Source organism: Muscardinus avellanarius (assembly GCF_963383645.1).
Source record: "Muscardinus avellanarius genome assembly, chromosome: 2".
Classification (NCBI taxonomy): domain Eukaryota; kingdom Metazoa; phylum Chordata; class Mammalia; order Rodentia; family Gliridae; genus Muscardinus; species Muscardinus avellanarius.
The window spans coordinates 50,190,053-50,317,957 of NC_137787.1; the positions used below are offsets into that span (position 1 = coordinate 50,190,053).

The window sequence follows — 127,905 nt, forward strand, 5'->3', positions numbered from 1 at the left end:
AAACCAGCTTTTGGTTTTGTTGATTTTCTGTATTTTTTTATTCTCTATTTCGTTCATTTCTGCTCTAATTTTAATAATTTCCCATCTTCTGCTGGCTTTGGGGTTCAATTGTTCCTGCTTTTCAAGGGCTTTGAGGTGTGTCGTTAGGCTATTTATTTGAAGATTTTCTGTTTTTCTTATGTGAGCACTCAGTTCTATAAATTTTCCTCTTAATACTGCCTTCAAGGTGTCCCAGAGGTTTTGATATGTTGTATCTTTATTTTCATTTGTTTCTAGAAATTTCTTGATTTCACCTCTTACATCTTCTATGACCCATTCTTCATTCAGAAGTGTGGTGTTCAGTCTCCACATGTTTATGCTGTTTCTCTAGGTCTTCTTATAGTTGATTTCTAGTTTCATTCCCTTATGGTCTGAAATGACACAGGGAAGTATGTAACATTTTTTAAATTTGCTAGTGCTCATTTTGTGTCCCAGGATGTGATCTATTTTGGAGAAGGTTCCGTGAGCAGCTGAGAAAAATGTAAACTCCACTGTAGTTGGGTGAAATATTCTATATGTGTCCAACAGGTCCATTTGGTTAATGGTGTTCTTTAGTTCTTAGACATCTTTACTGACCCTTTGTCTGGAAGATCAGTCTAGTATTATGAGAGGTGTGTTAAAGTCTCCCAGTATTATTGTGTTGGGATTTATATGTGACTTCATGTCACAAAGAGTTTGATTTATGAAAGTAGCTGCCCCTATGTTTGGGGCATAGATGTTGATTATTGTTATTTTCTCTTGCTGGACTATTCCTTTTACCAGTAAAATGTGACCTTCTTTGTCTCTTCTAATAAGTTTGGGTTTGAAGTCTAACTTGTCTGATATCATAGTTGCTACTCCTGCTTGTCTTCGAGTACCATTAGCATGGATTACCTTGCTCCAGCCCTTTACCTTGAGTTTGTTCCTATCTTTACTTGTAAGGTATGTTTCTTGTAAGCAGCAGATGGATGGATTCTGGCTTTTAATCCATTTTGCCACTTTATGTCTTTTTATTGTGGAGTTGAGGCCATTTACATTCAGTGTGATTATAGAGAGATAATTTTTAATTCCCAACATGTTAAGATCTTATTTCTGTTTGAGATACTGTTTATTCTTCTTTGCTTAGTTGTCTGCTAAATGGGAATTCTTGTTTCTTTGGTTCTGGTATGTATTACCCATTTCCTCTTTGCAGTTAATCTCCTTGAGTATTTTCTCTAGCACTGGTTCTGAAGACATAAATTCCTTCAGTTTCTGTTTGTCATGGAAGCTTCTTATTTCCTCATCTAATTTGATGGATAGTTTTGCAGGGTAGGAAATTTTTGGCTGGAAGTTGTTTTCTTTCAGAGTTTGGAATATGTTACTCCATGCCCTTCTGGCTTTCATGACTTGGTTTGGGAAGTCTCGAGTGATTCTAATTGGTTTGCCTCTGAATGTCACGTGGCCTTTTGTTTTTGTTGCCTTTAAGAGTCTCTCCTTGGCTTCCACATTAGTCATTTTGACAATTATGTGGCGTGGGTATCCTCTTCTCTGATCCTGTCTAAAGGGAGTTTGATACATTTCCTGGACCTGTGTATCGACCTCTTGCACTATGTTTGGAAAATTTTCTGCTATTACTTCCTTGAAGACATTGTTGAACCCTTTGGTTTCACCTTCTTTTCCCTACTCTATTCCAATTATTCTTAGGTTATCTCTCTTAAAATGGGCCCATATTTCTTCAATGTCAGACTCCTGCTGTTGGATTTTTTTTTTCTAAATTAGAAACTATGCGTTCATTTTTGGAGTGATCATCTTCAAGAAGCAAGATTCTATTCTCCATGTGGTCTAATCTGTTGTTTATACTTTGAATTGAGGCCTTTATTTCAATGATTGCATCCTTTATCTCTTTTTGACTCTCTGATTTATTTTCCAAAGTCCTCTATTATTTCTAAAGTTATTTTCCTGATTTGATCTTCTAGAGATCTCTGGATTTCTGTGTTATCAGATTCTGATGTTGTGGAGTTGTGGGCATTCACTGCTCCATTGTTATTTCTCTTTCCCATGATTTTGGAAGTCTGTGCCTTCTCTGGGTTCTTCCCTGGATCACTACGAGTTCACTTAGTGTGCTCTGGATCTTGAGTCTGTGGTATCTCAGTCACCACTACTCCTTTACTGAGTTGTATTGCAAAGTCTCAGACCCAGGGAGTCAATCGAGGCTGCTTAGACCACGGGGGGTGCCAAGTTGGACGTTCTCCAGCAGGGAGTTGTGACTATGGTGTGAAATCTCTGCCACCGCCACTCCCCCACTGGGTTGCACTGCTAAAATCTCCGACCCAGGGAGACTATCTGCGCAAGTCCCTGGGAGTGCAGTACTGGGATTTCTCCCCTAGGGGCTGCAATTTGACTCATGGTTTTCTAAGGAATGTTCACACTAATTTCCATAGTGGCTGAACTAGTTTGCACTCCCACCAACAGTGTAAAAGAGTTCTTCTTTCCCCACATCCTTGCTAGCATTTGTTGTTATTTGATTTCCTTATGCTTGTGACTCTGATTGGGGTGAGATGGAATCTCAGTATAGTTTTGATTTGCATCTCCCTGATGGCTAATGATGTTGAACATCTTTTTATGTTATCTCTTGGCCATTTGTATCTCTTCTTTTGTGATGTGTCTATTCAGTTCAGTTGCCCATTTCTTGATTGGGTTGTCTGTTTCACTAGTGTAGAGTCTTTTGAGCTCTTTGTATATTCTGGATATTAGCCCCCTATCAGATTGGTGACTGGTAAATCTTCTCCCAGTCTGTAGGCTTTCTCTTTAGGTTCTTGATGGTTTGATTTGATAAGCAAAAACTTTTTAGTTTGATGCCATCCCACGTATTAATTCTTGCTTTAATTTCCTGTGCTTTGGAGGTCTTCTTGAGAAAGTTACTACCTGTGCTTATGTGTCGGAGTGTTGAACCTATGACCTCCTCTAATAGCTTCAGAGTCTCTGGTCGAATTTCCAAGTCTTTGCTCTATCTCGAGTTGATTCCTGCATAAGGTGAGAGGTAAGGATTTAGTTACATCTTTCTATAAATGAATAGCCAGTTCTCCCAGCAGCATTAGTTGAAAAGGCTGTCTTTTCTCCATTGTATGAGGTTGGCCCCTTTGTCAAAGATCAATTGGTTATAAGTATGTGGGTTGGTTTCTGTATCTTCCAATCTGTTCTATTGGTCTGTATGCCTGTTGTTGTGTCAATACCATGCTGTTTTTATTACTATTGCTCTGTAGTGTAATTTGAAGTCAGGGATTCTGATACCTCCTGTATGGTTCTTATTGCTGAGGATTGCTTTGGCTATTCTAGGTCTTTTTTTTCTCCTTATAAAATTCATAAGTGATTTTTCTAGATCTATGAAGAATGTCATTGGTATTTTGATAGGAATTGCATTGAATCTGTAGATCACTTATGGCAAAATGGCCATTTTGGTATTTATTCTGCCTATCCATGAGCAAGGGAGATCTTTCCATCTTCCAAGGTTTTCTTAATTTTTTTTTTTTATTGGTGGTACTGGGGGTGGAACCCAGGGGCTTTTCTACCTCTGGGCTATATTCCCAGACTTATTTCATACTTTATTTGGAAACAGGGTCTCACTAAGTTGCTGAGAGCCTCACTGATAGCTGAGGCTGCCTTTCAACATGTGTCATTCTCCTGTCTTAGCCTCCCAAGCCCTGGGATTACAAGCATATGCCACCACACCCAGAAATTTTTTTCTTTAATGTTTTATAGTTTTCATTGTAGAGGTTAAGTCTTTTGTTAGGTTTATTCCTAGGTATTTTATTGGTTTTGAGATTACTGTGAATCAAGTTGTTTCCTTTATTTCTTTCATTGTGGAGTCATTGTTGGCATATAGAAAAACAACTGATTTCTTTAGGTTGATTTTGTATCCCGCAACTTTGCTGAATTAATCAATAAAGATAAAGGATCTAGATAAAGGATCAAGCCATCTGCAAACAAAGATAATTTTAATTCCTCTTCTATTTGAATTCTTTTGATATCCTCCTATTGTCTTATTGCTGTGGCAAGAGTCTCAAGGACTATACTGAAAAGGAGTGGTGATAATGATCTTTGTCTTGTTCCTGATTTTAGAGAAAATTCTTGCAGGTTTTTGCCATTAAATATGATGTTGGTTTGGGGTTTAATGTATATTGCCTTAATGATGTTGGAATATGTTCCTTCTATTCCAGTTTTCTACAGTGTTTTTAACATGAATGGGTGTTGGATTTTGTTAAATGCTTTTCATCATCTGTTAATATGATCATGTGGCTTTTTTCTCCATTCTATTTATGTGGTGAATATTATGGTATTGATTTGTGTATGTTGAACCAGCCTTGCTTTTCTGGGATGAAACCAACTTGGTCGTGGTGTACAATTCTCTTGATATGATTTTGAATGCGAATAGCTAGTATTTTATTTTGAATTTTTGCATTCTTGTTCATAAAGAGTATTGGTCTATAATTTTCTTGAGGTATCTTTATTTCATTTGGGGATTAATATGATTCTGGCCTTGTAGAAGGAGCTTGGGAGAATTCCATCTCTTTCAATTTCCTGGAACAAGTTGTGAAGTATTGGTATTAGTTCTTCACTGAAGGTTTTGTAGAAATCCTATAACAAATTCCTTTGTAAAGGAATTTGAAACCAGCTAGAGCAATTCTACTGTCCAACCCAATGCTGACAGGTAATGGGGAATAACCTATTCTAAGTTCACATCTTTAATTATCTTCCTTTTCATTGGTCAGCACTTTCTCATTTATATCTTTTCTAGTAGTTTCTTTAAAGTATCTATTTGCTAATAGCCCCATATTCATTTTCTATTGCTGCACAAGAAATTACCACAAACTTAGTGACAGCTGCGTACCAGTTCACAGGGTTGTAGGACACAAGTCCAGACAAGTTTGACACAAGTCCAGGCAGGTTCATCTGTGTTCTCTGCTCATATTTCACAAGGTTGAAATCATTTTGTCAGTCAAGCTGAGCTCTTATTTTGAATCTCAGGGGAGGAATGTGCTTTCAAGCCCATTTAATTAGATGAGGAAAATTCAGTTCCTTGTAGATATCGATCTAAATTCTATGATCACTACTAGCCAAGGCCACTCCTTCACTCCAGAGGCCCCAGAATGCTTTGTCATGGGTCCCTTTCTGTCTTCAAGTCAGCAAAAGAATCTTGTTTTCATTCTGATATCTCCTTCTGCTACTGCCCAGAAAAAAATACTCTGCCTTTAAAAGGTTCATAAGTTTGGATTAGCCCAACCCAAGTTGTCTTCCCTTTAATTAACTCAAGGTCAACTGAAAAATAACCTTAATTACATTTTCAATCTCTCTTTTACTATGTGGCATTACAAATAACAAGGGAAGAAATTATAGAAGGTCAAAGGTCATTGGCGGTATTTTTAAAATTCTGTCTACATCAGCCCTTTCTAGTTCTCTTCATTGTCAGAATTTGAAATTTCTTATTATTTTCAGTAGTAGTAGTAGTAGTATTAGTAGTAGTAGTAGTAGTATCACTTTGGGCTCTTCAGAGGGAGGATAAACTGACATTACCTATCCACTCTGATATTTCTAACTAAAAGTTCCAAACACATTAGTACTGGGTTGCAAATTTATTTATATTACACTTGGATATGCGAAAGTTGAAATATTTTTAATAAATGATTCAATCTCCTTTGATAGCCTCAATTCTCCTTGATGACAAGAGAAAAAAATCTTAGTAAAATACAATGTATTCTGATGTAATAATTAATCTTCTTAGATAAATGATATCTCTTATCAAGAAAAATTGCACCAGAGAGAGTTGAATAGAGAAAAAGAAGGCTTTAACAAATACTACTGCAATAAGGAAGAGAGATCAAACTCAACTACACTGAAATAAAAGGCAGGAATTTTAAGCATTTAGATGAACTGGTGGGAAACTGGCCTATTAGGGAGGAGGTTTATCAATGTGATCAGGTCATCTGCATTGACTGACATTCATCCCAGTTAAGTCTCCTACTTTATCACCACGCCTTAGATCCAGGAGCCCTATCTTTCTTGGTTCTATGTCAAAGGTATGGCTCCCAGGTTCTTGAGGAAAACATTACCAGGTTATAATATTGACAAGAGATTGAGAGAATAGTTACATATCAGGAACAAAGAAAGAGTTTTCAATTGGAAGTTTTCTAAAATAACAAGACCACAGCAGGTCAGGAATCTACAGTTATTACCTGTCTGAAGTTTACACAAGCTAAGTGGAATGTTAAGGACATCTTAATCACTATTAGGGGTAAAATGCTTAGAAATTTAGGTTTTCACCATTCCCCTATTCTTCCCCCCAAAGGCATATAGTGTATGTGTATGTATGTATATGTGTGTGTATATATATATATATATATATATATATATATATATATTTTTTTTTTTTTTTTTTGGTGGTACTGGGATTCCTGGAAGCCCTTCTACCTCTGGGCTACACTCCCAGACCTATTTTTACATTTTTATTTGGAAACAGGGTCTCCTAAACCAGCGCGCGCGGCTGGCTTCGAACCTGCGCGATCCTCCTCTCTCTGCCTCCCAAGCGCGGGGATTACAAGCGTGCGCCACCACGCCCGGCAAAGGCATATAGTATATTAAAAAAAATAAAAGCTTACATAAACTTGTGTCTGATAAAAAGAAAAGAGGACCCATAATTAACAGAGTTCATAGATTCTTGTTGGTCATTTACATAGCATGGTCACTTACATAGTTGGTCACTTACATAGCATGGCCACTTACATAGCATGGCAATCACTAAGGTATGACCGGCCCTATTTTACATTTTAAAAAATTAGTGCCTCCCCGTGTAGTGGTTGGTGGTGACTATTTGCTTCCAGTCTTGACATCAAGGCATCCTGTGTTGTTTTTGCCAGGTATCAGTATTCTGCTTCTCTTTTGTTCCTATTCACTTCCAGCAAAGACAAGCTCCTATATTTATTCATGCTTTTAATCCTTCAGAATCAAAGCATTAATTATGTCCAATTCATGTATCATTCTTTCACTGGTACCTTTGCATATTGTTTACTGTGCAATAGGCATGGCCAAAAGCTGAAGTTTCCCTGTAGATTACATCTCCCTAACTCGACTCCACACACACCAAACCTAGGTATTCTACATCATCCTAAACCCATCTCTATCCATCGTTCCACACTGCCTGATCCTGACATATGCACATCCATGTTGAGATTGGCAACTGACTTCTTCCACTAACTTCTGTTACTTCCATTCTCACCATTCTAATATTATAAGTCTAGTGGGGGTTTTTTGCATCTTGATTTGAATAGAGTAATGTATTGATTTCTGTCTTTCATGATGAATTATATTGAGGAAAAGTCTACAAATTTAATACATAAAACTCAAGTTCATCAATTAAAAAAAACAAAGACATTTTTGTTTCTAGCAGTGACTACCTCTTTCTTCTCTGGGGTAATATTCCTCAAAAAGTATGTTACGAGAAATAATGCGAACTTAAGGGAGAAAATTAATTCTCCAATTTAATATTTGCGAACTACGACCTTTGTTACACACTTTTAAGAGATGTAGCAAACATATGGGATAGTCACCTGGCTATAAAAATGTTTCCAAAGTTTTAACTGACAGATATGAAAACAAATGTCTTACAGCTAGACTGAAGTTCTGTCTAGCAGTCTGTGCTTTCTCCTTTAAATTTCTACAGCAGCCTGAATAATGTTATTTTACCATCCCCCCCACATGAATTGTGAATCTACATATATTCAGTTTATATGACTAGTGTGTTTTAAGCACATAATCTTTTAGAAAATGTTATTGATCACCTACATATAGAACAAATATCACAAATTCTAAGTAAAACACCTACAACTTTAACAAAGCTTGCTGTTTTTAAAATTTGTAAATAACTATAACCATATATTATACACATGGGGTGGGGGTGAACAATGATTGAATAAACTGCCTTCACTCTGAAACACAAGTCAACTTGTTATATAGAAAATACGTATCATTACTTTGAGTTCTTGAAAATGTATTAGTGTGTATAATAAATCTAAGTTATAATTTCTTTTGTTCTCATTATTAGTTCTTACTTAATGTTTAATGTTTTATTTTAACAGCGAGTACCATGAAATTGATGTTACTGTTGGAAGTATAATATATAAATTAGATGCTATTAAGAATGGAACACAAAGCTGGACTTGGTGGTGCATGCTTGTAATTCCCGCTCTTGGGAGACTGAGACAAGGATCGAGCACATTCAAAGCCTGCCTCAGCTACTTAGTGAGGCTCTCAGAAACTTGGCGAGACCTTGTTTCCAAATACAATATAAAATAGGTCTGGGAGTGTAACCTGGAGGTAGAAGGCCCCTGGGTTCCATCCCTAGTACCACCAAAAAAAAAAAAAAAAAGAATGGAACACAAATGAAATTCGGTCAGTGAAGCCAAGCATGGTGGCACACACTTGTAATCCCACTATTTGGGAAGCTGAGACAGGAGTGTCACGAGTACACAGCCAGCTTCAGCTACTTAATGAGGTCCTCCACAACTTAGTGAGACTATGTTTCAAAAAAGAAAAAAGAAGAATATAACTAAGCCAATCATGAGAAAGAGGGAAGGGGATGGGATAGGTGGGAACTGGGTAAGAGCTAATTGGGTGATGTCTGCATGTATATCTCCACCATCTTGCATCCCATTAAGATGTATGAATACAATGCACCAATAAAAAAATTTAATAAAAAAGAAGAAAATAGGGCTAAAGGTATAGCATAAAGGTAGAATGTCCCAGAGTTCAATCCCCAGTACTACATAAAAAAAAGGAAAAAAAGATAAGAAAAGAAAAGAAAATAAAAAGAAATTCAGTCAGTAAAAACTTTGAACGTAGGGTTGAATGATATTCATCCAGGTATTTCACACAGGAGAACTGCCATTACCATCATCATTTTTTCATACCATAACTGTTGCCATTTTCTCCTTTCTGCTCTTAACATAATCTAGGTGTGGCTTCCTCCCACGTAAAATAAGGCAAGTACCTTCTGTCTCTGTTTATATTACTGGGTCATCAAGTAGTGCTATCCCCTGCTTTCAATTTCTTAGAGAGATTCCAGCAATATGGCTTCTTTTTCAGTAATTATGGCTCCCAATGTTGACCCATGCTTTATTACAGTTCTCCCCCTAGGACATAACAAAGCTCAGAAATATTTAGACACTGCATACACTAAACAAAATTTTACTCCTGAGAATACAGATTTGTAACTTTAGAGGCCAGGCGCCCAGAGTATATAGATTTTCTGCTACCACCCCAAGTCCCAGCAAACAATTTTTATCCAAACATGCACTTCAGAGATCAATGTTCACAGGGAGAGAGAGAGAGAGAGAGAGAGAGAGAGAGAGAGAGAGAGAGAGAGGAAGAGGAAGAAGAAGAAGAAAGGAGAGGAAGAGGAAGAGGAAGAGGGAGGGAGGGAGGGAGGGAGGGAGGGAGGGAGAGAGAGAGAGAGAGAGAGAGAGAGAGAGAGAGAGAGAGAGAGAGAGAGAGAGAGAGAAAGAGAAAGCCATAACTTCCTAGGGGTTAGTCCTATCGTCTTCATCTTCAGTTGTTTAGTCTATGAACATTGTGAGCCATCGGTAAATGTGTGTGGAATAATATCAAATGTCAACAATCACCCCGGGCTTTCTGATAAAGATGAATCACTAGAGGATACTTTTAGCATCCAGAGCCCAAACTGTCACTGAGTTTGCCACAGTCCTAACAAAGATTTCATCAGCCCTGCCTAAGAGGAATCAGCAGAAGGAACTCAAGGGATTTGACAGCTCTGCCTTTGGCTGACCAGCTTTCACGGCAGCCAGTTGATTCAGAGAAACACTCTTCAGTCAAGAACATGTCTGCAAAAGGAAGCGGAGGCTGCTCTGCAGAATCCAGCTCTGGCTGGGCGCAAAGCACGCTGGGCCCCCGGTAAGCGCAGTCACCAAGGCAACCGCACGCTGTTGCCATAGTGACCTGTAGCGTCTCTGAAGGCCTACACCGAGGCCGCCTCGCCAGCACCCCAGCAGGATGCTTCGCAGAGGCTGTAAGGCCTCTGAAAGGCGGAGACATTCCAGCAACAACCTCCACTGGCAACAAGAGCAGGCGTTAAGCAGCAGCATCTACCTCCTGCGAGAGATGGGCCCCACCGGCTTCCTGCTGAGGGAGGAAGAACCTGAAAATAGAAATTTTAGAGTAACTACCACCCCCAATTCATCTCTGCCCAAATGCCAGACCCTGGCGGACTCCTCAGGTTCAGTCTGCCCCGTGAGCTTAGCCACGCTCAAGATTTCTGTCCCAAAGCTGTGTCCCTGCTAGTGCTCCAGTCTAAAACCCTGCAGATTACAGAAGGAAGGGGCTTCTGTTACCAAAGTTTCCTTGATGGAATTGAGGACTTCAAATAGAATTCAGTTCATGGAGACGATGGTCTTAGATCTTTAGGCTGGAAATGTCAGATATTTTTATGAATATTTGGTTTAATTACATGAGTTATCCAGTTTTTAGAGGTCACTGGCTCTGTAAATCAAAAATTGTACTACATACTGTATTTGTTAAATAATATAATATTTTATATTTATGTATCCCATCCTCACTAGTCCAAAATCAACCACCATATCACTAGGAGTTACCTTGGAAGTTTTTAACTTACTGCCAGGTATTTAAAAGTACTGAGTATAGTTTACTAGCCTATCCTTCTTTAAAATATATATATATTGTAATATGTATATATTTAACACACACACATATATATACATATACATATATATATACATATACATATACATACACATATACATACACATACACATACACATATATATATATATAATTTTTTACGGTACTGGCGATTGAAACTATGGGCATTCTACCTCCGAGCTATGCCTTCAGTCCTATTTTTTTTTTTTATTCTTTATTGTGAAAAAGGGTCTTACTAAGTTGTAGAGGGCCTCACTACATAGCTGAGGCAGGCCACAAACCTTTGATCCTCCTATCTCAGCCTCCCAAGTATTAGGATTACAAGGGTGCCCCCATCACACCCAGATTAGACAACTTTTTTTTTTTTTTTTACTTTGCTTGCAAAACTCATTTAACTTAATAGACGGTTTTAACCAATATAGTTTTGGTGAATAAAATTAGACTTCTTCAATAAAATTAAATTTTAAATGCAAAAATCAAGCAAAAAAGCCAAAGTAAGCTACGCTTACAGATGGTATTTAGCTTCAGTCCAGGACAGAATTTTCTTACAGTTTTAGAGCCAGGCATGGTGGCACATGCTTGTAATCCCAGCATTAGGGAGGCTGAGACCTGAGGACCATGGTTGGTGGACAACCTCAGTTACTTAGTGAGACCCTCTGTAACTTTGTGACACCCTGTTTCAAAATAAAGAATAAAAAAATAGGACAGGGAGTGTAGCTTGGAAGTCAAATGCCCCTGGGTCCCATCCCCAGACCCTCAAAAAGAAAAGAAAAGAAAAGAAATTTAGAGCTTGGGGTTTTCTGTTTGGTTTGGGTTTTTGTTGCTATTGTTGGGGTGAGGGCTAGCTTTTAAATTTAGATTTATTTTCATCCAACAGAGATCACTTAAGTACTGTCTTAATTCACACTATAAGTTATTAGCCAAGACAAAGAATGAGGAAATGAAAGATCAGCCCAGAATGTGATGCTGAGACTTAAGAGTTCCTTAGTGGACTCTATTCAATAGCAGATTCAGTTTGAGGGCACCTAAATCAAATTGCCTCTTCAAATCAAATTATATATCAACTAAATTTTGCTCTAACTCTCAAAATAAACTGGAACTTTTTTTAAGTATTTACTTTTCTTTTGAAGGTTTTTCTGGGAAATCCTCATATTTGTAACTGTTCCACATTTCAGAAAGAAGGAGAACTTTGTAAACATATATGCTGGTAAGTGATTTTTTTTAAATAAAGTTTTCTACAAAAAATATATACTGATGTGTTACATATTTTACCTCCTTCATGATTTGAATACAGCAAAATTAAAGGAATTTGGTGTTGGGAGAATATCAAGTTAAAGTGGCCATAACTTAGGAATATATTTTCTGCATTTCACTCTGAAAACTGAGTAACATTTAAATTTAGAAACACTTCATAATGTTAATATGTATATATACAAATATATTTTTGCGGTACTGGGGATTGAGCTCAGGGTTATTATACCTCTGAGGTACACCCCCAGCCCTATTTTTTTTTTTTTTTTGCAGTATTGGGGATGGAACCCAGGGGCATTGTACCTCCAAGCTACATCCTCAGCCCTATTTTTTAGTCTTTTTATTGTTGAAACAGGATCATACTGAGTTGGGAAGGGTCTCACTAAGTAGCTGAGGTTGTCCATGATCCTCAGTCCTCTAGTCTCAGCCTCCCAAATGCTAAAATTACAAGCATGCGTCACCACACCCGGTTCTCAGCCCTATTTTTTATTCTTTATTTTGAAACAGGGTCCCACTAAGTTGCAGAGTGCCTCACTAAGTAGCGGAGGCTCTCCTTGAAACTTGATCCTTTTGACTCACCCTAGCTTCCCAAGTACAAGGATTATAAGCATTCGTCACCACACCTGGCTATATATGTTTAATTTTAAAAGTAAGTTTGACTATTATAAAAGAAAATCAATGTTTTAAATTTATTCATAACACTTTGGGCAATGCAAATGCTATAATCTGTTTCTATTGTAAACTTTTAAAAATATCTTTTTTGGTTTTGTAAAAAAATGAATATTTTAACTCTTTCTACTTGTGAATATTAGGATCTTGTTGAAAAAATTCAAGCTTCCACGAAATCATGAATGTAAGTTTGGGGGTTTGTATTTTTTTATTTTTTTATTTTATGAGTAACAAATATGTTATTTTATTTAAAAATATATGGTATAGGTGGTTATTTTTCTAGAGAACTTGATAATTATCTGTAGCACAGCTTTACACTAAAAAAGTTGGAACATTTTTTCTTCTTTAATAGAAAATGTAACTTTATATGCCATTTCAAAGTAAAACACAATTAAAATAAATGAAATGATGACCAATTATTTGGTAGAAAATTATTTTTCTCATATCCTAAGCAAAGATTTAGTGTGTTTGCATCTAAAGTTGTTTTAATTGTGGAGGGAAATGAGAATGTAATTTTTAGATCCATAACTAACATGGTACAAAATTTTATTTGAAAATAACAAAGAATTTGGAGAGTAGGTCAACATTTAACTTGTATGGATGAAATGGAAAAGAGAACATGCATGAAGTCAGACAATGTAGTCATCATGAAAGAGAGGGTTAAGGAGACAGTGACATTTTAGAAAGAATCTTAAGTCTGTCTAGACTGTGGAGGAGGAAGTACAAGGTGCAGGCTCTGGAAACAAGAAACCCACACAAAATAGTAGTAGAGCTGAAGAAAGTTAAGCCATGGTGAGAGTGAGTGAGAACATTGAGAAACAGAGCACAAAATAACCAGGATTTGTAGAATGACTAGACACATGGGAGAAGAGGAGGAAGGAGGGAAAATAAAGAATTGCAAGGTATCTAGTTTTTAACAGCAAATAAAAAGAAAGGCAATATGTAACATAGGTAATGTCCAAGGGGAGCACAAGTGAGGGAAATCTGGTATTTACAATGCCTGTGAGACCTCCCAATTGAGCTGTCCAGAAGGTGACTGGAAACACTGTTGACAAGCTGTGGCAATCAGTGGCACAGAACTAATGGCTGGCTAGATAAAAAATGGGAGACATTTTGAAAGGATATGTACAGTAAGAGAACAATAGGAAAAATCCCTGTGAAACACTAGTACTAGCCGGGCGTGGTGGCGCACGCTTGTAATCCCCGTGCTTGGGAGGCTGAGACAGGAGGATCGCACGGGTTCACAATCAGCCTCAGCTACTTAGTGAGGCTTTCAGCAACTTAGTGAGACCCTGTTTCCAAATAAAACATTAAACTTTTTAAGTACAAAAAGAAATAACATAATGCAAACAAAACATTTTATTTACTATTTTGTATTTAGTAGATTTTACTCAGTGTCTGTTCAGTAACTGTTCAGTAATTGTTACTAAAATAATTGGGTGTCAATATGGAGGAAACCAATTCAAACCAAATACTCACCTCCAGGTTATACCAATACAACCATCAATATGGATGCCATAACAAATAAAAACAATAGAAAATCCAGCAGAAAAACTCTGAAAGACTAGCACTACTATAGAGGAAAGATGATTTTTAAGAATTAAAACATGAAAGAAAAAAATGGGAAAAAAGAATCTAGGAGACTCTGGTCAAAACAGTAGGCCTTAGAATTTAATTTCTTTTAAAGACAGCAGGATAGAGAAAATTCAGAATTCAACGAATACACATCCCAAGGGTCCAAGCAATATAGTGCCTACATTATCCTAAGGATGACTAATCAAATCTGTGAAGAACAAGGCTCCTAAGACAGTTTTGGAGGGGAAACACAAGAATAAAACAGGAAAATAGGCACAACTAATCGCCTTGCTCCTCTATCATTTATTTACTCATTTATTCATCAAAAAATATCAGTTAGCCGGGCGTGGTGGCGCACGCTTGTAATCCCGGCATTCAGAAGGCTGAGACCGGAGGATCGCGGTTTATGGACAGCATCAGCTACTTAGTGAGGCCCTCTGCAACTCAGTGAGATCTGGTTTCAAAATAAAGAATAAAAAATAGGGCAGGGGTGTAGCTCAGAGGTTGAATACCCCTGGGTTCCATCTTCAGACCAGAAAAAAAAAAAAAAATATATATATATATATATAAAATCAGTTATACTAACTACCCATATACCTGTTTCCCCTTTGCGTATACATGCCATCATTTCTTTTAATACTTTTGTGTGTCAATACAAGATTTACTTATGGACCAATGAACAGATCAAAATATAAGACATGATCGTGACACTAATCTATGGATAAACAGAATCTCATCCAAAATCCTTATAATGAAGCCAGGCATGGTGGCGCACGCCTGTAATCCCCGCGCTTGGGAGGCTGAGACAGGAGGATCGCACAGGTTCGAAGCCAGCCTCAGCTACTTAGTGAGGCTCTCAGCAACTTAGTGAGACCCTATTTCTAAATAAAGTATAAAAAATAGGTCTGGGAGTATAGCCTGAAGGTAGAAAGCCTCTGGGTTCCACCCCAGTACCACCAAAAGAAAACAAAAACAAACAAACAAAAAAAATCCTTATAATGTAGTTTAGGCTGATCCTTTTCAGTAACAATAAATACTTTGATTCTTTTTATAATTTTTTCTTCTTTTAGCTCTGAAAGTATAAAAAAAAAGTGATCAGTGTCTGTGTCCATAATAATTCCACTAAAACTGTCTGTCCAAAACTTGGAAAATTGTAGCTTTCAGCATAAGTCATTACATCTTTTCTGTTTTTAGGTTTGCTGACAAATTGTAATTCTTTGGAAATCTTTTTTACTAGCTGCTTTAAAGTTAGGTCTGGTGGAAAGAGAAATAAATGATTTGCTACGGGGTATACATCAAGCTCAAACTCCCCAACCAGGAAAGAACGGTGAAAATGCTCATGTGGAAGAGGACGGGGACGTTCAACAGAAGGAAATGGGTCCAGAGGATGTCTGCCCTATTTGTCAAGAGGTGCTTTTAGAGATCAAGCTCCCCGTCACCTTTTGCAGGTGACGTGTTTGTGTTTTGTCTTTGGATTCTAAAACCTTAGAAAAAAATTCTAATTTAACATGTTTATAATTGATTACATTATGAGACATGTTGATGGAAAGCTGTACTGATGACCGATTTATATTTCCTCACTGTTTCTTTTGTTTCCCATCACATCTCTTGAGAGGTTCTATTTTTCCTTTAAATATTTCTGGGTTATATTTTATGGTTGAAAACTTAAAATGTCACTCTACCATTATTTTCCCTTACTTTTAGATAATTAAAGGAGGATAGTTTCCATGATTTTATTTTATACACATGAATAAATGATATGGCTTAGGATAATTACAAAGAGTTTTATGAAAGTACAGATTGTTTTACTTTGAAATTTAAAAAGTTATTTTTAGTTTTTAAAAATTCTGTCTTTAAAACTAAATAGTTTGAGCCAGGCATGGTGACACATGCTTGTAATCCCAGGATTCGGGAGGCTGAGACAGGAGGATTGTGTTCGAGGACAGCCTCAGCTACTTAGTGAGTCCCTTTGCAATTCAGTGAGACCCTGTTTCAAAATAAAGAATAAAAAATATGGCTGGGGGTGTAGCTCAGAGGTAGAATACCCCTGGGTTCCATCCTTAGTACCACAAAAAATAAACCCTAAATTGTTTAAAATGTTTTTTGAGAGGCACACATTTATAATATTTGCTATGGTACTTAAAGGCAGCCATTTGCTAGTGAAACTTCTTTTTTCTCTTGGTTGCCAAAATTTTCATCCACATTGGAGTTTTTCATATGGCTGCTTCTACTGTATATCATAAGATTATGAACTACTTCTCAAAATATTTCTCACAAAGGCTATTTCTTAGGTATTTATTTTAGCAGATATAGTATGATTTCTACAAAAAAAACAGTGACACTCCTACTCTTGGTGAAGTATTTTATTTAAAGAATAATAATTATAATTTTCCTTTGTGTTAAGACTATATTCATTCTCACTTTACAAATAAAAATTATTTTATGCAAATTCCATTTCATTGAAATGGGGGAAAATTTGTTTGGGTTTCTGATATACTAAATTAAAGATGACAAATGAGATTTGTGTATATACATATGTGTGTGATCATGCTGCATCTCAAAAATCAGCTCAGTAGCTGGGCGTGGTGGCACATACTTGTAATCCCAGCGCTTGGGAGGCTGAGACAGGAGGATTGCGCAGGTTCAAAACCGGCCTCAGCTACTTATTGAGACCCTGTTTCGAAATAAAATATAAAATAGGTCTGGGAGTGTAGCCCGGAAGTAGAAAGCCTCTGGGTTCCACCCCCAGTACTACCAAAAAATAAAAATAAAATTATAAAAAATCAGTTCAGAGTCGATATGAGAAATAAACATGTGAACACAGAAATTGTTTATATACTTGTAATATATGAATATGTGTTAGGTATATATAAAACTGTTTGCAAAAGATTAACTTGAATTTTATTTCTGACAGATTTGGCTGTGGCAATAATGTTCACATAAAATGCATGAAGATCTTAGCTAATTATCAGAATGTGACATCAAACACTTCCATGTTGAAATGTCCTCTGTGCCGAAAAGAATTTGCGCCATTAAAACTTATTTTGGAGGAATTCAAAAATGCTAGCAAGCTTGTGACTACAGCTGAGAAAGAACGACTGGACAAACACCTTGGAATTCTCTGTCATAAATGTAAACAATTTCCAGTTGAGGGAAATTGTTATAAGTAAGTGTCGCCAGTAAAATTGTAAGTGTGCATTTTTTTTTTAACTTTACAAAGCTTCGACCATTTGAGTGCCTGTCCTTCCTCTGGCCATCTTTCTTCCTGTCTTATGTAATGGCAGCTTATTTGGGGTTTCTAGCCCGGTGATCCCATTTTATTTGGCAAGAGTATTGGCTTTGCATTCTGGTCTGGGTTGAATCTGAAGTTGCACCCCCATTTCTGAAATAATTGGCTTATCAAATGAGAAACAAGTCTAATGGGCTGTAGATACTATAGGAATTCAGAGAAAGCTCAGAAAGCTAAATTTGTCTGGAGGGGAGGTAAGGAAGGGGCAGGCTGTAGAGAAAATAATGGTCTTCTAGGTGTATCCACATCCTTATGCTCCAGAACTTGTATACCAGGTTACGAGTCTTAGGAATTAAGGTTGCAGGTGAAATTAAGGTTTACAGTCAGTTGACCTTGAAATACAGACATTATCTTGACCTGCATAAACCCAGTATAATCACGAGGCTTCTTAAAAGTGGAAGAGGGTGGCAAGAAAGAGAGAATGCAGCTGTGGAAAAGAAGAGTGATGCTGCGTTGCTTACTTTCAAGACAGAGCCAAAGGTCATGAGCTATGGAAGCTAGTGTCCAGAGGCTGGAAAGGCCAAAGAAACAGATTTCCCCCTAGAGCCTTAAAAAGTAGCACAAGCCTACCAACTCCTTGTGTTTAGCCCACCGAGACTCATGCCAGACTTATTAAATCCTGCAGAGCTGCAAGATAATACATTTGTGCCATTTAAGCTGATAAATCAGTGGTAATTTTTCACAGCAGCAATAAGGAACTAATATACTGTACAGCTTGGAATGGGTCATGTTTGGATATTTGGATGATTTCCAGGAAGTTTTGGTCATAATTTTCAACTAAAAACATCACAATGATTGATTATTTTTCTTGCACATCTTGGTATTCTGCATCTTTAGGTGTACTGAATGCACAGAATATTACTTGTGCCAGGAATGCTTTAACAGCCTCTGCCATCTTCCTCACACATTTGCATTTCGTAAGGTATTGTGGCCATCTTAAATCTAATATGGGGCTTGTATTTGTCTTTTTATAAAGATAAGTGCATCTAGGGCTAAGAAAAATAGAGAACAATCTGGAATGAAGTTGAGTGATATTTATAAGAACCTAAAACCATATTTTTAGGATAACTCTGTCTTGCATTGGTGTATAAGGTAGCCAGTTCCTAAACTGATAATTGATAAAAATCCAACACAAAAGCAAGCATGGGCTTGTAGCCATTACACTTAAAATTTAGTTTAAAGCTGGGCGTGGTGGCGCACGCTTGTAATCCCCGCGCTTGGAAGGCAGAGACAGGAGGATCACGCAGGTTCGAAGCCAGTCGCACTGGCATAAGAGATCCTGTTTCCAAATAAAAATATAAAATAGGTCTGGGAGTGTAGCCCAGAGGTAGAAGGGCTTCCAGGAACCCCAGTACCACCAAAAAAAAAAATTTAGTTTAAAAAGATTTCAACTGTATAAATTGGCTTATACCATAATTGACAAGCACTTATGATTCTCCCTTTGAGTTTCTTACACTGATAATGAAACAGCTTTGCTGAGGTCATTTGAATTGTACAATTAAATAGTATCTTCTTATGATGGATAATGATGCTACCTTTTTCTTATCATGAAATATAAAACATCCGAACTACCATTAATACTTTTATTCTTAAAAGTAATGTCATATGGGCTGTGCAATAGCACGTGAGACCTGATGATTATTTAATTATTATTATTTATTTTTTGGTGGTACTGGGGATGAACCCTTCTACCTCCAGGCTACACTCCCAGACCTATTTTATATTTCATTTGGAAACAGGATCTCTTAAGCCAGCGAGGCTAGCTTCGAACCTGTGTGATCCGCCCGTCTCCGCCTCCCAAGCACGGGGATTACAAGCGTGCGCCACCACGCTCAGCAATAATTTATAATTTTTGATGTGTAAAAATTGGTGTACTTTTAAGTAATGAGTATTATTCACATTATTCTGTAATTGATGCATATGACTTGCAGTGTAACATCTACTTTTTGCCTACTACAGAAGAGAAACCAAAGATGGATATCACTAGAAAAGAGATCAGAAAAAGGTGAAAAATATTTAGATATTAAAAATGAGATAGAAGACAAGATGCCACATTTTCAAGAAAAGCAAGGGTGAGGTTCTCAGTAAAATGCACATTTTTGGTATGACTTTGAATCTTTAAAAATTTTTGTAGTTTGATCAATTTTATCCATTCCTTTACTTATTGGGCATTTGCTATATAACAGGTGCCATCATGCAAGTGAAGCTCAAGGTTCTGGGATGAGACTCCTTAAATCCAATCCTAGTTTATCTACATATTGTCTCTGATTTTTGGCCTAGGTACTTCACTTTTCTCTGCCACACTTTCCTCATCTTTAAAATATGAATAATTATAAAATAACCTCCTAAGAATTTTTCAAGTATGAAATGAATTAATACACAGAGGTTGTATTCAAATAATAAATAATGTTGTCAATTATTAATTCTACAAGAGATTGTACTAGGTATTGAGGATACAGTAGTTTCTTCAGAAATCAATCATCTAAATAAATATAAATTAAAATGACCTAAATTATTTATTTGATGCCCTAACTAAACTTAGATCTTTAGGTCCATCATGTTCAGAATCAATGCAATAGACTTTTACATTTTTATTTCTTGATTAATTGATTGGTTTGTTCTGGATATTGAACCCTACCTGAAAGCTACACCTACAGCCCTTTTTATTTTTACTTCAAAAGAGGTGGTGCCAAGTTGCTACGGCTAACATTTAATCTGTGATTCTCCTGTCTCAGTCTCCCAAGTATTATAATTACAGGCATCAGCCACCTCAGCTTTGATACAAAAGATGTTTTCTATGCTAGGGATTAAACCCGAGGCATACTGTCTTTGAGCTATATCCCCATTCCTATCTTATTTTTTATTTTTATTATTTTTGAAACAGGGTCTACCTAAATTGCAGAGGCTGGCCTCAAAACTGTGAAACTCCTGTCTCAACCTCCCAAGTACTGGGTCCACAGGTGTGTGTGTGACCACACCCAGCTAATACAATAAACTCCTTAACTCTAAATATATGAAATGTATTGTCTTTGTTTCAAGAAAACCTTGGGTTTAGTTACACTGTTTTTCTATAAAAGACCTATGTTAGCTGAGTGTGGTGGCATGCATTTATAATCCCAACATTTGGGAGGCTGAGACAGGAAGATCATGGTTCTTAAACAGCCTTGGCTACTTAGTGAGGCCCTCTGCATCTCAGCGAGACCCTGTTTCCAAATAAAGAATAAAAAATAAGGCTGGGGATGTGCTCAGAAGTAGAATGTCCCTGGGTTCCATCCCCAGTACCATAGGAAAAAAAAATAGATAAATAATAAAAGACCTGTGTTCTTCCAGAGATATCATTGAATATGAGGCCTTAGGTATTCATACAAGTGCTTATTCTCATTCAGCCAGGTTTACACACCAAAACACGTCGTTAAGTCACTGCCTCTTCGATTGGTTACAAAGAATAGTAAGCTGCTTGCTCCGGGGTACCAGTGTCGACTTTGCTTGAAGTCATTTCATCTCGGCCAACATACAAGACAGCTGCCATGTGCTCACAAGGTAAAAGTCACCCTGTTATAATTTGACTTTACCTTTGAGGCCAATTTTCACAAGTGAAGTGGCAAGCTAAGTTTCTACTTTCCCTGTTTAGTTGTACCTTGTACAGAGATGTCAAGATTGCACAGTAGATGAAGACAAGCTGCTCTGGAGACCAGTAAGAAGGCAGCTCTAGCCCTTATTATTTTTTTCAGTACTGGGGATTGAAACCAGGGACATTCTACCTCTGAGCTAAAAACCTAGCCCTATTTTTTATTCTTTATTTTGAAACTAGGTCTCACTAAGTAGCTGAAGCTGGCCAAGAACCTGTGATCTTCCTGTCTCAGCCTCCCAAGTACTGAGATTACAAGTATGTGCCACCATGCCCAGTTTTCTGCCCCCCAGGACTCATTTCTCTATATATTGTCTGGGGAAAAAACAATGTCACTTTAGCTTAGATACTTTTATCCACTTTAATGATCTGCAAAAGAAAGAGTTTAAACATTTTGCTATGTATTTTAATTGTTTCATATAAATTTACTATAATCAAAGTCATACATTGATTGATTACTATCTGGTTGATAGTCAAGTTTTTGCTAAAGTAAACCAAGTTTTATTATTTTAATAAATATTTGTAGATTTAATGTCATCCTTATTTAAAGTATCTCTCATTTATTTACTATTTATTCAGTCCTAGGGTTTGAGCCCAGGGGTATTCTACATCTGAGCTACACCCACAGCCCCTTTTTATTTTTTGTTTTGAAACCGAGTCTTGCTAGGTTGCAAAAAGTTTTACTATGTGGTTAATGTTGTCCTCGAATTTGTAATCATCCTGTCTCAGCCTCCCAAGAACTGGGATTATAGGCATGCGCTACCATGCCCAGTTTAGTAGCTTCCTTTTATTACCAAATAAAAGGAATATACTTTTAAATATTGGTATATACTTTATGTATTGGAATATATTTCTGTTATTACCAAATATGTGATTTGTTCTTTTTATTTTACTATTATCAAATACATTTTCAACTCTAGATTATTATGAGTTCATAATTTTTAATAATTTCCAGAAAAGGTGGTGGCACATGCTTGTAATCCTAATACTTGGGAGGTTAAGACAAGTAGATATCAGGTTTAAGGCAAGCATCAGAAACTTAGATCCTCCACAACTTAGTGAGATGCTATTTGAAAAGATAAAACACGGCTGGATGTATAGCTCAAAGGTTGAATGCTCCTGGGCTCAATCCCCAGTACCACAAAAAATAGTAATAATTTTCATTAACTAGAAATAGACTGTATACATGAGCAAATAAGGTGACCTAACTGAGGGGGATTGGAGGGGAGGAAGAGGGTAATTCTATAATGTACATGATATATATTCACAAACATATCAAAGTCAATCAGTAAGCCAAATATGAGAAGGAGGTGGGAGGAGGGAACAGGATAGGAATTAGGGAAGGGCTGGCCTCTACTATCTTGTATCCAATTAAGATGTATGACTAAAATGCACCAATAAAAAATTTTAAAAAGAAATAAAAAATAGTATGAAATTAATAGCTTCAATAAGTAGTAAGTTTTTAATAAAATTGCAAAGATGATATTCATACATAGTTTTTCATTTTAATGTTAAAAGTGGAGATCAGTTCGTAGTCATTGTACTTATAAGAAATTTAAAATAGTTTATAAAACATGATAAATCGAATATGTTTCAGTTTTGCATAATAGTTTTAACACACAATTTTTTTTTTTTTTAGGTACTGGGGATTGAACTCAGGGGCATTCTACCTGAGCTACAGCCCCAGCCCTATATTTCATTCTTTTATTTTGAATCAGGGTCTCATTAAGTTGCAGAGAACCTCACTAAGTAGCTGAGGTGAACTTGTGATCCTCTGTCTCAGCCTCCCAAGCACTGGGATTACAAGTGTGTGCCACCACACCCAGCTTAACACACAGTTATGAAGCTGGGAAGTTCTTATATAAATAGCGTAGACTCTCTAAAGCACATGATGTACTTAAACATATCAAAGTCAATCTCTAAGCCAAGCATGGGAAGGAGAGATGGGGAGGAATGGGGTGGGGATTGGGTAAGGGCTAATTGGGTGAGGTGTGCATGTATGTCTCCACCATCTTTTATCCCATTAAGATGTATGACTACCGTATACCAATAAATTTTTTTAAACCAGTAAAAATAGTGTAGATTAAAAAGTGATATAGTGCTAATTATAACTTTTTGTTTTAAGTTTCATAGGACGTGTATTGACAATTGGTTATTCCACAAGTGCAATTCATGCCCTATTGATGGACAAGTTATATACAACCCTTTAAACTGGAAAGGTACAACAATGAATGGACAAGCTCATCAGTCTTCTTCAAACACAGGCATCACTCATCTGTCAAAGCAGGAAGAAATAAAACTTTTTATTCCTGGGACTAGATTAGTCTTAAAGCCAAATAGACTTGGAATTTTGCCTAGTATACCTCAGTGTAATTTTGAAAAAGTCAATATACCTCAAAGTCCAACAGATACCTGTCAGCATATAACAATAGATGATCTATGTTCTGTCAAGTTAGATCATTCAAACTCAAAGAAATTAATCTATGAACATAAAATTAGCCAACATTTCCCCAGGTATCTTCAAGATTTACACATTGAATCACTTGCAAAAATATCATCTCAAACATTCCTTCCTTCCATTGTTCATAATAGTATAAGTTCTGCTGGAATGGAAAACCCATTTGTCAGTGGAAAATACCACACTGGCCAAAGTCAAAAGATGACCAAATGCGGTAAACTTATTACCCATAATCCAAAGAAGACTCTTGGTACTAAAACAAAACAAGACAACAGGAAATCAACTACTTTGCTTCCAGGGGATTTAAATCCTATTGTCAATTGGGATACAACTAAGCCTAGTTCATCTAAAAGTTATAGTCATTGTATGAGGAGAATTAAACGAAAATATAGTCATGTATCAAGACAACCTGTATTTCCCTTTTTACGTACAAAAAGCACTGAAATATCTCTAATAATGGAAGGAGTTCAATTGTGAAAAAAGTACTTTTATACTCATCAGAAAACATTGAAATGTTGAATATGAAAATGTTTTGTTTGTAGAACATAAAAACACATATATACTCACATATATACTCTTGAAAAATGTAGATAAAATTCTGTTATCATTTGCCTATTTGTCTATGAATAACTTACAATGCTTGATGGAAATTACCCCCATTACTTATAAGACAAAGCATCATCTTAGTGAGTATGCTCAAAACATTATAAATTATGAATTATTAGAGCTTTCATATCTTATTTTACACTGATTAAATTTCTTAAACATTTCTAGTTTCTCTGCTTTGAGTCACTGCTTTCAATTACTATGTTTGATAACATATAACGTGGAGGGATTATTTCCAGGTGTTTTTTGCATTTTCCTTGCACTATAATAATCATCATACACTTATAGAAAAATCCAGAAGGTGGCTTTTTTTATTTTTTGCTTTCCTTGAAATTTACTTTTTTTTTGAGGAGGGAAGGGGAAGGTAAGAGGGATTGAACCTAGGAACATTCTACCACAGAGCTACACCCCACACCTTTTTTATTTTGAAATGGGGTTTCATTATGTTGCTGAGGCTGGCCTGGAACCTGCAATCCTCCTGTCTCAGCCTCCCAAGTACTAAGATTACAAGTGTAGGCTACCATGCTCAGCTTTAAAGAAATTTTCTTATACATGAATTCCAAATAAATTACAATGCTGTAAACTATGCCCCATTTATAATGTGTGTGTTGCTATTGGAAATCAAGCAACAGTTGCTAGCAAGGATGTAAGGAAAGAGGAACTCTTTTACACTGTTGGTGGGAATGCAAAGTAGTTCAGGCACTATGGAGATCTGTGTGGAGATGCCTAAGAAAGCTGGGAAGAGATCTACCATATGATCCAGCTCTACCACTCCTGGGTATCTTTCCAAAGGGGTTGAAGTTAGAGAACTACATTAACATATGCATACCCATGTTCATAGCAGCACAGTTTGTAATAGCGAAAATAGGGAACCAACCTAGATATCCATCAACAGAGGAATGGATTGCAAAATTATGGGAAATACACACAATGGAATTCTATTCAGCTATAAAGATGAATGAAATAATAGCATTTGCAAGAAGATGGAAGGAACTGGAGAACATTATGTTAAGTGAGATTAGTCAAGCACAGAAAGAGAAGGGACATATGTTTTCTCTAATATGCCCAAGGTAGCGAGTAGTGGTAATACCAGAGAGACTCCAGATGATGGAAGGGAAATCTCAGCAAAGCTAGAATGGAAGGAGAGGAGAGGAAGAAAGCTGAGGTTGTTCAATGGGGAGCTACATCCGAAAATGTGTAATAGTATAAATATAACATAGTTAAGCTGGACACTTTATTGGGAGGGGGAAGGGAAATGGGGGGGGAGGGCACGAAGCACAATCTAAATGTACACCATTTTCAATATGTTCCGCTTATAAATAAAATAAAATATGGGAAAAATATAATGTGTGTGTCATTTTATTTTTAAGAAAATTATATAAGTATAACCACATTTTTGATAGAATCATTATTAAAAGACCTTAAAGGGGCATTACTGGGGATAGAACTCATGTCATTCTACCTCTAAGCTACATCTCCAGCCCTATTTTATTTTTTATCTTTAAATAGGGCTTTATTAAGTTTTTGAGGGCCTCCTTACGTTGTTGAGGCTGGCTTCAAACCTGCAATCCTCCTGTCTCAGTCTCCCAAATTCTGGGGGACTGTTGTACCACCATGCCAAGCCTCTATTATTGCTTCAAATTTTTCATTTAAAAAATAACCCTTGGATTATTATTTTGCTTAATTTTAAATCCAATGGCTCAGTTGCTTTTCAAGTATAATTTTTTAAATATTCATAATATTGATTTTTTAGTAAAAAGAATAAACCTCACTTGATATTCTTTTGCCATGATGGTAATAGAATATGTAGTCCTATGAAATCATTTTTGAAGATATCATGCATAATTCTTTGAAAATAGATTTTTAATTCAAAGAAATGATTAATTTAACTGGGGTTAATCACAAGCAGAAAGTAATTACAAAAATGTAGTCCAGAGACAGGAACTGAGAGTTAATTAGGGCATAAGCTGCATCTTAAAAGTGAATGGAAGTTTGACTTCTTTCTGATATACAGAGAGATAACCAAATATACTTGTCAAAAAGTCAGGGTTTATCAGCTTAATTGTTTTGAAAAGTAAGGTTAAGGAAGCTACAAAATAATTTCTTAATTAACCAAGTATAATTTGTGTTTTAACAGATGTATAGTCTTGTTCTTAAAGTTATCTTTCAAAAAAGGGTAAAAACTACTTCAAAAACAAAACTTTGGAAAAGCTATAAAGGAACACTAAGAAATTAGGATTCTATTTGAGAAAATGTTGACATATTTTTTATAAGAAAGTATAATAAGGACACTATTCTTTACTAATCAAACTTGTTAAGGATCATTCTGTAATTGTTTTAGTTTTATTATTTTAATAATATACCATGTATAGAATGCCCACGATTAGAAAAGGAGAGTAGAAAGTAACTACTAGAGTAGCAATTTCTTATGACTACATGAGCAAGCATTGCCTAGAATTAAGGATGTGAATTAGGTGAACTCAAAGAGGGGAATTTAATCAATTTGGGGTTTGTTGCTGTTAAAAAAACAAATAAACTTGCCGGGCATGGTGGCCCATACTTGTAATCCTTGCACTTGGGAGGCAGAGACAGGAGGATCGCACAGGTTCGAAGCCAGCCGCTTGCGCTGGCTTTAAGAGACCCTGTTTCCAAAAATAAAAATAGGTCTGGGAGTGTAGCCCGGAGGTAGAAGGGCTTCCAGGAACCCCAGCACCACAAAATAAAAATAAATAAATAAAATACATACATACATACATACATAAATACACTTCACAAAGGGTGTCTTCCTATTTACAAGGGGAAAAAAACTATAATTAGCATACGATAGACTCGTGGAAAGTGGCATGTAACCTAACAGTCCAGTCAGGACCTAGGAGAAGGTGGAAAGATTGTGGACACTGTTCTGGATGCAGATGACATATGGGCAAGATTGCTGCCCAAAGCTCCACCCACTGCTCTCCATCTGCTCCTGATTCAACTGAGGGATCCTAATGATGCTTCAAGTGTCCGCATGCAGCTGTGTCCAACAGCCCTCAAAACCTTTTGCCTTTTCCCAATGCACAGCACTAGAATGACCAACTCATCTCAGTTTACAAAGGACTTTTCCAAATTTAGAACACAAATTTCATGCTCTAAGAAGCCCCTCAGCTCTGAGAAAACCAGATAGATTATTACAAACATTACCCAAGTAAATGTCTTTCAGAAAGAGATGAAATTGTTAACTTCATTTGCTCTGGTATTACCATTTTCTTTCTATCAGCAACTTGGCCTCCTCATAAATCTTTGTATTCTAGGTCTGAAAACTACCTCTGGTTTAACTTGACACTGGATTAACTTTTAACTGGGACAATTGTCCTTGGCCTCCTGTTCTTCCAGCCTTAATTTCTTATGCTGGTGCAAACTAAATCGAGTCCATATGTTGAATTCCCATGCATTTTGCCCCTAGGAATGTTCTCTTGGGTTAACCATCTCCACCTGTGTGGACCAGTCTTTCTGGCTGCTACCCTGACTTTTCACTTATTACAGTATTTTCTTCCACCTGGATTTGTCCAGTTAAATGCTATCAGCAGGCTTTACTGGGGCTCCATCTCATCATCCTCATTGCTATCAGTAGCCTAGTACTTAGAGGCTCTTCAACTCTCAGCCCTGGGTCACAGAGGAGAGCTGCCTCTGCAGGCTTAGTAATACTGGCGTCCCAACCCCACACATTGTTTTTAGCCTTGGTAAATGTATTTTATAGACATTCCCATAGAACATAATCATTGGATAGGACTCCTGGACTTATGAAGTATATTTACTCTAGCATGCCCATTTCCATGGGTTTTAAAATCCATCTTCTATTTTTTATGGCCTTTTAGCATTTCATCTTTACTTGGCAATGGAAATTAATTTTTCTTGCTTCTAGGAATCATTCTGAAGTTATTATGCACTATCACGGAGTCCTTACCAAGTTATGAATTTCTGTATTACAAGAATACTCTCAAGTCAGTAAACTCTCCTCTGCCCAATATTATTTTCTGACATGCTTGACTAAGCACTCTGAGTTCAGACCCAGAGCTTCTCTTATTTTTTCACATTATATATATATATATATATATATATATATATATATATATATATATTATTGGTACACTATAGTCTCACATCATAATGTAGATCATGTTGGCAATGGCATATATTTGTACAGTACTTGGTGCCCTGCTCCATCCTCCCACCTTCCCATTTTCTTCTCTCCCAATACAGGTTAACAATGTTATATTCACACATATACACATAGTCGCAGGTTGCATTTCCATGAATAAACCTCAGTCTTCTTCCTTCCTTACCATTCCTCCCTGACTCCACTGTGAAAGTAGCCAAGCACAGAAAGAGAAGGGACACATATTTTTTCTAATATGTTCGAGCTAGGGAGTATTTGGGATACCAGAGCTTCTCTTCTAATACCTGCCAATACGCAATGGCTACGGTTTGCAGCTTCTTTCAAGTAGTAGGCCCTGTTAGAACAGCACGTCTCTGGCTGGTTTATATTAGGAGCCTGAGTACACCTAGTGGCCATAACAAGAAGTAAAGGTGAATCTTAAAGAACACATGGTGTTTTGTGGGTAAACATATTCTACATTACCTTTAAAAAAGAGGACAGCCTGCTTCAGCATTTTCAAATTCAGAAGATTCTAGGGTTCATAGTTTTCAGGGATACCCAATCAGCTGTTCTCTTTCCTAGCCAGGCTCTCATATTTATATAACCTGCCTGTGCTGGTTGATCATTTAACCTTTTATGTAACTCTACCACATCACTAAATTCTAGAACTTGGTTTCCTTTTTTCCCCTGATGTACAGGAGTATTTCTGTAAGCTATCAAGAAAGTCTACCATCTTTCATGCTTGGTGTTCAATTGCCCACAGTCTTTCATTATCCTTTTCTCGGAGAGCTAAGGGCTCCCCTAGAAAAAGAGACATCCATTTCCATTGTCTTTATAGTTAGTATTTACCAGTATTTTTCAAAGGTCATATACTTCACACCAACTAGTTTATATTAATACATCCTCCCTCAATGTAAAGTATCAATAATTAGACATTCACCATATTCCCAGAGATATCTATTTTTCACTTACCAGAAACAAAGTCAATACAACTATGCTGAAAATGATCTAGCTCCCCAACCTCAAGGTACCAACTGTTTCCTTCCGCCTCTGCTCTTACCATCTGGCATAGGTTGCTTCTTCCAGTGGTAATGGCCAAGCAGAATCTGGTGGGAAGGCGCTGTGTTAAGCATTAACATATGAGAGAAGAAGGGAGCTGTTCCTACTTAAATTTTCTTGATATTTTGTTTATCTCTTCTCATTCTATTCCTTTTGTTGGGGAAATCAAACAAGATTTGGCAGAGGGAGAAGTACAATTCTTAAGCCTTGGCCATAGTCCTGCCACAGTCAATTATAGGACACAGGCCATCTCTGGAAGGACAGGCACTTGGGTTGGGAAGTGTTCTGCTGCTGAGTCAGAGCCTGAAGAAGTCAACAGCAGCAGAATACTGGCTGACAGCATCCTCAGCAGCTGAGACAACCAAGCTTCCTCCCTGAAAGACTGATTTAGGGAATGCATCTCCCATCTATTATAAACAAGAGGGAGAAAATTAGACACATTAAAGAAACACTTAGAAAGTTGTTGGTAAAATTATGGAGTAAAATATCTAAAACAATTCTTTTTGTAGTAGATATTACTCATACTCACCAATCTGATTTTCCCCCCAGGTATTTGGGAAACTATACTTCTGGTCAGCATTCCCACAGCCATAATCTAAAGACCTGACCATGTAACTTAGAGGAAAGATTTATTTTTTTATGGCTTTGGGTTTAGTCCACGAGGAACTCAGGGTGTGGTGGCAGGAGGTAGAGAGAGAAAGAGCACATGGGCTGTGCTGCTCACATCATGAAGGCCAGAAGCAAGAGAGCCGTGGGAAGAGAAGAAACCACATATAATCCCCAGTGTGCCAGTATTGAAAAATTGCTCCAGCCGGGCGTGGTGCCGCATGCTTGTAATCCCAGCATTTGGGAGGCTGAGACCGGAGGATCACAGTTCGCAGACAGCCTCAGCAACTTAGTGAGGCCCTTTGCAACTCAGTGAGACCCAGTTTCAAAATAAAGAATAAAAAAAAAAAAAAATAGGGCAGGGGGTGTAGCTCGGAGGTCAAATGCCCCTGGGTTCCTTCCCCAGACCCGCAAAAAAAAAAAAAAAAAGAAAGAAAAGGAAAAATTGCTCTGTTATTAACTTCCAAAAAAATATAAAAGCAGAGTCTGGGTACCACCAGGCACTCAGGCAAGGAGAAACATAGGTTGGCCTGTTACATTCCAGAACTCCCCCTCTCCTGTGCCCATTGTCCTAATGTTAAACCATAGTAAGAATGTAGAGAGCCGGGCTTAGTGCCGCACACTTGTAATCCCCGCGCTTGGGAGGCTGAGACAGGAGGATCGCGCAGGTTTGAAGCCCGCCACGCTGGCTTAAGAGACCCTGTTTCCAAATAAAAATATAAAAAATAGGTCAGGGAGTGTAGCCCGAAGGTAGAAGGGCTTCCAGGAACCCCAGTACCACCAAAAAAAAAGAAAAAAGAAAAAAAAAAGAATGTAGAGAAAATAAAAGCCTTTAGCCTTAAAAACATAGAGGTAATTAAAGTCTTTAGCCCTACAAATATATATTAACAATTAAAAACCATAAGTTCACAGTGACTGTGTCCGGCCATAAAGATAGCAAGAGCCTTATGCCTTGTTCATTGAGAATACACAGCTACACTAGCTGTAATTAGTGCCTCTGTTTTCCTCCTATTCTTTGGGACCCAGCCTTGGTATGGGAAATGTAAACTCTGTATGTTACTTTAAAGCAACCACAGTTGATAGGCAACCTATTTAGCCCAATACAAAAAAAAAAAAAAAAGGTAAAAAGAAGGTAGATCATTGACCCTTGCTTGCACTTAGTAAGTGCACTGCCTGGAGACAAAAGGCACCACCTGGCTAAGAAATAATTTACCAGCCCATTGTCTTGGTAATGCTGATAAGAACATGCCAATAAGAAAACTGTATTTAAGGGCTGGGGTTGGAGAGGGAGGCAGAGTTCCATTTTCAAGCTCTCCAATGTGTCTTCCAAGCATGCTGCTTTTCTTCTCTTCCCTATTTTCTACTAACTTTGTAATAAAAGTTTGTTGAAGTTGCAATCAATCTGTTTATTAGTTTTAATTTCCCAATTCAACATATCTATTTGAATAAAAGAAAAGAGCCCTTGGTGCTGTCATTACCATAACACCCAAGGCACACTCTCAGGGACCGCCTTCTCCAGCCACACCTACCAACCTACCTGGTATCACCCAGGTAATTCTATTACAATGAATTTACCCACTGCTGAAATGAGAACTCTCATGACTCCACTATATCAACCCTGAATAATTATAAATGAGCTCATTAGAGGATATTTTATATCTAATTATAACCATTCCTAACCCCATTAGAGTTAGGTAGATCATATAACTAGTTCTGACCAATGATAGGTTAGAGAAGGTTAAAATCATTACTTCTAGCTAGAAACAGTGACATGCTCCTGCACTTTCACTTTCTCTTCCCCAGCCACCATGACTGGGGAGCCACATATTCTAGATGGTACAACAACACAGAAGTGTAGCCGCCATCAGCCTGCATTCCTGAGGTAAACAATTAAGTAGACATCCATAGCTCAGAATGGAGGTTTGGGGTGTACATATAACTTTAGGGGTCATAGGCATGTAATGAAAGCTATGTGAATAACTGATATCAACCAAGAAGCAAACACTGATTAAAAATGGCTTTGGACAGAACTCTCAAGAACCCCAACATTCAAAATTCACCAGTAGTTTCTACCAAAGGAAGATGAGCAATGAAGAGAGTGAGAAATGTTCTAATTTGGGACTGAAGAAGCAGTTTCACTTTAACAAAAGAAGGCATTAATTAATGCTTTTATTTAGGAGAGTTTAAGCAGACTGATGAGAGCGAAGACCAGATTGAATTGGGTTGAAAAGAGAATGGCAGGTGAGAACTTGGAAATGGGGTGCATACATAATTCAGGATGGGAGATTATGATTGAGAAGAGCAAAAATAATAGTAGCTGGGGGGGATTTGTTTATATTTTTAAAGCTTCAACTTGACCATGCTTAGACATAACTGAAGGTACAGCTGATAGACGGTATGGTAACATTCCTGGAGGGACTGGATCTAAAGCAAGGTGGCTGGTACTTTCCTGTTGTTCCTTTAATTTTACATAGCTCCTCCCGTCATATTCATAGAGTTTAAGAGCTGAAAGGAAATTTAAAGGCCATTTTATCTTTATGAGGAAAATGACCTGTAAAGTGTTTTGAAGACTCACACAAGGCCACAGCAATTTGATGGGCACAAATAGAGAAAAATATTCACATTTTCTTACCTGGCTTTTTTTTTTTTTTTTTTTTTTGCAGGTCTGGGGATGAACCCAGGGGCATTCTACCTCCGAGCTACACCCCCCTGCCCTATTTTTTATTCTTTATTTTTAAAACTTGCTGATTTACAATTAAATAAATGTATTAGTAAATTTATTAGTAAATTAAATGTATTGGTAAAACAAAGGCTAATTTTAATAGTATTAAATTTCACCTTGACTTTTTCCCAAGTTAATTTTATTGTTTTAATTTTTTATTGGTGCATTGTAGTCATACATCTTCAAGAAGAAATAGGCTCCAACATCAAGAACAAGCACAGTTCTGTTGTAACTTGTTATAGCTTGTCCTTATGTTTTATCATGAAAAAATAAATGATGGACCAGGAGTGAGGACTAACTTTTTTAGAAACCAGGGTTTCCAAAGATAATTATACACTAAAGATCATTAGCATATAATACACTTCTGAATTTTTTTTGGCCATTTTAGCTATATGTGAATAAAAGAAGTGATACCTGACCAGAGAAGTAATTATTCCCTTTATCTCCATTCCTTTCGTGTGATTCATGTAAATACTCCCTGGAGAAAAGAAACTTCTGAATTAAACTTCTCCACTTGTCATCAACATCCCCTTTAATGGTCAGTATTCAAATTAATATAGTGTTTTGACCAAATAATTCATGAAATAATGAAAATTAGCTCATTTTATGTGTGGGGGGGTACTGTGGTACTGGGGATTGAAAATAGGGATGATCTACCCCTGAGCTACATCCCCAGCCCTATTGAATTTTTTATTTTGAAACAGAGCATCTTGCTAAATTACTGAATACTGCTGGCCTCAAACCTGCAGTCCTCCTGTTTTAGTCTCCCAAGTATGGAATTACAGCTATGCCTCATCATCCCTGGCTGAGAAGCAACTCATATTTTAAAATTCTAAATAAAATAAAAAGTAAGTAGCAAGCAGAAAACTATCTGTAAAACTACATGTTAACAATTAAACTTTTCTGTAGTTAATGGATACAAGCCTTTAAAATTATCTAAATTATAAATCAAGGTAACAAAATAGTACATGTTATAAAATCATGGATAATAGATAATTTTGTTTTGTTTTGTTTTTTTTGGTGGTACTGGGATCCCTGGAAGCCCTTCTAACTCCAGGCTACACTCCCAGACCTATTTTTACATTTTTTTAAATTTGGAAACAGGGTCTCCTAAGCCAGCGCAAGTGGCTGGCTTCGAACCTGCGTGATCTTCCTGTCTCTGCCTCCCAAGCGTGGGGATTACAAGCGTGCGCCACCATGCCCGGCGATAATAGATAATTTAAACTGAACACATTTTTAAAGGTACTTTCCAAATGAAACAAAACTATATATTCTGAACTGAAATAGTGAAATATATAAAATAAAATTTATTCTGGGATATTTATTCCATATAGCTCAATAGCCACGATTGTGCTTTTCAGTATAGTATTTAGCAAAGGAGTTTAATGACGTTGTTCAAGAATAATAAGCCTAGAAACTCCTGGGAATGTAATTATCTGGTTTGTTTTGAATGAGACTGTCTGTAGCTTGTCTAGCATTTTAATAAGGTCTACTAGGATTAAAACCAGTCAACATATAAATTATGAAACCCCTAATTAACCTGAAAAGAAAGGGAAACAAAGACCAATTCATGTGGGAAATTGGAGTGACCTATGAAACTGAGGAAAATTATTCACAAGAACAGCTAGCAAGGGTTTGACATCAGAATTACAAGGTTCACCTATGCAAAGTTTTCTTGGTTTATGCTTTTCCACACATGAACCTGCTCAACAAACCAGGAACGTATTCATAAATGATAGTTAAGAAAATTGCCGGGCGTGGTGGCGCACGCTTGTAATCCCTGCGCTTGGGAAGCTTAGACAGGAGGATCGCACAGGTTTGAAGCCAGCCTCAGCTACTTAGTGAGGCTTTCAGCAACTTAGTGAGACCCTGTTTCTAAATAAAGTATAAAAATTAGGTCTAGGAGTATAGCCCGGAGATAGAAAGCCTCTGGGTTCCACCCTAGTACCACCACCAAAAAAGAAAAAACAAGTGTTACTGCAATAGCGTAACAAACACCACAGGTTATAAAAACTGCTATATATAAGCTTAGCTATTTCAGAAAGAAAACAGTTATCTCATTCTCGTCCTAAGAAATTTTCCAGATATTTTTGATGAAGACATTTTTTATATAATATATAACTGACTTCATCAGCTTTGGGGTATTTAACATTATATACTGTAGCTGATTTCTTGACCATTTTTCTGGAGTCAACCCCTAAAGATGTTTGTATTTTTAAAATATTAATTCAGTAGGGAGAAGTCTATCATCCCAAAATAAATGAAGGCTCAAGTACAAGAAAATACAAGAAAGAAAAAAAGTCAAGGAAATATTCCTTACTTCGATTAGAAGGCAAATCCAAATTTAAGACAATTAGGCATTTTCCTCTAAAGAAATCAGCCACCCAGTTGATTTGGAGAGAAATTACTGAAGGAAGTAAGCTATCTCATTGTGCATCCTAATGAACAAATCTACCTACAAAAAGGTGGTCAGAGTGTGATTTTTATGGAGTCTACATAAAGCAGCACCATGACATAGTCTGTCATTTTTCCAACATTTATTCCAAGGAAAGAGTCCCTGATTGGTGAATCCCTTTTCATAAACTGATTAAAATATCTTTCTTTTCCCTTTCACTTCTTTCCCTATGGTTTTCATTCCCCATAATTCTTCCCATGTTAGTCTCCCTTTCGGGATCAGAACGTGATGGCCAGCTCTTTTACATCATTTGGTTGGCAGCGATGCTTCTGATTGTGGTTTATTAAATGTTTCCTGTTACAAACTAGTCTCATGTGCATCTGAGTCTTTTCTGGGACTTTAAGACTCTCCTAGGTGGAGATCAGGCAGATTAGGTGGAGGTAGAGGCAGCCATCGCCCATAGACGAATGCCAGTGGTGGGGGGCAAAATGTCCACAGCACTGTATTTGGGAGTGGATTGAGACCCCAGTTCTCATTAGAACTGGCCAAAAATATTTTTAGTAATATACTAGCATATAAAAGTTATAGAAAATATCTAAAAACTTGGCAGCCAGGAGGATTCTTAACTATTCTAAAACCTTCAAATATAAACTGCCTAAACTTGAATATTTTTAATTAGCTAAGAAGAGGCCCTTGCAGATCTAATGATCTAAGTAAATCTAAGCAAATAGCTTATTTATACTTAGATCTAATGATCTAAGTAAATCTAAGCAAATAGCTTATATATAGGATCTAAGCAAATAGCTCCTATAATTTAGTCTTAAGTATAAATTCAAAAACATTTTTAAAAAGTATAAAAGGGGATTACATTAATTCTTAGGTGTTTGGGAATTATAAATTATTTTGCATCTTATCTGATATTCTGATAAATCTCATTGAATAAAAATTTGTCCATTCAACTTTAATAATAAAAATGTGAACTCTGAAAACATGAAATATAAAGATATATGTGGGAGGCTGACAGGATGGAAGATTGACATAGAAGCATGGCAGGTTCGAGGCCAGCCTCAGCTACTTAGCAAGGCTCTCTGCAATTTGAGACTCTGTTTCAAAAATAAAAAGTAAAATAGGACCAGGGATGTAGCTCAGAGGTAGAATACCCCAGATTAGATCATCAGTAGTACACACACACACACACCACCACCACCACAATATCAGTCTCATTATATAAACAAAAGGCTTTTTATAGTGTGAGGAATGTAAGAAATAAAAAGTCATAATTGAGTATTTACTAGAATAAATAACAATTTAGTGAGAAACATTTTTCATTTTACCAAAAAGTAAACAATGCATCAAATAAGCTTTTATATTTACTTTATTATCTTTAATGGACTATGTTTAACATCTTACAAATCTTCAGACTGTTAACAGTTTTTAGCAGTAAATATAGTAATAACAGCGATAAATACACTAAAATAATGAAATTTCTCTGATAAAATAATACAAAGGAAAAAAGAACTATTGGGAGACAAGAGGGTAAAATGTCAACTCTAGATTAGAAATGAAAAACAAAACAGTCAAATTCCTTTACAAGTGGGGAAATGAGTAACTTGGACCTGAATGCGTATGTAACTTTGAGCTTTGCCTTCCTGGGAAGTTTTGAGGACATTATTTAATCACATATCTCTAAAACCCTACAGTATGTACCGATACCAGAGCAGTCAGCAAGTGATCTGAAAGTGATTGCCAAAGCAAAGAAGTGCTTTAATTCCTCGATATTTGTGATCTTCCTGGTATACTGTGTATTATAAAAGGGCATAATCCCTATATTACTGCATAAAGTCATAAAAATTGATTTTATAAAGTCTCAAGATCATAATATGTATTCAAAAATACATATATCTGTGCTCTAGTAAATGAATCCATCAGTTGAGTGATAATTTTGCTTCTAAGATATATCCAAAGTATATACAAAGGATTCACAAATGTTAACAATTTATAACCAAAATTACCTAGGTTTATATTTGCAAAAAACTGTATTGGTTTTTAATTTTAAAAATTTAAGAAAGTAGTGGATATTCTTGGTTTTTACCACTTGGGTTAAGAAAGAGTAGATGGCTTCAGCTTTTTAACAGGAAATTTGTGAACTACCCACAAGTCATATTGTTCTGATCCTTAGAAAAGACCAATTGCCTATAATTCCCAATTGAAAACAGCATGTGCAGTGTAAAAAAAAAGATAATATTTTGTCCTAAAACCAAATAAGTATTTCTAGAAAAGCCCTTGGGATATATTATCTCATTTCCATTACAGAAGAATGAATAAAATAAATGGGAAATACTCACATACCAGTATTCATATTTTATTACCAGGCTGAGAGAAGAAACATTTTTAAAGTGGGAAAAATATACATGTAAAATATTGAGGTGCAACATTTTGCTGTATAGTTTCTAACCTCATTCCAATATAGACAATTTAGCAGTATATACTGGATTCCAAAAAAAAGGATTAAACACACAACTATTACATGCGAAAGTCATTGTTCCAACATGAAACACTAGGTCTATATTTTTTAATAAAAACTGCACATCTGCTTAATTTGGCTAACAGAGAAAATGTACACTTAAGAAAGATGTTATTATATCCTTCTAAAAATGCAAGTCTGTATCAAAGGCACTTCCACAGAGCGCTAACTCCTTAACCTTTTCCAAATCAATTTTATTCATGCTGCTTTGAATTTATCTTTCTGAATATGACCAATAAAAATCCTCTAACTGTGAGCCTTCTAAGTACTAAAAAAAAAAGCAAGACTACATATTACCCTAAAATGTTTTATGTCTTTGATGGATCTGGGTAATATGTACCAAACATGTACCTAGGTCTTTAAATTCTTTGGATTAATACAGAAAGATAGGAGAGTCATCTGGCAGATGTTTTAGAAGTAGAGAAGTGGATACAGGAAAATATTGGCTAAAGTCTACTATCTCATGGGGAAAAGAAGGTGCTTTATTGGACATCTATCTACAATTTTAATAAACCTAATGTGGCTATTTTGGTTCTTTCAACTTGTTTAGGTGACTTGAGTCTCTTTGTTACTCCTATATTAAATAGTAAAAGTTGAGAAATCAGTTTAGTTTGAATTTTTTTCCCCACCAAAGGAAAGGGAAAGTGCTTCAGATATGTGTCTTCATGGAAAATTTAAGAAAAATTGGATGGGTTGATTTTAATTGACAAGGGGAGATTATTTTTAGGACATATAAATAATCCTTCAGAGTTGATGACCAATTGCTGAAAACAGTTATTGAATGTTCTCACACTGAATTATTTGCTTCGATGAAAATAATATGGATATAATACTTTGGAAATTGAAAACAAATTGCAAAGACTATGAGTGAGCTAAAGAAAATTTATATTTCCCTGAAATTGAAACTGTTTTCTTCAAATGTCTTTTAAAAATATCAACATCTGGATACAGAATGAGTATGCCAAAGATTTTTAAGCCTCAGAAAAATGGGATTTCTTTTTCTGCTCATTCACATGAAATGTTTAATTCCTTTATTTCAATGTATTGCTAATATTTTGGTGTTGATAAGAAATGTTTATCATTTTTAAAATCAAGTTTGATGCCTTTAAGTGACAGAATTTGAGTTTTTAGGAAAAAAAAGAAATATATTAAACCCAATTTTAGCCTACATGTTATCAATCAGCCTTAAGATAAAGTCATGGATTTTTTTTTCATATGGGTAAAAATTTTCTTTGACAGGTAAGGTCACCTCATTTTTGAGGGGAGAAAATTGAAAATAAAATTCCAGTATCAGAGCATTCATTTCTCAAATTCCTATATAATAGGTCAATGTTTCATTTATTCTGTGAAATTATATCCAAAAAACCAATGAACTGGTGTCTCTATCACTAATGACTAAGAAGTATTTTACCCATCTTATATGAACTTTACTTTGGGGATGATACTATACACATGCTATTTATCTTTAAAAAGAAGATGTCATTTGGCTTTAAAACTCTAGAACAGCATCAGTCCAAACATATATCAAGTTGTATTTAAGTATAGGCCAGGAGGACAGAATAGTGATACCTCACAGGGATGATGTCTGAAGAAGACAGTTTCATCTCTAAATGTTCCATGGGGTAGTCATCAAAGCAGAGGCAATGTTTTGGGGAGCAACTTTAGGAATATACATTTTACTATCTTATTTCTAAATGAGTAAGTACCAAATTAGCAAACTGAGCAAAAATTTCAGATAACTGACATCTTGATGCTATTTTACATTTTGAAAACTTAGATATTTCAAATCCATCACTCATCCAACATAAACGCAAAGACTAAGTCAGAAAAAACATTGCTCAATATCTTTCTCTCTGATTCCTGAATTTCACTATTTGCTCTGCTTGGGACATGTCCAGGGAAGCACTCCTCAATGTCTCTATCTCTGATTCCTGAATTACCATTTTCCTGTTTACTCTGCTTGAGACAAGTCCAAGGACCATGAGATTGCTCAGTCTAAAGATCTTATGAAGTTCACACTTCAATTTACACCAAGAAGCAAGAATACACAGCACGAGACAGCAGAGACACAACTGCCCTTGGGGTTAATTTATGGGAATCAGTGGGCGCTCCTCTCGTTTCTTCCAGATGTTAGTCTTGCTATCCCTTTTGGCTAGTGGTGGTCTGCCCCTTTTTCTTGTGGGGGACATATTGGCTTCGAAATCTTCGACAGTGCTCTTTCTTCCTGGGGACTCTTCCCCAGGGTGCTCCATAATGGCTCCACTCCCTACGTCTAAGATGTGCCTTAGAGCCGGGTCCTCTGGGGAGCAGACAGTGGTTCCGCTCTCACTACTGCTCAGGTCCAAGTCTTCTAGGTACAGGATCTTGGGCTGGTGCATGCTTTTGATGAACGTCTTCTCCCTTTCCAGCTTTCGAATTGAGTGATGCTCATTCATATCCACTCCTGAATCTAGACTTGCATCATTGCTCTGGGTTCTCTTGCCCTTTTTTAGGTCTATGAAGGAATGTCTCACTTGCGCCACTGGCTTTCCATCCAGAGACACAAACCAGGCTCTGGGATGGGGGGAGGGCTTTCCTTTGGACAATTCCAGGAGGGTCTGTTCTGAAATTCCCTGAAGTTCTGATGAAAACGGAGTCATAACGACGGCTTCATTCAGTGTTCCAGGAACAGAGACGGATTCCAACAAGCTGTTGGAATATCGGCTCCAATCAGAGGTCTGGGATGGCAAGCTCTGTTGACCTTCAAGTACAATGTCCTCCTCCCTGGCTTCTGGGGGCTGTGCATGAGAATGCATTGGCATTTTGGGCAGTGTTTGGGTAAAGTTCTCTCTGTTTACTGGTTCCATCAATTGGCCATAGACCAACTGTCCCTTTCTTGGCAAAGTAGCTGACTTAGCAGTGTGTAACTGCTCTGGAGTGGAGAAAAGGTCGGATGTTTGAAGAATGGCAATAGGCTGGCTGTAGATATGCATTAGCTGCTCAGGAATGTGGGAATGCCCATACACCTCCTCATTACCTGGGAGATACCTCTTTTCCTCTTGAGCATCACCTAGGGATGCAGATAGATTGTTATTCATATGTCTGGGTTGTTTGGTCCCTACATTGGACTCCAAAGATTGTGTTGTGTTTCTTGAGTAATTATTTTGATTGACTGACAGAAAGGAAACATCTTCATTGTAGATTTTAAAATTGTCCCGAGTTTTTACCATGGAAACTCTTTCTTCTGTTTCTGCCTTTGATGGTTCCTTTTTCTGAGGGCTATATGAGGAGTTTTTGGCATTGAATAACTGTGACTTGTCCTCGGTTTTTAGAGCGACTTTAACTGAACTGATGTGATTTATGTGTGTTGTTGAAGTTGTCTGGTCTCTCTTGAGGACCTCAAGTTTAGTGATATTTCTTTCTCTTTTTTGTGGAGTAACACACTTATCCCTAGAGTTGAAGAGAAGGCAGAAGAAGTTATGATCTTGATAGTTCCCTTATACACATGTCATATATGCAATGCTGTTAGAATATTTGCTTTGATTTCTATTCTACATATTTTAAAAGACTAAAAAATTTATTTATACAAATCAATTTCATAATGTACAGAATATGCTGAAATAGTATTTTGATTTGATAGTTTCCTGTGATGGTACACACTGATTAATGCTGTTCTTACCTGCAATAACAAAGTAGTACAGCAAAAAATCCGATGACAATTACTATTGTTCCTCCTAATATGGCTGTAAGAAACACTGTGTGGTAGGCAGTTATATCCTTGGGATCTTCATTTATACCAGATCCTACATGGGCCAATACAAGTAAAGAAAACAAAAAGAAAACATTAATTTAGGTCAAATTTACAATGATGCCATGCCCTAGATGAAGCAGACTGAATATGTACATATTTTTGTTTGCCTCCCTCCCATGGTAAAATTCCCTAGTAACGTACACCTTCCCCATCCTTTAAGATTAATTAACTGACTTCCTTTGACCAATGAAATGTGAATACCTTAAATGCATGGTATGGCTCTGCCCTCTTGCTTAGATACTCTGTTATATGCTATAATATACTCTGGGATATAATATATCCCAGAGAGTTACTATTCCTTCAACCTGAGTTCTGGAATGAGAAATATGTTGAACTGAACCAAGCCAAGCTCAACAGTATTGCAGCCAACCCCAAAACACTCATATAATATAAGGAGCAAATAAATGTTTGTTATCTTTAGCCACTGAGATAGCAAGGTTGATACTGTGGGAATGGCTGACGATTACAGAAATTTGCATCTGGCTAATGAGATGCAACTGTCACAAAAACCTATTATATGTGACACTTGTTTCTAGACCAGGCCAGGAAAAACAGAGTAAGAACTTGTTTCTGGGGGCAGTGAAAATAGTGACCCATGCTATATAGTAACAAAATGTCTGGTAAAGTAAACTGGGAGAAATGTTTCCAACCACACTGAGCCTTCTGGAAAGAGGTTGGTGGTAGTAAGTGTTGATTATTAGTTGCATTGGGTATATTAAGAAAAATTTAAAGATAAATTCAAAAATGAATTTGCCAAAGCAAGAAGGGATGTGAAGAATAGGAAGAATCTAAAAATCCTGGGACTCGAAGGATTCAAAGTTGCAACTCCTTCTGCCCGGGCTCCACAAGAGGAAGACATCATGATCGAGGTAAGCCAAGCTTATCATAGGCACTGTGGACCCACTATTATCCTTTTAAAAGAGCACATGTACACAAATGCTATGTGCTAAGCTTTGGTGCAGTGACTATAAGGGAAGTAATATAGGTTAAGTGAGGTCATAGGAGAGGGTCCTAACCAAAAGGACTGGTGTCATTATAAGAGGAGGAAGACACCACAGATGTCACTCCATGTGTGCACAGAGGAGAGGCTATGGGAAGATACTACATGAAGACTCCCATCTACAGGCCAAGAAGAGAGGCCTCACAACCCTAATAGCACCCTGCCTTTAGGCTTCCAGCTTATAGACAGTAAAAACAATAAATTTGTATTGTTTGAGCCACTCTGTCTATGTGTATGCTGTCATGGCAACTAGTGCTGACTAATACAATATCCAACTCCTCCAGTGTAAGGATAAGAAAACTAATACTTAGATAGGTAAGTATCAGTTTGAAGCTTACCTAGTTAATTATGAGCCAAACAGGAATTATTATCAAGTTCTTCATACTTCTATTAGTATAGTATTGCTTTGACTAGGATATGCTTACAGAACAGATGTTTCAAAAGCATCACTAGAAGGTGTGTAAACTAAATAAAAATCTCATAATTTATTTTAGTACTCTGTGTCACACAAAAAAATTTCCAGTAGTTAAGCTAAAAGTCAACTTCTGGGATGGAAGTTGAGCTTTGTGGTAGAGCGCTTGCTCAGTATGGGAACTGTGAAGAGGAGGAGAGGGGGAGGGGAAGGGGAAGAAGAAAGGAGAAGAAAAGATGAGGAAAAGGATGATATTTGCCTGTTTTAGAAAATTATTTTGGTTTCTGTAATTCATAAGCCATCTTATATAAATTGTTTCAGGATGGAACATTTCTTTAAAAAACCAAATGTTCCCTAGGCTATTTTTATTTAAAGTAAAATAACTAGATCTAGTTGACATGAAGCATTAAATTAAATATTAATTGTTCTTTTTCATCAATATTTTATTATAGTTGCAAATCCAGAATAGGATAAGGCCAGACAGCTGGCAAGACCTAATGATATTTTGTATTATGAAGAACAAAGGTAACCACCCTCTGGTTTTTGAATAAATAATCCCATAAGCATTAAATTCAAATAGAAATAGAATATCCTTCTTAATCACACATAGATAAGGGCTTATATTTCATTTACTAGAATACTAAATGTTGATTTCATGGAAAAAAGACTTGTTACCTTACATGATTTAAAATTCAAATGTTGCCACTGTAAAATGAAAATTAAACTGGATTTAAAATTTTGGAGGAGGAATTTAAGATTTCAAATAATAAGTTAGCGTGCAGAATACGACAGAGAAACATAAGCAAGATATCATCCACATCACGGAACATGGTATATACTGAAAAAAAATTTTGAGAGTCTGGGGAGGGAAACCAGGGGCATTCGACCTCCGAGCTATACCTCCTGTCCTATTTTTTATTCTTTATTTTGAAACAGGGTCTCACTAAGTTGCGGAGGGCCTCACTAAGTAGCTGAGGCTGTCTGGAGACACTGATCCTCCAGTCTCAGCCTCCCCAATTCCAGGATTACAAGCGTGCGCCACTATGCCCATCTTATTAGAATTTTTTTTTACCAATATGAAATGGCCAGGTAGCAGGTAGCTACTCCTTAGCTGGGAGCCAACGCATCTGAAAAACCAGAATGATTAGCCCTGACATATGGAAGAATGATGAACACATTATTCAACTTCCACTCCCAAGCTTTCACTAAAATGATGCTAAGTTTTTCTTTGTTTCAATTCGGTAAACCTACAAGGATCAAAGAAGACTAGCTAACAACAATAGCAGCAAAATGGTGAAAGCTAGAAAGTTGACTCTGGGAAGCCAAGAAGCAACTAGAAAGACAAGAGCAACTTGCTTTATGCCAGCAACCCCCAAAACCAAAGAGGCCAAAGAGTGATAGTAACTAACTGGACAGTGTAACCAATCTAAACGGTAGCAGGCTACAGGATTCTTCTTCATTCATGAAACTTAATGGATAAATTATGCATTGTTTGAAATTTTTGAGAAATTTACTGAGTGGGTTTAATGTAAAGTTGGTTCCCTTAGGTTCAAAATAATAAGGTTTCATGTTAAATTCAAGAAAATGAAATATTCATATGCAGAGATCATTCCCAGTGGGCAATTCTTGGCTTGGGGCCACCAGCCTCCATCTATCTGCTGTTAAAATTTTTATGTCAATTTTCATTTGTTATATCACCTATATTCTCTTCAAGAGTATGGAGACACTAGTATCCAAGATACTTTTCTTCTCCCAACCCTCACCAAGAGATGTCCTCACAACTCAAGAGTGGGCTGGCCAGATTCTTCATCCCTAGAATGATCAAGAACCATGGAAGAAAAAAAGTGGAAATGGTTGAAGTTCATTTCTCATAGTGGCAACCTGGGAAAGCCAGTCAAGTTGGCTCCCTAACCAGACCCTCGGGGCTGCAGAGATCCCTGACTTTCAGCATCTGGTTCCCCAACCTTCCCTAGGATCCAATAAACTCCTCAAATATTTTATGAATTGCTTTAAATCATCTGAAATGTTTCTGTTGCTTACAACCAGAAGTGCTCACTGATCTGGATGAAATTTATTCAGGAAAAAGTAAACTAAGTAACAAATTTTCTTCTTCAAGATTCATCAAATATCATAGTATAATGGGCCTTTAGAGTTCATGGAGCTTAATCTTTTCTTCTATATGTGAAAAGAAGAAAGAGAAGATCAAGAGATTAAGTTCTTTCTCCAAGGTCATACAGCTAGTAAGTGGCAATGCTGCAAATAAAACACAGGTCAGCTGATATGAATTCTAATATAATATCTGGGTTATTTTTTAAAATTCAATTGTCTGCGTTATACAGTACCTCTATTTCCTGGAAGTGGAGCTGCTATCCAGTAGCCCAAATGTGGTGCATCATAAGTCCAAATTAAATGATTGTTATATTCTTTGACCATTCCCCGGCCATGATTTACCCAAGCACCTGAAAAGAAAGGTAAGTCAAGAACACCAGCAGTTATATATCTTTAGAGTGAGAGGATTTAGCCAATAGTCGTGTGAATAATACTTTATAGGATTTTTCAAATATTATGAAAACTATGATAACAATTTATCAACAAATAATATGTATTAAATGTTACACTGTATTTAGGCTATATTATATCTTATAATAGAGAAAAGAATAATTTGAATGATTTGTTTTGACCAAAGGAAATAGAGTCCTTACAAACAAAGATGCAGATATACTTAGAAAAATCATGACTAGCCAACTGGTGTTCAACTTGCGTATACTAAGACCTCTCTTCATCAACAGGTCGTCACCTGTCCTAAGATTTGCATGTTTAATTGCCTATTAGATTATTAAGCACTATTTTGTTCTAGTACTATTGGTATAGTTCTTTCGAAACCAAAAATTTTTAAACAAAAACAACTCTCTGTTCCAATTATATCTTGCTGTTTACACAAAAAAGATCTCAGCAAAACCCATGCCTTTATGAATTTTATATACAAATAGCATAACAAAACTATCATAATCTTGGTGTATATTTGTATCTTGGCTTACTGATTTGTTGTAGTAAATTACCCACAACATGTAAAACAGTTTTTTTTAAATAGACACATTTGTACATATTTTGAGGCCCCAGTATATTAATTTGATATATGTATACAACATATAATGAGCAAATAAAAGTAACTGGCACCTCCATCTCCTCAAATATTTGTCAGTTTTAAGTGCTGATAACCTTTGTCTTCTTCAGTTATTTTGGAATGTATCATAAATTGTTGCGGACAATAGTTACTCAGCTGTGCTAGAGAACACTAGAACTCTGCATTTCCATGTTTACTGCAGCACTATTCACAAGAGCTGAGATATGTAACAAACTAAGATATCCATCAATGGATCAAAGGGTAAAGAAAATTTGGTATATATACCTGACAGAATATATAGCCATAAAAGAATGACATCTGGTCATTTGCAACAACATGGAATAAACGGTGTTTTTAAGATAGAAAAACTTGAAATGATGAGAATGACTCAACCTATCACTTTTAAATAGTTAAATTTCATATCATTAAACATTTTTATGTGATTAATCATTTCAAAAATTTTGTCACTAAGAGGCACATTGAAGACAAAGGCATTTTCTAAAAAAAAAAAAAATCAGAAACTAGAACTCAGCCGGGCGTGGTGGCGCCCGCTTGTAATCCCAGCATTCAGGAGGCTGAGACAGGAGGGTCGTGGTTCACTGACAGCCTCAGCTACTTAGTGAGGCTCTTTGCAACTCAGTGAGACCCTGTTTGAAAATAAAGAATAAAAAATAGGGCAGAGGGTGTAGCTTGTAGGTCAAATGCCCCTGGGTTCTATCCCTAGACCCATTTTAAAAAAAAAGAAACTAGAACTTTAACAGCAAATACTCTTTTTTAAAGTACTTTATGACAACTTTCTCCTTTCAGCAAATTAGGAAATTGGGGCCTAAGTAAGTTAAATGGCTTGTTCCAAACAATACTGCTGATAAATGGACTAGATAGAAACTTAGTGATCTTAATCTAATGAACAATAGCATATTATCATTTATATATTTCTACTTTTAAAAACACAGAAATATTGCTGCTTATCTACTAGAGTAAAAATCTGTATAGATTTTTCTTCGGCCTTAATTTCTACAGTTGCAGTTACAGTGGAATGCCATTCCAAATCTCCCTTGAGGATATAGCACTCCATGTTCTCAGTTCACAGAATTAGTTTGAGGTCCCCACCCAATATCCACCATGTGACCTAAGCCTAAATAAGGGTGTGTATTCTACTCACGGGCCAGAAAGACTGGTTCTAAAGTGGGTATGGTATGGAAAATCCATTCTATCAGTGCTGTGAATTCAAGGACATATGCTATGGCTACTAGGGGAAAAAAAAGTCTCTTGTCAATTGATCTTCGAGTCAGGTAAGTATAGAGATAGAAAGCTACAGCACTGGCAGCCTTCTTGGAACCCTGAAAGGAAACCTTATCTTAGAAAAGCACAAAAAATCAAGGAAACAGAAGAGAAGGAGGACAAAAACAAAGCCCTAAGAAAGAAACAGGCCAGGATCTATAGCATGCTTTGCCCAAGGTAGTCCTACCTCCAGACCATTGGTTTGTGAACTGGTCATCCTACCCCCTTTCTTAAATGCTTTTTTAGCAACTTAGCCCCACCTTATTTACATGGGGACACAAGACCAAAGCCAAGGAAAGCTTAAGAAAAAGTACTTCAAGTTGCCACTTAGGAGCCCAAACCCAGGGAACAAAAGTGGTATCTAAAATTGGGGAGGGGGTAGAGGAGAGTAATTCTTCCTATCTCTTAGTAATATAATCTTATTTCTTTTCATGAAATTAGCACACATTTCTCAATTGCCTTAAGCTTTTGCTCACATAAGTCAAAAATACTGCTAAGAAGATTTTTTTTTAATGATTTCTGCTTCAGATTTTTGGAGGAAGGCAAGAGAGTGTGAGTGAAAGATGCTGGGTGAGATGACATAACATACTGGCATTGATTATTTCCCCCACAGTCATCTTAGCCAAAGTGAGGCCCGTTGTGATCAGTAAACATAATGCATATTACTGTAATGTTACTGAAAACCTAGAGCGGTACCAAATTCTAAGACAAGGCTTTCAACAGAAAAATACTCAAAATATCTTGACTTAGATAACATACCTGTGTTCATATCAAATGTCCAAGCAGGTATGTGATCTCCAACATTTATATCATTTGCATGTAGAAGAGGAAGAGAAACTTGGATGGAGCCATCCACCTTTAATTCTTTTCCTCCAGAATATATTTTCACACATATTGCAGCAAGAGGAGTCAGTTCTATATTTTCAAAACCTAAAGAAGAAGACAATTTATAAAAATTAGTTGTGAACAATTGATTTCAGTTACATAATAAATTATCATGGGTCTAAATATCTAGTTTTGCTATTTCATCCAGTGTTATCATTTTAATGTCAAATAGATTCTGGTCCCATATTAAGGATTTTTAAAATGTAATTTCAAAATATTTCATATATTTTGAAATATAGGCTACACGATGTAAAACTAACAAATCATTATGAGGTTTGGTTATTTAATTCTCTCAGAGTCATCTGATTTGAGGACACTGAGATTGAACTAAATATTTTCAAAAACCTAAAAACCCAACTATCAAACAAAAATTAGAGCCAGGTGTGGTGGCATATGCTTGTGATCCCAGTGGGAAGCTGAGACAGAAGGATCTGGGTTTGAGGACAGCCTCAGCCATTTATGTATGTATGTATGTATGTATGTATGTATGTATGTATGTATTTATTTATTTATTTTTATTGTTTTGTGGTACTGGGGTTCCTGGAAGCCCTTCTATCTCCGGGCTACACTCCCAGACCTATTTTTTAAAATATATTTTTATTTATAAACAGGGTCTCGTAAGCCAGTGCAGCTGGCTTCGAACCTGCATGATCCTCCTGTCTCTGCCTCCCAAGCGTGGGGATTACAAGCATGTGCCACATTCTGCAACTTAGGGAAACCCTGTTTCAAAAAAAGAATAAAAAGGGTGTATTCATTTCGAGTCACCCCTGCATGCCAGTCTGGTATGGAGCTGTATTTCTATTTTCTGTATTTCTATCTTTCTAATAAACTTCTTTAAAAAATAAAAATAAAAAATCACACTGGGAGTGTAGCTCAGAGGTAGAATAACCCTGAGTTCAATTCCTAGCAACACACACACACACACACACACACACACACACACACACACAACCATATGCCCAAATAAAGGCACTACCATAACCACACCATAAATGCAGACATAGATTTAAAACATCTGTCCTTTAGCCGGGAGTAGTGGCACATGCTTGTAATCCCCACTCTTGGGAGCCTGAGACAGGAGGATTGCACAGGTTCAAAGCCAGCCTCGGCTGGCTTAAGAAACCCTGTTTCCAAATAAAATATAAAATAGGTCTGGGAGTGTAGCCCAGAGGTAGAAGGCTCCTAGGCGCCATCCCCAATACCATAAAAAAAAATCTGTCCCTAGCCGGGTGTGTCCACACAAGTTTATAATCTCAATACTTGGAAGGCTGAGACAGGAGAATGATGGCCAGGCTCAGCTAACCTAGTGAGGCCCTCCGCAACTTAATAAGACCCTGTTTCTAAATAAAGAATAAAAAATTCAAAAGTAGAATGCCCCTGAGTATAATCCCCAGTACTGCAAAAATATATAAATAAATAAAACATCTGGCACTCCTCCTGGGACCATGGTTTAAAGAAGAACTAGAACCCATAGTCACAACTGCACTCATGTAAAAAGTATTCTTACTCAAAATGCAATTTTTTTTTTTTTTGGCAGTACTGGGGATGGAACCCAGAGCATTCTATCTTTGAGGTCCCCCCCCCAGCCCTATTTTTTATTCATTATTTTGAAACAAGGACTCACTGAGTTGCAAAGGGCCTCACTAAATAGCTGAGGCTGTTCATGAACCGTGATTCTCCTGTCTCAGCCTCCCAAATGCTAGGATTACAAGAGTGGGCCACCACGCCGGCTCCTCAAAATACAATTTTAATAGATAACAAAATAACATTATTTGATAAGGAATATATTCCTTGATTCTTATTAATGCTATAATTGAAAGTATATATATTTATATTTTTAAAAATTAATATTACATTAGACCTCAAAGTCTAAAAAATAGAAGAAAAATAGGTTAATAGAATTGGTTTTATTGTTTTTACTTAGGTTTTCAAGATTTGTTTGGATAACTTATAATGTGACTTCTAAAATAAATCTTCATGAGTTATCTGTATATTTCTGTTACCATGAGGAAAAAAAGTAGAACATGCCTTTTGTTTTTAGTTATATTTTCAAATATATGAGTAAAAGTATGTTTATATGTAATGTTAAATTACAATATCAACTTTTATAAATAATTTGATAATTTTGGATTTTCTAAATACTTTACTAACACATTAGAAATAGAAAAATATATACTTGTTACTTATTATTTGCCTTTGGTCTATTTTGGTACCAAGGCGTGAACCCAGGGTCATTCTACTTCCAAGCTATACCCTCCTCAGCCCTCTTTTATTTTGAACCAGGGTATGCTAAATTGCTGGGAGCTCTGCTAAATTGCTAAGCCTGGCCTTGGACCTGCAATCCTCTTGTCTCAGCCTCCCTGTAATCTTTGTCTTCAAAGCTAGAGTTGTATCCATTCACTTAAAAATAATTATACAACCCTTAAGAACACCACATAACTCACATGGGCCCCAGAGATACAATGACTACACGATCTGTATACTCTCTCCTATATATTTTTAATTATTCATTACTATCAAAAAATCCTCCTTTTCAGATCACAGTTTGCAGACAGCCTCAGCTACTTAGCGAGGCCCTTTGAAACTTAGAGAGACCCTGTTTCAAAATAAAGAATAAAAAAATAGGGCTGGGGGTATAGTTTTGGAAGTAGAATGCCCCCTGGGTTCCATCCCCAGTAGCAAAAAAAAAATTATCCTTTTCATTTCTTTTTTTTTACTCATAGTTTTTTCTCCCATCTGAACCTAAGTACATGATAATCCAGAAGGGCATTGTAATTAGGTGGTCAAGGAAACATCCTCTCTGAGCTGTGGTCAAAGGTAAGGAGCCACTCAAGCAAAGACCTCAGAGAAGAGCTTTTGAAATATAATAAGCAAGTATAAAGCACCCAGATCAGATGTGATCTTTGCAGGTATTAGAAAGAATGTAGCCAAGGTTCTGGAAGGCAGGAAATTAGGGCAGGGCCTTGAAGGCCAGGAGCAGTAGTTCTTTTTCCACTACTACCACCATCAGGCCTTCAGTTATTACACAGGGTAACTACTGGCTTATTGAAAATTTTCAGTGAAATATAAGAATACTAATCTAGGCGTGGTGGCACACATCTGTACTTCCAGTACTTTGGAAACTGAGACAAGAGGATCAAAGGTTTGAGGCATGCCTGAGCAACTTGGCAAAGCCCTCAGCAACTTAGTAAGACCCTGTTTCAAAATAAAATGGGATTAAAGGGTGTAGTTCAGAGGTAAAATGCCCCTGGGTTCAATCCCCAGTACCTATATTTACATTTTTATATGTACACATATATATACATACACACACACACACACACACACACACACACACATATATATATATATATATATATATCACACACACACACACACACACACACATATATATATATATATATGAACACTAACTAGCTGCCTAGTTGCCTTAAGTTGTCTGGTACTGTTATCGGATGAGCAAAATAATAAAATACATATTTTTCAGACTAGTATACCAGTAAGTAATTCAATGTAAGCACAAATCAAGATTTTTTTTTCTGGTACTGGGTGTTGAACCCAGGGCATTCTATCTCTGAGCTATACCTCAAGGCCTATTTTATTTTTTATTTTGAAACAGGATCTAAATTACCACACCTGGCCTTGAATCTGTGATCCTCCTGCCTCACATTATTGACTGCTTAACATACATATGATAAAACTGTTGATTCAAGAAAGATGTGTCAAACCGGGCATGGTGGCGCACATTTGTAATCCCTGAGCTTGGGAGGCGGAGACAAGAGGGTCACGCAGGTTCAAAGCCAGCCGCGCTGGTTTAAGATACCCTGTTTCTAAATAAAAAGTATAAAATAGGTCTGGTAGTGTAGCCCGGAGGTAGAAGGGTTTCCAGGAACACCAGTACTACAAAAGAAAGAAAGGAAGAGAAGAAAGAAAGAAAGAAAGAAAGAAAGAAAGAAAGAAAGAAAGAAAGAAAGAAAGAAAGAAAGAAAGAGAAAATATCTATAATAATTTAATAAATAATCTATAATTTAAAAAATTAATGAATAATCTATAATTTAAAAAAGAAAGATGTGTTTTCAATATTTACTTATATTTTATCATAGAGAATGGTCAGTATACTAATGTTAAAGGTAACAATTACAATAGTTTATTCCAATCTATAAACTCAATAAATGCCTTTATATCTCAACAACTACTGATACTTCTTATCAGTTTGATGAGATTGAGCAGAAGATCAGGTTATGAAAAGATATGGAGAAATATGTTTAAATCAAATTCCCATTTTTAAATTGTTTTTAATTCCAAAGTCTTAAAATAATCATAACTATTTTCTATACTTGTTTACATCCTTTGAATCAAATGAAATTTAATTGAAATGAGATGAAATTTTCATTAATTTGAAATAATGCATGCAAAAGACCTAAATATGATTATTATTTTATTAGATAAAAGGCAATTACTTATAAACATTTTAGTAAATAAATTTATGCTTCAAAAGTGACATCTGTTCTCTAAGACTGAATATCATTTTTCTATTAGCTATCTAAATGCCTAAATAGTATTTGAAAGATTTATGTGCTGATGTTTCTTATAGATAGGATTTCATTATGTAAAAATTAGAAAATACCTGGTTTATTGAGAGTAATTCCAGTTGTATACAGAAAACTGTCCACCTTCAAAAACTGTTGTAAAACCGTAAGATAGCCTGTAACGTTGCTAATCTGATGGTTGTCAGGAAGTTTAATTAAGGCTTTTGAAAACTGAACACTTGGTTGAGATTTGGCATCTGGAAAAAGAAAATCTCATTAACGAACAGATAAAACAAATGCATGTTTAGCACAGCATCCTTGGTTAGGATGTTTTACTTTAAAAAGAGCAGCTATAATTACTTCTAAATGTCACTAACATCTCCTTTTATCATTTTATTATTTTAAATCAAAACTAAGTAAGAAACCCCTCCCTTTTATTCTAAGACTACACAAAGCACATTTGTACTAAAGACTCCTTGATTCGGCTGCCCAGAATTTCTTCGCCTTTCTTTTTCACTTTAGGGAACCGCACACTGACCTAAATTTTTAGCCCATGTGGTTCATTTGGGGTTTCATTTTTGTAATAAGAGTGGAGTTGATGGTATGTGCCAGAATGAACTGAAAACAATCAAAACATCTTGTTACTCTCTTGGCTTGACTGATTTGTTCAATAATGGGCTTTGTCCCAAACACAGTTAGATGTAATATGAATTTTCTTGGACAAAGATGGGGGGGGGGCTTGTTTTACTCCTACTCGATTTTATGTGAGCAGGTGTATATCTGGGAGTTGGCAACCACCACCTAGTGACCAAAAATGGGAGCTTTTTGAAAACTGAGGCAATATTCAGAGAATGGAGAGAGAAAACTTGTTTGTCAATGCTTTCAGCTAAAGTACTGATCCAGCTCTAAAGCTGGTCCTACTGCTTGTGGGGTGAAAACTCCCCTCAGGCTAAAGCCAGCTTAGTACTGGGCTTCCAAAAACTCGCAGCAGAAGCTGCCTTGCATGACATTCAGCCTCATCCTACAGTGGGTAGGTTTTTCATTTAGAAACCTAATCATTCATTCAAAATTTTCCAAATGCCAGTTCCTCAGTTTATAGATTATATCTCAATTTAATAACTTTGAGTTATTTTTATTTTAAATTTTATCAAGTGAGACCTCAGTAAATACTACTAATGTTTCTGTAACCAACACATTTTATTTAATAAATCAAGGATCACTTAACTCTTGAATCACTAAAATTAAAAAGTATCAGAAACATTAACTTTTGCTTTGGACTATAATAAGATCACTTATGATAAAGGCAGATAAAATCAATTAAACTATTAACAGAATTTTAAAAGGAGCAAGTTTAAAGACTTGCATAATGATAAGTGATTTAATAGATTAAGATAATTCTCAAAATAAATACATTCTTGTTTGCTTAAGTAGCTTGAGAGAAGAGTCGAATCCCTTGAAATCACTGACAAGTACTATCTATGACTTACTCTTTTTAAAAATGCACTGTTTATGGTAAGATGCAAATTCCTTATAAATGAAAATATGCATTCAATGCAAAATATCCAGCTATGGTTCTCTAGTGTTTTGTACATTTCTAAGGTTTCCATTTATCTCCACTCCTTTTATCACAAATACATTCACACACATGCCGAACACATTAGCACGGTACAAACTAAACTCCTTCCTGATTAAATGTCTTGTGGGAGTTAAGAAATGGAAAAGTCCACTTTCTATGGAAAGAAATAAAATCAGAAACATAGACTCTCTCCTGCTTGCCCTTCCCAACAGGTCACTTCTTCGGGAAATGAGGCCATAAAATAAAGTGACCTGAAAACTCATGAGGGCTCGCAGTATCTCCGGGGTCCTGCTGAGGGATACCCAGTACTGCCCAGACGTGAGCGCCCCTGGTGTCTTGGTACAGTGACAACAGAGCGGCACGGACATGTTCACACTGATCCATTTCATGAATTCCTGCAGAAACTATAATTTTTTAATGTGGTCTGAAGAGGCCAGTAAGGGATAAGGATGTGTAAAAAGACCAAAATGAATAAATAAAACATTGAAGGGGAACTCTAATTCCATTCAGGCCTCCAGCAGCATAAAATGTGGCCTCTCTCTGAACACATATGCTTCTGATTTACTTCCATCCTTCCACACACAAGCCCACATCCACTCTTCTGCCATACTCCACAGAGTCAGTGACTTGAAATTCTGCCAAATTCATTTGCATCTCAAAAGTAACTGAGTTTACAGTCTCTCTCAGTCTAGTCCTCCAAGGTTAATCCACCCAAAGCTCAAATTTTCCCAAATATTAGTATTAAATGTTTCTTCTTTAGTATTGCAGAAATATAGCTTCTAAAAAGTAAAGAACATTCATACCCAGTTCCTTTTTCTATGACTCTCTAACTGGACTCTACCTTGAGGACCTTCTCCCTTTACCCTACATTTCCATAATACTTCAGACCTCAACATTAACTCACCAGTCCAATACAAAACAAAAACCTGAACAGACTGTTATCATTTATATCTTACAGCATCATATAATATGCTGTAAGAGTCATAGAATGGCAGATATTTCTTCTAAGCATTAACTAAGGTGTGTGGGAAGGCAAAGTCAGGATCAAACCATCACCCCCATGGTTGGTAAAGCAGAATTAGAGGACACAGCTTAAATCAATACCCAAAATACAGCTTTTTGAATTTTTCACCTGGGATATGCAAGTATGGCAAATCATATATGCCTGCCAGATCCACTACCTAGGCTCAGGCCTCTCTCAAAGAGACAGCAAGATTAACCCAAGGGGCTGGGATAAAAATTACCTGCAATTAGATAGTCCCAAAGGTCCCAGTGACATGCAGTCTGTCCTTTCTCCTATTTTACCAATGACTAATTCCCTAATGAGACATATAATTTAGAAAGAAGTATAGAAAGATGCTCTTACTAATATTTCCTAAAGCCAAATATTCCCATTTGGGGTGACAAAATAGTAAAAAAATAAAAAACAATTCTCATACACACACACACATACATCATATGTTATAGAAAGATAAGAATCAACTTATTGATCTATCACTGGTCAGTTTAGGTATTTCCTAAGTTATCATTAACACTGATTCATTTGCATAATAATCACTTTTTATATTAAGAAAAAATTATTGTACTTACCAGCTAATTTTCCAGTAATCAAAACAGTATCTTCAAATAGCCATATATTTGCTTGGCTTTGTGGTAACAGTGAAAGTGTAATTGATGAATATACTGTGAAACATAGCACAATTAAAATATTTAATATAGAAGGGAACCTGAGATGCTAATAGTCCTGCTACCTCAGTATCTAAAAATTGGGGAAAAACAAACCACTTGATGTGATGCACAATTTAAGCCAAAGGAAAAATAAATATGAAATATGATAGAGAAAAAAGAATACAATAAAGTAAGAAGAAAATATTGGGCACCACTATTTTGTTTTTCTGATCTTTTCTATTTCAAGTAGTAGTTTGTAGCAAGGTAAGTAATAATGTTCTATAACTGATGCCAAATAAAAAATGATTAAGTGCTTGAATAGCTCTCTACTTTTTCTATATACTTGTCATTTAGTTCTTTAGATTTTTTTTAAATGTTTCTTAGCTCCATGATTTCAGGTTCTTCAGATAGAGACTGTACCTAGTCTTAATTTTTTTTAACTTCTCACAGATGAACACAGTTCTCTTCTGTACCCAATGTGTTTTACCAAATGAACTGAGCTGGCACAGGAAGAAACAATTTAGCACACACTCACACATACAGAATGATCCATAGATAGCTGGGCATGGTGGCGCACGCTTGTAATCCTGGCACTTGGGAGGCTGAGACAGGAGGCTGAGACGTAGGTTCGAAGCCAGCCTCAGCTACTTAGGCTCTCAGCAACTTAGTGAGACCCTGTTTCCAAACAAAGTATAAAATGGGTCTGGGAGTATAGCCTGGAGGTAGAAAGCCTCTGGGTTCCACCTCCAGTACCACCAAAAAAAAAAAAGAAAAGAAAAGAAAGATCCATAGGCAACCTTAAAGAGTACCACAGGGGGCACTGAACCCACCTACAAGAACAGGCACCTGAAATGACTGGTGGAGTGGGTAAGAGCAGACCACTTGAAATATGACTGGATTATTTCAAGTTAAGGGTCAAGAAGCTGGGACAAAAGAGCATTTTATAGACAAGAACAAATCACACCAATCCTGCAAAAGGAGAGTAAGTTCAGAGGAGTTGCTAAAAGCACAAGTTCTCACTTTGTATCTCTCCTTTATGCTAAATAAGTATTTAAATAGAAAACACAATATCCTCAAACCCCTTAAAAGATAAAACATTTGCATGGTTTTTAACATGTTGAGGTGTAGGGGTTGTGGTGTGTTACTGGGTATTGAACCCAGGGGCATTCTCCCTCCAAGCTACACCCCAGCCTTATTTAATTTTTTATTTTGAAACAGGGTTTTGCTAGGTTGATGAGTTTCACTACTCACTGAGGCTGTCCTTGAACCTGCAATCCTCCTATCTCAACCTCCCAAATACTGGGATTACAGGCATGCACTACAATGCCTTGCTTTTTGACAGCCTTTCAAAGCTATAAAACCTGTGAAGAATTCTGCTGAACCTCACTAAAACTTACATTCTGATTTCCCTTAAAAATATTTTTCTTGTTATAAAAGGGATAATCTCCATGGTAAAAAAAAAAAAGTTGAAAAATACTGAAAAGAATAAAAAGAAACCACTATGGATGTAATCACTAATAATGTTTTAATATAACCACTGATTTTTCTTGTGATTTTTAAAAATAAGGAATAATTTTATACAGAATATATTTATTCTGCTTTTGTTATTTTATAATGCCAGCATTTCTGTTTCTCAACACAAATATTATATAACTTGTTTAAAGTCACAAATTTCAATTGTTAAAGTATAAGATATATATTTAGATTGTTTTCATTTCAATTATTATTACAAAAGTATTGGCACCAATATCCTGGGGCATGAATGTGTACACTTCGATTATTTATATGTTTTTAGAAGAGAATTCTAGTAATAAAATATCAAAATAAAGTTTATAAAGCTTCTTTTGTTTTTGTTTGTTGTTGTGTCTGGTGTGTGTGTGTGTGTGTGTGTGTGTGTGTGTGTGTGTGTGCTACTAAAGATTGAATCCAGGGATATTCCACTTCTGAAGCTACACGGCCCTATTTTTTTTATTTCTTGTTCCTTCCTTCCTTCCTTCCTTCCTTCCTTCCTTTCTTTTTCTTTTCTTTTTTTTCTTTTCTTTTTTTAATTTTTGGTAACAGGATTTCACCAAGTTGCCAAGAGCCTTGCTTAGTTGCTGAAGCTGACCTCAAACCTTTGATCCTCCTGTCTCAGCCTCCCAAGTACTGGGATTATAGACATTTATTACCATAGCCAGCTAGAAGTTGAGAATTTCAATGGTGAGCAGCGGGAGAGATCTTGGGTATAGCATCTCTTATGCTCTTTCCACCTTTTTAACTCCCTCTATCCCTTCAGGCTTGTTACTCTACCCCAGGAGTTTCGCAGCCAGGCTCTCTGAGTCTGCATTGAAAAGTCCACTTTCTAAGCATCGTACCCTCATTGTGCTCAAGGATCTCCTTTACTATTTAGTATGTACAGTAACTGCCTCCACATTTAGCATATAAATCCAAATTTCTCACTTTTGAAGGTCTTTCACCATCTTTCTCCACTTGATGACTCCCCTGCCTTTCACTGGTCCCATGAGCATGCTCATCTCCCCATTGCCGCCTGCAAACAAGCTTTGTACAGAGCAGAGCTCACACTCACAATGCCTTCAAGCCTCTTAGAAGGAAAAGTGTCTTCATGTTTGCCGTAGCCTAAATATCTGTGTCCTTCTTAAAATTCACATGTTGAAATCCTAACCCCCAAAGTAATAGTATTAAGAGGCAATGCGTTCTGTGTGACAATAAAGTCAAGAGGGCAGATCTGTCATGAGTGGGATTAGTGCCCTAAAAAAAACAGGCTGAAAAATAACTCTTCCCCTCACCCTTCCACCACCTGAGGACACAGTGTAAAGGTGCCACCTATAAGCTAGAAACCCAACCCTTACCAGATACCAATTCTTTTTTTTTTTTTTTTTTGAGGTACTGGGGAAGGAACCCTTCTACCTCCAGGCTATACTCCCAGACCTATATTTTATATATATATTTTATTTGGAAACGGGGTCTCTTAAGCCAGCAAGGCTGGCTTCGCACCTGTGCGATCCTCCTGTCTCCGCCTCCCAAGTGTGGGGACCAGATACCAATTCTGCAGGCACATTCCCAGCCTGCAAAACACTGTTATGTGCTTACTTGGCATTCTCCCGGTCTTCCAAGGCAGAGGGGTCAACACGTAGCCATCTTTGTAAGCAATGATGGTTAAGCTGAGTCCCAATTTATAGGGCACTTTTATCAACACTGCTCCATTTTTTTTAGTTACTGTGGAATTTGTCTTCGTGTAGTTTACAAATACTTCTACAACTGCTTGACTCAGGTACTGACGACTGATGATGTCATTCACCTGAACTTTCAGCATAAATACAGACACTGGAAGAGAAAAAAAAAAAGGCCAGAAATTACAGCCTGTTCAGTTCTAGATTTCATGTTACTAGGCTTTGAAATGTCATTCAGTTCATCTGGCTGACAGCATAGAACTGTGGTTAAAATTAAGATGTATGGATTGATGGGATGGAGAAGAAGGCAGAAGCATTCCCACAAGTTCATCATCTTTCCAAAAACTAAATAAACTTGAATACTAGTAATAAGATATGGTATCATCACTCCATTTTCTCTATTAGAGAAGAAATGAGAGCAGTGAATAAGACTTCCCATCTCTCAGAAAACACATTTTTACTTTGTTTCACCAGTTCTAATGCTATCATTTTATATAGATTTAATACTAATTCCAAACATGGTCCAAGTTCTTAGAATTAAAATATCACCTAAACAAACCCATTAGTATGTGGCTAGCTCCTTTATTTTATTCTGTGGTCCAGAAAACGGGGGATGATTTTCAATTCCAAACACACAAAATATAAAACAGAAATCCTTACCTAAAATATCAAAAATAAGTATGTGTTAGCTATATAAGAAAACACACTAATAAACTAACAAAAATGAGAATTAAAGCATACTTGTGGAGATGCTGGCTAGTAAACAAACCTACTGTTCTGCAAATAGGATAAAAGTGTATATGTACAATTAAGTACAGTATATAATGCCTGCTGATGATGAGCCATTACTGGTTCATGTATTTACTGTACTTTATCATTGCTTTAAAGTATACTCCTTCTGCTATAAAGTCTACCGTGAGACAATATGTCAACAACAGCCCATCTCATGTTTAACCCATCTGTTGATTCTATCAAGAGTCCGCCTCCAGTGACTGAGCTTAAACCATGTAAATTTGTGTAAATACACTCTATAATGTTCACGGTCATAAAACCACCTAATAAGTATTTCTCAAACATATCCTCACCATCAAGAGATGCATGACAGTTCTAAGTATGTGGGAGAGATTCTAAGGCAAAATAGAGAAAACTCCAATATATCCACGCTTCTCTGATAATAGCCTCATAGAAGGTTAAATTATATGAGTTGTTATTACTATCATGGTTTTTAAATGATTAGCTAGGAATGTGGCTCAACAGTAGAGTGCTTGCCTTGCATGTGTGAGTTCCTGAGATCAATTTCCAACACAATAATAATAATTTAACAACAATGACCATAAATATAGGGGACTTCCAGGAAGATAGTAACTGAAGGAAGCAGCACATATTAGTCTTGCTGACACCAGATCTCCATTGCCTTAAAAAAATGTGTTCTTACAAAATCAAGAAAATATTATAACTTTAAAAAGAACATGATAAGTAAAAGGCAGCAAGAAAATAAAAAGCTAGAAGATTGATTAGAGAGAAGAAAAAAAAACTCACCTATTTGGGGGCAACTGGGGCCACAGCAGCTCCATCTTGCCTCACTGCACCCAACTCCAGAAACACATAGGAAAACAACCAAGAACTTGAAACAAAGTAAGTGGCTGCAGATCATTCAAATTTTAAGCCATCAGTTCCTCCTGCACAAACACTGGCTACAACTTAAACAGCAGTGGCAGCTGAGCTCACCACGTCCTCCAGAGATCCAGAACAGTGCTCAACAAAACCATAACTGAACCCTCCTCCCCATGTGACAATGCCCAGCATGGCGCTCCTAGGGACTCACGCAACCCAAAAAAACTTGCTGGGTTTGAGATTTTGTGGTTCAATGTAACAAAGGTGGGGATTGAGTCTGCTGTTGGGCATAGCAGAGGCTCAGACTCAGGCTCTGTATCAGTGGAAAGCATGGAAGAAGACCTATGCTTAACAACACTAGATCCAAATAGTAGAATCTTCAAGAACACCACAGACCAACCAATTGTGGCAAATAGAAAAAGTCAGGCCAGCCCAGCTCTTGCTGTGGAGAACAGAAACTCTATGGTCCCAGAGGCATCCACCACCTATGCAGGCAGAAAGAGACTCAATCTTCACATCCATGGAAAGCATGAAGGGTGATGTACACTTAACACTAGATACAGCCCCATTGATACCAGCCATCTGCATAGACTGAGAAAGACTCAGAAACAGACTTGCAGCAGGAAAGGTGCCAGTGGCACTCGGTGGCTGCACAGAGAAAGACTGCAGAAGCCCAGTCTGCTGAATATTAATACACTTGTAGGGTTGGATTATTTTGTTTTTGTTTGGTTTGGTTTTGTGCATGTGTGTGTATGCTTGTTTGTTCTCTTCCCAACCCTGCTCCAAAGCTTCCCTTGTATATACCTGCCTCTTCTCTCCATCCCTTTTCTTTTATTCTCTTTCTCTTTTCACTTCTTTTTCTTAAATCCATTTCATATCACTATACTAAATACTCTACACTGGTTACTAGAATACTACTGCATATTCACTATCTCTAATCTCTAATATATACTACCTTACCAAATGCATAATCTCATTCTATTCAATGCTTTCTGTGGCTTTACCCTATTCTTGCATTTACAACTTTACTTCCCTCCTCACTCAACCTTCACTGCTGAATAAAACACAATTTGCCCCTGAATATACCAGCTGACACGTAGAGACTGCGAGATATCTATCAAAAGCAACAGATACAAACTTCTGAAATCATGAGAAGAAGGAACAACAAGGAAGCAATGAGCTCCCACAATACCACAATAACAGAACATGACAACACAGAATTGCAGAGATCTCCAAAAGGTCAAATCAGAAATGTAACTGTCGAAGTAATATAAGACTTCCAAAAAGAATTTAGAGAGAGTCTGAAAGAAATAAAGTATGCAATCACTGAAGTGAAAGCATCAAAGTATAAACAATCAATTAGACCACATGGAGAATAGAATCTCACTCATAGAAGGTGATCACTCCAAAAACAAATGCATAGTATATAACTTAGAAAAACCAATTCAATAGCATGAAGAAACTCAACATTGAAAAAATATGGGTCTATTTTAAAAGAGCTAATTTTAGAATAATTGGCATAAAATAGGGGAAGAAGGTGAAACCAAAGAGATCAACAATCTTTTCAAATAAGTAATATCAGAAAATTTTCTAAACATAGAACAAGAGATCTATATACAGATACAGAACCCTCTTTAGACAAGATTAGAGAAAAGGTTCACTATGCCACATAATAGTCAAACTGAGCAAAGAGAGAATCTTAAAGGCAACAAAAACAAAAGACCAATTGAGATTTACAGGCAAACCAATTAGAATCACGTCAGACTTCCCAAACCAAGTCATGAAAGCCAGAAGGGCCTGGATTAACATATTCCAAACTCTGAAAGAAAACTAATTTGCAGCCTAAAATTTCCTACCCAGCAAAACTATCTCTAAAATTAGATGAGGAAATAAAAATCTTTCAAAACAAAGAGAAGCTGAAAGAATGTATGTCTTCCAAACCAGCACTAGAAAAAAATATTCAAAGAAATAAACTTAAAAGAAATAAGTAATACACGCCAGAACCAGAGAAACAAGAATTTCCATTAAGCAAACTACTAAGTAAAGAACAAACACTCCCTCAAACAGAAGTTAAAACTTAAAATGTTAGATATTAAAAATAATTTCTCAATAATCGCACTAAACATAAATGGACTCAACTCCCCAATTAAAAGATATTAGGTACTTCTGGGAAGATGGCGACCGAGAAAAGCGGGGCTTAAGAGCCCCGCTAAAAACCAATCTCCATTACCACAAAATCAGCGCCTTTCATAGCCAGAAAACACCATCACCAGAGAAACAAAAAAACCACCAGGCTCCAGAGAGAAAGCGGACTGAGAACAGAGCTCAGAGCCACAGAGGAGATACAAGCGCCCGAGGACGCGGCAGCAGCGCCATACTGCCAGCGGCAGCAGCGAACTCACCGGACGGCTACAGCAAGCCAAGGTGAGCCGCTGCGGAACAGCCAGGTGGGATCTTTCGGCGCAGAGAGCATTTAAAGCTCCCAGTGGCTGAGCTCAGCACATGCTGCAGGGACTCAAAGTCGAACTCAAAACCAGAGAAGGAAAAATACGCCAGCCTCACGGCTGAAGGCGTGGCATTGGCGCCATATTGCCACCAGCAGCAGCAGCAGAGAATTCACCGAGTCCAATACAGCTACATCTGCGTACTCAAGAACAGTGAGTCAAATTGTGGGCGACAGAGGAGAAATCCCAGTACTGTACTCCCTGGGACTTGACCCAGTGAGGGAGTGGCGGTGGCAGAGATATCACACCATAGGAGAATGTGCAACCTGGCACCCCCCATAGTTTAAAGCAGCCTCTATCGACTCCCTGGGTCGGAGACTCTGTGATACAACCCAGTAAAGGAGTAGTGCGGTCTGAGATACTACTGACTCGAGATCCAGAGCACCTTAAGTGAAGTCATAGTGACCCAAGGGAAAAACCCAGAGAAGGCACAAACTTCCGAAATCATGGGAAAGAGAGATAACACTGGAGCAATGAATGCCCACAACCCCACAACATCAGAACCTGATAAAACAGAAAATCAGAGATTTCTAGAAGATCAAATCAGGAAAATAACTGTAGAAATAATAGAGGTGCTTTGAAAAGAACTCAGAGAGAGCCAAAAAGAGATAAAGGATGCAATTAATGAAGTGGGTGATGTGTGCATGTATGTCTACAAAAGTTTGTATCCCACTATGATGTACGAATACAGTGCACCAATAAAATAAAAATAAAAAAATTTTTAAAATTAAAAAAAAAAGATATTAGGTGGCAAAATGAATTAAAAACCAGAATCCATCTATCTGCTGCGTGCAAGAAACACACCTTACAAGTAAAGATAGTAACAAACTTAAGGTAAAGGGCTGGAGCAAGGTAATCCACGCCAACAGAACTCAAAGACAAGCAGGAGTAGCAACTAAGATATCAGACAAGTTATTCAACTTCAAGCCCACGCTAACTAGAAGAGACAAAGAAGGTCATTTTTCACTGATAAAAGGAACAATCCAGCAAGAGGAAATAATGATCGTCAACATTTATACCACAAACATTGGTGCAGCTACTTTCATAAAGCAAACTCTTTGTGACATTAAGCCACAGAGATGACCCAATCTAATAATACTGGGAGACTTCAAATATAGGAACATCAGGTACTAAAAGATGTTAATATCTAGGCTTAAATGGTTCCTCAACTATTTACCATTTTTCTATCTTTTTCTTTGTCTGTAGTATCTCAGACCCCACTACTCCTTTACTGAGTTGTATCACAGAGTCTCCGACCCAGAGAGTCGATAGAGGCTGCTTTAGACTGTGGGGGGTGCCAGGTTGCGCGTTCTCCTGTGGTGTGATATCTCTGCCACCACCACTCCCTCACTGGGTCAAGTCCCAGGGAGTACAGTACTGGAATTTCTCCTCTGTCGCCCACAATTTGACTCACTGTTCTTGAGTACGCAGATGTAGCTGTACTGGATTCGGTGAATTCTCTGCTGCTGCCGCCAGTGGCAATATGGCACCGCTGCTACACCCTCGGCCGTGATACTGGCGTATTTCTTCTTGGTTTTGATTTCCACTATGAATCCCTGCGGCGTGTGCTGAGCTCAGCCACTGGGAGCTTTAGATTTTACCTGCGGCGAGAAATCCTGCCTGGCTGTTCCGCAGCGGCTCACCTCAGCTTGCTGTAGCCGTCCGGAAATTTGCCGCTGCCCCCGGCAGTATGGTGCTGCTGCCGCGTCCTCGGGCGTGAGGCCGGTGTATCTCCTCTGTGGCTCTGAGCTCTGTTCTCAGTCCGCTTTCTCTCTGGAGCCTGGTGATTTTTTTGTTTCTCTGGTGGTGGTGTTTTCTGGCTATGAAAGGTGCTGATTTTGTGGTATTGGAGATTGGTTGTTAGCGGGGCTCTTAAGCCCCACTTTTCTCGGTCGCCACCTTCCCAGAAGTTCCTCTATCTTATTATTAATTAAATTCATTGCTATGGTTTCACTCTAAAATACAAAATCATATTTGTAACAATTTTAAAAATGTTAAAGAAGAGTTGTGAATCAATATATGTTCCTGATGTCAAGCCTTCTCTGTATATAATCACACAGTCTCAAAATATCTTTGTAAAAATATATCAAGTCCACTTTACCAATGAAAAAAATTGGGATTTGGACAAGTTCTGCAAATTGTCTAAAGCCACATCGTCATATTTGCATCTTGTAACAGTGAGTCTTGGGGTTGCACTAAAAAATTAACTCCAAGAATCACTGAGAACTTAAGTTCTTATTTGATATTAATTAAAAAGAAAATAATGGGTGTTCCTTGGCCCACACACACGTGCACACTTGCCAAAATGCTTCAAACTTAAATAGAAAATACAACTCAGGTAAAAAATAAAGGGTTGTACAAAACATGACATGATGAGATTCTAAACCACATTGTAGTATAAGGTTCATCTAGTACAAAAAACTTAGCACAAAGGATAATAATCTCCCCCACCCCCAACCACCCAGCCTCTAACCCTCTAGTCAAAATCTACTGAGCCACAGGTATAAATCACACCACTAATGAAGGTCAAACAGATTCTATAAAGACCTAGTGATGTGACTAGAGATACACAGAGGCTAATGGTTGTTAGAGTTTAATTATCCACAAAAGTTAGTGAGCTCCTCTCTGTGCTTTTAGTGCTGAGTTGGTCCCTCTCCTTCCAGAAGTTGGATATGTAGCTATCTAGCTGATCTGCACCCTTCATCAGAATCCTTCCTGTGAAGTCCTTTTATTTATTGTAGCCAGAGTCAGTTTCTGTTGCTTACCTATAAAGCAAGCACCTTGAGTGATATAGGGACAACTGTAAATATTAAATATTTTATTAGTAGGCCACTCTACCTTTCTGAGAGAAAGTAAAAGAGAAAAATTATATTAAATACCAAAAATACATTATATCATATGAGGGAGAAGCTTTAAATAACTAAAAGGTGAATTAGTATTTCCTATTATATTTGATAATGAATTTATTCAAATCAACCATATGTAAAATGGCTTCTTTGACTGAACAGCAAGAAATGAGACTCAATGGGAATTTAGTAATTCATTTGCTTCAAATATCAAGTTCAAAATTCTCAGAGCCATTGGGTTTACAGACAAATTCCCAATGTATGGTAGGCCTTCAAATTAAATTCACAAAATAACTGCATATTCCATCTGTTTCCTCCTTGTTTAAGTTTCAAAATAAGACATTACTAACCTCCTGACAAGATGAAGCTGGGTTTGATTCATAAAATGCTTTTTAAATTTTTTCCTAATCCAGAATGTATGGCTTTATTTCTTTTTATACCTAATGTTACAATTTGATGAGAAAATTTATTCAGAAAAAAAAAGATTTGCCAACTATCAAAATCATAGTCTTCCTCTCTGGTAAGATCTTCTATGGTATTGGTACCTTCAGTCACTTGGTGGACGCACCGTGTAGGAAAGGTCTGATCAACAGGGGACCTTTTGAATTCAACTTGGAAAACATAATCAGTTTCTGTCTTGCAATTGTTTATCCCTCAAGGTTTTTTTTTTTTTTTTTTTTTTCTTTTTTTCTTTTCCGGTACTGAGAGGCATTTTACCTCTGAGCTATACCCTCAACCCTATTTTTCTTTTCTTTTTTTTTTAATTTTTTATTGGTGCACTGTATTCATACATCATAGTGAGATACAAAAAACTTTTGTAGACATACATGCACACATCGCCCAGTCAGCCCCAACCCGATCCCCATCCCATTCCCTCCCCATCCCTCCTTCCCATGCTTGGCTTAGTGGTTGACATCTAGTATTATAGCAATTTATCCAAAATTAAAAATGATAATCTCACATAACAGTTTCATTTGTCTGATACCAAGCTTTTGATAACTTAAAGATAACATTTTAATATTTCTTTTTGCTTTCTTTCTTACCAGAGAATATTTTTTTCTATTTTTTTAGGTGAAACTATCATATATTTATATATTTATTTTTCAGAAAAAATCTATCCTAATATGTAATATGGACTCTAGATACCCAAAACGATCTTGAAAAAGAACAAAGCTAGAAGATATATATTTTCTGATTTCAAACCATATAAAGCTACAATAATTGAAACAGTATAGTACTGTTCTAAAGGCAGATATATAAACCATTGGAGTTAAAAAAAAAAAGCCTAGAAATACATTCTTCCATATATTGTCAAGTTATTTTTGACAAGGTTTCCACAAACATTTGGTGGTGGAAATAATAATCTTTTAACTAAATATAGTTGAAAAATAATAATTACATGAAAAAGAATAAAATTGGACCCTTACCTAGTCCCATATACAAATATTAACTCAAAATAGATAAAGGACCTAAATATAAATCTTAAGACTATAAACTTTTAGAAGAAAATCTGGGTCATAAAACCTCACAACATTGAAATTGGCAGTGATTTCTTGGATACGATTTCAATGGCACAGGCAACAAAAGGGTATACAAACTCCCTAAAAAATAAAATATAGTATATGCAAAGACAATGTAAACAGAGTTAAAAGTTACTGATAGAATGGGATAAAATATTTCCAAATGCCCTATCTGAAGGTATATTAATATTCCAACTAGAAATCCTAAAAATTAACAACAATAAAGGCAAACAATATCCTTTAGAGATAGGTAAAAGACTAACATAGATAATGAATCTCCACAGATAACCAATCTTAGTTGACTGTTGGATGGAAAATCTTGTTTCTCTGGTTCTGGTGTGTTACCTCTTTCTTCTTTGTAGTTAATCTCTTTGAGTATTTTCTCTAGTGCTGGTTTTGAAGACATAAATTCCTTCAGTTTCTGTTTGTCATGGAAGCTTCTTATTTCTCCATCTAATTTGATAGAAAGTTTTGCTGGGTAGGAAATTTTGGGCTGGAAATTGTTTTCTTTCAGAGTTTGGAATATGTTACTCCAAGCCCTTCTGGCTCTCATGACTTGGTTTGGGAAGTCTGGAGTGATTCTAATTGGTTTGCCTCTGAATGTCACTTGGCCCTTTGCTTTTGTTGCCTTTAAGATTCTCTGCTTGGCTTCCACATTGGTCATTTTGACAATTATGTGGCGTGGGGATCCTCTTCTCCGATCCTGTCTAAAGGGAGTTCTATAAGTTTCCTGGATCTGTGTATCGACCTCTTGCTCTATGTTTGGAAAATTTTCTGCTATTACTTCCTTGAAGAGATTGTTGATCCCTTTGGTTTCACTTTCTTTTCCTTACTCTATTCCAATTATTCTTAGGTTAGCTCTCTTAAAATGGGCCCATATTTCTTCAATGTCAGATTCCTGCTGTCGGATATTTTTTTCTAGATTAGAAACTATGCATTCATTTTTGGAATGATCATCTTCTAAGAGCGAGATTCTATTCTCCATGTGGTCTAATCGGTTCTTTGTGCTTTGAATTGAGGCCTTTACTTCATTAATTGCATCCTTTATCTCTTTTTGGCTCTCTCTGAATTATTTTCGAAACACCTCTATTATTTCTACAGTTATTTTCCTGATTTGATCTTCTAGAAATCTCTGAATTTTTGTTTTATCGGGTTCTGATGTTATGGGGTTGTGGGCATTCATTGCTCCATTGTTATTCCTCTTTCCCATGATTTTGGGAGTTTGTGCCTTCTCTGGGTTCTTCCCTTGGGTCACTACGACTTCACTTAAGGTGCTCTGGATCTCGAGTCTGTGGTATCTCAGTCACCACTACTCCTTTACTGGGTTGTATCGCAAAGTCTCAGACCCAGGGAGTCAATAGAGGCTGCTTTCGACTATGGGGGGTGCCAGGTTGCACCGTTCTCCTATGGTGTGATATCTCTGCCACTGCCACTCCCCCACTGGGTCAAGTCCCTGAGAGTCAGTACTGGTGTTTCTCCTCTGGGGCCCGCAATTTGACTCACTGTTGTTGAATATGCAGATGGAGCTGTAGTGGACTCGGTGAATTCGCTGCTGCTGCCGCTGCCGCTGGTGGCCATATGGTGCAGCTGCTAAGCCCTTGGCCGTGATGCTGGCGTATTTCTTCTCTGTTTTTGAACTCCGCTCTGGGTCCCTGCAGCGTGTGCTGAGCCCAGGCACTGGGAGCTTTAGATGCTCCCTGCGCCAAAAAATCTGCCGAATCCCGCAGGGCTCTTCCGCAGCGGCTCACCTCGGCTCGCTGTCCGGCCTCCCTATTTTTCATTCTTTATTTTGAAACAGGGTCTCACTAAGTTGCAAAGTTGCAGAGGGCCTCACTAGGTAGCTAAGGCTCGCTGTGAACCTGCAATCCTGTCTCAGCCTCCCAAGTACTGGGATTACCAGCATGTACCACCATACCTGGCTAAAAGCTTTTTTAAAATGCTTTTTTTTTTTTTTAATGCAACACACTTACACATTAGTCCCAGTGCTGGAAACTACTACAAACCTGCAAGACATCTTCCAGTGTTAAGGAAGTTGATAAATTCCCCAGCTAGCAAGCACCTCTGACTCCACACCCATCTATGTTCCACACTATCACTTTTTGAAATACTTTAGGAGCATGGCCCTTTACATATTTACTAGTGCATTTACATTCTCCCAAATAATTCTTTTTTTTTTTTTTTTTTTGGTGGTACTGGGGGTGGAACTCAGAAACTCAGAGGATTTCCACCTCTGGGCTATACTCCTATACCTTTTTTTATATTTTATTTTGAAACTCAGAGGCTTTCCACCTCTGGGCTATACTCCTATACCTTTTTTTATATTTTATTTTGAAACAGGTTCTCACTAAGTTGCTTAAAGCCTCACTAAGTAGCTGAGGCTGGCTTTTAACCCATGCGATCCTCCTGTGTCAGCCTCCCAAGCGCGGGGATTACAAGCATGTGCCACCACACCCGGCTCTCCCAATTAATTCTAGGAAGAAAATGCTGACATATTGTCTCTAAGCCTCTTCATCCTCAAACCTGTCATAAGGCACAGAGCAAAAGCAACATTAAAAAATAATAATAAACCTTGGCTAAAAGTCTAGTTAAAAGCAATTAAAGGGGAAGAAATATCTCTTTCTCTTTCAAATAAAAACAAAAGTTATATAAAGAATCCCTGCTCATGACTTATATGGAATCCTTCTGACTTTTGTGGTGTCAACTTTTTGATCAAGCAAACAGCAATAGGAGCCAGAAACAATATATATCTGCAACAATTCCCCTGACTTGCTCTCTCCTTCAACAAAAATACTTTGGCATTTAGACTGGGCAGATTTCATGACTAAATATGTAATTTTCAACCAAAGGTACAATTGTCTCCATAATCTACCTACTTTCTTCATTGTATTTTCCAACTTCCTATGAACATATTATTTTCTGTGGCTTAATTATAATCATTATGCCTTGCCCACATAATCTTCTTTTCAATATGTCACGATTGGTTTAAAAATGGTTCTATAGCGAATGATTCCAACTGTATCCTTAGAGAGCATATAATTTAAATGTTGAGAAAAACAAGGAAAAGTAAAATATATATCAATGAAGCTAGGTCCTGAGGTTGCTGATTATCACATCATTAGAAGAAATATTAAGTGGAGAGAAATAATAAAATTAAAACAATAAATAGATATGAAGAAATGTTCTTTTAAAAGTATATTAAAGCCAACACTATACTACGGTTTTGCTAAAAAAATATAAGTAACTCAAAGTCTGTAAGAGTTTTTTTTAAATACTGCTAACTATATATTTGGATGATATCTACATCTTGATGTAGGATGGTTTGATAAAAGTATAATCCCATTTCTTTTCAAGAAACTCTGACATCTTATTATTTTGTTACTGGTATGTAGGTTACAACTGGAAATGTGGAGAAACCACCTCATTTTCAGATTTTTCTGGTACAAAAACTGTCCTACTTCTTTTCTTTTATGTTGCAAACATCTACAGTAACTTTATTTAGTATACTACAATTTTTCTCTCTTCAGGAATAAAATGCTAACATGGAAGCTTTCAAATTAAACAGAGCCAGGCATGGTGGCGCATGCTTGTAATCCCCACGCTTGGGAGGCAGAGACAGGAGGATCACGCAGGTTCGAAGCCAGCCACACACACTGGCTTAGGAGACCCTGTTTCCAAAATAAAAATGTAAAAATAGGTCTTGGAGTGTAGCCTGGAGGTAGAAAGGCTTCCAGGAACCCTAGTACCACACACACACACACACACACACACACACACACACACACACAACACAAAACAAAATAAATAAATAAATAAACAACAAACAGATCACTGGGCATAGTGGCGCATGCTTGTAATCCCTGAGCTTGGAAGGCAGAGACAGGAAGAACACTCAGGTTTGAAGCCAGCCTCGCTGGCTTAAGAGACCCTGTTTCCAAATAAAAATATAAAATAGGACTGGGAGTGTAGCCCAGAGGTAGAAGGGTTTCAAGGAACCTCAGTACCACCAAAAAAAATAAAAAATAAAAAATAAACAGATCACAGGTCAAATTTGTATACTTTTATTGGTACATTACAATTATACATTATAGTGAGGTTCAAAATTATATACATGAACACAGCACTTGGTATTTCCCTGTGAATCCCACCTCATTAAACCCTCTCACAGAATTTTTCCAAGATGGCGATGGAGAGACGCAGCGTCCCTTACTAGCCGAAGCAAACTAAGTTCAACTACTGAGACAGAAGTGTCTTAATAAAGAAAAAATTAAATGTACGATCCAAAACAGACTTGGGGAGTACGGCAGAAAAAATCCAGCAACTGAACTGAAAGATTCACCACAACACACAAAGAAAGCAGATAGTGAGCTGAAGAATCGGCGGCTGGCATAGTGCAGGCGCAGGCGCAGTAGCCTCAGGGCCACTGGCCCAAACGGGAATTTGGGTCATTAACATTCCCAGAGAAGCTCTAAAGTCTGAAAGTGGCCAGGGAGTTCCAATACCTGAAGTTGCTAGCTAACTGGAGCTCCTGAGCGGCACCCAACAAAGGCGGCCCTGCAGACACGCCCAGAGATTGGCAGGGACCAGGAAGTGGACCTGCTCATGGCGAGAGCGAAAAGTCAGCAGGATACGGGAGAGCTGCCAGAGCTTCAGAGCCATAGATTGGACTGCCAGCGTGAATTCAGAGGAGCCACAGACCCGGTACGATATATGTGAGTGCCAGTGTGCGCAAAGTGGGCCAATTCAACTCCGGGACCAAAGAGCGCTTAAAGCGTGATACCTGCACGGGGCCACAAGGGGACACTCCAAGCAAATACAAGATTCACCATATATCAACAACATAGTAGGACTGTTATCTCTTTTATTATTATTATTTTTTACTATTTTTCTATTCTTTTATATTTTATTTTTTACTATTGCAGTTTGGTATTGTTCGTTTTACTTTTTGGGTCTTTGGGTTTGTTTTGGTTTTTGGTTTTCTGGGGGGATAAGTTTTTTTTCTGGGGGGGATAAGTCTTTTCTAAAGTCCTAATACAAAGAATGGGCTAAAAGTAATACCCACTAACAATGGGAAGACAGCAGAAAACCAGACCTGAGAACTCTGAAAATATGAGAATTAGGAATAATGGAGAAATGACAGAATTCACAAATACTGACCTACAAGAAATGCAGGAAGGGGAGTTCCAAATCTTGATCTACAAAATGATGAAAGGATTTAAAACAAGTTTAGAGGAGATGAAAGATGAGTTAGAAACACTAAAAAAGAATCAGAAAGAGGCTTGGAATGAAATGAAAGAGTCAATAAATTAAATGAAGTCAGCAATAGAAAGAAATTCTGGAAGATTAGAGGAAATGGAAAGTAGAATATCACTGTTAGTAGATAGTTCATCCAACACCGAAAACACAGTCAATAGTATGCAGAAGTCATTACAGCAACAAAACCTAAACATACAGCAAATTTGGGACAACATGAAACACCCTAACTTACAGATAAAAGGCATTGAAGAAGGGATAGAGGTACAGACCAGGGGCATCCATAATCTTTTCACAGAAATAATTTCGGAGAACTTCCCAAACATGGAACGAGAGATAGATCTTCATGTTCAAGAGACATACAGAACACCATTAAGACAAGATCAAAAAAAGAACCTCCCCACGCAACATAATAGTCAAAATGACTAACATAGAGACCAAGAAAAAAATCTTAAAAGCAGTGAGAACAAAAAGTCAGGTGACATACAGAGGCAAAATAATAAGAATCACCCCAGACTATACAACCCAGGTCATGAATGCCAGGACAGACTGGTATGACATGATCCAGACCTTGGAGAAAAATAACTTCCAACCGAAGCTGCTTTATCCAGCAAAACTACTATTCAAAGTCGATGGTGAAATAAAAGTATTTCAGGATAAACAAAATCTCAAAAAATGTATGAATCCAAAGCCACTAGAGAAAATACTTAAAGAAATAAACCATAAAGAAGAAAAAAGAAGCAGACTTCAGAACCAGAGAAGAGAGGAAAGTGATGAGAGGGGCTTCTAAGTAAGGAAGAAAGAAAAAGCTACCAAACAGATGACAGAACACAAAATGACAGAAAACAAAAATCATATTTCAATAATAACTCTTAACGTCAGAGGACTTAACTCACCAATCAAAAGACATCGATTGGCAATGTGGATCAAAAAACATAACCCAAATATATGCTGTTTGCAAGAAACTCACCTAACAGCCAAAGACACTCACAGACTGAAAGTGAAAGGATAGAAAAAGATATGCCATACTACTGGAGAACAAAAAAGGGCAGGGGTAGCAATCCTGATATCTAACAAAACAAGACACATAAAAAGAGACAAATCAGGGCACTTCCTTTTATTAAAAGGAAGAATACACCAAGATGATATAATGATAGTAAACGTTTATGCTTCAAATGTGAATGCAACTTCCGGGAAGATGGCGACCGAGAAAAGCGGGGCTTAAGAGCCCCGCTAACAACAAATCTCCATTACCACAAAATCAGCGCCTTTCATAGCCAGAAAACACCATCACCAGTGAAACAAAAAATCACCAGGCTCCAGAGAGAAAGCAGACTGAGAACAGAGCCACAGAGAAGATACACCGGCCTCGCGCCCGAGGACGCGGCAGACGCGGCAGCAGCGCCATACTGCCCGCGGCACCGGCGAATTCACGGGACGGCAACAGCAAGCCAAGGTGAGCCACTGCGGAACAGCCAGGCGGGATTTCTCCACGCAGAGAGCGTCTAAAGCTCCCAGTGGCTGAGCTCAGCACACGCTGCAGGGATTCAGAGTTGAAATCAAAACCAAGAAGAAAACGCCAGCCCCATAGCCGAGGGTGTAGCAGCGGCGCCATATTGACACCGGCGGCAGCAGCAGCGAATTCAGCGAGGCCAGTACAGCTACATCTGTGCACTCAAGAACAGTGAGTCAAATTGCGGGCCACAGAGGAGAAATCCCAGTACTGTACTCCCTGGGACTTGACCCAGTGGGGGAGGGGCGGTGGCAGAGATATCACACCATAGGAGAATGTGCAACCTGGCACCTCCCACAGTCTAAAGCAGCCTCTATCGACTCTCTGGGTCGGAGACTCTGTGATAAAACCCAGTAAAGGAGTAGTGGGGTCTGAGATACTACTGACTCGAGATCCAGAACACCTTAAGTGAAGTATAGTGACCCAAGGGAAGAACCCAGAGAAGGCACAAACATCCGAAATCATGGGAAAGAGAAATAATACTGGAGCAATGAATGCACACAACCCCACAACATCAGAACCCGATAAAACTGAAAATCAGAGATTTCTAGAAGATCAAATCAGGAAAATAACTGTAGAAATAATAGAGGTGCTTCGAAAAGAACTCAGAGAGAGCCAAAAAGAGATAAAGGATGCAATTAATGAAGTAAAGGCCTCAATTCAAAGCACAAACAACCGATTAGAACACATGGAGAACAGAATCTCACTCTTAGAAGATGATCATTCCAAAAATGAACGCATAGTTTCTAATCTAAAAAAAAATATCCGACAGCAGGAATCTGATATTGAAGAAATATGGGCCCATTTTAAGAGAGCTAACCTAAGAATAATTGGAATAGAGGAGGGAAAAGAAAGTGAAACCAAAGGGATCAACAATCTCTTCAAGGAAGTAATAGCAGAAAATTTTCCAAACATAGAGCAAGAGGTTGATACACAGGTCCAGGAAACTTATAGAACTCCCTTTAGACAGGATCGGAGAAGAGGATCCCCACGCCACATAATTGTCAAAATGACCAATGTGGAAGCCAAGCAGAGAATCTTAAAGGCAACAAAAGCAAAGGGCCAAGTGACATTCAGAGGCAAACCAATTAGAATCACTCCAGACTTCCCAATCCAAGTCATGAGAGCCAGAAGGGCTTGGAGTAACATATTCCCAATTCTGAAAGAAAACAACTTCCAGCCCAAAATTTCCTACCCAGCAAAACTTTCTATCAAATTAGATGGAGAAATAAGAAGCTTCCATGACAAACAGAAACTGAAAGAATTTATGTCTTCAAAACCAGCGCTAGAGAAAATACTCAAAGAGATTAACTACAAAGAAGAAATAGGTAACACACACCAGAACTAGAGAAACAAGATTTTCCATCCAACAGACAACTAAGATTGGTTATCTGTGGAGATTCATTATCTATGTTAGTCTTTTACCTATCTCTAAAGGGTATTGTTTGCCTTTATTGTTGTTAATTTTTAGGATTTCTAGTTGGAATATTAATATACCTTCAGATATAGCAATTGGAAATATTTTATCCCATTCTATTAGTAACTGTTAACTCTGTTTACATTGTCTTTGGATATACAACATTTTTTTTTTTTAGGGAGTTTGTATATGCTTCTGTTGCCTGTGCCATTGAAATCATAACCAAGAAATCACTGCCAATTTCTATGTTGTGAGGTTTAATGACCCAGATTTTCTCCTAAAAGTTTATAGTCTTAAGATTTATATTTAGGTCTTTTATCTATTTTGAGTTAATATTTTTATATGGGATTAGGTAAGGGTCCAATTTTATTCTTTTCCATGTAATTATTATTTTTTAACAATATTTAGTTAAAAGATAATATTTCCACCACCAAATGTTCGTGGAAACCTTGTCAAAAATAACTTGACAATATAGGGAAGAATTTAGCTCTAGGCTTTTATTTAACTCCAATGGTTTATATATCTGCCTTTAGAATAGTACTACACTGTTTCAATTATTGTAGCTTTATATGGTTTGAAATCAGAAAATATATATCTTCTAGCTTTGTTCTTTTTCAAGATCGTTTTGGGTACCTAGAGTCCATATTCCATATTAGGATATATTTTTTTCTGAAAAATAAATATATAAATATATGATAGTTTCACCTAAAAAATAGAAAAAAAATATTCTCTGGTAAGAAAGAAAGCAAAAAGAAATATTTAAATGTCATCTTTAAGTCATCAAAAGCTTGGTATCAGACAAATGAAACTGTTATGTGAGATTACCATTTTTAATTTTAGATAAGTTGCCATAATACTAGATGTCAACTACTAAGCCAAGCATGGGAGGGAGGGATAGGGAGAGAATGGGGTGGGGATTGGGTGGGGGCTGACTGGGAAAAGTGTGCAAGTATGTCTACAAAAGTATGTATCCTACTATGATATATGAATACAGTGCACCAATAAAAAAAAGAGTACAACAACAAATAAATAAATAATAAATAAATAACAGTGTTCCTTTAAAAAAAAACAAATGTGAATGCAACCAAGTTTGTAAAACAAACCCTTCAGGACATCAGATCTCAAATAGACCCAAATACAATAATTCTGGGAGACTTCAATACACCTCTCACACCACTGGATCGATCTTCAAGGCAAAAGTTGACTAAAGATGTTTTGAACTAAAGAAAACTATAAACCAAATGGACCTAATAGATATATACAGAATATTTCATCCAGAAACTACAGAATACACATTCTTCTCAGCCCATGGAACCTTCTCCAAAATAGATCACATCCTGGTACACAAAGAAAGCACCAGCAAATTCAAAAGATGTAATATAATTCCTTGCATCTTTTCAGACCATAATGGAATTAAAGTAGAAATCAACAACAGGAAACTCAAAAGAAATTATGCAAATATGTGGAGACTGAATGATTACACTATTGAATGATGAATGGGTAAGAGCAGAAATTAGGGAAGAAGTAAAGAAATATTTGGAAATAAATGAAAACAGAGACACAACTTACCAAAATCTCTGGGACACTATGAAGGCAGTATTAAGAGGAAAGTTTATTGCATTGAGTGCTCACATAAGAAGGACTCAGAATCACCAGGTTCAGACCCTATTGGCACAACTCAAGGATCTAGAAAGACTGCAACAGCCCAACCCCAAAGCCAGCAGAAGACAGGAAATTATTAAAATCCAAGCAGAAATAAATGAAATAGAGAACAAAGAAAATTCAAAGAATCAACAAAACAAAAAGCTGGTTCTTTGAAATGGTTAATAGAATTTATAAACCCCTTGCCAACCTACCCAAAAGAAAAAGAGAATCAATGCAAATTACTAAAATCAGAAACAAAAAAGGAGACATCACCACAGATAGTGAAGAAATTCAAAGGATTATCAGAAACTACTTTAAAAATTTATACTCCAATAGACAAGAAAACATGGAAGAAATCGATAGATTCCTAAACACAGTTAACCTACCTAAACTGAACCAAGAGGACATAGCAAGCCTAAACCAACCAATAGCAAACAATGAAATAGAAATGGCAATAAAAATTCTTCCATCAAAGAAAAGCCCAGGCCCAGATGGGTTTCCAGCTGAATTCTACAAAGCCTTCAGTTTAGAACTAATACCAATACTTCATAACTTATTCCAGGAAATCGAAAGAGATGGAACTCTCCCAAATTCCTTCTACAAGGCCAGTATCACATTAATCCCCAAACAAAATAAAGAAACCTCAAGAAAGGAAAACTACAGACCAATATCTTTAATGAACATAGATGCAAAGATTCTAAACAATATACTAGCCATACGCTTTCAAAACCATATCAAGAGAATAATACACCATGACGAAGTTGGTTTTATCCCGGAAAAACAAGGGTGGTTCAACATACGCAAATCAATACATGTCATTCACCACATAAATAGAATCAAGAATAAAAACCACATCATCATAGCAATAGATGCTGAAAAAGCCTTCAACAAATCCAACACCCATTCATGTTAAAAACACTATAGAAAATTGGAATAAAAGGAACATACCTCAACATCATTAAGGCAATATACAACAAACCCAAAACCAACATTATACTGAATGGGGAAAAACTGCAAGAATTCCCCCTAAAATCGGGAACAAGACAAGGATGTCCACTATCACCACTCCTCTTCAATATAGTCCTTGAGACTCTTGCCACAGCAATAAGACAAGAGAAGGAAATCAAAGGAATTCAAATAGGAAGAGAGGAATTAAAATTATCCTTATTTGCAGATGACATGATCCTTTACCTAGAAGACCCTAAGAACTCAACCAAAAGGCTTCTGGAGTTAATTAACAAATTCATCAAAGTTGCAGGATAAAAAGTCAACCTAAAGAAATCAGAGGCTTACGCCAGGCGTGGTGGCGCACGCTTGTAATCCCCGCGCTTGGGAGGCAGAGACAGTAGGATCGTGCAGGTTCGAAGCCAGCCGCGCACTCTGGCTTAGGAGACCCTGTTTCCAAATAAAAATGTAAAAATAGGTCTGGGAGTGTAGCCCAGAGGGAGAAGGGCTTCCAGGAACCCCAGTACCACCAGAAAAAAAAAAAAAAAGAAAAAGAAAGAAAGAAAGAAAGAAAGCAGAGGCTTTTTTTTATACCAACAATGAATCCACAATGAAAGAAATAAAACAATCAATTCCATTCGCTATAACCTCAAAACCAATAAAATACCTAGGAATAAACCTAACCAAAGATGTAAAAGACCTCTACGACATTAAAGAAAGAAATTGAAGAAGACCTTGGAAGATGGAAAGACCTCCCGTGCTCGTGGATAGGCAGAATAAATATCATCAAAATGGCCATTCTGCCAAAAATGATTTATAGATTCAATGCAGTTCCCATCAAAATACCAACTACATTCTTCACAGACCTAGAAAAAGCAATCATGAACTTTATATGGAGAAAGAAAAGACCCAGAATAGCCACAGCAATTCTCAGCACCAAGAATCATGCAGGAGGCATCACAATCCCAACTTCAAATTATACTATAGATCAATAGTAGTAAAAACAGCATGGTACTGGCACAATAACAGGTACACTGACCAGAACAGAATAGAAGATACAGAAACAAATCCACACACTTACAATCAATTAATCTTTGACAAAGGGGCCAAACTCATACGCTGGAGAAAAGACAGCCTTTTCAACTAATGGTGCTGGGAGAACTGGCTATCCATTTGTAGAAAGATGGAACTAAACCCCTATATCTCACCATGCACAGAAATCAACTCGAGATGGATCAAAGACTTAGAAATCAGACCAGAGACTGTGAAGTTAGTATAGGAGAACATAGGCTCATCACTACAACATATAGGCACAAGCAGTAACTTTCTCAACAAACCTCCAAAGCTCAGGAAATTAAAGCAAGAATCAACAAGTGGGATAGCATCAAACTAAAAAGTTTCTTCTCATCAAAGGAAACCATCAAGAACCTAAAGAGGAAGCCAACAGAATGGGAGAAGATCTTTACCAGTCACCACTCCGATAGGGGGCTAATATCCAGAATATACAAAGAGCTCAAAAGACTCTGCACTAGCAAAACAAACAACCCAATCAAGAAATGGGCAACTGAAATGAATAGACACTTTACAAAAGAGGAGATACAAATGGCCAATAGATTCATGAAAAGATGTTCTTCATCATTAGCCATGAGGGAGATGCAAATCAAAACTACACTGAGATTCCATCTAACCCCAGTCAGATTGGCAAGCATAAAAAAATCAAACAATAATACATGCTGGCAAGGATGTGGGGAAAGAGGAAGACTAGTGCAAACTAGTTCAGCCACTATGGAGATCTGTGTGGAGATTCCTTAGAAAACTGGGAATAGATCCACCATACGATCCATCTTTACCACTCCTGGGTATTTTTCCAAAGGGGTTGAAAACAGAGAACTACAGCAACATATGCATACCTATGTTAATAGCAGCACAATTTGTAATAGCCAAAATTTGGAAAAAACCTAGGCCCCCATCAACAGATGAATGGTTTGCAAAGTTATGGGAAATACACACAATGGAATTCTCTTCAGCTATAAAGAAGAACAAAATCACGTCATTTGTAAGAAGATGGAAAGGGCTGGAAAGCATTATGTTAAGTGAGATCAGCCAAATACAGAAAGAGAAGGGACATATGTTTCCTCTAATATGCCCAAACGAGTGAGCATTGGGGATACCAGAGGGACTCCAGATAATGGAAGGGAAATCTCAGCAAAGTTTGAATGGAAAACTAAGAGAGGAAGGAGGCGGAACTTGACTGATGAGCGGCTATTTCCAAATAGGTGTAAAAGTACGAATATAGCAAGGTTAGCCTGGGTATTAAGTATAGGGAGGTGGGAAGGGAAACGAGTGGGGGAGAGGGCACCAAATACAGATTAAATGTATAACATTTACTTTCAATAAAATAAATTTTAAAAAATTAAAAAATAAAAATAAAATAAAATAAAATATATGGTAAATGACAAAAAAAATAAACCCTCTCACACATGCACATACATGTGTTAGTGACACTGGTATTGAAAATTAAATATTTTAACAAAATCACTTTAAAAGGCTTTATCAAGGTGATATATTCTGATAAGAACTAGTAAAAAAAATATGAAGAGCATAAGAATATAATGGAATAAAATTTTGGTCAGAGCAATTAGAAATGTTAACTTACATGTATTCACTTGACTAAATTTTTGTGTACTACTGTTTTATTGTTTTATTTTGAAACAGGGTCTTACTAAATTGCAGAAGGCCTCGCTAAGTTGCTGAGGCTGGCTACAAACCTGAAATCCTCCTTGTCTTCCAAGTATTGGAATTACAAGAGTGTTCCATCCGCCCAGCCCATTCCACTAATGTTTAATGACTGCCTAATTTGGATCAGAACTGCATTAGATAAGTATTGGGGATACAAATATTAATAAGACACAGTATTGGCTTGAGGAAATTACTCTGAGGAAAAACAATATCTGAAAAGAAATATTGTAGAATTTCAAATAATAAAGTTTTCATAAAAAATGCAATATTGAAACAGACAAAAGAATTCTCTATAGTATCAAAATTATAAATTATTTTAATGTATTCTAATCTAAGTTAATCTAGAAATTAACTTAGATTATGTGTAACAATTCCTATAGAAAAAATATAGATCTAATTTCCGCTTTGCAATCAGTTCACACTGAATTTTGAATAGGGAGAATGTTTCCATTTGGGGTCCAGACCTCCAGTGCAAGGCCTGCCCATACATTCTCTCCTATCTCCTATCATCTGACATTTTGGTCCATTCCTATGGATTCTTCATGGTAAGAACCCAATAGATGCCAGATTTCTGCTTATGACACAAATCAGGCCTCAGTGAGGGCATTAAGAGCCCTTGTTTACTCTCCATGCAATATTCTCACACAAAATGTTTAGTCACAGAGAATTTTAGTTTAAAACTAAGTATATAAATATCCTAAGAAGTATACATAAAACATCTGATTATACATTTAAATGTCTAAGTATTTATAACTTAGGAGACATACAATCATAGTTTCGTTAAAGAGAGTATCAATTAATTCCCCACTATTTAGTGTGGCATTCAAAATCTTCTGAAAGTGTGCCAGTACCTCCCTTTCCAACTCTTTTTTTTTTTCCTTCCCACTAATTATACTCTTACATCAGGGATTGCCAAACTACAGTCTGAAGACCAGATCTAATCCACTGCCTGATTTTTGTAAATAAAGTTTATTGGAACAGAGCCATGCTCATTCATTTCTGTACTGGCTACTTTTGCTACAGAGGTAAAGTTGATGGTTGTGCCAGAGCTCATTTGGCCTGTAAAGACTAAAATATTTGCTACCTGGTACTTTGCAGAAAAGGTTGGCTGGTCCTTGTTCCATACCATACTATATAAGGGGCCACTTTTCTGCTTCACTACAATTACTCATTACTTTCTTTCATCTGAAATTCCCCCTTTTTAATGTCCACCTGTCAAAATCCTAATGCACTCTTCAATTTAGGTCAAATGCCTCCTTTTCAAATAAATCTGCTCTCATCCCAACCAGAAGGGATCACTGACGGGTCTAATGGCCCATGACGTGTTCTGATGTGCATTTTATTCTTCTGTGTATTTTTCTTTTGTCTCTATGAGAAGAGACTTCTGGAAAAGCAGTATTACTTCAAATTCAGCCTCATGTTTTACCAGAGCTTAGAAAGAGATGGCATGTATATACTCACCGAATAGAAAGGAAGTGTGAAAGAAGATAGAGAAGAAGAGTAGCCAGGAGAGAGAATGAATGAAAGGAGAAAGGTGGGGAAAGGAGAATGAAGATTAGAAGTGGTCAAGCCTCTGGAAAAGATTAATAACTATGATTTCAACAAGGGGCCCCTTGAAATCCAGCCAGCTATCCAGCTCCAGGATTAGATGTAGAACCTTGAGCTTGACCTCCAAGTTGACAGTGAAACATATTTTATATTACTACAATAATCACAAAAAATTAAGATTTCTTTTGCTCCTAGAATTAATATAACTTCATTTAATAAGAATATCTAACCTGAAATTTTTGATTAGAGAATACATGCTAACAAAATCTCCTAAATAAATATAAGGAAATGTATCATAATAAAGATTAAATTAAATTTTCATTTTCATTATTGCAAAATAATACTTATTATTGCAAAAACTATTTTGACAAGTCTCTTTCTCGGGATTCTTAGTATAATTTCTCTATTTAATTGGAATGAGGACTGAACATTTAGAAAGGAACTACAGACAGCCAAGGAGCTTATCAAGAGAAAGGACCGTATAATTATGCATTCTAAAAAGCAGAGAGGGAAAGGGCTTAAATGTTTAATCTTTACAGCATTTCAAAAATGGACACACAGCCTCCTTCTTTTAATGGAATAAATGGGTGCTGAATTTAAAAAAGAAAATACCTTAGTGAAATAGAAAAGCCTCCTTTTCATTGTTTAAGCCCTAGAATTGGATCCAAAATTTTTATTGGATTTGGAATTTTAAGGAGAAAAAAAATCTATGCATATTTGAAGCAAAATCATTTAATTTTGCAGAAAGCTAATTCGTTACAAGGAACATGTCAGACCAGCAGGAAAATTAAAGAAATAGAATAAGGACATAATCTCTGGAGGAGAAAAATGTTATGGAGCAAATAAAGTTCACATTTTCCCCATTAAGACAGAGGGCTTGAATAAATGTGATTCACTAAAGCTAATGAAATGGATACTATAAGAGAGTCTTTATCATTTAAGAACTAGCCCAATAACAGAGGACTCAATAGAGAACAAAGAAACTCTGAGTTGTTAACCTGTGGACTTCGATCTTTCTGTTCTACCCAATGGTCTTTTTCCTCCGTGGAAATAAATCAGTCTGACTCAAGCTCCTAAAATATAATGTCCAAGTTCATTCCATAGACACTTACTGTCTTTGTTCCTTTTCTTCCTAATTTTTCATCTTGCCTTAGAACCACTTACAAAATCACCTACTCACAAAGGTATTAGCCCAGGTTTATTAAGTACACTGCATGTGAAGGAAGCATCAGATAGAGAGCAACCTACAGCCTAAATGGGGAAATGTTCAAGATTACTTTGTTAATTTAACTGTCCAAACACATTGGTCATGGCTTCCATGGAATAACTGGGCCCCTAACTCAGAGAAAGGTTAGGGCTCCTTTATGTGGGCCAAACTGGAATTGAGTTTCCAAGGAGTGTGGGAAAGGAGTGAATTTTGTAGCTTCTGACACTCAATCACTGACATTCAATCACTAATATTTATCCGTAAGACTTGGTTCAGATACCACCTCTGCACTAGGACATTTTCCAGGGTGGGAAGGTGTATGGTGTGTGTGTGTGTGTGTGTGTGTGTGTGTGTGTGTGTGTGTGTGTTTGGGGTGCAGGGGAGCTGGTTCTCTTCTTCATTAAAACTGAGAAAGAGCCTGGAGTGGTGGCACACACTTGTAATCCCTGCACTTGGGAGGCGGAGACAGGAGGATCACGCAAGTTCAAAGCCAGCTGCGCTGGCTTAAGAGACCCTGTTTCCAAATAAAAAAGTATAAAAAATAGGTCTGGGAGCGTAACCTGGAGGTAGAAGGGTTTCCAGGAACCCCAGTACCACCAAAAAAAAAAAAAAAAAAAAAACCTGAGAGAGGTCCATTCAAACTGAGTGATCACCTAGGAACAGGGTGGTATTTGGCATCACAAAGGAAAAGACCAAAGTGAGCCATTTTTCTGAAGCAAAGATTTCAAAAGACTGAAGAAAACGTAGTGAAGTTAAGAGTATGTGAAAATTCTGCAAAGAGTAGAAATGAGTGAACTGAGAAAACACAAGAAGCAGATGTTGTTCGTGAGAGGACAGATGGAATTTAGCAGTGCACCCAGCGAGCCTGTGCTAACTGACACCATCCTCTGCCTTCAAGAATTCATGTCCCTGGATGGTGAGGTATCCACTGCATCTCTGAGCTCATGTCTCTGTCTTTATCCTCACTCATTCTGACCCACCATAGCCTCTCTACATTTCCTTGAATGTGCCAGGCATGTCTCCGCCCCGGAGTCATTACACAGGCTGTTTCTTCGTTCTTGATTTCTCTTCATCTAGATACTCAAATGTCTCATCTCTTTATCTCCTCACAGTCTTTGTTAAAATAACATTCCTCATGATTCCTATCCTCCCAAACCCCTTACTCTGTTTCACATGTCCTAGACCACCTTCAAAAGCTCCATAATTCACCAAAGAAACTCTCATAATTCAATGACAGGTCAAACTCACAATTTGGGATTATTACAGCAAAGGACAAAGAATAAAACACCAGGGGGAAAAAAGTGCATGGCAAACTCCATAAAGGTCAGCACAGGATTCTAAGTCTTTCCTCTTCTGGCACTGCAGACCATGTTATCTCTAGCCAGGATCTACAGGGACACAAGCAAAGAGTCTCTGTGAAGGGAAGGCCAATGAAGCCTTAGAGGGGTGCTGGTGTTTCGAGGCAGCAAAAACACAGCATATATACTAGCTATGTATCATGAGCTGCTAAACAATCCTGAGAAGTCTTGACAAGCTGGTGCAACAGACCCATGTCCCAGACCCATAAAATATTGTCAGTTAGTAATGTAAGAATATTTCAAGGACCACATTCCCAGAAGCTGGTCAAGGGCGATCATAGTTCCAGGTCTGCCTGAGAGGCAAAATCTAAGCAATTAGACCTGCTGTGTTAAAACTATTCTCATACCCTGACTTATTTTTTCCATAATCTTTTCCATTTATACCTTCTTAGCACATGTATAATTTACTCTTTATATTAATTTTGTCTCTTCCACTAGAATGCGTTCGACTTATGAGGTCATGGGCTTTCCTTTCACTTTCTGCTATATCCTCAAATATCAGTGATTATTTTTAAATGAATAAAAAACTGTATTAATGAATGTATTCTTTACTTTGGTATCATAATGTAGGACCACTGGCTCAGACCAAGCAAAACAAGCTAGGTGTGATGGCAGATGCATGTAATCCCAGTACTTGGGAAGCTGAGACAGGGGATTGCAGGTTCAAGTCCAGCCTCAGGAACTTAGTTAGACCCTATTGCAAAATAAATAGGGCAGAACGTATAGCTCAGAGGTAGAATTCCCCTGGGTTCAATCCCCAGTACCAAAAAGAAAAACCGCAAAGAAGGATGAAAACATGTGAAATAAGACAGATAAGCCTTAAGTATAGGATAGAACAAGGGGAAATGTGTAAACAACCATTTCTGTGTACAAATTGTAAGAAGAGTACTTTAAGCAAAGTGCAAAATCTTTGATTCTTTACCTCTTCTTCTTTCAGCAACTTCAACAAAGATATTAATTCCTGTGTTGTTGAGAAAGGACTTCAAAGCACAAGATTTGGGCAACACTGGTTGCTTTTCCTTAGAAAAATAAATATATGAAAAAGTTTCAAAAATTGTCTATTATACAACTTTAAATTATTAATTGGAAAAATATTAGAGCCAAATTTAAAGCTGGCAGTTAAAACAAAGCTGCTAGACTTGTGCTTCTTAATAAATGCTACTTGAAAGGAGGCATACACCAGGAGTCGTTGACTAGTACACATGTGTCCCCTAGGTGTTTCAAATATATTGACGATAATATATGTGAGAAAGACAAAAAGACCTTTGGGGAATCGACAATTACTGAATGCTCCCTCTCATGAATGGAACAATGCAAATCTGGTTACATCATTAACTAGGGTACAAAGCCCTCTTGGGGATGAATTAAGTGAGAATTACTTGAATGGGACTGAGCACTCCAGCCTGCTTTGCAACATAATGACATGATGTCCTTAAGTGTTCCCAATTTAGTATAATTGATGGATAAAGACTAGAGAAGACCATATCATCTCTAGACCAAAAGAAGAATCAAGTGATTGCTATTTATATAATTAATATCCTGAAAAGGATTTAGCATCTAAAATAGAAAATGTCCCTCAACTATTATCTCCTGCCAAAAAAATATTTTTCCCTCAAAGTTCCTAAAAGAGAATGCAATATCCCTGAACAGCAAACAACTGTAAAGTGTGATTACTGTTTTAAGCTGTGTAACTCTAAAGCAGGGTACCTAAAATAGGAAATAACTCATTACCAGAATCCCCATTAACTCATTTCTGCAGAATGAGCTTTGCAGTGGAGCTGTCTGCCCTAACTGGGATGACCAGTACCTCTTCCCTCCTGCCAAGAGTACTGTCCAGCATTGTCCAAAGGCAGGCATCTTCAACCCAGTTCTCTCCATCCTGCAGTAGAGATGTTTTCTTTACGAATGGCATCAACTGTATGTAAATTTCAAACACATTTAATGTTTTATAAACATTAACATTAAAAAAATGTTGGACCCGAGCATGGTGACACACACTTATAATCCCAGTACTTGGGAGGCTTAGACAGGAAGATCACAAGTTCGCAGCCAGTCTAAACTACTAAGTGATAAGACCTTCTGCAAATTAATGAGACCCTGTTTCAAAATAAAAAGTAAAAAATAGGGCTGGGAGTATAGCTCAGAGGTAAAATGTCCCTGTGTTCATTCCCCAATACCACATGCACACAAAAAATGTCATGAATCAAAGAATATGGTACTTGCAAAATACCTGTTGACACAGTGTCTTTTGAATATAGCTAATTCTTTTTTAAGTACCTATTTTAGTGGTCCCACATCTTAATGTTTAAAAAAAAATGGTGTGACCCATCTCTCTTAGGATGTATACAGAATCTTGGTGACTATCTAAAGTGAATTACATAGACAAAATTTAGTAAATAAACCCTGTATTGTCCCTAAAACAAACAAAAAAAAACATCAAAAGCCTGAGATTTGAGGCCACAGTTCCCAAACCATGCTCTAAATCATCAATATGGCACAGAAAACTTAAAGGGTGCCGATAATTTGAAACACAGTGGAAATGAGCATCTGTTGGACTCCACATTCCATCATACCACACTCGATTCAGTCACATTACATCTTTGTAAAGTTGGGTTTTCAGTGACTACTCTAATAGAAAGGAAACACAACACATTAAAACTGAACACAAAACGAAGGTGGCAGTGTTCAGTCTTATTACAAGGTCAGCAAAGTTATGCAGTATATAACAGACGCATGCATCCCATTAAATAATAGCAGACACATGCATCCCATTAAATGTTTTTTTAAAAGTCTGTATTTTTTTCAACTGAATAATAAATTATTAAAAATTAAGTTGTTTGGCTACCAAAAGAAAAGACACTTGGGAATTCTGAACCAAGAAAGCTTAGGAGTGTTTCTGTTTGTGCAATCTTTATATTCCACACTTTTATTAAGCAACTACTAAATGCAAAATCTGTATTAGTCATTGAGAGAGATACCTAAAAATTAGGTGCCTTCAAATGCACACACAAAAAGGAGGGCATGGTGGCATACACTGTAACTAGGACTTGGGGTTCTGAGACAAGAGGATCTCAGATTTGAGGCCAGCCTAAGCAGTTTAGAAAGATTTTACTTCAAAGCAAACTAAAAAAAAAAAAAAAAAAAAAAAAAAAAAAAAGCTGCGGTGTAGCCCAGAGGTAGAGTGCCCCAGGAAGAAAGGAAGAAAGGAAGGAAGTAATAAAGGAGGGAAGGAAGGAAGGAAGAGAGGGAGAGAAGAAGGGAAGAAAAATGGAAGGAAGGAAGGAAGGAAGAAAGGCAGGGCAGGTAAGCATGAATCAATTGGGGAAAATCATAATCCCAAGAAAAGTACAAACACTCCACAACTTAGTGAGACCCTGCTTCAAAATTAAGAATTAAAAAATAAATAGGGCTAGGATTAGCTCAGAGGTAAATTGCCACTCGTTTCAATCCCAGTACTGAAAAAAAATTTTTTTGAGAGTTCAAAGGACAGTAAAATTAATTTATTCTAGTTAGCAATTTTAATAGTAAGTCAGTCATATATGAACTCGAAATATACATTTTCCAAAAGGTACCTACTCACATATTATAACATTCCGAAAACATACTTTTTCTTTGAAAAGCATTTAGTATTGTAAATGCGCATGTCTACTTAATTGTTTTCTGAATGCATGACCAATCGTTGGAATGAATAAACACAGAATGAGAATTTACAAAACCTCGAGATTATCATTTGCATAGTGTGTTATCATTGTTAACCTTTTCCAGAACACTTAACTTACTGAGCTTAGGACAGCAGTTCTCAACCCTGGTTACACATTAGACTCACCTGGGGATCTTCTGCCATATTCCCTCACCCCACCCCAGTCCAATTAAGTCAGAATCACTGCAGATGGGGTCCAGGGAATCATAATTTTAAAAGGTCCCTGATGCTTTTAGTGTACAACCAAGGATAAGAGCCACTGACCTAGGATGATAGATAATGCGGTATATCGACGAGATAGGGACCTGACCTACCTCCATCCTTTTCAGTTCATATTTGTTTAATAGAACAATAAAAATTTAAATGCTGCCAGACGTGGTAGCACGCACTTGTAATCCCAGGATTCAGGAGGCAGAGACCAGAGGATCACAGTTTATGGACAGCTCAGCTACTTAGTGAGGCCCTTCACAAGTCAATTAGACCCTGTTTCAAAAAATAAAAAGACTAAAAAATAGGGTTAGGGGTGTAACTCAGAGGTACGATACCCCTGGGTTCCATCCCCAGTACCGCAAAAAAAAAAAAAAAAATTAAAATGCTGATCTTTGATATTGTCACTCTTCTGGGAGTTACACACGATCCCTCTGATCTGTACCCCTAGAGACATGAGCACCCCAAAAATTCAGAGACGTCAAATGCTGACAAATATAAAAACCAGCCTTGGTGGCTACTACATTCACTGATAGTTACCATTGTTTCTTTTCTAAAATCATTGATATCTAACAATTTCTAGTCTTGATTTCTGGGTCCTGATTTGGGGATGTAGCTCATTGGCTGAGTTCACACCTGACATGCTAAGTTTTGGGATTGGCACTCCTCCAAAGTATGTTAATTTTGTATCCATCCTATTTTTAAAAATAACATGTTTTCAATACTTTGGGGGTTTTTTAAGTATGGCTTATATAAAAGTTTTGAAAAATATAAATAGAGAAAAAATTTCTTAATCATTTTTCTCAAAGGTAATTTGGCTTGTATCTAGTACTTTTTTTCTCCTTTTTACCCAGGGGCATTCTACTTCTGAACTATACCCAGAGCCCTTTTTAAGTTTTTATTATTTTTTTTTAAATAGGGCCTCATTGAGTTGTTGGCTGACTTCAAACCTGCAATCCTCTTGATTCAGCTTCATGGGCTCTGGGATTAAAGGTGTGCGCCACTACACCTATCTCAGTATTTTTAAAAACATACGAAAGAAATAGAAATTAAGATTTTATTGCACATATATGTGCCCATTTTTGTTAGTATGGAATAAAGCATAGAAAAAATTCACCAATTGTTAGCACTGAATATCAATAGAGTTGTGTGAAGAAGCAGATCACATAAGACTTTCTACACCGTCTGACCTGATTTATCACAGTAAGTGTATATTTTAGGTAAGAAGAAAATGAGAAAATAAACCAAGACCGAATAGTATGATGTGTTTTAAAATTAAGATTGTATTGTAAACACAAATCCATGGTATTACATATTTTTCCAAACTAACCTATTCCATTACTGAAGAAAATTCTATAGGTTGTTATTTAGTTAAATTGGGGGCAGTTTAATGGTGATTGAACTCAAGGGCATTTTGCCTTTGAGATACACCTCTAGCCCTATTTTATTTTTTATATTGAAACAGGGTCTCACTAAGTTGCAGAGTGCTTCAATAACTTACTGAGGCTCACTACTTACTGAGGCTTTTCTGGAACCTGTAATCCTCCAGTCTTAACCTCTCAAGTACTAAAATTACAGGTGTGCATCATATGCCCATCTATAAATTTAATTTATACTCAAATTTACATTTAATTATTGTATGATTAGTCATTTCTAATTTTTTATATTTTCTATTATTATTATTATTATTATTATTATTATTATTATTATTATTATTTTGGTAGTACTGGGGTTCTTGAAAACCCTTTCCTCCCGGCTACAATCCCAGACCTATTTTTATACTTTTTTAAAATTTGGAAACAGGGTCTCTTAAGCCAGTGCGGCTGGCTTCGAACCTGCGCAATCCTCCTGTTTCCACCTCCCAAGCGCGGGGATTACAAGCATGTGCCACCACGGCCCAGCTATTTTTCACATTTTCAATCAATGCTTTCATTAAAATGCTTTCATTAAAAAGCAGTGTGTGTGTGTGTGTGTGTGTGTGTGTGTGTGTGTCTTTGTCTGAACCTTCAATTATTTCTTGGGGAGGGAAGATAGCAGGTCAAAGGTAAGAGCTGTTCTTAGTACACATTGCTAAAATGCTTTTAATTTGTACTGTAAACAGGAGACCATTCCTATTTTATTTGACTGCTCCTGTCTCCCAGTTAGCCCTAGCGAGCTAAAAGAAGAAAGAATCTTCAGTAAAGCTTCAAAATCCTTCTGTTTTTCTTTTATTCTCAACATGGTTAGTTGTTTTATTTTATTGTTTTTACAACACCCCTTTGGTAGGTGGAGAGAGCCCTGAGGAATACAATTAAATGCACACACAATAGCCTGACAAAGGGTAACAAGAACCCAAGAGACACTCTTTTGTTGCTTTGGATTCCACTGGTGAATTCACTTAACTTATTCACAGTAAAATAAAGCAGAAAGGACTTAATAAAACATCCACTTTCCCTTTAGCAAAGAGGCTTTCTCTCCTTGTTCCATCTACTTGCAAAGTATGTTTAAATGAATGAAAAGAAAAGAAAACTTACTTAGAAACTGCAATACACACACTTCAGCACATCTTGTGCAAAGGGTTTGGAAGCTACTGTCAGCATTTCACTAATGCAGTAAAGACCCTGTGCTGGCACAGTGGTTAGACAAAAACAGAATGAGTCACGCCATTTCCTCTAATGTTTCTTGAACACCTTAGTAAAACACAGCACTTTCCCTTCTTAGTTCAACATCTGAAAGGAATACTGACAAGTAAATGGAAATTCAGGAACCAGGAAAAGATGGAGTGCCTAAAACCCAGCCCAGCAGCAATACCCAACAGGAACAAGATGTCATCTATGGTAGATGCTGCCAGGCCTGGAACTTTAAACAAAATAAACATTCACTATTTTTTCAATGAAAAATATTAAATTGAAAGATCTTAAAAGACCAAGCAGGTACAACACAGTGAACATAGAGTGTACATTTCATATGAAAGGAGAGTCCATGGGTAGCATCTCAGTATTTTCAAAAAGTAAAGTATCAGTTAAACTCAATTCAGTAAATATTTCTTGAGCGGCATCAAGTACCAAGTCCATGGGCTGGCGTGGTGGTGCATGCTTGTAATCCCCGCGCTTGGGAGGCGGAGACAGGAGGATGGTGCAGATTCAAAACCAGCCGCTCTGGCGTAAGAGACCCTGTTTCAAAAATATAAAATAGGTCTGGGAGTGTAGCCCAGAAGTAGAAGGGCTTCCAGGAACCCCAGTACCACCAAAAAAAAAGAAAAACAAAAAAGTACCAAGTCCAGTGGAAGCACCTACCACATGGGCTTCTGTTTATTCAATATCTTCTTTATCTGTAATAATGTTACATATTTATGTATGTTGTTGTGTTTATATTTAGTATTTCCCAATTTCAAGCCTGAAGTAGTTCAAAATCTAATGGGAAAGGCATAATATGGAAAAGGTTTTATAGATATCAAAAAAGAGAGACATAACTTTAAAATGAGGAAATGTGAGATATTTTCAAGTAGAAATTAATTGAGATTGAAGTTGATAAATTTTAAAATCTAGATTTAAGGCAAGAACAAAAGGAAGGAGGAAAAGCATGAGGAAGGTCACCAAGGTGCTTTTTTTTTTAAGAAATAAATGCAGTGTTAAGGGAATGACAGCTAGCTATAACAATAAAGAAAAACTCATCTGGGAACAAGGGGAGTTAACTGAATTTCATTCTGCTGCCCATTTTATGAAGGGTGAGTAGTGCATGACGAGATCTTTTTGATATAAAAAGACCTCTCTGGGAACAATTTGCAGAATGGGCAAATTGTGAGAAACTAAAGGCAGCTATTGCAATAGTACAGGGCCAAGTGAAGAAAGTCAAAATTAGAGCAACAGTAGAGACAGAGAAGGATCAGAAGCAAAAACAAGCCATAGCAACTAAGGGAATACTGATATTGAAAACATGCTGAGATTTTTGTGCTTTAACAACTAGAAGAACCAAAATCATATTACTAGTCAATAAATCATTGTTAGATAAACATCAATCAAAATGATAGGCTGTCAGTGATGGCCAAACAATAAAATAACAGTAGTCCTTGCTCTATGAACTAGAAAGTCTAATGAGTGGTCAGAGCCCAAACAATAGGCCATTTTGACTCAGTGAGAAGTGTTTTGGTGAGTCAAGGGCTATGAAAATACTAGGTAGCTAGTCATTAGCAGATGGGGTCGCTGGGACTGAGGGGCAGTCTACCTGTAGAGACTCACTTTGACCACCTCCCCTGTGGGAAGGGGTGGAGAAACAAGACAGGGTCTCAAAGGTGCGACCTGCAAAGGGTCCTCATTCAGCTCAAATGCAATACATATAAGAAGGGTCCAGAGGAAGACTGGACCATGCCCCGGGAGTGGACTGACCCAGACCCCATCTCTGGAGCAGAACCCTTTGCCCAGGCCACCTTTCCTTCCCTGGAATGGCCCTTTGCAGACCTTTTCCCCTCTCTCTCCAGGACCTTTCTCATATGGTGCCTTCACTTCTCTACATACGCCTCCTGTGTTCCCCATTTGCATGCTTCTTGCATGAATACTTTTCAAGCACATAAGCAAGATTAAGGTTGTGCAGAATAATTTTAAAATCTCCCGCCCCACCTGGTAACAGAAACTCAGAGCAGAGAGCCAAAGCGAGAACATCAGGGCGAGGACGACTCCTGACAGAAGTGAAAGCTGACGCCACAAAGTCTCTCCTTGCCTTAACTTCAGAAACTATCCACAGAAGACAGAATTGTAGGTGGGGGAGCCAGCCACTGAGGCCAGGAGCAACAGAGGCCAGGCCTGTAGGCACGAAGCCTGCCCCAGGCAAGGAGGAGAAGGAGCCCGAGAGGTCAGAGCAGCACGGGAGCACAAGCCCGGGATACAGAAGGCTTAGTCACTGTCCTTCTGCAAAGGAATGGAAGTGATCTTTCCAACTGTGCCAGCCTGGTGACCAGACGATATAACTCCACTTAAAAGGCCTCTCCTCCATACACAAGAACAGTACTTCAAAAAATTTTTGAGAATCTGATTAATCTATGGATCTCTCCTTATGTTCAGACCCAGACCAAAAAAATAAATAAATAAAAATTAAAAAGTATATACTCACAAGTACACAAAAAATTCTGCAGGAATTTCATCCAGACTGAGAGATTCCCATGAACTAAGGCTTAAATATTGCTAACTACATCATAACATTTCATGCTTCATATTTTTTAAAATGAGAACAACTGCTTTCGCTACCACGGCTAGTTTCAAATACGTGTTGTGATTTCTCAGGTAAGGCTGGGTCACCTTCCTGTGCAGAGGTATATAGTCCACTGTGAGAGCCACACAGCAGGGTTCTACAGCAGGACTGTCGCTGACTGTGCAGGTCGGTGAGGCAAGTTGTACATTCTGCCTACATTTCACCCAGGAAATGAGGGCAAGGACAGGCAAGCCCTGACTAACAGGCAGACCTCAGAGGCTTACTAGAGGATTACATGAAATATTATAACCAGTGTGCTTAGAACAGTACCTAATCCCAAAGCAAGTGTTACTTGAATTTGGTATTACTGTTCCATATTTATAAACATTTCTTTAATTTCTGAACATAAATCTAATATATAAGTATATATATACACATACTTGTCAGCATATATATGTATACATACTTGTAAACACTTTAATTTTTCGACATAAATCTAATATATACATACATATACATTCTAGGGATTAAACTCAGGGGTATTCTACCTCCAGGCTATAACCCCAGCCCATTTTATTTTTTAAATTTTGAAAGAGACTCACTACATTGCTGAGGTCCTCACTAAGCTGCTGAGGTTAGCCTCAAACCTATGATACTTTTGTCTCAGCTTCCCAAATACCGGGATTACAGGAGTGCACCACTGTGCCTGGTTTAAATCTAATATTTATGAACTTTATCAAGAACTTTGTTAGAAAAATTAACACATATTTTAGTGTGTATAACTTGGGTCTTCTGGAATTTTTTTTCTTTCTGAGCAAATTTATAAGAAAGCTGTTGTGGGGGGGGCGGGGTACTGGGGATGGAACCTAGGGGAATTCAACCTCTAAGCTACACCTCAGCCCTATTTTTTCATTCTTTATTTCAAAACTTTTATTCTTTTATTTCTTACTAAGTTGGAGAGGACCTAAGTAGCTGAGGCTGTCCTCAAACTGTGAACCTCCCGTTTTGGCCTCATAAATGCTGGGATTACAAGCATGTGCCACCACTCCCGGCAGAAAGCTATTTCTAGGAAGCTAAACAACCTCAAAATACTTTGCATAAAAGACAATTTACATATAATAGAAATAGAATATTGATATTTTCTAAAAAGCCTCAGCAAATTTTGATGTTCCACATTTATGAGTTAACAAAACATGTTATTTGTCTTTATTACTTTTACTAGTCAGAATTATTAATCATGCATTTAAACATTGGTTTAATTGATCTGAGATGAACAAGGCAAAAAATAAAGTCTGGATCAAGTATGGAATTTTCTGAGTATTTAAAAACATTTACTAAACAAGAAATGTTAACACTGGAATGTATGATAGCACTCTTGCCTGCTGAATCAGAGTGTGCTAAGTACCTTGTACATTAGGTTATTTCAAGTCTCATAAATAATTTAGGAATTACTCTTCCCAATTTAAAATGACAACAAAATTCAAGAGTAACTTGCTCAACATCTCATTGCTAAAAAGGCATGAGGACAGTGTATTGTTCAATTAAAAATCTTACTCTTGTTGAAGCAGAAAAACTGACTCAAATGATGTTATATTAACCATTAAAAAGATTCTAGAGGGGTCGCACAGGGCATGCCAGCCGGGGCCTGGGTCACGGGACTCTGGACCCCGGGCCGGACCACGCGTAGCACGCCAGACCCCTGGAGAAACCGGGCCCAATAAGACCCTGGGTCCCAAGCAGGGGTTGGGCGGGGCATGCCGGACCCCAGAACAGCCGGTGCCCGGGTCTCAGGACTCTGGGCCCCAGGCGGAGTAGTGCAGAGCACACTGGACCCAAGGGGAAACCAGGCCGGGTCACAGTGCTACTGAGTGCCTGATCCCACTACCTCCTCAAACCACACATACTGTCTTCTCTTTTTGAAAAAAAAACAAAAAGGAAAAGAAAAAGAAAAAAGAAAAATATCGGAGAGGGGTTAAGAAGGCCGTGGCAGATGCCAGGATACTGGAGATGCAGACAAAACTTATGCAAGTGCACTGGAACTTATGGAAAAATTCCCCGTGAAGGAGGACTGCTGTTTCTCTATATTGTTAAGAATCTTGGACATCACCTGTAAGGAGAGAGTTTAGCGGAGACCAAGGAGAAAGGCGGTGTTGAAAGCAGTCTCCACAATGGCGGTGGAGACTTGTATTCAGGAGAAGCAGAAATCGGATCCTACCAACCTTATTTTTTTTGGAGAAATTACACCAAATGTCAAATGCTACCGTCACGCATGCTTAGGAACACTGGACAACATTCAGAGTGGAAAAGGAGCTTGGGAAAGATTTGAAATGGTGGAGGCAGTGTCAATGGCAGTGGCCAGTACTCAGAGGAGGCAGAGATCTGAAGCATTACACCTGGAACCTTTGAAATAATAACCCCAGAGGCAGAATGCTACCACCACGCACCCTTGAGAACGTGGAACAATTGGTTAGGTGAAGAGGGTGCTCGGATTGGAGCCTGCAGAGGGGTGAGGCCAGTGACTGACACAGCAAAGTTGGGATTGGAGCCTGCCGTGAGGCAAGGCCAGTGCTGGAGCCTCTGAGGCCAGGATTGGAGCCTGTCGAGGGGTTAGGCCAGTGCTGGGGCCAGTGAGGCCAGGATCGGAGCCTGCCATGAGGCAAGGCCGCTACTGGGGCCTCCGAGGCTGGGATCGGAGCCTGCCAAGGGGTTAGGCCGATGCCGGGGCCAGTGGCCAGCATTGGGGCCTTCCATGAGGCAAGGCCAGTGCTGGGGCCTGCACGGCTGGGATCAGAGCCTGCCGAAGAGTTAGGCCGGTGCTGGGGCCAGCGGCCAGCACCAGAGCCTGCCATGAGGCAAGGCCAGTTCTGGGGCCTCCGAGGCCGGGACTGGAGCCTGCCGAAGGGTTAGGCCAGTGCTGGAGCCAGCGAGGCCAGGATCGGAGCCTACCATGAGGCAAGGACGCTACTGGAGCCTCCCAGGCCAGGATCAGAGCCTGCCAAGGGGTTAGGCCGATGCTGCGGCCAACGGCTGGCATTGGAGCCTTACAGGAGGCAAGGCCGCTACTGGGACTTCCGAGGCCAGGATTGGAGTCTGTCGAGCGGTTAGGCCGGTGCTGGGGCCAGCGAGGCTGGGATCAGAGCCTGCTGAGGGCTTAGGCCGGTGCTGGGGCCAATGGCCGGCATCGAAGCCTGCCGTGAGGCAAGGCCGCTACTGGGGCCTCCAAGGCCGGGATTGGAGACACCTGAGGAGTTAGGCTGGTGTTGGGGCCAGGGAGACCAGAATCGGGGCCTCTCATGAGGCAAGGCCACTGCTTGAGCCAGCAAGGTCTGGATCAGTCCACCGGGTAGCCAGGCCACTATTGGGGCCGTCGAGAGTGGGATCAGTACTTGCAACACGGCATGCACAGAGAAATATCGCAGAAAATAAAAACCAGATGCTTCCCCTAATCCGCAAAACCTAGGAGGGAGGAAAGAGGTAACAGGAAGAGGTCGAGTTATAGAAAGGGCCCTATAGTGAAGCAACTAATGTGACCAATCAGAGGGTATGGAATAGGGGAGGATGGAGCCTCTTTAAAACTCAGGAGGTACATAAACAAATGTATCAAAGTTAATCACCAAACAAGCATGGGATCGAGGGAGGGGGAGGGAATGGGATGGGGGCTAGATGAGGGCTAATTGGATGATATGTGCTTGCATATCCTCTCAAGTCTTGTATTCCAATGTGATAAATGATTACAATGCACCAATAAAAATAAATAAATAAATAAAAGACAAAACGGCAAAAAAAAAAGATTCTATAAATTGGGCGTGGTGGTGCACACTTGTAATCCCAGTACTTGGTAGGCCGAGACAGGAGGATCCAGGTTTGAAGCCAACCTCAGCTACTTAGAGAGGCCCTTCACAACTTAATGAGATCCTGTTTCAAAATAAATAAATAAAATAAAATAAATAAATAAATAGGACTGGGAGTATCTCTTGGTGGTAGAGTGCCCCTGGGTTCCATCCCCAGTACTGAAAAAAAGAAGAAAAAAAAACAAGAAGATTCTAGAATAATCATTTTTCTTACTCAAGCAAAGCCAAAAGCTATACAGGGTTAGTGTGTTACAGAACTTGGCATATTGTCCTTTTATACCCTCAAATCTGAATACAAGTTGCTCTGAAGTAGCTATAAAATAGGAATAACTCTGAAAATAAATTAAGCTACATACAATAATAAAAAATAAATAACAGAACTTTTCCCTCTCCTAAAACAGAGATTGATCTGTAATCATGGTAATACCATGTTACAGAAGAAGCTTTCGACATGATTAATCAACATATGACAGTTCTATGGTTTGGGGACCACTGAACAGATTTGAAGGTCATTTAACCAATCATTGACAATTTGTCTTAGTAACTGGGCCCCTAAAGCAACCAATCAGTGACCAACACTCCTAAGTATCAGCCAGTGAGAAACAGACTCACTCCAAAGATCTGCCTCCCTGTGTTAACCCAACCACTCAGTTTCACCTGAGAAGGCAGCTTCTACTGCCAACATCATCCTACCACCACTACTGAAAATCCTCCAAAACACCCTATGTAAAGTTCACTTCTTAAAGTCTATAAAAGAAGACTGCAATGGGCCAGGATAGATTTTCCTAACAATAAGTAAGCAATAAATCAGAGGTTTTTCTCTCAGGTATTAAATGATAGTCTCATCCTTTGACACATATTCCTATTTCAAGCTTAGCAGATACTGAACACAGTATTGCCTACATTAATAAATAATCTTGCTAACATCTTTCCAAGCTTAGTATTACATCATTCACACCAATACTATGTATGACATAAAAATCATTTACCTTATAGATCCTTTTCATTTCAAATGCTTCTAAAGCAACCTTACTTTATAAATAATTTAGAATAGAATACATATTTAAATAGAAATGATGCACCAAATATTGAAGCATAAAAAGGATGGATGCTTTTTAACTTTCTAATATTTCTTGAAGCTTATTGAGAACTAGAAATAAAATGTAATACACAAAATTTTAAAGAATTTTAAGGATTTAAATTGTTTCATTTTGTTTCTACCTGATACCTTAGGCAAAATAAATTCCAGATGGGTTAGTCTTAAATATGAACAGGAAAAGTTTCTGTTAAGTACAGAATTGTTGTTGCTGTGTTGTTATTGTTATATCAGATTAGGTACAGAATTATTAAAACATATGAGTGGGATGATTAATAAATGCTGCTAAACTAAAATGTAAGAAAAAGAAAAGCTTTGCCAGAAATAATTCTAAAAACAATATTAAAACACAAGTCAGATACTGGAAAAAAAAAAGCAATGGGCAAAATACCAACCACAAAAGATTATTATTAAAAAAATGTAAAGAATAGCCAGGCATGGTGGTACACATTTGTAATCCCCATGCTTGGGAGGCTGAGACAGGAGGATCGCACAGGTTGGAAGCCAGCCTCAGCTACTTAGTGAGGCTCTCAGCAACTTAGTGAGACCCTGTTTCCAAATAAAATATAAAATATAAAATAGGTCTTGGAGCATAGCCCGGATGTAGAAAGCCTCTGGGTTCTATCCCCAGTACCACCAAAAAAAAAAAAAAAAAAAAAAAAAAGATGTAAAGAATTAAAAATTAAAAACCAGTAATAAAAAGAAAAAACACCCAAGAGAAAAAATAGGCAATGCTTTATTCAAAAAGGCAACTTATAAAAAGGGGAATATGGAAGAAGAAAACTGTGAAAAAATATTGGACACTTATTCATAACCAGGAAAGGTAAATTGTACCGCTACTTTTGAGATCAATTTGAACAAGTTTATATTCTATATAAGTCAGCAACTCCATATCTTTGTATAAGTCCTAGATAAATTTTTATACACATGGAGGTAAATCCATTAAATGATGTGTGTACTCTATGATCAATTTGAATCTCACTAAAATGTATAATTACATTGTACCAATGAAAGTTTAAAACATTCTAATACAAACCCATTAAAGGGAACACCTATTGGATTGATTACTGCTCACTGCTTAACAGCAAAGCAAGAGGTATACCCTCTATATCAGAGTGGCTTATTTATGCAATGGAATTTTATTTAGTAATTACAATGAATGAGTGAGATGTACATGTATCAACAAAGGAAGTCCCTGGAACATGGTATTGAGTACAAAGAAACTGCAAAAGGATATGTATAATAATGTGTGTTAGTTGGCTTTTTTTGGCTGTGACAAAATACCTAAGAAAATAAACTTAGAAAAGATTTGTTTTGGCTCACTGTTTCAGATGTTTCAGTCCGTGGTTGTTCGGCCCGGTGATTTCCAGTCCTATGATGAGGCAGTAGATTCTGAAGAACGAATATGGCAGGGTGGCCGAGAAGCAAAGAACAAGAGGGAGCAAGGGGCCAAGGACAAAATGCACCCTTCCAGGGATTCTCCCAGTAACCCATTTCCGCCAGCTAGACCCCATCACCTACAGTTCCCAGCAATTCCCAATGGCCCATTCAATTATAAATCCATCAATGGGTCACTCCACTGATGAAGTTAAAGCACTCATGATCCTATCATTTCCCCAAAGCCCTGTCCCTGAACAGTGCTGCATGGGGAGCCACACCCTTGGGGTATTCCAGGTCTGTATTTTATCCATGTGGCTACGCATCCATGACACTGTGTAAGCGGAACACTGACTAGTTCTGGCTAACATAGGAAATAAAATGAGAATGAAGCTCAATTCCTTCTTTAATCTTCATATCTTAAAAACGAGGGAAAAGAAATGTGAGGCAAATATAGCAAATGTGAATACCTGATTAATCTCAGTGGTAAGTATCTGGGTGTTCATTTTATCTAGTCTATAGTTCTATATGTTTAGAATCTTTCATAATTAAGATCATTTTTAAAATAAAGATAGAAGTGAGGGAATTTGTTTCTATGGTAAATATGTGAGTAAATAAAAAAATAAGAATCAAGTCTGGTGTGGTGACGCATGCTTGTAAGCCCAGTATTTGGAAAGCTGAGACAGGAGGATCACAGGTTTGTGGCCAGCCTCAGGTACTTAGTGAGGCTCTCAGCAACTTAGTGAGGCCTTGTTTTCAAATAAAGTATAAAAATAGGTCTTGGAGTGTAGCTCAGAGGTTAAAAGCCCCTGTGTTCTATCCCCGGTACCACAAAAATAAAAATAAATAAATAAATGAATAAATAAATAAATAAATAAATAAATATCTTAGCTTCTATTTTCTGCCTTAAGTTCTACTAGCTCTCTGTTTAGAGATAAACAAAAGGAAAAAAAAAAACTCCTTATTCCTTTCTATCCGCCACCATTTTTGTAGGTTTCTAAGCTATGGTAATCAAAAAGCAGGTAATTAAGTAGTAAACAGTTGAGAAGTCACTACTAGTTAAAAGTTTGTCTCTCCTTCTCTTGTTCCTACCACATTTTGAAATGCTACTAGAACATATTATTACATCTTGCCTTACATTTATGTTTATGCCCTCTCCAAAAGTAAATGTTAAGTACTTTGTGCAAACTCCCTTCAAAAAGCTAAAGATCCTCCCCAAAATATACTTTAGTTATACAAAATTCCAAATTATCTCAATGATACAGAATGGGTAAATTTTTCTTCCAAATTACATTAATAAAACTGTTTCTTCAGTTAAAAAAAAAGCCAGAGATTCTGTGCATAGTTAATGTTCACCTGCATTTGCTATATGAAATTTATAGGCCCATTTCTCTGACTGAAGCATTTTCCATTTTAGCAATTCATTACTAATGAATTAGTGTTTAGTTGATATACCTTTTAAACTTCAAGGAACTGCCACATCTAAAGGAATTTTTTTTTTTTTTTGGTGGTACTGAGGATGGAACCCAGGGGCTTTCTCTGGGCTATACTCTCAGACCTATTTTTATATTTTATTCGAAACAGGGTCTCACTAAGTTGCCAAGAGCCTCACTAAGTAACTGAGGCTGGCTTCAAACCTGTGTGATTCTGTCTCAGCCTCCCAAGTGCTGGGATTACAAGTATGCACCACCACACCTGGCTAAAGAAAATTTTCTAATTCTGATGCTCTCTTATGACAAAGCCTGAAAAATTAACACAAAACTGAGTTCAAATCTTTTATATAGCAGACCATCAATTTAGACCCAACTCTCTAATTGAACTTTGCCATACTTGTCAATCAATTCCATCTAACTGATTAAGAAACAGACATTTGTCCACCCAGAATGCTACTACCAGGAACCTAGCACACTTCAGGGTTGACATTATCTTCCTGCTACTTGCTCTGGCTAGAAGCACAGAGGAAAAAAAAGATCAATTTAATAAGGATAAATCCTTTATTTTCTGTTATGTCCAAAATGGACTAAAAGAAATTCCTAATTAATGATCCCATGTATTTTTGTCCTGTCAACTTTACAAACCTCCCTCTGACTATCTGACTTATTACTTTAATTTGGGCACAGCCCATATGGTGACTTGGAATTTTTAGCAAATTCCTGATGAATTCTATTTGGCTTTTTTTTTTTTTTTTTTTTTTTTTTTGCGGTAATGGGGATGGGATCCAGGGGCATTTTACTTCTGAGTCCTATTTTTTTATTATTTATTTTGAAACAGGGTCTTGCTGAGTTGCAAAGGGCCAAAGTAATAGCCCAGGCTCTCCGCAGACCGCAGTCCTCCAGTCTCGGCTTCCCAAATGCTGGGATTACAAGTGTGCGTCACCACGCCCAGTTTGGCCTTTTTAATGTATGGCCTTCTTCTGCACCTACTTGCAGACACAGAATGAATGGCGAATAATTTCTTATTTTAGTAAAATTTAAAATGACTTTTTAACTTGTGAATATTACTAACACTTGAAAATGTTTAACTATTTAGATGCAAATGCCATGAATGTGAGAATTCAATCAGCTTCAAATTTCTTTTATTTTTTATGTGTAATTGTATATGTTTTTTTGTTTTTGTTTTTGTTTTGGTGGTACTGGGGGTAGAACCCAGAGGCTTTCTACCTCCGGGCCATACTCCCAGACCTTTTTTATATTTTATTTGGAAACAGGGTCTCACTAAGTTGCTGAAAGCCTCACTAAGTAGCTGAGGCTGGCTTTGAACCTGTGCGATCCTCCTGTCTCAGCCTCCCGAGCGCGGGGATTACAAGCGTGCACCACCACGCCCGGCTTGTATGTGTGGTTTTGAGGATGGAACTCAAGAGCATTCTAACTCTAACTCATACCCCAGCCCTATTTTATTCTTTTATTTTGAAAAAGGGACTCAATAAGTTGTAAAGGCTGGCCCCAAACCTGTGATCCTCCTGTCTCAGCTTCCCAAGTACTGAGATTACAAGTGTGTGCCACCACGCCCAGCTTCAGCTTCAAATTTCACAGAACATAAACCTCTAGAGCTAATCAATGTATTAATCAATCAGCTGACTCCATTAGGATGTGAATGCCTTTCTCTGTTGTATAGTAGTAACTACAATACTAATGAGAACCATAATTTACTACTCCTTTGAGGTAAGTATTAAAAAATATAAAAAGATTTTATCTGCTTTGCAGAATTCCTTTCTAAAGAGATTGTTCCAGGATATACCATCTTAATGGACAAATGCCAAGGCTAGCAAAGACAAAGGAGAACTATAAAACATTGAGAATTTTTTCCCATAATAAAAGAAATGCCACCTTTTCAATAAATAGTTTTCCAACAGACCACAGCCAGCCTTTGTTGTAGGCTGGGAATATTCTAGCTCAAGTGAAGATTCTCTGAACAGAAAAAATAATAATCACTATTGTTTGGATTCAGCCTTTCTAAAAAAAGCAACTTATCTTCTCAGCAAAACAAGAGGAATCAATATGACAGTGAAAAATTAAATCTCACAGATGAATGAATACCTTACTAATTTGGGGCTTTCAAATATATTTTTCTTGGTGGTTTGCTCTAGGTAATGTTTCAAATGCAGTATATCTTCTATGTTGTTTTAAAATAAAAAAGCAATCATCAGACTCCAAGATATGCTTTAACACTTCTTACTATAGACACACAAATGCACTTTTAGATGGGCATGGTAGTGCATGCCTAGGCTCACAGGTTAAAGGCCAGCCTAGGCAATTTAGCGAGACTCTGTTTCAAAATTTAAAAAAAAAAAAAATGGTTGGGGAGAGCTCAGAGTTAGAATTCCCCTGAGTTCATTTTCCAGTACCACAAGAAGTAAAAAATGTAAAAATATATAAATAATTTTTAAAAATGCACTTTTAGAGTAGATTTGAAGGTAGTACAATAAAACCACAAAAACAAATCTAGCCTGTTACTAAATAATAAAACAAGTAGTTATGTTACCTTTTCTCTCATTTATCCAATCCTTAGTAACATAATACCATAGAGTATAAATAAATCAATGAAAATATTTATACATTTAAAATATTTGGTCGACTAAAATTTCTCCTTAATAACACTAGTAATTGCTTAATAGCTTACCTGTTGAGTTCTAGGTATTTTACACGCATCATCTCTAATACAGTAATTCTGCATAGTAAGCATCATTATCTCTGTTTCAGAGTTTAGTTTGTCCTACACCACCCCTGAGAAAGGGCAGAACAGATTTTGAACTCCAGATGCTGTAACACTTTGGCCAGTACCACCAAACAACGTAGCCCTAGAATGAGTCCTCTGCTAGTTACATCAACCACAGAAGCCGGTATGAGCACACAGAGCCCAGAGCTCTGCCCTGACCATGCCCGCACACCCCCCTCCCCGGACCCTCATTGGTCCCTCTCTCGGGCAGCCTCACTGGCCTTCTTGCAAGTCTCAAATTGACCATTTCTTTCCTGTCCAACCCTACAACCTTCAACTGGTAGTTAAGCTAGCCACCTAGTTTTTAAAGTGCCAAGAGAATAATTTATTGTCATTTATCTAGTCTTTTGCAGAAGAGGATATTTTTTATTTGATAATTACAGAGGAACTAATTAGTTAATTGTGCTTGTTTGCAATGTAGATTTAGAAATATTTTTATAAATCAGAGACACATTGGGAGGGGAAAAGAGACACTGGGGATTGAACCCAGGGGCATTCCACATCCAAGCTGCTATACTCCTTGCCCTTTTTTGTTTTATTTATTTATTTTGGTACTGGGGATTGAGCCCAGGGGCATTCTACCTCCAAACTACACTCTCAGCCCTATTTTTCATTCTTTATTTTGAAACAAGGTCTCACTAAGTTGTGGAGGGCCTCACTAAATAGCTGAGGCTGGCTGTGAACCTGCAATCCTTCTATCCCAGCCTCCCACATACTGGGATTACAAGTGTGGACCACCATGCATGACTCCCCCTGCCCTTTTTATTTTTTGTTTTGAAATAGAGTCTCACTACGTCACTGAGGCTGGCTTCAATTCCGTGACCCTCCCATCTCTACCTCCCAAATACTGGAATTCCAGGTGTATACCACCATGCCTTGCCCTTGAACAGTATTCTTTGTGTGTGTGGTAATGGGGATTGAACCCTGGGGCATTCTACTTCTGAGATACACCTCTAGACCTATGTTTTATTCTTTATTTTGAAACAGGATCTCACTAAGTAGCTGAGGCTGGCTGTGAACCTGTGGTCCTCTTGTGTCAGCCTCCCAAGGACTGAGATTATAAGCAAGTGCCACTACACCCAGTCCTTGAACAGTATTTTAAGAAAGAAAAGATTCCTGTTTGGAAAAGAGAATCCTAAGGACATCTCAGTCAGTACTTGAAGTGTGGAAAAGGAGAGGAACAGGGGTGAGAAGACATGAGGTTAGCACCACGAACCAGAAAGTGACAAAACTAGGTGCTAATAGGAGATGAAAAATAAAGGTAAAAATGGAAAGAACAAAAAATACACAAGAGGAGAAAAACACTCTGAAAAGTATACTATTTTTAAGAATTATACCTCAATATATTAATATTATGACTGACAGTGTTCAGTCTCTAAGCATCTTTTAAGATCATTTATCACCTGCCAATTCATTGTAATACCATTAGCATTTCCCCCGAACTCATAAGTCTAAGAACAAACTTTATTTTTATCTTATTTTATTTTTATTTTGTGGTATTGGGGTTCCTGGAAGCCCTTCTACCTCTGGGCTACACTCCCAGGCCTATTTTATATTTATTTTGTTTGGAAACAGGGTCTCTCTGAAGCCAGTACGGCTGGCTTAGAACCTGCACGATCCTCCTGTCTCCGCCTCCCAAGCGCGAGGATTACAAGCGTGTGTCACCACGCCCGGCAAAGAACAAACTTTTTTTAAATTAAAAAGCATTTTGGAGTCAGTAATGTGTGTCTCGAGCTATAATCAGCCTGAAGAGACAGCAGAAGACCAAAGAAACATAGTCCATGGCCCTTACTCCAATAAGGAGAATGATAATCCTATTTAAGCATATTTTGCAATTACTGTTAGACCTTCTGAGGTATAAAATAAGTGAATATATCTATGCGGTGAAGGAACTCAGAAGTTTGATGAAAGACAAAGTAAACACTCTAGAAACAATTGGAGACAACTTTAAACAACATATCATCAAGTATTAAGTCATCAAAGGGTATAAGTGACCTACTGAGAGAAAGATACTCATGGATCAGAAAACCTTCCTGGAAGGGTCATAAGTGTTCTCTCATATGCAGAAGCTAGGGAGCAATTAGGACACCAGAGGAACTCCAGATAATGAAGGAGACACTTTGGTGGAGCCAGGGAGGTTGCCTAGGGGAAGGGGAGGGGAGAGAGGGAGAATCAATGAAAGAACCACTATCATTGGCTTTATGTGCATATGTACATATGTGTCAATCTCAATACCCTGTACAGGGAAAGGGGGGATAGAAAGGGAGCTGGGGAAAAGCCCACTAAGTGCTCTATACATAGATATCACCATTAACATGATTTACATTATTATGTGAGACTATAATGTACCAATAAAATCATTTATAAGTTAAAAAAAAAAAGAAAGCTTTCCTGGAGAAAGCAGAGCTAAATTGGTTTCTGCTGGAGTTGGGGTAAGATGTAGAACCATGTAGATGGGAGAGAAAAGTTTTAGATATAAAATTTGCCTGGCATTAGAATTAGTGTAAGACATAACAGAGTAGTTAAGATTTTTTTATTGATAATTAGTAACATCCAATCAAAATTTGCTGAAGAAGAAAATAAGGGGTTATCGACTCATAAAATAACAAGAAAAGATTGTACAACAAACCATGGGGATTTTTGCAGCCTGATCCTGGAAACACCTGGAACCAGATTCCATTTCTAGAAATTGGTTTTGCCTTCCTCTTCTCCACCTGGTGGATAGTGGCTGAGGACAACTCGAGAGCTTTACATCTTTCTCTTTCCATCATAGACTATGGAAGGGTAAAGGTGGCACCAGCAGGAAAAAGGGGAAGAAGATGATGATTCTACAATTTCCACCATAAAAACTTACACAAGCTGACCTGACCATGAGGAAATGACCCCAGATTGGTGGGGAAAAAATGACCAAACAACAAAATAAATCAGAAGCCTGGAAAAGAGTGATGTAGCTAAGATGCAACACTTAGTCTTACCACAACCTGGTAAGTAATTTAAACGTGTTATTTGCACAAGTATAATGAATCAATCAAAGTGGATCTTATTTGAAATTCTGTATCTTTTCCTCATTAACTTTCTATAGTTCATTAAAAAGTTTTAAATAGGCTGGGCATGGTGGCCCACACTTGTAATCCCCGCACTTGGGAGGCAGAGACAGGAGGATCGCACAGGTTCAAAGCCGCACACGCTGGCCTTGGAGACCCTGTTTCCAAATAAAAATGTAAAAATAGGTCTGGGAGTGTAGCCCGGAGGTAGAAAGGCTTCCAGGAATCCCAGTACCACACACAAAAAAAGTTTTAAATAGTTGCATAATCTTTTGGGGGGGGAGTGTCATTTACTCACTGAAAGTGACCCAGATCTTAAGAAGCATGGTGAAGCTTTTAGGAATGAAAACTCAGATATATATAACTAACTTTCAACTAATTCTACAACTCGTGTGTGTGTGTGTGTGTGTGTGTGTGTGTGTGTGTGTGTGTGTGCTGCAGTAAATCATAATAGAGATAAATCCAATAATACAATTTTAACTATTGTATCTTGGTGGAAGATATATGGCTATCCATTACTCAATTTCGATTGCTCAGTGTACTTCAAAGTATACATTATAAATAATTGGAGGTATATAGAAGCCTGATAGAGACTTCAAGTTTTAATGACAATATCATGTAAACATTGTTCTTGTGGTGCTGGGGATTAAACCCAGAGGTATTCTACTTCTAAGCTATACCTCCGGCCCTATTTTATTTTGTTATTTTGAAACAGGGTATGGTCTTGCTAAGATGCTGAGAGCCTTGCTACATTGCTGTGGCTGGCTTTGAACCTGTGATCCTCAGGCTTGCAAGTACTGGGATTATAGGTGTGTGCCACCACACTTGGCTAAGAAAACATACTTTTGTATTAGAAATTATATCTTTAAAAGCAGAAAGCAGTGTTTCAGAAAGATACATGCAGTAGGGTTATGGTTTGGGTTAGAGGAAAGAAAAGTGGAAAGACCAAATAGATAACCCTATTAGATGAGGTGGGCAGTTGGACAAAAAATGTAGCCATGAAAATAAAATAGCCAGAAGAGACACTATAAACACTGTGACTATATGCTTAGAATAGGAGAGAAGACAGACTCAAAAATGATTCCTGGCTCTCTGAGATTGGTGATTAGAGAAATAGTAGAAATAGAGAAAGTCAAGACAGGCAGCAGATCTGTAGGTTTAAGAGTCTCTTTTATTAAATAGATTCACAAATTGCTTCTTCGACATAAACACAGTTCACTCTCTCAATGGTGGCCATGCAGTATTATCTCCCCCTTAGTCTCTGAAAACCTAAAAAGACAACACACTACACTAGCAGCCTGAGAGTGCTGGGCTGGAGCCCGAGGGGGAACAGCCACAATGAGCCCATATGTTCCCCTGCTAAACCACCTGCTTCATGTCTCAGTTCTCCCAGCCGGAAAGATTTACAGGATTTCAGAGATTTTTTTTAATGCAAAAAACTCATACAGGGTATTTGAAGCAGTAAGAGCAAATGTTGATTGTATTTACAAAAATACATATATCAAGGAATATAGCTTAAAGTAAATGTGACACCTTTTCTTCCACACTGGAGATTTCCAGCTCAGTGGCCTCTAGCTATGAGCACATCTCTAGACTAACCTAAAAAAAGAAAAACTTCATGAATACACACAAATTCTGATATTTATTAGTTCTCATGAACTTTCTCAGGTAGCAGGGAAATGGTTCTGAACTCTAAGTCTCCACTCAGATATTGCAACCACAGTCATTAATAGGATGTATTTGACATCACTCTCTGCTTTCTGGTGAGTGTGGCAATGCAAGCTGTGACTGCTGAAGGGGACAAAAGATAAGTGGATTGTTTTCATGATAGACTAGGGAAATGGTCAGCAGATGGACTCGGATAGGAAACAGAGGCAGGTCTCAGGAGACCTCAGGGCACTACCAGTCTGTGCTGTGCTCATATAGAGGACCGATGTGATGAGAAAACATCACAGCTTAGTCAAGGTGGTGATACCTGCCACTGTTTTGATGCAGAGGAAAGTTTTCTACTATATATGAAAAAAAGTGAAAAGTATCAACTGCAGTTCACAGTAGGTATCAATAAGTTGACAGAAATGGGGCTTATCTTTGGACTCTGGATTCAGCCCCTTATTTAAGAAAGGAAGATGAATTATCCAGTCTGGTTTCTTTAGTAGATGCAAATGCTAAAGAAGTTATATTTCTTTCTTTTTTAACAAAATTGAATAGGGAGATATAAAAGTAGAAACTAAGAGTTCTAGAAGATGCTAAAGGTAAAAGTTATTACAGAAAGAAGTGGAAATTTTTGGCCTAAATCAAAAAAAGAAAATAAATTATTTACTTTTTCTGACTTTCTACGTGATTTTGGTGGGTTATTATTGGTTTTGTTTTGTTTGTTTATTTTTGGTGATGAAGATTGAACATAGGCCTCATACATGCTACCTCTGAACTACAACCTTAGTGCTCTTTCTACATAATTTTTAAACTCCCTTTATGTGTATTTTTTGTTTCAAGGAAACCCAACCAAATTAGTGTCCTCAACCCTGTATTTCCGCAGTACACTATACACTCTTCTAATATACTTAATTTACCCCAATACCATCTGTGGTCTCTTAATCTATCACCTCGCTGTGTTGTCTGTAAATATTTAACATCATTCATAGTAACTGGCAGAGAGTAGAGACACGATGAATTTTATTTTTAAAAAAAGAAGAAAATTGAGGCTAGGGGTGTAGCTTGATGGTATATTGCTTACCCAACATGCAAAAGATCCTGGGTTTGATCCCTAGCACTGAAAAAAAAAAAAAGAAAAATAAATTTAAAAAAATCTTAAATGAATGAAGTAAGTCACTATAGGAGTCTTGCTGCCAGCCCCAAATATAAACCAGCATATGATGCTTTGAATTTGAGTAAAAATCAATTCCTCTTCTCATATTTTTTTTCAAAGCTGGTATTGCTCTTGATCTAAAACCTACATGCTTTGGCCACATAGCTCCTAAAGTCCTACAGCCATTTTCCTATATAAGATCCTTTTCATATGTAGAGTGTCTTGAGAAGCCAGCTCAAGTATGGGAATAAAAGAAGATATTCCATTAGAAAAACATTTATCTATATGGAGACATTCATTTATTCAATAAATATTTCAATAAAAATTTATATAGGAAAATAGCCACAAGCAAACAATTACTCCATTTGGCCTCATATGACTTTCAATCTAGAGAAAAACACAAATATGAAAATATGGGACAGATACCTCGTCAGAGATTAATTACAGACCTTGAGCAAGTGGAAGGTGTTTACAATTAGAGGAACTTCATTCAGACTAGAAAGCCAAAGAAAACATTTTTAAAGTAATGGCATTTAAACTAATAGCTGAAGCTAGAAAACAATTAGCCATGCCATTGGGGTTGGATGTGGGATGTATGTGTTGGATAGGAGAAGAGTTGCAAGCAGAGAAACAAGGTACCTGAGGTACCACCTATCACTCAAGGCACAAGAAACTGAAGCATCACAGAGGTGAGTGAGAAGCTGACGCTGAGACTGCAGTAAACCACACAAAGCCTTCTGGTTGTAGTGAGACTCTTGATTTGGTTCTGATGTAATGCAAAGCCTGATCTAATATGTACTTAAGCAGTCAAATGTTAATCACATGGGAGGTCAAGAGGAACAATTCCCATGACTTGCTTCTCTGGGGAGTATGGATGTTAGAGCATCCAAAATTACCAACGGAGACCAGGTAACACTCCAATGTGAGCCCGTGTGTAAGGACAACCCGAGCTAGAACAGAGGTAGTGAAGAGGAACCAAAGACCACAGGTGAGGACGTTTAGGAGGTATACTCCTAGGCAGAGTGGATGGACAGAGGAAGTGGAGCTGGTGGCAAGAATACCAGATGCGACTCACCTTCATTGGCCAGTAAGGCAAGTCTGTTTTTTAATAACCATATGGAAGGAGTTTTTTTAATTATTATTATTCTGTAGCCATGGTGGGAAATCAAGAGTTCAGTTTTTAGACATGACGAAACTGAGATACCTGTGATATATCCAAATAAGAGCTTTGGAGAGACTTAGCATATAAACATAAAGCAACTGGAATGGATGAGCTCAACCCCAAAAGAGGGAACCTGAGAAGAGGGTCAGAGAATGTTAAACTAAATGGAAAAAATAATCTTTTCTTTCACATTTTAGAATATAAAGATGTTTTAATGACCCATATATTCAGCAGTGCCAAATATTTTGTGGTTATACTATTAATACTTAAGTATATTTTAAATGTAATATAATTATTATTAGATACCAAATTTTTCAAGAGTCATAGACTATTATATTACTGACCAAGAATCTTTATAGGGAAGGAAAGAGAGTATATTGAGTCAACATTCTTTCATCTGTCTTTTTCAAATCTGTCTCTAAGCTACTGGATCCATGATAAGGCCCACACACATGCCCCACGTAACCCAATCTTTGAGCCATTCCATATATACAGGAAGTGCAGTGGCCAGGATAGGTCTTAGATTTTTCAGAAGCACCAGTATCTTTTTTACCTTTATCTCCATGCCCTCTGCTGCTGTCCAAAGCTGCAGGTTTCATGACTCAACACTTATTATTATTTATCTTTGGAACATCAGAATGTGCTGAAATAAGCTTCTCCATTTGAACTATCAAATAAAAGAAAAATTCTGAGATATAGAGCTAGTCTCAAAACAAAGAGATCATTCACACTGTTATTCACTCTTCTCGACATCCAGCTTTTCCAATAGAGACAGTTGTGACTGAAACCAGGAGAGGTATTAATAAAAAAATAAGAAAAATATGAGTTTCATTGAGTTTAAAGATGATATTAATTCCAAATCCTGGTACAGTGCTGGTGATGAAAACTGAAAACTAAATTGCAGATTTAAATTACTGCAGACTAAGAATACTTTTTGGCTTCCAAATGGTTTGAGTGGGAAAATGGCTTGAGTTTTTGTTTTGTTTTTTATTTATTTATTAATACTAAGGATTGAACCCAGAGGCATTCTACCTCTGATCTATATTCCCAATCATTTTTTATATTTTATTTTGAAACAAGTTCTCACTATGTTGCAAAGGCCATTTTTGAACCTGCAATCTTCTTATCTGTCTTCCAAGTACTGGGATTACAGGCACACACCACCATGCCCCAGTGGCATAAGTTTCCATATATGCCTTCTTTGGGAATTACTAACTACAGGATCAGGCCCTCCTTGAGGCCTATAATCAGGCCTGGAGGAATCAGATGATGGGAGAAGTCATCAAAGCCCATATTATGAATACTGTAATCTCAGTGACCCTATCCTTCAGTTGTATACCCAAGAGCCAAGATGCTGAGAATGTCTGGGTTGATTGCCAAAGAATTCTTAACAGATAGACTTTGGGGGGTACAGGTTTCCTAATAAATGAAAACTACATACCAAGCCATTTAAAATCATGTGATTTATAAAAAGATATTTATTATATATCAGTAGCCATTGTGCAAACAGAATGGAAAAACCAAAAGCTGAAAGACTAATCAATGCCTAGGAAGTACAGCCCAAGCCACTGCTGCTCTTGGTTGTACTGCTGTTAGGCTTACTGATTTTAACTGTTACATCTGCACAATAAGAAAAAACCCTCACATGTTTAAACACAAAAATGTTATTTGAGTCAGAATATTATCTTTGTTCTCTCCTTATTGAGAGATTAAAGCCTAGTTAGTCATGACAGGTTTTCTTAACCTTTAGACATCAAGGATTCCTTGATGTCTGGTTCAAGGACAGCTTTAACATAGCAAGATACTGTTCTAAAATTTTTTTACAGGGAGGTCTGGGTGTATCTTGGACACAGACTGCCCTGGGTTCAATTCCCTGTACCAAAAAAATAAAAGAAAAACCCTAAACACCGAACACTAGATAGTAACAGATTGTATAATTAATCCCAAGGTTCCTATGAACCCCCTCCTCCCTTCCAATGGCTTCCTAGAACCTCTATATGATAAGACATAAAGGACAATGAGTCTTACACAAACAGGACAGAAGACTGGCCACTTATGAGTATGTCCATCCTCCACAGACCAGCCTCACTTGACTCCCACTCATACTTTAAAGGTGTTATAAAAATATTTACATTCAGCCTTTAAATACAAATGAGTAGACATTTTTTTAACTTTGTGTTCACAAATTTAACTATTCATGATCTGTTTTTCACAACACTCTCTCATCATTGATCCATGTGTGATTCATTTTAAACAGTTAATAAATTCTACAATGCACATTATTCTTGGCAACATTTTACCCTTACACAAAAAAGCATGGCCTCCCTGTATTTCATTTTTATAAAGTAATTGAATACTGTTTGTGTCAGCCTATCTCAGTTTATACATTTATAAACGAACCCTGCTAGCACAAATTTCAAGGAAGAGCATCAGTGTGTAGAAGCTTTTGAAGAAACAGATTAGATCCTATTTAACTATTCTGAGCCATTTTATGACAGCTTAATTTTTACCCTTTCTCAAAGCACAGGGGAGCAGGCAAGTCAGAATGGGTCACAAGATCCAGTGAGTCACAATATCCAGGACCTCTGCAGTCTCTATTCACCTTCTGGTTATAATTAACACATTAGGAAACATAAATCATTTATCTAACCATCTGTTTTTTGTCACCCTCATATTTTTAAAAAACAGAGGAGGAGGTAGATGGGAATAACATTTTAGAAAGTCCAAAAGATGGAGAATTCTATAATATCCCTGGAGCACACACCTCAGATATAAGCCAGGGGCCTCACAGCAAGAGCCCTGAGCCGAGGCTGGGTGTATTTGCAGCTTTCATCTGGTCAAATGTCACCTAAAGCCCCACGAGCATTTGGATTCACAGATAGGAACTGGAACTGGCTTGGCCAGGTGTGTACTCTGAATTTCAGCAGTGCTAACAAGTGAATTTAAAAGACATCATTTAAAAATGGTATTTTTTTAACTGGAGAGCTATAAAGCTGAACCAAGTACAAATAACTGATAATACTGTTAAATATGTAAATTTTAAAGTATTCCCTAAAGCACTGTGATAAAGAAACTTGCTTGAGAATAAAAGCACATGAAATAGACATTGCAATGTCACTCACTTGTAAATATAAAGATTACTTTTAAATCTTACCTTCTGTGCAAGACTTAAAACCTTAATATGGAGAACTTTGACATTCTGAACTCGAGATTTCAAGTACTGATACATTACCAAGGCATTTTAGTCTTGATTCGTTAGGTCACTGAGGCATATGTGACACATTAGTAATGATGGAGAGAAATTACTACTACCTTCACATGCATGGCCCTCCACGAAATGGAGGAATCACTCATTCATTTTATGCCCAAGTGAACTGGCCTTTCTATTCACAGACACCAATAAGTATTTAAGCAGATGGGTAGTCCTTATAACATGCATAGTCATAAAAGCAAACAAATTTAAAAGCACAGAAATCTGATATGTATAACACATGTGGATTGTACTTATACAACAGGCCAATTAAAAAGGCTTCTCCAAATTGAAACTTTGAAGAAAACAGAAGTTGATCTCTTAAGCATATATTTCACTGTGACACACAAACACAGTTTTCATAGTTTTCTACTTTAGTTTTCGATAAAGCATACTTTTTTTTTGTGGTACTAGGATGGAACCCTTCTACCTTCAGGCTACACTCCCAGACCTATTTTTTTATATTTTATTTGGAAACAAGGTCTCTTAAGCCAGAGAGGCTGGCTTCTGAAACTGCGTGATCCTCCTGTCTCCGCCTCCCAAGCGCGGGGATTACAGGCCTGCACCACCACATGGTCTAAAGCATACTTTTTACAGGTGGAAAATACTGTATCCATTTCCCTACTAAAGCAATGTGGACCAAGGGAAATTAAGCAACATTCTGCTAAGCCAAGTAAATGAATGACAACAATACTGCAGCTAACCTAGTCAGACAGAACTTTGAAAGGAAGTCAAGTTCAATATTTATATACTTGGGGGAAGAGCTCTATTTCAGAAAAATATTTGGTACACTTTCTGCTCAGTCATATTAAGAATATTGCAAAACCACCACTAAAACAAACTGGACTCAAATTCAACACAATGGCATGTGTTTTCAACCTATAATCAACACCAAAAAAATAGCTCCCTTTGGTTATTAAAATCCTGGAAAGAAATCATAACTACTCCATCTGGGAATATGGCCTTCAAAGCATGAGTACTTTAAAAAAAAACAAAACACCAGTCAATTTCTAATCCCACGTTTCCTATTTATTTTCAGATTCCTTAAAGAGAAAAAAGTAGAGAAGTAAATGTTGTCATGAATGGTAGGTTAAAGTATGTCATCCACCAGAGGCTGAAAGAAATGGCAAGATGCAGGAAAGTGTAAAGATGCAGATGTGTAGGAGGAATAAATTCACAGAGCCATGATAGAAAATGAAGACTGGCATATAATATCGCATTGTATATTGAAAATTCACAGAGAGTAGATTTTTGGTTCTAAGAAAAAAAAAGAAAAAGAGAGAAAGATAAACTATGTAGAGAGTGGCTATGTTAATTTGCTTGACCATAGTAACTATTTAATTATGTATATCAAAACATCATTGCATTCCTTAAATATAAAGTTTTTAAATAAAAAAGTTTAAATTAAGTTAATTTTAAAAAGTACACAGCAATATTCTATACTAAGCTTCATTATTTTAAAGAATCATTTTAGGAAGTGACAGTGATCCCAACTATACAGAACATGGAGAATTAAAAAAAAAAAAAACTTCAAAAGTATACCACTTGGCCCAGAAATTCCATCTGCAGCCATTTATCCAAGATATTTGAAAATATGTCCACATAAATATTTGTATAAGAATATAGCAGCTTTATACATAACAGCTAAATCTGGAGGCAACCCAAATACCCATAACAGAAGGAGCGATAAACTGACCTATGGTGATTCATACAATGGAATACGATCCAGCAACTGGAATAAATAAAGTACTGGACACACTCTAGTGAATGAAATCTATGAAAACTGTTCTAAGCTAGAGAAGCTGGACACAAAAGATAATGTGCTATATAATTTTATTTTTTAAGTTGTAGAAAATGTAGTTATTCTGTAATAAAAACAGAAGAGAAGGTGGCTCTACGTGAGCCACAGAGATTGCCTAGGAAGGAGATGTGAGGGAACTTCTAGAACATGTCATTGTTGTCTCTCCTGGTGGGGGTGAGGGTTACTTGGGTACAACCATTTGCCAAAATAGTGCAGTTGAAGTATATGCAATTTCAGTACATTTTACCTTAAAAAAGAACTATTGAAAAATCCTGGGGGTAGAGACAGGGGTAAAACTATACATCAGAATTTTAACCATTGCTAAAGTTGAGTGACTGGCATAGTCTTTTATCAGGCCATTTATTTTTTATGCATTTAACATTATACAAATATAAAAAATTAAAACATGTATCACTGAAATACACAAAGATTTTGATACTATAAAATATACTTCCCAATATTTTTTGAGGATTGAATCCAATCTATACCCCCAGTAACATCCCCAGTCCTTTTAGATTTTGGGTTTTGAAACAGGGTCTCGCAAGGTTTCTGACAGTCTTGCTACATCGTTGAGGCTGTCTCTGAACCGGCAATACTCCTGTCTCTGCCTCCCAATATACTGGCACACACCAGCATCACAATGCCTGGCTTCACACTCTCTGTTTTCAAAAATCATTCCTGATGATCCATAGGGACTCCCTCTCTCAAGTCTATGCTTCACATGGAGAATTTTAAATGTACCTCATTATTTTCTCCAGCTCCCCTGACCCCTTATGGTACCTCGCATCTAATGGGTCATCAGAGTGAATGTGATATGATTGTTTTAATGACCACCAGTCCCCAAATTAATTCTTCTCTAGCTCCTCATGTATTTATTTCTAGCAAATTCTGGTACAGATGTAGAAATCCTAGCTCTGCATTCACTGGAGCAAAGAGCTGATTTGACAGATCTCAATCTCAGTCTTTCTTTACTCTTACTATTTATTCTCTGAAGGCAATGTTTTTATAAGTTATTGAAGTATAAATATACTTTTAAAATATCTCATATTCAAGATTTTCATAATCCTGCTTTCTTATTTCTCAATAATACAAGGAGACATAAATGTTCAGAACAATAAAGTCCAGAGAAAACAAACCAAGGCAGTTGTTCAATTTCTCTACAGTGGACATGTATGCTCAGTCACGAACCAGTTACTAAACATGTCCTAGTTTCCTAGGTTTTACCTGAGAAAAAATTCCATAGTTGTTACATGATATATCCAAAGAACCAGAAACATCACACAGAGACAAAGAATAGACTCAGGCTCAGACACAGCTATTTAAAGTATAATTCGTTAATACCCTCCTAGGTCATAAGAGGCTCATAAGTGCACTTGTGTAAAGAATCTTCTTGACAGATCCTAATGAGTGGGTTCAAGATCGGTATTAATTAGTTCTCTGTAGACAGACTAAGATAAACACTGAAATTAGTTAAACTGAAGATCCAAAATTTACATACCTTATAATCTCTTACTTATACATATTTCTACATTATTTTTGTACCTACTTTCCTAAATTCCAGTTAAGAATTTCATAGGATGTTAAATATTTAGCAAATACTCAGAAAGCAAGTGTCCCTTGGTACCAGTATATGCATCCATTCATCCAACCATCTATCCATCCATCCATTCATTCTACAGAGTTGAGTTTCTACACAATTCCAGGTGCCTTTCTAGGTAATAGAAACAGCAATGAAAACACCAAAGGCCATGTCTTTACTGAACTTATATTTTTGAAAAGGGAAACATACTGATAAGAAAGGCTGAGGATAATAAGTGCCACTGAGGAGAATAAATTAGGTTAAGGTCAGAAGGGTGTGCAGATGACTGTACCTGGCCATAAAAGCCTTCTCGGTTACAGTGACATTTGTAGAAACCTGAACAATGTGACATTTCAGAATTCCAGGCAGGGAAAATGGCAAATGAAGATACAAACTGCAGATGCATGGAACCAGAGTGGCTTGCTACAGTGGCATGGATTAGGGAAAGTGCTGCAGGGGGTGGGGAAGGGGATATTATGGATCTAGAGCTCTCCAGGCCATTTTCAGGAGTAGAGCATTGGTGTGAGAGAGATGAGAAGCCTTTGGAGAACTGTGAGTAAAAATGAACCTACAGAATGTTTTTAAGAAGAAGACTACTTGTGGGAGGAGAACAGAGAGGGGGGGACACCAATTGAAACCAGAAGACCAGCTCAATGTAGATCTCAAAATGTTTTCAGAGGGATATTTTAACTTCATTAGTTTATAGACTTTCATTATTTGAAATGATACCCCAGTAATTCAAATAGCGTTCAACTGAATTGCTCTCCTCTTTGCCACTGGAGGGGGGAGGGATTAGACTTTTTGAGAAAGAAATGAGTTCAGCTTGGACTATTAAGCAGTGGTGCCTTTATTTCACTTAATTTAATAGGTAAATAAAACAAAGACTGCTGGCTTCCCAGTCATTCTTCTTAAAATATCCCCCAACACAAGAAAATAAATATTTTAATTTACATACTAGACACAAAGTTTTCATATTTTTTGCAGTTACTCATTGCCCTGGTCACAACATATGCATACCATTGTAGTTAAGCCTCAATTAATTAATATTCCTGGAAGATAGATCGAAATACAAATATATTGCAAACCCTAAAACACATCAACACTCTCCAAGACTTCTGCTTCATACTAATTGAAGCCATCTCTCTTGAGATGGAGACGCTCACTCACTCTCTCCAATTTTCTGAAGTTCAGCGTGTCTAACAGCAGTCTCGCCCACCCACCTTAGCACTGTCAGGTATTAAAAGCTGGGCAAGGAACCCGACAAACACTACCCACCTTTCAGTTCTTCCCGCCACACTTGAGTGTCATAATTGGCTTAAAAGGGTGTCAGAAACACATGCTCTCCTCAACACTTTGGTGATTTCATCCTATGCTCAAAGCACTCCGATAAATTAAATCATCCTGGCCGTGTCCTGAATCGCAGCTGGCATGCCTGAGCTCCTTGATGTTAAGCAGCAATACCAAATAAGATGCTGACTCCACTCTTCAGAATCTCATTTGCAGCATCTTGTATAATGTTGCTAGGCAGGGTTTCGGAACAAAAATAAACGCTCTAATAGATTTAATTTTTGTTTTGCAAGACCTAAGCCCACTTGCCAGAAAACGGGTGCCCTCTCTTCAAAAGGCAGGCAACATCTACAGCCAGGAAGGGAACTGAGTTGGGGGCTGGGTACAGGCTAAATGGATAATCCAGTTTTTGCTTACCAGCGGAGCTTTAGTGAGGGTGGGAGGACAGGAAGCAGGGGACCATTACAGCCATATATACTATACCTTTATGTTTTCATCCTCATCAAATGTCTCAAGAAATCTTCCTCATTTAAGTTTTACCAAAAAGTCGGGAATTCCCCTTTCTGCGGGCAGCTTACTGCTTTCCCTACAGCACTCCAGACTTTATCTTATCTGTTCCCTCACCTTTCCCTTTTCTCCAATTACAAACCCCTATTTGATTTTGTTTTGTTTCATCTTACTGTGCTGAAGACAAATTTTTTTTTCTGCATATTGCCTTATACCTTTCCTGGGATATATAGAGAGGAACATAATAAAATAAATCAAGATTTCTTTCTCCGGGTCTAAATTTAAAGATAGCAGACAGAATCAGTGAGAAGGGGTGTGTGGGTGTACACGGCAAGATCTCGGTATCTAGGAGAGAAAAGGCTATAGAAAACAAGATGCTAAAGGGAAGAGAGAGAGAGAGAGAGAGAGAGAGAGAGAGAGAGAGAGTGTGTGTGTGTGTGTGTGTGTGTGTGTGTGTGTGTGTGTGTGTGTGTGTGTACAGTCATCCCCAGGGAAGAGGAGAGGATTCAGGAGAAAACAGGGGGACGAATGGAAGCAGTCGCCCACCCCGACCCCTCTCCAGCCCACTGCAGAGCCGCTTCCCAAAATTCTCATCACCCAAAGGGCAGACTTCCGACCCCAGAGCCAGGGACCACGGCTGGGCGGGCGGTCCGGGGCGAGGGTTTGCCTTAGGAGAGGCTACGGCAGCGATCTGGCCAGAGAAGGGGCGAGGAAGCCGGCGAGGCCAGACGAGAACGCGGCGATGGAAAGCCAGGGCCGGGCTGCTGGGACCTACCTGGACCGGACTCAGTAGAGGATGACCCAAGCACCTCTGGCCTCTCCTCCTCAGCCTCCTCCCGTTGCCGCTGCTGCTGCTGCTGCTGTTGCTGTTGGATGAGGCTGAGGTCCGAGCGGCTGAGCTCGGCTCTGGCGGCCGCGGAGACCAGCCGAGCCTTCAGCAGCACGGCGGCCAGGCCGAGGAGCAGGGTGCACGGGACGCGCCGGCACAGCCTCGCCATGGCGCAGAGCCAGAGGGCCGCGGCGGCATATTGCGGGGCTCCGGTCGGCGGCCGGCGCCAGGGCTGCGGGCTCCCCGCTCCCCCGCTCGCTCGCTCCCCCAGCGCCGTCTGCCGCGCACACCCGCTCGGGAGGGGGAGGCCGGGAGGATGCGGGGAGCGAGCATCCCGGAGCACGTGACGCGCGCGGGAGGAGCCAGCCTGGTACCCACGCCCAGACCCAGCCAGCCGCCACTGGGGCCGGGATCCTCTAAAGGACTCTGATGCTGGGGTCCTTCGAAACAAAAAAAGAAAAGAGGCTTTCTAGAGGCTCGTAGATTTTCAGACCCTCCAGTCTATTGAGGCAGCGGGAAAATTCGCAGGAGTGGAATAAAATTCCTCCCACCTGATTTCAAAGCAGAGAAGAGCCTGGATCGTTAATTACCTTCATCGTACCTTAACAAGGCATCAATGGATCCAGAAGCCAGGGTCTCTTAAACAGATAGAATCTGAGTCATCACGGTCACCATTGCTTAACTGGAAGTTAAATCGCACTTCTCTCGATTTTGAATACATTTTCTCGTTCTGCCTGAGTAGGGAATTAGGATCCTAAAAGATCCTTAATTACGGCTTTCCTGATTGCAGCCTACACTTTTCATTCGTTCAAAAACGATCTTACCAAAGACTTAACGAGGCGCTTACTGGTGCCAACATTTAGTCCTGTGCTTGGAATGAGTAAAATATAATACCTGCATTCTGTGAGCTCACCGCCACCTGTTAAGGGGGAAGAAAGTTTAAAAGAAAATAGCTGAATGTAATCCAGTGCGGTGGTTGCAAATGTAAGAACAGCACTATTCAGAAGTTGCATAGCACTGGAAGAAATTACTGGTTATGAAAGAGGACTAGGAAACACTGGATATAAATAAAAATAAGAGTTTCACACAGAGATAGAGCCATCGGGTCATCTGAAAAGTGTGTGTGTGTGTGTGTGTGTGTGTGTGTGTGTGTGCGTGTCCATGTGTATGTCCATGTGTATGCACATGTGTGTGCAAAGCCCAGAGGTGTGTAATAACACAGTGTGCTTGGAAAACTGTGGGTAATGATTCTTACAAAGGATTGACAGTGTTTTAGACTGAAAGGGAAAGTGAAGGCCAGGTCATTAAAAGTAATAACAAACACATCTGCAGTCTAATTTACCGAGTGCCAGGCATTATTCAAACACTATACAAATGTTAACCCCTGTCATTACCTTGGAGGCTGTATAAGAAATTGAAAATTTACAGTGCAGGTCATTATGAAAGAAAATGACTAGGGTAGAGGCTTGCCGGCAGCCATGCATTTTAGAAGGATCACTTTGCTCTATGTGTGGAAAATAGATTAGAGGGGAGCAGATCTGAAGAGAGGAAGCCAGTTCAGAGGCATTTTACAACCCCCCACCCCCAGAAGATGCCAAAGGCCTGTAAAGCTGAAAAGAAGAAAGGAATGGGAGGAGACTTGGCATTTAGGGCTGGAATCAACAGAGCTGTTGGTTGGGGTTGGGAGGAGGGGGCATGGCTGTGGCTAGTACCAGGCCTAAGTTGACAGATTGAGATCTTGGGGTGCTGTATGTAGTATTATCAAGACTGGTTGATGGCACAGACTGCAGGATGGGTCTAGAGTGATGGGCACTGGCTTGCTCAGTTGTACTCTTTTTGTATTTGGAGTAACTGTGGGATATCTCACAATATGAAGGAAGTCTCATCTGACTGCGACCTAGCCCCATTTACACATCATAGCTGATTCAGCTAATTGGCCGATTGTGCTGTTCTCTTTTGGCCCTCACCATTAGTGTGTGTGTGTGTGTGTGTGTGTGTGTGTGTGTGTGTGTGTGTGACTGAAGACAGAACCCAGGAATATTCTCTGATGTTCTCCCCTTAGCCCTATTTTACCTTTTTATGTTGAAACAGGATCTTACTAAGTTGCTCAAGGCTTGCTACAATTGCTAAGGCTGTCCTTAAACCTTGGAATTTCCTGTTTTAGCCTCCCAAGTACCGTGATTACAGGTTCATGCCACCACACCTGGCCTTGACCCCACCATTCTTATGTTGGTCCTTCCCAGTGTTTTCAACTTGCTGGAAAACAACAGACTTCTCAGCAGCGGCAAATTATTCTTTGGTCAAGGATATAAAAACAATACCTTATCTAACCATAAAGTAAAATTTAAAAAATAATAATAACAATAACAGGTGTTTTGCATACATTCTTTCATTAGATCCTCAGAGTAGCTCAAGTTAATTCTCATTATCCTATTTAGCAAATGGAAATGCTGAAGACCTGAGAGGCTCTGCATTGTGCCCAAAGTTATACTGAGCATATAACTTGGACGTTTTACACAAGCTGATACTTCTACCATGAACTTGTATTGAGTTTTTAGTGAATTTTTAAAATAAAAAAGCAATATGGTTCAAATATTATTTGGAAAAGAGATGCCAAAGTGAGGCCCCTCACCCTGAATCCTATTGTTGGGTTACAGCTTTGCCTCCTGCATGAGCTATACCGGGGAAGGGCTTCTGGCAGAACCCAGCAAGGCTTCAGTAGTCTGCCTAATCAAGCTGTTTTCATTGCATTCTCTTCCAAGTTCCCTCTGCACCTGGAGAGAAGAATGGCGAAATTGGAAATGTTCCCAAAAACCTGACTGGTGGTCAGAAGGAAAGGAATGCAGCCAGGATTTGTGTCATCCTGCTTGTGATGGCTGAGTCACCTTCCAATATTAAAGGCAGATCTTCTGGAGGTAAAGCTCCTGAAACACAGCCCCCGGTAGAGGCTGGACCTCACATCTTTCAGTATGGTGGATTATTTAAAGATATAATACTTTGTAAATCAAAAATAGTTTTTATAAAATTATTAAAATATTTTATTTTATAAAATTATAAAAATACTTTTGAGGCGGGGCGTGGTGGCGCACGCTTGTAATCCCCGCGCTTGGGAGGCAGAGACAGGAGGATTGCGCTGGTTCGGAGCCAGCCTCGCTGGCTTAAGAGACCCTGTTTCCAAATTAAAAAAATATAAAATAGATCTGGGAGTGTAGCCCGGAGGTAGAAGGGCTTCAAGGAACCCCAGTACCACCAATAAATAAATAAATAAAATAAAATAAAATACTTTTGATCCATAAAACTATTACTTTTTTTTACAGTATTTGTAGTATTATCTCTTTTTGTGTGTGGTACCAAGGGTTAAGCTCAGAGGAATTCTACCTCTGAGCTACACCCCCAGCTCTATTTATTATTGTTTTTTATTTTGAAACAGAGTATTGCTAGGATAACAAGAGTCTCACTACTTGCTGAGGCTTTTCTGGAACCTGTAATCCTCTTGCCTCAGCCTCCCAAGTACTAGGGTTACGAGCATGTGCCACCATGCCCAGCTATAATATTATCTCTTTTAAATGTGTGAATTAAATACTTTTGATGGGTCAAAGTGTTTTTTTTTTCAGTTGTTTTTAATGCTCCATTACTTGATTGTATTTGATGCTGAATTTCTTTACAATAAACAAAAGCCATATTAGCTGATGCAATCAGGGCTACTAGTTGGTGAATCAATGAAGCTATTTGAAAATATATATGAAGTTGATTAAGATATATTAAGATTAAGTATGTCTTTTTTTTTTTTTTGGTACTGGGGCTTTTCTACCTCCGGACTATACTCCTAGACCTATTTTATACTTTATTTGGAAACAGGGTCTCAGTTGCTGAGAGCCTCACTAAGTAGCTGAGGCTGGCGTGTGTGTGTGTGTGTGTGTGTGTGTGTGTGTGTGTGTGTGTTTGTGTGTGTGTGTGGTACTGGGGTTCCTGGAAACCCTTCTACCTCCGGGCTACACTCCCAGACCTATTTTATACTTTTTATTTGGAAACAACACGGTCTCCTAAACCAGCATGGCTGGTTTCGAACCTGTGCGATCCTCCTGTCTCCGCCTCCCAAGCACGGGGATTACAAGTGTGCACCACCACGCCCGGCTTAAGTATATCTTAAACCACTCATTTTACCTTAAAATAGGTAAATATTTACTCGTTCACCAATATTGTGCCATAGAGCAAAGAATTTTTTTTTTGAGTTTTTAACCACATCCTAGGGTTTGAAGCCATAAGCCACAATTATAGTACACTTCTACCATTTGTAGTATTTGCTTAAGTGGAAAGAGGGTTTTCTTTGTGGTTTTTGTTGTTGCTGCTGTTTTTTGTTTGGTTTGATTTTTGTAGTGCTGGGGATGGAAACCAGCGCTTTGTGTAAGGTGGGCGAATGCTCTACCACTCAGTCCCAGCTACAGTCCGAGGAAAAAGTTCCTATTAAAGACAAGCAATGTGAGCGCCAAGTCTCTCTTCGTTCACTTCTCCAAAAACTCTTGCAATTTTCTCATACATTCAGTATTCACCTTAGTTTATATAGAAAAAATCATATCTCAGCCGGGCGTGGTGGTGCACACTTGTAATCCCCGCTTGGGAGACAGAGACAGGAGGATCGTGCAGGTTCAAAGCCAGCCGCGCTCACTGGCTTAGGGAGACCCTGTTTCCAAATAAAAAATATAAAAATAGGTCTGGGAGTGTAGCCCGGAGGTAGAAGGGCTTCCAGGAACCCCAGTACAACCAAAAAAAAAAAAATCATATCTCTGAAACTCATATTTCATTCATTCCCTATAACATGTAAAACTGCCAAAACAATTCAAGTTTCTGAACAAAGGCAACTGACTTTTGGTAAACACACAAGCTAACTGCTCAGGGTAAAGATAAGTGGACATTTATGAAGAAGTATCCCACTAACTATATGTGTCACAAATGTCTGTGAGTTTCACAAAAGCATGAAAAATGCAAGTTGATCCAGGAAATTATTTTCAGGTGTATAATCCATAATAATATCATACTTAATACAATTAATCACAAATTTTAGGAACTCTTCATTTCCCAAAAATACTACAAAATCATCAGAAAGCAAAGTACAATACTATATATATATATATATATATATATATATAGTTTAATTCATGCCTGCCTAAGACCAACTGGTACCTACCTACACATGGCTAGTACATGAAGTCCAGAATCCCCAGTATGATTTACAAAACCGTTTACAATCTGTCCTCTAACACCACAATAGGTTCATCTTTCTTTTCTTTCTTTTTTTTTTTTCAGTACTGAGGATGGATGGAAACCTGGGGCATTGTACATTGGAGCTATACCCCCCAGCCCTATTTTTTGGTCTTTATTTTGAAACAGGATCTCACTGAGTTGCAAAGTGCCTTGCTAAATAGCTGAGGCTGGCCTCGAACCGCGATCCTCCTGCTGGGATTACAAGTGTGCACCACCACATCGGTCTTAGGCTCATCTTTCAATAGTTCCTGTACACACACACACACACACACACACACACACACACACACACACACCGCTGTGGGGATTTCTTCCATTCCATTGTATCAAACTTATTTTAGTACCTGAGCCTTTCACATTTGTGATTTCCTTCACCTGGAACTCCACTCTCTCACCCATTTAAATGGCAAGTTCCCATTCAGCTTCCTGCAGGATACATTTCCTCACACCCTTAGCTTTGATAGACACCTGTGCTATGAAATTGCATTGTATCCCATACTTACCCTTTTGACCCTACTATTTAATTAATTAATTTATTTATTGTATTGGGGATAAAACCCAGGGTCATTCTGCCTCCGGACTACACTCCCAAACCTATTTTATATTTTATTTGGAAACAGGATCTCACTAAGTTGCTGAGTGAGACTGGCTTCAAACCTGTGAAATCCTCCTGTCTCAGCTTCCCAAGTACTGGGATTACACGCATGCGCCATCATGCCTGGCTTGACCCTACTGTTTAAAATGCACCTTTACTTGCTTGTATCTAAACTAGTATAAGTTCCATAATGGCCAGGCCCATCATAGTCACAGCTCCATCTCCAGTTCCTATCACAAGCCTGACACTGTTTGATCACTTGACCGATTAAACCAGCACATCACTTTTAAGAGGCATAACTGTTAAAGGTGGGAGGCCCTTGAAATTGAACTTCCCTGTTACCCACCACTATCAGTTATGTAATTTACATAAGATTCTAGGCCTCAGTTTCCTCAGCTTTTGGTGGAAAAATAATAAAACCTAAAAGAAATAACAAATAAGATAATATTTAAGATACCGTTTCTTGTCATAGGAGCTCTTCAGATGATGTCAGTACAATATCTTTTATTGATGTGATGTGTGATTGTTCTGTTTCATGTATATATTATTTGTATATAAACTATAATGCTATATACAGTCAATTATCATTTTTATGGTAGTTACATCCAATAAGGTCACCATAAATATTGAATCAGCTAATATTGAACCGTTGTTTCTAGGGGCAACAGAGTAAGGTTCCTGTGAGCCTCTTTCTAGTTACATTTTCATCAACTGATCAATATATAACCTTATTTTATGTGTGTTTCTGTTTAAAAGGGCTTATTATTTATTTTTGGTTCACTAAGATTGAACTACAACCAACTCAAGCCTGAACAAAGCTTATCAAACACAAACATATATTTTTGTCTATATGGCACCTCATACTGTTCTTGTATAGGGGACACTAGACAGTGCTTCAGCACTTATGCCTGGGTCCATTTTATACAACAAAATAATTGGGGGGAAAATCATGCAACTCAAAAAAATATGGTGCTACGTAGACACAGAAATGA

At 37.8% G+C, this 127,905-nt stretch overlaps 2 protein-coding genes across 2 annotated transcripts; one reads left to right on the top strand and one right to left on the bottom strand.

The window, feature by feature from the left end:
• Window positions 1-10,056: 10,056 nt before the first annotated feature.
• ZSWIM2 (zinc finger SWIM-type containing 2) lies at window positions 10,057-24,069 on the top strand (the record flags this gene model as incomplete). Its single annotated transcript, XM_080690285.1, has 9 exons — window positions 10,057-10,221; window positions 11,853-11,929; window positions 12,786-12,826; window positions 15,455-15,665; window positions 17,132-17,383; window positions 18,344-18,428; window positions 19,466-19,578; window positions 20,893-21,046; window positions 23,260-24,069. The coding sequence occupies 9 exons, from the start codon at window positions 10,057-10,059 to the stop codon at window positions 24,067-24,069; spliced, it is 1,908 nt and encodes a 635-aa protein (XP_080546411.1).
• Window positions 24,070-39,726: 15,657 nt separating this feature from the next.
• On the bottom strand, window positions 39,727-121,225 carry FAM171B (family with sequence similarity 171 member B; the record flags this gene model as incomplete). Its single annotated transcript, XM_080689912.1, has 8 exons — window positions 39,727-41,071; window positions 41,301-41,424; window positions 45,187-45,303; window positions 48,009-48,179; window positions 52,762-52,920; window positions 55,830-55,922; window positions 58,998-59,231; window positions 121,003-121,225. The coding sequence occupies 8 exons, from the start codon at window positions 121,223-121,225 to the stop codon at window positions 39,727-39,729; spliced, it is 2,466 nt and encodes an 821-aa protein (XP_080546038.1).
• Window positions 121,226-127,905: the final 6,680 nt, after the last annotated feature.